The following is a 141,961-nucleotide window of genomic DNA, read 5'->3' as shown; positions in this document are numbered from 1 at the left end:
TTTTTTTTTTTTAAATAAGTAGCTTATTCTAGCCACTTATTTTACTGCAATGGTCTTTGAGATGATTCTTACACACAGAGCAATACACTTCTGAATTACAAAGACAATAAGATAAGGAACTCAAACAGAGGGGATTATTAAATGACTTAATATATCATTATTACAAAGAAAAATCCTTGAGCACATCAGAACACATTTAAATGAGTTACCAAATATTATATAATGTCTCAACTGAATTACATTACAGCAGTGTCTGAGAAACAATTTCTGAGGAAATAGCGCACAGCATACGACATAATTCAGTAAAAAAAATTTCAGGCAGTGGGTCTGACTGTGGGTTCTTACATAATTAATATGTGCATCAGAGTAACAAGGCAATATGTTGAAATAGGATAAGTTAAAAGTTGAAATAAACAGATATTAAGTCAGAATAACAACCTTTTGACACACACCTACATCACGCTTTCCAAAACAAGGGATTGTGCTCACATGTGGACACCCTTGATTTACAAAATGGGGGTTATGAGAAAAATCTCTTCTTTTGTTTCATTTGTTTATTTTAGTAATTCATTAGAAATTTTGTATTCAGATCTATTAATGTTACTGGGAAGCACATTCAGACAGGCCACATTTAAATTAAATATTAAAAATCTTTTTTTATTATCCTGACACACTACAATAACATTGTTCAGCTATCAAAAAGGAAATATTTGGCACTAACTGGTTACTATTGACAGGTCTGTCTTACATGATTTATTAGTAAAATACTTCTAATGTATTCTCAAAGTTCTCAGTTTCAGATGCAGTCCAACAATCATGACAGCAGCAGAAAGTTTTGAGAAAGATGGAGAGATCATCAGAGTGTGTTTAACATTGCTGTGCATACATTTGCTAAACATTACCACAAGGGTGACTTAAAGATTGTTTGGATCTTACATGCTATCTATTGAATGTAATTTTTACATTTTGAATTTACATAAAATACCCTGAACAAGTGTCTTACTATTGCTTCGGCAACTACAGGCAAAAGCATGCATCAAACTTTGTGCTGAGTCGTTTGTCATACCAGCCTGGTTTATTGGTTTAATGGATTATTTTCCTATAATAACAGAACTGTCCCAGCAAGGTATATCCCTTTGGTTTTTATGTTGCACATACATGTGTTACTAACATAATAACTTTATAGCATTTGGCAGACATCCTTATCTAGAGCAACTTACATTTTATCTAATTTTATACAATTGTGAAATTGAGTATTAAGGGCCTTGCTCAGGAGCCCAGCAGTTGCAGCTTGGTGGACTTGGGATTCAAACGCACAACCTTCTCTTCACACCTTAACCACTAGGCTATTACATCCCTAGTAAAACCAATTTTAAATTAAAGACCATCCACATCCATAATAAAACATTTAAATGTTACCAGAAGTTTGGTCCTCTATTATAAATATGGAATTTTAAAAAATGTAGTGTGTTAAGGCTTGGGGTTTGATTTATGGTTGTTGCTCAAATACTTTGGAAAACTCTGACTTACATAATATCCTTAGAGACGGTGGTGTAAATTATTGGTAGATTTTCAAAGACTGGTATTGGTAACCCTAAATAGCTACCTAGATGCATTGATAAACATGAGCATTCATTTGTGGAGAAAAAAAATTGTGTTAAAGTGTATCAATGAACCTGCACACACCTCCAACACATATTGTTTTGGCTCACAAATACACTCATTTAATTTAAAAAAAAAAAAAAGCTTCCAAAGCAACACGCCATTAAACTGCCTCATGCAATACCTTAAATCAGGACAATTAGCTCTTAACTGGTCTTTTTCTCAACCACTTGTCCATTATGTCTTTATATATCCAGAATCCAAATTTATTTCGAAAATGAGGTTTACAGTAATTGATCTCGTATTTTGGATAGCACTAATTACAAACCTTGTGTTACTACAGAAATAGCTGGAGATCAGTAATAATATAAACTGATTGCATTTGAGATTGGGTTTGCGTGAGCAGAAATCGTCGGCAGTTTCAGGATAAATGCAGCAGCTATATAAAGGTCTTAGCTGAGGTTTTAGTGGTGCCCATGTATTTGTCTAAGAATGTGTTGCCAGTTTTATATGGAAAGAGCATGTAGGTCACATGGCACACTTTTCTCTGAATTGACACTGAAAAAACATAAAGCACTGGAAAAGCAAATCCTGGAGACTACTCAATAGTTCTTGAGGGCTTTCATGTGGGCTCGTCATTGGCAGCCCTTATAGCACTGAAGTGAGAGAGTGATTTTGATCTTCTTGGGTTTTATTCCTTGGAGCGAATGGTGACAAGTTTGAACATGTATTGAAAGATTTCTGATATTTAGCAGATAAAATTGTCAGTTTATGTCATGATTTTAGCTTGCATTATATATTACTTTTTAAACTTACTTGCTCCTGACAAACACTGTCAAAAAATGTTTGCAACACGATGTCAAGATCAATTTTATTACGTCCCCAAAGAAATTACTTCCACTTGTGTGCTGGTACTGTTTGGCATGCTGTTTGAAGAACTGTAAATGAATAAGCCTCAAAAGAATAAACTGTTTTTATGTTTTGCTTTTGGGCTCAGTCATTTATACAAGTCCTAGTTTTTTTACTTTTAAAAGTTGACTTTATAAGATTTTCAAAGAAGCATCATTTTGTGATTAAGACCATTGTTCCTGATCAGTTTAATTAAGATTTGTTTGTATAGCACATTTAACAATAGACAGAAACGTTTGGAATTTCAGCATATACATTTTAAATGTTGCATTTTTTTTTTAATTTAGCTCTAATTAGAAAAAAAAGGACTGATGTTGTCAAGGAAAAACTCCCTGAGAGGAAACATGGAGGGAGAGAAACCAGAGCAAAAGCACAATCATCCTCATCTGGGTGACACCACAGAGTGTAATTATAAACAATTTCCCTTCTCTGACTGTGTACTATATGGACATAAAGTGCAATTATGTAACCATGAAATGTACAGTATTTTAGTTTTAACATGAAGTCTATTTTGTTGAAGTTATTAATTGTTCACTGATGGAGACTTGAGTGGAAATCTGTTCATATCAATTGAAGTCTAAAGACATCTTAATGGTTTCTAAGTGGTAACATTCACAGCAATCCCATCTATCTTTAGGTGGTCCACATGGGTCAGCCTCCTCAGCAGCATGTGGTTTCCAATTGATGAGACTCCAACCAGTTGTAGGGCATAAGGATGGATCAGAAGTCAGAATCACTGGTATATCAGGAGTAGCATGAGAGAGAGAGAGAAATTTTTGTTAATTTATTTTATTTGTTATTATTAATTAAAATGGGTCCAAGCCTTGGTGCTTCATGCTCAAACCCTGGTTTCTACAAGAGAAAAATAAAAATGAGTCTTGACTTTCACTGCAAAGAACAAATCATAGATGGAAGGAACTTACCTAATCAACAATTCATCAATCACCGCTTACTTTTGTGTGCTTATACGATACTGCTTTTAGATATTAAAGCAGTCAAAAATGACAATAAAACATTGTAGTATTTTGTCATCTTTGTCATCATTTTTCACATTTTGTCATCATTTTAGCACGTTCGCCTCACACCTCCAGGGTTGGGGGTTCGATTCCCGCCTCCGCCTTGTTTGTGTGGAGTTTGCATGTTCTCCCCGTGCCTCGGGGGTTTCCTCCGGGTACTCCGGTTTCCTCCCCCAGTCCAAAGACATGCATGGTAGGTTGATTGGCATCTCTGGAAAATTGTCCGTAGTGTGTGAATGAGAGTGTGTGTGTGTGCCCTGTGATGGGTTGGCACTCCGTCCAGGGTGTATCCTGCCCGATGACGCCTGAGATAGGCACAGGCTCCCCGTGACCCGAGGTAGTTTGGATAAGCAGTAGAAAATGAATGAATGAATGAATGAATGAATAACTTGGAGCAGATTATTCCTTGTCAGAAATTATTAATAATATCCAGTTATAACTTAAACCAAAACTTCAGCCAAAAGAAGCCTCTACACCATGCTGCCTAGAGACAGTAACTCACGTTTACTGAAACACAGCTTAGTTGAACAGTTATATAACTCAAATTAAATATAGTTCTGTTTCACCAGGACAGTGAAAATCACCTGGATATCTTCTTTGTGCATGTGTATCCTGACATAGTGAAGTACAATGCAGCATTAACAATATATATATTTTATATTTTTATTTTATTTATTTATTTATTTTTTGTTAGAAAAAAATACTACTGTGTGACCAATGTTTCATCTTAGATGTTTACAGGCAAACTATTTTTGTGAGTAGTGTTTAGTGGGCTACTAATTTCCTAAGTTTACATGAATTATCTGATGTATATACATAATATTCTACAAAAAAAATTGGCATGGAGCGAGGAATTCTATTCAGAAGCACCTATCTTTACAATCTGAGGCATGTAGGTCTGCATCCTCTTAAATTCCAGGGCCTTTGTTTTCAGAGATGAGGGAAGAAAATGAATGAGTCTTCTGTTGACTGGACATCCTTGGAAAGTCCACCCGGGGCTTCACACCTGCTGGCAATCCTGTGCGCATGGCTCCAGAGGATGCATCGTTAGGAAAGTATGCATGCTGCTGAAGACTTAAGATGCAGAATTCATAGCGGAACTGCCAAGAATGTCAAGGTGATCATCACTTCCATATCCATCTACCCAGCCAAGAATGTGACCATTGTTTGTGAAGTTGATGGCTTTAGGATTGGTATGAACATCTGTCGAGTTTAAATGATTCCACAGGTCTATTGTGTCTAGTTTTCTTTTTATAATGACAGGTACCTGCAGGTCACCAAGTGTGTGCAGTAACAATTGGGTTGTGGCTCTCAGGGTGCTGCAGTTTATATATTATTCTGTTTATATTTCAGCTTTTCACAATGATGACAGGGACACTTCAAGGGTCAGTGAGTAGAACAGGAGTTCGATAGCTACCTCGGGTTGACAGGCAGAGGACTGGAAATGTTCTTGACAGTTAGACTTCTCTGTTCATGATACTGCGCAGCGCATTTAATTGGTAAAAATAGAAGAGAATAACAAGTAAAAAAGATGTGAAAAAAACACAGCAATAATTCCAGTACCATAATCAGACACCGAGTCTGAGGTTCAAGAAAGGGATTAGACTGGGAATATTACTTAATGAAGCTGTACAGGAAAATTTTTTCATTTTTCTTTTTATCATGAATTGGTTTAAAAATCTGTATGAAAACATGCTTACTCTGTACATTCCGAAGGACTGTAGATTGAGCAGTATGTTATTTAATGTCTTTACTAATCACACCATGATAGCTCACTGCTAATCATCTTTCCAAGCTTAGGCCAGCTCTAGATGTACTCTAATCAGGTTGCCAGGTTGTTCTGCCAAATAGTTCATAAATGCTGGACAAAATCCCAGTGCTGGAAAAAGGGGGAAAACATACAGAAAAAAGTTTACAAAAGAGTTGGAAACAGATTTTGTCATTTATTTGTAATTTTTTAAATGTTTTTATATTGAATCTTAGTAACATCCTAATGGCAACACCAGACAGTTTTTAAATTTTGTTGCTTTTAGTTTGCTTTAAAGAGCTTGCCATTAATCTGTTATTAAATAGTCTGAGGAGGCTCATAAAGCTAAATCCAACAGAGTTATACAAAGTCTGCATTAACATAGTGGCCAGTTTGGGAGACCAGCCAAATAATTGGATTTTAGTCAAAGAAAGCAGTTACATCAACTGTTAAATTGTGCTTCCATGATAAAAAAGGGTTGGTTGTGCCTACATTTGATATGCCAGTTTATAAAGTGCACACATCCTTCAGGACTGACAGCTGGCCGTGGTCAATGTGCAGTTTGACACGGCTTTGTCCCCTGCAGGCAGCTCAGAGGCACACAGGAGAACGTGCTGAAAGCTTAGATGTATAATCAGGAAATTCTCAGACTTGACCTCAGCTCTTCAACAGGCATTTGATTCCTATGAGAGAGGTCGTCAAACCTTTTCTTCCCTACCACATCCCAGGGTCAATGTTGCACCCTATGGTGCTCTCAAGTCATCCTATTATCTGATTTACGAGTATGCTGCTTTGTTTGGCTTTGGGCTTACTCTTGTTTTGCTTTGTTTTTTAGAGACTATGGGTTGAGATAATGAATCAACAAGTTGAGAGGAGGGTTCACATAGCTTAGGGATCTATCTCTTGACCGGTCATTTGGTTTGACCATTTGCCTGACGCCAGGAGATCTTTGAATGTTGATCCCTGCCGAGACACTTTCTGAACTTTCTGAACATTCTGTTTCATGAACTTGGTGAAACACACTTGAAGTAGACAAATAATAAAGTTTTTTATCCAAGGTGTAATGGACTGGAAATATATAGGACAGATACACACAAAATGTTATTACGGGAGTTTTGCCAGTTTATTCTGAAGGGTTTTAATCATCTTTAATCAACACTGGGGCACTCATAACACCCCAAGAATCACAGAAGGAGCAGTGCAGCAGCTTCTCCATGCCCCATTTGTAGCACAGTTTACTTTACGCCAGCAGGTTCTGAGGAGGCCTTAAACCCACCAGGACAATGTATCATTCTGAACAAACACAACATACATGAGCATGGGACTGTTATATATTTAAAATGTCAGTTTACACACTGGATTGAATCCAGTCCATTCCCAGGAGGTTTAAAAAAAAACAAAAAAACACTATAACCATCTGCATTTTAAGAAATGAGACAGCAGTTAGAAGAGTGTGGGTGCTGATTTAATGCCTCTTCAGATGTTAGATGAGGGGGGGGATAGTGAAAGGTGATCTCAAAGGAATAAATACTGCAGGGACATAATGACCTAAAAATAGCAGGTGTCACTAGAGCAGTGCAAGGAACGTGTTTGCCGGGTCAGTGCTAACAGCCTGCCTGTATGTTTGAGATGCAACATTGGTGGGAAGCTACATGCCAACTACAGTAAGTCCTTTTTTCCACTGCAGTTCAGCATATGACAGGACTGTACTGAACTTCAAGAAAGTCATTTGTCTGACAGACCTCGGCTTTAGAGGACACTCAGTGGAGTTTGTGTGCACCTGCAATACTGTATAATGTCATATTACACAACAATGTCATAGATTGGTTGGCATGCAGGGATTAATTACTCATATTGGGCCACCTCTTAAGTAGATCTGATCAGGTTTTAATCAGAGGTGTAATTCAATGTCCTTCATACAGAAAGCGTTTTGGAAAGTTTAGGGTAGGTCTTTATATATTATCACCTTAAAAAACAGCACAAATAAAAGTTACAGCTTTTAAAACAAAACTTATGAGCAATGGGAGGCAGCAGCACTAGAGAATCATGACAGATGGTCTATCCACATCACATGAAGCATGAACGTTATCTGTCTTTGTCATGATGCAGATAGAGATAAACCCCAAGAAAAAAAGGAAGAAAAAAGCATAATTTCCATATTTTGCTATAAAAATATTAATGAATTTTAATGAGCTATTGCACAAGCAACAATTAGACAAAGATCAAACTGAACTTAAATTGGTATAGTCAGTTGTTTTTTGTATGTTTGTTTGGGTTATTTCAATTCTGTTTATTTCATTATTTAATTAATTGTTTGTGTTTCAGACCAAAGTCTGAATTCATCAAAGTGCCATCAACCCTCCTGCAAAGAATAAACCTAACAGAGATTATATAAATCTTATGAGTATGCAGCTATAGAAAAAAGTGTTTTTAGACAACAATAATCATAACACCAGAACAGGAGAACAGGGAACAGAGGTATTTTGTGTACTGACTGTCCCACTGTTTTATGTCCATTGAATTTTAGTTTCTCATGAAAAAAATTCAGAGAGCAATTTCCTTTAGCAAACATTGTACAATTTCTCTCTGCATCAATGGGTGGCAATAAAAAGAAAACAGTTCTGTGGTTCGTTGAATGTTTTGAGTTTTGATTATTTCTGCCACATTAACTGTATCATGATCATCCAGGTGGACATTTTTTGCATGTGTGGTGCTAATACTGTCTGAAGTAACTGGCGTTCCATTGGGAGTCAGATTACTGCTTTCACCGCTTTGTGATTGCTCTCCAACATACTTGCATAAGAAATGCAAGCACTAAATAGGATTTGGAGGGAAAAGAGGAATTTAGACATATCCATCTTAATCAAGGTCCATTTGCTCATCTTAGCTGCACGACCTGCCCTACAGTCTAACTTCTGTATGTGTTCGTGCATTTGATAACTTGAACTGTTCAGGTTCACTCTGTGGAATTTTGAACGTTAACATCCTTCATGATTAAAGTGGAAAACTTCCAGCGGCAAATTAAGTCTCAATAATAGGCATCACTGAGCAAAACAAAGGCACAGACATACATAAACACTTAAACACACATCCAAGCCAACAGACAGGATGCCAGAGAGAGAGAGGAAGCAGGCCAGTAGACATAGGGACAGCAGGGACCGGAGTGAGGCCCTGTCCCTGAAACCAATGTGCACTTCATTCTCGTTCTTCCTTTCTGTATGTTCCTGTTTACCACAACACTCCACTCGTTCCACTTGTTTTTCTTCCTAAAGTCAGTATCCTCCTGTGACATTTGGGGTATTTCACTGAAAGGCCCACTGGATGTGAGACCTCATGAAACATGGACTATTTGTGGAGGCTCCAACAACCTCATCCATTATATTATTGCCTCACTTCCACTTTCCACTGCCTCCAATTACAAGTCTGATTCAAGATATAAAACACAGCTATTTCCAAGGATATCCCAAGGAACTGGATAGTTCCTCTCACAACTGGCTTTGACAGAAATGTTTTTTCCCCTTTGTTTTAGTTTTTGTTAGATTTACTGTATGGATGGCTTTCGTGTCAGAATTAAAGATAACATAAATTATTTAGTTAGTATGTTGAAAAGAGGAATAAAGTTACAACAAAATGCTATTCAAGTGCAGGCAGCATTTTCTTTCTTTCTTTTTTCCTACATCCATCTGTTATGTGTGATCTTTATTCACAACATTCAGCCTGGGTACTCTTCAGTTTGCTCACATCCATCCTCCCCCCAGGATCACCTCCTGACCCTAGTGTCTGGGAGACAGCTCAGATATGCAGTGGTTTAACCCTTAACAGGGTTAAGCATCATTGGCTTCCCCATCTGAGTGTTTGATCTGAGATTTTGCACATGCCAAGGTCCTCAAAACTGTGATGTATATAATGGGAAATAGTGCTCACAAGCAAACAAAACAAAAAAAGTGTGCCTCCACTGTATGAGTGTCCTCTCCAGCTCTGACTCTCTGTTAGCTAAAGTACCTCAATTTCATGCATTTCATCCTGGCCCAAGATCAAGCAACACATGCAGCATTTACAAGCAAGGTTCATCCAAGGCAACAACCTGAATCCACTAAACAATCCTCTAAGGTCTAATCTACTGCAGTTGAAAAATCACTGTGACCAATATAACAGCTAATACACTCCATGATTTATACAAGGTGGAATAGACTTCCAAGTCATTTTCTGTAACCTGGCTGTTTTACATCACACAGTGCTTTAATATCCTGCTCAACCAACTCTGGTACTTGTTTGCAGTAGGGTCCATTCAAAGTATTTTTCTAAAAGCCTAAATTTCACTATTAGTGAATGTGTATATGGTCAGGGACACATACATAAAGGCTTGTCTCCCTTTCAGTTTTTTTGAATGTGTCACTCACTCACTTTGAGTTGTCAATGCTGGTCTGACATGAATAGACATATACAGACATGAATAGTCCACATTAGTCCATATTAACATCTTAATATACATTTAGACAAAGATATTTAACATTGCTGTCTGCCATCCAAGCTGTGTGAATGAAAATAACTTACCAAAAGAGAATGCACAAATTTCCACAGTTAGGTTCTTCAAAGAACTCTCAGCTGTTTGCCTTGGCCTTGTAAGGATAAATAAATTCTGCTAAAAGTGACATTTCATATAAGGAAAACCAGCTTAATTAGATTCTCAGAGAGGGAAAAGCAGCTTTCTCTCATTGCAGCATCCTATCACCCAAAGCTAATATCCGGACTCTCCATCTGCCCCTGTTTCTGTGCTCGCAGTTCTAGCAAAGTTCTGGATTTCATTTGCTGGCTGATATTGCTCTCTGGCAGTCAGTTTGGTCTTGGCTTATGCTGGAGAATTGGGAAGCTATTAGAAATCAGTGACTTTCATTCAAAATCTGGAGGCTTAAAATGCTGAGTCTGCTGTCAGACACTGGTGTCAAAATTCACTCGACCCATAGATATTTAATATAATATTCCCCTTTTACTGAACTAAAACTGTCCTACTGCGGAAGAGCCTCTGATTTTAATTCCCAGTTTATATGAAACACATACAGATTACTTTAAGCATATTAGAAAGATCAGAGAGTGGTATTGAAGCCAGAGCTCTTAATAATTCTCCAGTTTTATTGAATATATAACTGCACACATCTTGATTAATCTGGTTGAGTGGTGCATGGAAAGTGGGAGCTCATCTTCAGGTTGAGGTAATATAGTGTTTAGAAGAACTAGACTATAAAAGACTATCTGAAAGAAGGAGTGCTCTGTGTGTGTTTGTGTGCAAATACACAAATGTGTGTGCTTTATGACCACACACTGATTATGTAAAATTCCACCACCTTTTTGCATCTAAGCACTGCCAAGAGGGTTTACCATTGATCTCTCCTGACCCTGTCTGACCCACTTAATTCCACTATTTCTCAGGTTCTGATTATGCACCACCTCTCATCGTCCAGCTGGGCAACACCAAAATCCATTTCAAATACTGTGGCTTACACAGAGACTGGAAGTTGATGGCACCCAGATTCTGCTGAGTACCCCTCCTTATCCACGCTCCCTATTCTCCTCGTGTGGGAGAAACACTTCAAAGTCTCGCATACAGGCTGTTACACTCTCATCTCACTCCTTTAGAACTGGCTTATCTGCTATTGTGTCAGAATGCATTGGATTAATCAAAGTATTTGACCTGAGATAAGCCATGATCAGATAAAAGAGATTGTGCATGTTGTTGGATTTGTGCTATTGAGACGCTTAGTGTAGGGAGGCATGAGCATCTAAACTCCTGCCTTACACTAATCATGGAAGATCTCAGACGAGTAAATTAGTGTAACATTTAATGATAGATTACATTCTCAGATTTCAAACCTTCAGGGAAGTCTGGTTTGAGTTACACAGAAAAATTATAATAGGTTTTGGCTATGGATTTACACTGTCCTGTCTAAAACTAACCTTAAAAAAACTGGCAAATGATTTATTTAGATTAACACTACATATACTACACTACAAATATAATCAGCTAGAAATGGCTGAACAGTATAGAGCTATGGCGCGAGCCTTTGAGGCCTGCACTTCAAACTTAGAAATGACCAAATCTTTTATCTCAAACACTCAGTTAAATTGTAGAGAGAGAGGGAAACCAACCCAAGCCTGTAACACATATTAATCACTTCAAGCTGAAAGTAAATTGTTTGATTCATTAAATGCATCTGAGAGGCCCAATAATGAAAGAGAAAACATCTAATATGTGAAAACATTCACATATTGGGTGCTACATTGCAACAATGTGTGACCCAATCCACAAGACTTTCAGTCTAGTTTCCTGGAAAATGGACCAGAACAGATGCAAAGAATTGCAGTGATTATACAATCTTTGAGTCCTGGGTACCACTGATTTACAATTTCTCAAATCACATTTCTTCACCAGCAATCAACCCAACATCATCCCATCATTAACATCCTGAATTTACTGCATTTGGGCAGGACAAGAGCTGATAACCAGAGGTCTTGACCTGATAGGCTTGAATCATAATATTTGTTATAATTTAATAAAACAATGAATAGAGTTTAGTTTGAGTTTTTCTAAATGATCATATTGCTTATTCTCACTGCATGAAATCATTTAATTATTCAAACTGTTTTTGTGTAGTGTGTCTAACGAGCAACAAGTGACATTAGTCAGAAGTCCAGTGATGCACAGTGGGTGAATGAGTCATGTGATTATTTCTCAGCCATGTTGGTTTTTAGCTGTGTATACTGGGAAATGGCATTCATGGCAGAAGAGAGACATGATGTGAGGGAACTTCTCCTGAAGCACTCATCCAACGAGAATCGGTCTAACCCTGAAAGATAAATCTGAACAACTACGAAGTCAGACATGCAATTGACATGCAAACATCATGTCTTGGGCTAGAGCCCCAACTCTGTTCCTGTGGCCAATAGCCTTTCCAGTCAAAGAGATTACTACCTCATCATTGACATGAGTCCTGGATTTCCCTAAATATGTATGGTGGATGTCCATGTAAATAAGAGATGTAGATGGTTATGTAGATAACTTTTAACAGGCTTGTCTGAGGTCCCTGATGGAGAGCTACATGTCTAATTAATCAGTTACACATTTTCCCAGCTTGTTGCACAAGACATAATGTATAGGTCAATGGCACAGTAGTAGGGATGATGTGGCAGTAAACCTGAGGCCTTGATTTTGCTGAATACATAACAAAACATGTGACAAAAGGGTAACCTTTACATGACCTCATTGTGAAGTTGGAGCAAACCACAGGAGGAAATAAATACACATAATAATTAATCCAGTTACACCTAGGTGAGTGTGACAAGACACGTGACAGAAAACACACTACCGGCACGCCCCCTAATGTTCCGGCAGAGAATGTCCAAGCAAAAGTCCTGACAACATGGATGCGTTAGAGGGAAAAATATCAAGACAGTGAATCTTGGGTCCTGTCATTCATGTCAATGTTACTTACCAATGATATGTACCACCTACCTAAACATTGTTGCAGACCAAGTATTCCCCTTGATGAAAACGGAATTCAGCAGCTTAGTTCAGCACGATAATGTGGTCTGAAGATATAAATACTATAAGCTCTCGTTTATAGTACTCTAGTATTCTTTTGTATTCTGTCTGACATAAGGTACAGATTTTCAACTGCATGTTTCTATACTGCTGTCAGTTCAGTTTTTCCCTTTGAAACTCTTTGTCTCATTTTTTTGAATAGTACAGGCCAACATGTCTTTGCTATCCTAGTCTTCTATAGTATCTTAGTTTAAGTTTATAATTTATACAGTACTTTCACTCTGGACCTTGCCAGGCAGAGCAATAATATGCAGTCATAAACATGTAATTTCCTGAAATAAAGAAATCATTTCAGTGCAATGTTTTGGGGGCGAGCAGAATTTGTCCTTTGACATATCTTAGTGTGGGATCTGTGTAAGACAATCCTGTCTAGATTCAGTCTGATGTATTTATATCCAACTACTAAAAAGCGCAGAGCACAGTCAAGCTTGTGTCTTTATCACAGCGACTGCGTTTCCATAGTGTGTGTATGCGTGAGTAAGTTAACCATGATTAATTCTACTCAGCTCATTTGCACTGTGGTCAGTGAACCTTATCAGTGCTTGAGCGTCCACATTGGGCTTAGCTCCCTGGTGTCAGCCCCGGTGAAGCTAGTGGTTTTACAGGCTGTTCCACATTACCATGAAACGGTTGCCAGGACTACCACTTATTAATATCTATCATTAACTTTGAGCACTGGGCTCATTTGAGCAAATAATAAAGGCATACACTGGCTCCTGGAAAGAATATGCTGACATTTGAGCAGTAGAATATGTGCATGTGTTTTGCCTCTTTGGACTGAAGGTCATCAATGTCATATCTAGGCGTGTGTAAATACTGTATTTAACTGGTCTCCCTGAAAAGGAAATATGCAAATTCTCTATTTATACATAAATTAGTTAATATTTTGTTGTGTGGCAGAATCCAGCTATATAGTATAACATTACTGTCTATTAAAATTTATTTGGATCAATCTCTTACAGGAAACATGGTCAGTCCCATGTAGAGTTCTATAAAGCCCTCATCATGGTGTCTTCAAAAACACAGTCATTATAGATTTAACGTTGTTTTCTTCTAGCTGTAACCCTAAACTTATTCAAATAGGATAAATAGTAGTGTATTGTGAGGTTTCTGTTTTTTTCCTTACCTCAGCTTATTGTCTGCGCACTTTTTTTGCATGTTCTGGCCAAAAAACAAGCCAGTAGGTGTTAACTCTAGGTGTGAATGTGTGTGTGCATGGTGCCCTCTGAGGTGTTCCAGGGTGTGTTCCCACCTCATACGCAGTGTTCCCAAGATAGGCTTTGGATCCACATCAACCCTGAAAAGGCTAAAGAAATTTTTAAAATAGCTTATGCCTGGAGACAATTAGCACACACAGGATACAGAAAATTAATTAAACACTGGACACATACAAACACTGGTGTACAGACTCTTCTCCTTGACCAGCCATTTTTCTAAATATATAAGTTTAGCTGGAGACTTAGCAGCTACATTAAAACACAGAACAGTGAACTCTACTCCATATTGGTGTACACAGGTCTTACAGACTCAGTGAAAACATTGACAATGTCTCTCCCTGTTGTTTCCCTGTGTGTACTGCACCTTCACACATCCTCCTTGTATTGTATTAGCCCTAATTTTATCTTAAATGGATGAAATTCAGAACACTGCCCATTTGGTTATCCTTTTTATCCTTATTCCTTCACCTTTTAATGGTATCTTGCAACTTTTAAGTGTTTAAGTCTTAAGTGAATCTGTTGACAGACAAATACAGTAGAATATTTATGGTACAAGCCTGTCCCCTATTGGTGGATCAGTGACACAATTGTGATGATGGTTTAAATCAGGTCAGAAAAGGAATTGAGAATAGTTTATATTCTCGCTTAAGTTTCCTTTTGAGGATTTTAAGTAAACTGACAGATTAGTCAGAGAGAAACCAACCTCACACAGCAAAATATTAACAGAAAAACTCAGTCCTGTCAGAGGTCACATGTTGAGTCGTACAGAGATATTTCTCCAAAGGCTAAAGTACAGTCACCTAGCAAAACTTTATAGAGCAGTGAATGCAACCTTAATGCACTGTCCTTAAGTTGACTCAACAACAAGCCGCTCTTATCTGTGCTGGCACAATTCAGCACTACTCTGAGCTAGGGCTGTGGAAAACTCATACTTCTTTCTCAGCTGTTCAGAAGCTATTACAGTAATCTGCTTGTGCCACTCCAGTAATCTCTCCTGAGGCAATCATCTCTCATCAGTAATATAGAGTATAGATGTGTAGATGAAAAAAAATGTATAGCTCTGCCTTTCTTTATAACAAATTTCTATGTTCTGTGTTGTTTCCTTTAGACGATTACTGAGTGTGTTAAATAAGATTGCACCACTGTGTCTTATTTATCTAAGGCCACATCATGACACTTTCATCATGATCATTAAGATATAGCACTTGGACATTCTGCAGTGCACACAGTAAATCTAGTTTATTGCCTCTTGGGCCAAAGACAGAAGAAATATATGAGGCTAAAGTGCAAAGTCAAAAATAATTTTCCTTGTAGCATGAAAAAAGGGTCTAACTGAAATTAACAGTGTTGCATGCAGATATTTGCTACACCCTCAGGCACTGTAAAACCTGGCAGCAGAGAGAGAGAGAGAGAGAGAGAGAGAGAGAGAGAGAGAGAGAGAGAGAGAGAGAGAGAGAGACAGGGAGAACATGCTATTATTGCTGAAGTAAAGAGACAAAGTTCCACCCCCTCATCTATTACACATTATTCCTATCGAAAGACTCCTCTGAGTACAGATAATGTGTGTGGTGTCAATAGTATATAAATATATACACCCTCACACACTCACACACAGAGACACTCCTGCCCCGCTGTCACTCTGTGTGTGGATTTGCTTGGAGCAGATGGTCAAAAATGACATTCTCTGGGTGGATTCTGGCTTTATGTCTGCTGACTTTAAAAGGTAATGCAGAAAGTTTAGATGATTATAGTTTTAAAGTTTTTGGTTTATGTATGACTGTCAGAAAATAGTGATTTATGTACAATGCTTTTTATTAAGCCATCTTTTTCATATTGCAATCTGTTGTTTGTCTTTTTTTATTTATTTGAAGAAGTATATTTGCATACCATTAGCTATCATTTTGTTTGTCACTGCTTGAAGCTAAATGCTCTGCACACTGATCAATATTTATTAATAGATTCCACATATTTTCTTGTAATACAGTCCATTTTAATACTTAAGCTTCATTTGAAAATTACAAATATGTGATATGTTCGGTTTTGAGACTTTTTTCTTCCATGACATGGTTAGTTCAATGAAAAGTAGCCTGGCTTTGTCTAATGAATAACGATATAACAGTGCAGCTGTCTTTATATGTCACTGTGCTTTACTACACTGCAGGCCACTGGAGGTCTCTACTGCATCAATTTAGTTGCACACAAATCTGAGAAAAAAAAAGAAAAAATAATTGAAAGGATTTAGTTAATTTCATTGAATGTCAAGATCTTTTACATGATGTTTTTACGTAATAGAAATTGACAACCTGGTGAATGGAGCTACAGTACCATACAGTAAATATACACACATATGAGACACACAGAGACTCTCCTGCCCCATTCAAACAGAACACACAGAAATGGGGACAAAATCCTGTATAATCAGGGCAGAAACACTCTTATTAAGGACATCACATTGGCTAAAAGAAGCTATTCTAAAAACAGTTGTCAACCAATGATCCAGCATCTGAAGAACATCACAAACTTCACTAGACCTCTGTTGTACCTCAGTTTGCTTATCGAGCATTTTATTATCGAGCAATTTATATTGGGTTCAGTTTGCTTATCGAGCAAACAGGTTTTGCAGCCCGAAATAATGTTTGTGGACTTCAGCTCGGCCTTCAACACCGTCATCCCTAAACATCTTCAGACTAAACGGTACCCACCACTTTCTGTCAGTGGATCTCCAACTCCTGACAAGTAAGGTAGCAGCAACTGAGGTTTCAGGAAACTCACATCCAGGTCACTTATTGTACCAATAGCTTTGGTACTCCTCAGGGATGCGCCCTCTCTGCACTGTTCAGCCTGTACACAAGTGGCTACACTGCTAAGCACCCCTCTGCCAAGCTCCTAAAGTTTGCAGAGAACACCATAGTCATCAGTCTCATCAGCAATGAGACTGCATACATATGTGCAGGTAGAATGACTCTAAACCCCACACATCCGTTTCAACTCTTTAAATTTTTATGCTAATCATTACTTGGCAAATAAAGCTGATTCTGATTCTTATATGCTGCAGGCTACAATCTTCATACAGTACAAACCCTTTCTGAATACAGAGCTGTAATCTGTACCCCACATTTCATTCTTGGTCAGCAGTTCCTGATCACTTTTTTTTTTCTATATCAATAAATACACATTGCTCACATCTATTCAACCATTACTTGCTCCATCAGAAGGCTTTCAGCAATGATGAGTGCATTATTTCTGAAAGCCAACTGATGGATGAAGCATGAAGCATAAATGAGTTACAGGGAAAAGTGCAATGCATTTTATTATCATATTTTCATGAACAATTGAAAAAAATGAAAACTGAGTTGTGCATTAAAATTACATTTGTTTTGCATTGCTAAAAAAAAAATTAGGCTGATACAGAGTTACTGAAGTGTTCTCTGATTAGCATGTTATATTTTCTGTTACATCCTGTTGTTTTGTTTCCCGAAAAATTACAGAAAGAACTAAGATTAAATGTGTCATCACTTCTTCATCACTATTTTGGGAAGTGATGACACATTTAATCTTAGTTCTTTTTATATATATAAATATATATATATATTTTTATAAATAATATATATATATTTTTATATATAAATATATAAATATATATTTTTATATATATAAAAAGATATATAAAAAGAATATATATATAGGGGGCACGGTGGCTTAGTGGTTAGCACGTTCGCCTCACACCTCCAGGGTCAGGGTTCGATTCCCGCCTCCACCTTGTGTGTGTGGAGTTTGCATGTTCTCCCCGTGCCTCGGGGGTTTCCTCCGGGTACTCCGGTTTCCCCCCCGGTCCAAAGACATGCATGGTAGGTTGATTGGCATCTCTGGAAAATTGTCCCTAGTGTGTGATTGTGTGAGTGAATGAGAGTGTGTGTGTGTGCCCTGTGATGGGTTGGCACTCCGTCCAGGGTGTATCCTGCCTTGATGCCCGATGACGCCTGAGATAGGCACAGGCTCCCCGTGACCCGAGGTAGTTCGGATAAGCGGTAGAGAATGAATGAATGAATATATATATATATAGAGGAATTGTCCTATATAATATAAAAAAATTATATATATATATATATATATATATATATATATATATATATATATATATATATATATATATATATATATATATATAATTTTTTTATATTATATAGGACAATTCCTCTAGCATTGTCCTATATATTTAAAGGTCTGAAACAATCAGCTGGACCGAGGTGTGTGTAATATCTCAGGTTTTCGTATGTGGATGCAGCTCATCTTATTGTATATTACATTCAAAGTTATTCTGAACTGGCTCAGTATTCCAAATAGTGCATTGTAAAAAGATGTATTGGACAAGAAATGGATTAGAATATATTTTTATTATTATTTTTATTTTTAAACTTTTTTTTAGGTTCATGGTAAAAATTATGAAGTGTTTAATTAGTAAATTCAAAATTGTAATTGTTAACAAATTGCTTTATTATAAGAGGAATAAAACATAATGTTATCTAGGATATTTGTTTATTGAAAAAAACTAAAATATCTGTTGTTGGTGTGTGTCTCTCTTCATCTCATCACAGGACAAAGCCAAGCAACACAGGCAGAGGGAGGAAAAGGCAGTGAAAGGAACTGCTCCATAGTGCCTCCAGTATGTTTCTATCTCTTTCTTCTATAACATTCTATATTATTACACTGATGCATTGAAAATCAGATCAATGTGCAATTTTTAGCATCTAGCTCTAAGGATCTCGCTGCTGATTAGACAGTTTGTCAGCTGTCACTATAGTGTTTAGGGGTCTCCTACTCCGAAGCTTTATACAGTATCTTTCTTGGTGTTGTGAAGCAATTTTTAACAATACACACAAACCAAAAGATCTTTTGAGTTCCATATGTTGTTGTTCTATTCTTCAAATTTTTCGGGAACAAATTCTGAAACCTTTTCACATGTTGTAATGGCAGCCATTCCCTCTACTTCATCTAGCCTCATACTGTACATGCAACACTTTTCAGGCTACTTGCATTACAGCTTCTGAGTAAGGTCAGAGCTCCAAGAAAAACCTAAAGCTGGCATTAGTCTTATTTATTTCTTATTATCTACATGTAGTAATTTATTTACCCTTCTTTCTCATGAAACTGTGCCTTTTCATCTCATTTTGGATTCTTATAGCATGGAGCTGGCTATAAGTATTGTTATGGGGTGATTGATTAGGATTTCCTTTGTAAGTTCACTTTCATAATACAGCGTAACCAAGCATGGATGAGTGAGTTCGCCGAATAATTACCCCTGAATATCCTCAGTTTAATGTACCTAATAGTGAGACAAAAATAACCTTCCCCATTGTATAATACAGTACACTGTACTGTCAGAGATGGCTTAGCTAAAATGAATTATGTTAAGCAGAATCCACATAAAGCAAAAATGGTGACTGTGAGTAACCTGTTCCTCATCCAGTCCTGCTGAGCCATTTTTCTAGTACAGTTGGTTTTTGGCTAAGTGGGAATAGGCCATGTACCAGCATGGTAAATCTGTACTGAACGTAGCAGCTAAAGAATAATCAGTCCAGACGTTTCCTGTGCTAATCTTACAGAAGCTGAGAAACATCAAAACCTTTTTTGCAGGCATGGCAAGTCAAAGGAGTTGGGTAGCACTATTGGGTTCAGTTGCTATGCTCCATCATTATCTGGAAGCAAGCCGCATCTACAGTAGCCTTTAACCAACACTGCAAAGCCTTTAAGGAATAACAGATATCTGCCATTCAGGCATTTATGGCCAAAACGTAACAGTGTAGAGCAGTACATCAGACATGAGTTCTGATGCCACAACTCTGAGACCCCATGGGTTACACTCTTTGTGCCCTCACTGCTCTACAGTTCTCTTGGTTGCCTTTTTCACTGTCATTTTAGGTCACTGTCTTTCTACTTTTCTACTGTCTGTCTAGACAGTGCAGTGGACAGACTGGTGGATATGGTATAGAACATAAGGCATTGACAGCCATGCACACTGAAAACCTGAACAAATACAGTAGTGAATTAAAAAGACCAAGAATGTTAGAGCACCGGGGGTTGATGGATTACATGGAGTGAGGATGAAGGCACACATCCAGACTTCAGCAAAGGTGTTAAAGTTCCTCCCTCTGGAAGGGATACATTGAGCACTGATGACTGTTTAAGAGCCCACGTGAAAATATCCAAAAAAGCCGACCTTTTGACAATTTGTTGTCTCAATACATGGTAGTTGAATCTTGCTGGAATCATGGCATGGGACTGCAGCTGGGGAAAAAACAAACCAGGTACAGGAAAAGAAGAGGTCAGATATTTTTACTATTTGTAAATAACTAAGCAGTGAATGGAAGGAAATACACCACAGCACATCAAGTTTATTGACATTAGGAAGGTGTTCGACAGTATTCATTGTGAAAGCTTTTAGAAAATCTTGGTAGCATGTCCACAAACGATCATGTCCACATAAGAAGTCCACCTTGGTAGCACTTCCACCTACAGTAAGAGCATTAGACTCACGAGTGCCTTCTACAATACATTTTAGTCAAGTGTTAAACTCGACAACTCTCTCTAACCCATTTCTTGTTAGGCAGAGATGTATACAATTCTGTCCTTGGTGGTTATTAGGCTGAACAATATATCTAGCAATAACATCAATCAAAGTCAAAGTCATCTAGCAATAATTGGGTTGAGTCATGTCCTGAGGATGGAAACTGAGACTTAACATGGTGAAGAACTGTGGATAAAGTCTTAAATGGAGAGTGGCAGCCCAAGACAGAAATGGATGGCAATGTCTCACTCTCAGTAGCAATGAAGAGTAAGTAAGCATACACTGGTAAATTTATTGTCAAAGTGGCTATGTGATTTAACTCCTAATTGTGTGATTCCTAATGTCATAAGGTTAGATGTCTCCTACCTACCTGGTGATTAACTTCTTAATGTGCTACAAGGGGAAAATGTCAAACTACTGTATCTATTATGTTTAAAAAAAAAAGGTCTGAATACTCCTTTAATGTACTTATCAACTTTACCATCTCATTGGTGGCTCTCTAGATTTCTTACAGAACATTTTTGTGCTTAAAATGGATATTTCTAGCATGTTTTTAATGTCTTATATTTTTTATTTTTGCAGTACTTGCCTCCAACAGCAATTAATACAACTAGGCAGCTACATGATCTGAGAGCAGTCATGAAATTATACAACATCTCGGCCTACATTATACCTGGAACAGATGCCCACCTGGTAGACAAATTTCTCCCTTCTTCTCTCCTTTCATATATTCTCCTCTGCTTTCTCTCTATTCTTTAAAATTCCCATAATACTCTGTTTCTATTATAATCTATTGATAATCAAAAACCTGTTTGTTTTGTTTTGTTTGCTCAGAGTGAGTACATTGCCCAGCGAGATGCCAGGTTAACCTGGATGTCTGGTTTCACTGGTTCTTCGGGTAAGGCTATATTTGAAGAACCATTTATTGATGGATTGGAAGGATTATCAGTGCTGCAAGCAATAGATGTATTCAGAATTTTAAGTGTGCTTTATGACTGGTAAACTGTGTACTCCTTCGCACTCAAGGCACTGCAGTCGTGACCCAAGACAAAGCAGTGTTATGGACTGATAGTCGTTACTGGGTTCAGGCAGAGCGCCAGATGGACTGCAACTGGGAACTGGAACAAGATAGTAAGTTTGAATAAACACAAAACATAATGTATTATTCAGAGTGTTTGTATCACCAAAATGTACTATGCTATAGGGTTAATAATTATAGAGGAATTAGCTTGAGCTCAGATTAACTGTACTGGAATACAGTTTCCATTTCCAGCATCACCAAGTGGCTCATCAAAGAGCTCAGTGATGAAGATCAGGTGGGATTTGATCCATTTCTGTTCTCTGTAGGTGAGTAACAACAAAAAAACTCTTTCTTGTACATTTTATATGCATCCAAGTGCACTAGATCCTCACATATGTATAATAAAAATAACTTGCACTCAAGATTAAGTGATCCAGTAACCAAGCACAGCATGCTACAGTACTTAATTCATTATTGCATCGTTGCTCTTTGTCAACACAGACAAATTTGGTGCCTACAACAACAACCTGGCTCCAGCAAAACGGATCCTCACATCTATTCCTGATAACCTGGTGGACATAATATGGGCTACACGGCCGCCTCTTCCTCCTGATAACCTTACACGTCTGCCTGATGACTTCATTGGTGTGTGTGTGTGTGTGTGTGTGTGTGTGTGTGTGTGTGTGTGTGTGTGTGTGTGTGTGTGTGTGTGTGTGTGTGTGTGTGTTTGTGTGTATCATTTATCAGTCCACTGATAAATACCTGCAAACATAAAAGCATATGCTCATTGCAAACACAGCCATAAACCCTGCTGCACACCATTATTTAAAGTAACAATGTAATGACTTTAATGATAAGGGCTATAGTGCTTTTGTGTTGGCTCTGTCTTTAATTCTGAATAGATAGAAATGTAATAAAGTAGTTTGTAAATCAGTGTGCATGTTAAATGTGTGTTTACAGAGAGAACCTGGCAGATGAAGGTGGATCATATACGGGCTCATATGGTCAACAATCCCTACAAGCCTACAGCTGTCCTGCTCTCAGCTCTGGATGAAACAGCATGTAAGAGATATGTAGTAATAGTTAGATTTCCCTCCCATTGATATTAAATGATATGATCTGAGTGTTGCTGCTTTTTGTCTTTTCAGGGCTCTTCAACATGCGTGGCAATGACATTCCCTTCAATCCATTTTTCTACTCCTACACACTGCTGACTCTTGATAAGATATGGCAAGTTGAATGCTTTCCCACTGATATTTCTATCCAGACCTTCATATCCTATCAGTAAATTATTGTAACCATTGGCATTGCTGCTGATCTTCTTTTCAAAGGCTCTTTGTGCACACTAAAAGGCTGACAGAAGAAATTAAGGTCTACTTGAACTCATCCTGCACCCTGTCACACTGCGTACAGCTGTTTGAATACGAGACTGTCCGAGAGCACCTCAAGAAGTACCTCACGGAGCTCGATGTGAGAGTGTGGGTGGGCACTGAGTACACTAACCAGGCCTTGTATGAGCTCATCACTCCAGAGGTGAGACCTGGCTATAGATGTGTACAAGCCAATCGAAAATTTTAATTAAAGGTGCCCTGCCACACGTATTTAATTACTTTTGTGGTAATGTCTGAAGTTTACCATGGACTCTGTAACTTTTTTTGTGGAAATAATGCCTTGGTTACCTTGTTTCAAGCCATTCTAGTGTGGTATAGAAAGCCTGCAGGAAAACTCAGCTCGATTTGCGCCAGTTCTCATGAATATTCAAATGAGCTATGCTGCTGGGCTCCGATTGGCTAACCGCTAGGATATGAGCGCATGACTATTCATTCACCCGGCGCAATAAGTAGCCTAGGCTAGAGGAAATTTGTTTACAATCACCTTGAATTGCGGCAGAATGGCTTCTTCACAAGCCCGTTGACGTTCAGCCATCCTTGCTGTATAGGAAACTCACTGAGCTACACGAATTCTGGGGGCGTGGTCTCACGTGGGAGAGCTCATGAATAGTAATGAGCTCAATCACTCTGACGTCAGAGTGACCAGCTTTTCCAACTGACCTGATTTCTCCCCTTATTTCTTGTAAGTGGCTAGAGCTGACCGGGGAGGTAGCAGTTCGTTTTCAAATTCACGACACAACACAAACACATATGGACCTAACACATATCAAAAAACCCAAGTAAAAACGGTTTTGTGTGGAAGGACACCTTTAAAGCATCGTATACACAGCTGGCCATAACATAATTAAGGGAAGAAATTGTTCAAATCAGAATTTTTAAAAAGTTTGAATGTTACTGGTCAAGTATTATTTCAGTTATGAGGTTTTATTTAGTTTCAGTTAGCACACGTTTCACCTGCCACTGCTGAAATTGCAAACACAACAGCATATGGCACATATCCCTGAACCTTTGATTAGACGCACCTGCCTATATAAACAGATGCATTAATAAGGTATTTTACATCAAGCTGGTTGCAGATAGCTATTATTCTCCCTGACCAACAGAAAAGTATTAACGTGGGATACACTGATGTGGTCCAGTGAAGAGTAGAGCTTATGAGTTTTTGTCAAACTCATTATAAAATGGTTAATGACTCCTGACCAAATGACAAGGCTCAAGATCTGCAAATAAGTATGCACGCAAGATTTTTGTAGTCAGAGTGTGAGAAACCAGCAGTACAAGCTTTGTGTACTGGCTGAAACAGCATGCCGTGACAGCCACTTATTGCTATGCAATCTCACTGACCTACCACTCCACTTGGAAAAGATGCTAAAGGAGAAAGTGCACTTTTCTCAAGTTGACCTCTTCCAGGAAGGGATCAGTACTCTGAGCCCTTGCACCATTGATCATCCATTCTCAGTGACCAAGCATGTACTAAGCCTACTGCAGAGAGCCTACATGTCTCAACACACACTGTGCAATACAGCACAGGGTTCAAGAGATAGCAAAAGGGGCAATCCCTGATACTGCCACACTCACTCCCCTGTGTACCCATTAATACTGCTGTGGAGGAATACACAGAAAGAGATCTCAAAAAGAATTACATTTAAACCTCCACATCAACACCAGAAAAAGAAAGGATTCCATGCATTAACTATCAAGGACTAGATTAAATGACTCAATGAGTAAGAAAAACTTCATCCTTAGATTTCCATATAATCTGACACATTAGCATTGCCTCATGGCAGTGTACTTGATTGTGCCATATGGTCTGGTCATGCCATCTGGTTTGGAAGAAAACACCTATGTAGATTATATACTGCTGAATATGAGAAAACAAAGGCACTATCTTCAAAGGCACAGGTTTGTATACACATCAGCCAGGAAATACATGAGATATGAATGAAGGAACTAGACTAGTACTTGAGATGGTGACATCTGTGGAAAGGAGGTCTAGAATAGCTGTAATAAAGTGTTAGTATTTCTACTTTTCAACAACAGAATAGAAGTAGAAGAAGAAGAAGAAGAAAAAGGTGCTGATGATGATGATGATGATGATGATGATGATGATGTACTTTGTCAGGATTAATTATGCTGTAATGTATTTAAAATGTCATCAAGTTTTGAACAGGAAAGCTGTGCATACTCGTAGAATGTTTGTTTTCACACACTTCACCATGAGAAACACATTTCACTTGTGTTTGTCCTCAGTGAGATAAAATATACATAATATATGTGTATAACACTTAATATATTCACACAATCATTCAAACCTGGAGGCAATTTAGCTTTGCTAATCCACCAATCAGTATATTTTTGAGCCTGGATATAGGGAGAAAATGTGGAACTCTGCACAGACAGTAACTCGAGCTGAGAAAATAACTGAGGACACTGTAGCTTTGAGGTGGCAATGTTACCTGCTGTACACACCATCTGTCCACATTTATTATAGTTTGTGTGATTTTTTTTTAGCCACACTGGGAAAGGCTCTGCTTGTGTGTGTGTATGTGTGTGTGTGTGTGTGTGTGTGTGTGTGTGTGTGTGTGTGTGTGTGTGTGTGTGTGTTTATTTATTTTTTATTCCTTTTTTTTTTCTTTCTTTCTTTCTTTCTTTCTTTCTTTCTTTCTTTCTTTCTTTCTTTCGGGCAGACCCTGCCATTACAGCTGATATGCCTCAAGAGTCAGAGATTATGACTGTTATGCCACTGCATTGTTAGCATCAGCCTGGGAAGCCTTTTGGCAGCAGTGCTATACTTACAATATTTAACAGGTTACTGTCAGAGGTAGTGAAAAATAAGCATGAATTGCTAAACTTGTGGTTAATGTATCTAGATAGTGGTGTTTGTGGTTGTGATTGTGGATGAATTTAGGTCACAGTTCAGCTATCTATGCTTCAACATACATTCTCTTTAGGCTTTTAAAAAAATGAGAATAACACAATGCCGTTATGAGAGTCAGATATGTACCGGGTCTGAGCCACACTGGAATCATTAAACATTTTTTCTATTTGTGTTTCTTGCAGATTATATTGTGTCATCATAAGTGTGTGACATGTATACATGCAGATTTAAAGTACTGCTTTTGCTCATTTTAATATCAGATTGAGTTATTAACAGATTTCTTTTACATAAGGCTTTTATGCTGCTTTCCAGAGTAATTTTTTTTTTTCCAGGAGAAGCTCCTGCAAAGTGAATACTCTCCAGTGTTGACCACCAAAGCAATCAAAGACGAGACTGAGCAGAAAATCCTTCGAGCAGCTCATGTAAGAGGACACATATGCTCTTCTTAGATTTTTATATATGTAGTTTCCTCCTAACAGTACACACTCTCCTGAAGGGGTTCAGACCCATAATCGCCTTTACATCGCAGAGTAGTGTTTTATTGTGCTATAAACCACAGCCGAATAGTGCTTTCAGGCTGAACGCAGCAGAGCAGAGTCTTCTTATCAAATAACCTCTATCTTGTGTCTTATATTGCAATGTGCTGTTTTATAATCCATGTGTTTTATGAGTGTTTTATCTCATAAAGACAAAATTCCATTTGCTATTTTGAGACGAGTGGCCATCTGTACTCTATTACATTATAACTTACAATGACTGAGTGCATTCAAATGAATCCCTTCCTACTAACTGCTGTGTGGCCTCATGGTTGTACATTTCCTGGTGGAGTTAGTGGTTACTGGTATCTTTTGAGGGCAGTAGGCTGTTGAGTGCCCATTTTGTGTTTTTTGTGTGCTATGATTGTTCTCAATTTCATGCTGTGTAGGTAAGAGATGCTGTAGCAGTCATGCAGCTCCTACTTCAACTTGAGAGAACTGTCCCTGAAGGCAAGGAGACTGAGCTTACTGCAGCAGAGCTCGTCAATGTGTACCGCAGGTAGGGTTCACATCAGCAGAATATAAAAACACTGATACCTCAGTTGCACAGTTTCTTATTGTCACTTTTCACCAAAAAGTATATATTACCAAAAATTATGATGTGTATTATATTAGCATCTCTGTCTTGTATAATTTTATTCCTAATTTCTTTTTTTTATAATGAAATAAGCAAATAAATAAATGCTATTTAGCACTTTCACAGCTATACACAGTCATGTAAAAAAAAAAAATAGGACACCCCATGAAAGCTTGTATAACTAAATAAATAAAACCTTAAGGTCTTTTTTAAATTATCTGTAAAATGTAATTTTAAAAAAAAATCTAATTTATTGTGAGGAAAAATCCCCCACTGAGAAACTCATTGAGGTTCTCATTGAGGCTCTCCAGTAAAGTCAATTCCAACCTTGGTAAACCATCTCTACAAGGAGCTCACATTGCGTACAGGGGCATTGTCATGCTGGAACAGATTTGTGGCTCTTAGTTCCGGGGAAGGGACATTGTAATTTTATAGCATACAAAGACATCGACATTTGGCTAGATATGTGCACGTCAATATGAAAAGGTGCAGTAACGCATTTTATTATTTATGATGCACACATTTTCCTTTATTGTGATAGTATGCAAAAATTCAGCAAGGGGCCAAGCTTTGATACCATTTCTGCAAGTGGACCTAATGCAGCTCTTGCCCATTATAGGTACAGAATTTGCTCAAATACTTTCTTTTGCTTATTATATAGATCTGCAAATGGAATGCTGATTAAAAATCCAGTTTATATATGTTTATATTTTAGTCCATCTAATGAAACTGCAAGAAAGCTGACAACAGATGAGATGTATCTGATTGATTCAGGAGGGCAGTACCTGTGAGTAAGCCATAACATGTTGAATTCTGTGAGTTTAACAGACAAACCTGCATCATTCTATATAATATGTATTTACTGTATTATAGTGATGGTACAACTGACATTACTCGCACCGTGCACTGGGGTTCACCCACTAAATTTCAGAAGGTATTAATCTGTACCTAAACATTCTCGATACAATTTTAAAATATAAATTATATACAGATTTTTTTTCTGTTTATTCTGCTTTTAAAGGAAGCCTTCACAAGAGTGCTTATGGGAAACATTGAAATATCCAGGACCATCTTTCCAGCAGGAACTAGAGGCAAGCCTGTGGTTTTTTTTTTCTATCTAACTACTTGCTTTTCTCCCACAAGATGTCTCCATATCTCCAAATGTTCTCACTGATCTCAGGAGCAACCTCAAAAGCATGTTTTCCATCAGTGCTTTCTTTTTAAGGTGTCAACATGGAGATGCTAGGGCGCAGAGCCTTGTGGGAAGTCGGTCTGAATTATGGTCATGGTACAGGTCATGGTGTGGGAAACTACTTTGGAGTTCATGAATGTAAGACTTCAGCATATTATATTATTATTTATAATATGGGTTGTGCTACACTTAACCTATAGCTGCAAGCACATAGAAAAGATTCAAGGCTACATCTCATACCTCATAATGCACCGAGTAGCAGGTGAAAAAGCTAAAACTCTCAGCTGTGTTATTGTAATTTTAAAGCATACTGCTGTGGCTTGAGGCTTGAGTCTTCTTGCACTGGAAATGATTCTGTGCATCTCTGTCACTAATATATAAAATTTAGTTCATCAACCATAGCCAACTATATAAAATACTGTGTAAAGTATCAACTATCATTAGTTCTTTAGCTAAATATTTTATAAATCCTACATTACAAAATTGAGGATAAATCAGCTGATTACCATCCACTAGATTCCATATAATATTGCTGTGTCATTTTCTCTTTCATTTTTCTTCTCACTCTTCCCGGTAGGTCTGCCATGTTGGCTCCGTTTCAGTGCCTAAATTTGGAGTATAATGATATTTGATGTATCTGAGCAGGAGTATGGGATGTGCATACAAATTTCCCCTCAATCTGAATCTTACATCAGTGACACAATGCTGTCTGTGAAATAATAGTACACATTTTCAGATTAGGAACCTGTTTTACACAATATTTATCACCTGACTCAATAATTATATATTTTTTACAAAGAAAATTATACATACCATATGTATAAGTTTGTTTCTTTTGTTTGGTGCATTATGTTATTACAGTTCTCCAGAGATGGATTGTGAATAAGAGCTTTTCCTTGTTTCTGTCTTCATTCTTATAAGCTTTTATCGGTTTTCCTCTAGGGCCTGTTGGTTTTCAGTCCAATAATATTCCATTCCAGCAAGGCATGTTTACATCTATTGGTAAGGCATCAGATTAAACACCACAGTTCTATTAAGAATCAAAATCTTTTTATGTCAGACCCTATAAAAAATAAGCACATTTCAAAAGCACATACAACTGGATGGTGCAGTGCTTTATAAGTAGAAAGTACATCAAGACAGTTAAAATTCTCTTGAGTCTTAAGAGTCTTGTTTTACTGTCTGATGAATAGATTCAGAGAATATGTCCAGATAAAAGCTGATTATCTTTTTATCTCTTATAGAACCTGGCTATTACAAAGTGAATGAATTTGGAATAAGGATCGAGGATGTTGCTGTTACTGTTCCAGCTAAAACAATGGTACATTTCATAGTCAAAATGCTAATTAGCAAAAAGAGAGGACTTAAACCAGAATTGATGCTTCACATTTTAATGTCTTTGTTAACTTTTTTTGTCCTAATTTCCCAGTATGGCAATAATTACCTGACATTCGACACCGTGTCACTGGTCCCCTATGACAGAAAATTGATTGACACTTCGATTCTCAGCCCTGAACAGGTAACACTAATGGTTGTCAGTCAGACATTTATTCTGTTGTTGCAAATGTTGTTTGGAGTTGGCTTCCTTTGAAAGTCCCTTTCAACATCCTTCCCCAGCAAAGCACCTCAAGCATGACTGCAAAACAGTGCATCTCCTTTCACCTCACATGACACTGGTGTCAAATTTTTTAGATGAAAATGTGTTACCTAATTTAGAATCTGATGTATAACTCGTATAACATTGACAGATGGATGATAAACTTGTTTGCAAAAAATTTTCTTAATTTGCCAAGAGCTACAAATAAATACAGCATACCATGTCTTTTGTAATGTTTATTCAGTGTTTATATTATTCTATTTTTTATTCATTAATTCAAATATTCCTTTGAAGCCTACTTTTAATGTCACTCATTAAGAACCTGGCATTTAATATTAATATAGACTGCAATGTGTTCTGTATTCCTGTAGCTCCAATGGCTAGACACATACTACCTGACCATCCGAAATGCAATGGGTCCAGAGCTGATGAGGCAGGGTCTGACGGATGTCTATAATTGGATGATGCAAAATACAGAGCCATTTCTGAAGACGGAGTCTTCGGCTGCCGTCCCCTCAATCTCACTCCTGCTGCTACTTCTGTCTATAGCTTTACTGTAGAATCTCCTATAAATGTCCCACAGCTTTACTGTCGAATCTGTTAAAAACACAATCTGTCTGTTCATAACACATCTGCCACCACTCCTTTACACTCAAACTGCTGATCATGGTCACTTAAGCAATTTCTGTATGTCTCAACCCCTTTTTAATAAAGGTAAAGAATCAGCCTAATTGGAAAAAGGTACATAAAAAGGTCTTCTAAGACATAATGAAACCGAATTTTTACAGTCTTTACATGCACAGTATAAAAAGGCACAAAATTAAATTCAATTCTGAGCAGTGATAGGAGGCAAAAGCAACTGATGACTCATACCTGGAAAAAAGTCAATGCAGTATCTCCTGAGTATTTTTAGCATTTAAACTGCCGTGATAATGAACAGAAATGGCTGTGCTTGTTTCCAGTGCAGCAGAGCTGGGCTTTTATTCCTGTTGCTGTTCAAATCTCAATCTAGTTACTGTTTTGTGTATGTGTGTGATGAATTTGATTTTGAGTTTGTAATTTATATGGACAGAGGGGTACCTCTAATAATCATTGATGATTTGATAATTTATTAAAGAATAAGTGTATTTAAAATCTACAGAGTCCATGTGAAGTTTTCAAATGCACAATAAACTCAGATTTTACTCTAGACTCAAGTCATATTAGATCTTTTTTCAGTGTCTCTCTGCATATAATCCCATGACATACAGCTCCAATGTAGTATTCAACATGAAAACCTATTCAATAAGCTAAGAATCCACAAGTTTATAAAGGACCACACAAATTAACATTTTTGTATCATATAATTCATATCTGGTGTTTAGAGACGTTTAGTAAAACACACTCGTGAACGTTGTGGGATGTGTTAGATTAGGTAGAGCTGCGTATCTGCATGGGAACTGCATAATCTTGGGTTAGATATTATAATGTGTAGGATCAGCATCAGTATTAAGCCCATTATGAGTTACATCTGGTTAGTCAAGTATGTGGATCACACACTGGGACCAAAGTGGTGATAGTCACCACCATGATTGATGGAGGTTTAATGAATGGGATCAGGTGAGGTGAAGTAATACTGGAACTAAGGAGTAGGATTAGGCAACAATATGATATGCTGTCGAAATATCATCATTTGTGGCTGTGATGGAACACTTAAAATGTGCCAATTTGGATGAAGATTATTAAAGCAAAATTAAAATTCTTTAACATTAACAATTGCAATTAACCTGAGACAAAGCTACTTATGGTTATGGTGATTATATTGGTTATTATGGTGATTATATTGTTATCCAAGGTCATCACAGAGATTGATATGATCTTAATTTTTAATTTAAGAGTGCCGTGGCTCTCACTGTAGTTCTTCAGACTATTTTCTGCCTTTGCCACAAGTAAAGCACAAATACCACAGAGCTCTTGTTGCTTGGCAACATTTCTACCAAAGTTGCAAGGAGGTGTGAATGTGGTTTTGTCAACGTCTGCTCTACCCGCTTTCCTCTCTTGCTTTCTTTCTTTATCTCACTCCTTTGTGTATGCTTTGCTTAACTTTGAACAACAGGATTTGATTGAAAGTGTTATACGTCTTATATAAAGAGCGTTAAGGTCAACAGGTACAACTGCTGTGACATTGTTGTCATTGTTAGCTGTACAAAAAAAGGAACTTGTTAACTAAAAGGAGATGTTGAGATCAATGAGGTCATCCTGTTGTGGCAATAGTTGAAGTAAATGATCCACTAAGTCATTTTCTTTTTGTCCTTGTTGTTCACAGTATAAATATCTATTTTTCAGGTCTATTCTGAAGAAGATCTACAATGGTACTTCTACTCATCATGACATGCATCATAACATCATGCGGCTAGCCAACACAAAAATAACTGTAACAACTCACACACACATGTACTTCCTCTGCAGTTCACTTACACAGTTGCAAGGTTTACTATCTACCAGAAGACAATGATCACACAGAAGGCAGAGCATTCTCAATAATTCTTTTGGATTAGTTTATTCTATGTTTAATGTTAGGCTTACTTTGGCCTTAGGTTCTCTCTTCCCTTATATATTTGTGTAAAAAGTTTGGTTTGTATGTACAGTATAACATGTCAAACATTGTTCAGGTTATACTCGCACCTGTTCAGTGGTGAAACTTTTTCTCATTGTGGATGTGGAGGTCAAGTTTGCAGAGTTTTGAAAGTCACATTTCAACACTCAGAATGACTCATCTCCAAGCTTTTAGATTTCCCTATGTTTCTTATGCACAAATAAACTCAATAGCTCTCTTGTTCTGCATTTTGTTTCATGCTATAAGATCTAGTGCTTGTACAGGGACTAAAAAGCTTGTTTACAAAGGAAATTACTTGAAATGATCACTATATTTGATACCATTACCAACAGATAGATAGATAGATAACAACTAGCAAATTTTATTGTATCACCGATCAAATTCCTCCTTTGTGCTTTCCAGTGTGCTCAGGTGCTTCCAAGTGTTGCAAAGTAGATTTCTTTTAAAAACAGATACAAACAAATGGTTTAATCATGTCAGACTAGTAGAAAAAAGTAGTTCCTGCTTGGTCATGTGACTTCCTCTCATTCAGAGTTCTTCACTCAGCAGAGCAGAGAGAAAGAAGAGCTTTCTGGTTTTCTTCCTCCTCTTGGTTTTGTTAGTGTAGTGTATAGTACAGTAACAGTAGAATTAACAACAGGTTGGTATAGCTGAGAAAACCGTTTACCTCTACACCTAAAACCGTGTTGGTGAAGTAAGATCGGCCTCTCTGAGCACAATGTTACGACGGAGACCGTCAAATGCCTCAGAGAAGGAGCAAGGCCAGGTGCAGAAGAAGAAGGTGAGAATGTGCCTTTAAGTCATTTTAATTTGAGTTGTGTATTTCTTTTTGAGAGGAGGACAATAGTTAAGTAAAAATACAAGTAATCTTGGATCTTAGAGTTTTAAGTTACTTGAATTGAATGAGGAAAATACAAAAAAAGTGTTATGTAAAATACATTTTGCTTTATGGTTAAAAAAAGAATAAGTTAGAATTTCTTGAATATAAAGTGATCGATGTATGCAACATGTCCGTTAGAGCTATTACAGTTTTGTATAATCTGAATGTGCTTGAAGTGGCCTTTAAAATAATGATTCAATAGTTGAAGAGTTTGCACTGGTGGTGTATTGGGTTAAAGGACTAGAGACACTAATTCAGACTAGAGTGTTTTCTGATCACTATATTGTTGTTCAGGTTGAGTTGCTTGGCTGTGCAGCATTTCCTGTAGAGACACAGACCATGATCATACATCCTGAATTTATTCTTGTCTCATGAGCGTCAGAGTCAGTCGCTTTTAAGTTTAAGTCTACAAAGTGACATTTACACTGTGCTTAGAGCTTGCTTACTTTCATCCTTTTCATTTACAGGGAATCTTCACCTCCTACACTTAGCTCCACTAACCCTGTTTTTGACTTTACTTTTGTTCATCAACCACAAGTTTCAATCAGAAAAGGCCAACTGAAAAAAGCCCTGGAGATTTCCCTTGTCTTTAATAACAGAACTAAGTGGACTTAATGTACATACAGAAAACTGTACATACAGTAAAGTTTAAAATCTCAGAATTTCAGCATTTTATGACTATCAGAAATCTTTAACTGGATCATCAGTTTAATTAATTTAGACATTTTTTTAATATCATATATTCATTTATTAATTTATTTTAATACTATATTTTCATTTTCATAGTGTACACTAATATACACTACATAGTTTTTAGGGAATAATTGATAAATATAATATTTATATACAGTACATACATGTTAGCACATGGTCTCTTTAACAATAACAACAATTATTTTTGTTGACATTAGTTAACATTAATAATAACTAATAAGAATTTTTATATTTCAGTATATATAGACAAAATAACAGAAAGATTTTCAGATAAAGGGAATGGCAGTTGTTCTGGTTTAGTAATGTGTTGCCTGGTTGAGATATGATAGTCTTTATTTTCTTGGTACTATGGTGACTTTTGTTTCATATCTCCACCCATCGTTAATGCCACAGTACAGGAAGTGAGTTTACGTCACTGCTTTTGCAAAACGTTTGCAAACCGATCCTAGAAACACATTGCCCTGTCTTTAGAGAAGGCTATGTACTTACTTATTAAATTAAGTACTTTCTTACTTCTTTGCTTGTTTATCTATACACACTATACAGTACTGTAAGTGGTTGCAAATTATGCTGTGTACATAAAATGGCCATAGTTATGTGTATGATCAAAGGTTATTTAAGCTTACTTATCATCAATCTTAGCATTACACCTCACAAACCTCACATTGTTAAGCCTAATGCTATGAAAATTGGACTGAACATTGTCATCATTAAAGATATAGCCTGTGAGGGGGAAATTGGATAGACCTTCTGTGGCAAGGAACAGAGGTATGAATATTACTGTCACACTTTTCTGAGTAAATTTTGTGTGTGTCAACAGTTGACACTGCAGAGGTCCAGCAGCTTTAAAGACTTCATGAAGCCCAAGCCATCTTCACCTGTGGTAAATCCTGAGCTGACCCTGGGAGAGTCGGTAAGAGTCGGTAAATGCTAGCCTGTGTTTCTGCACACAAAAGTGAACTTACAGAAAACTCACATACACATTTCCTCACATGTGTGATCTATGTGATCGTATATGATTATGTGAGTGATATGTAATCGCATGTGAAAAGTGTGAAAGTGTTATTATGTTAACAATTTTAATTTCTTTACAAATTAAAAAGAATTATTTTGTGATCTTATTGTGACATATTGACTTATTGAACACTGACCTTTTGATCAACAACCCAGAGCCTAAATCGCTTGCTTTAGTTACAGTAAACTAAAAGCAAAACTAAAACCAAAACTGTTTTTAAAATGTCTTTAGCTTTTTAGCCCTGGTTTAATCTGTGACTGTATATACAGACATCACAGACTCACTGCCTTTTGCTATACATATGAAAATAAATACAATACATAAAAAAATGAATTAAAATTCATTTATTGTCATTATCCAAGGAGAAGATGACTCGGTGAGCTTGCAGCAATTGAAAACACAGATCAGTTGCACTTGCAGTAAAAACATGCAGTAGACTTTGCAGTAGACATAGTAGTTCCTATGTTGGGTTCGAGGTGAAATTGAACAGTAACCAATAAACCACGATGACTCTATTTAAGAGTACTTAGAAAGGATGTAATTCGCATTTGAGCCAGCCAAGCACAGAGCCTGGGCATGCTTCTGAGAAAATCATGCAAATCTAACACTGAACTGTGAATGCTAACACGATTCATTCTCAGTCACAAAGTCGCTTAGACTGGGCAGGAACAGTTTTCGGTAACATCAGTAACACCAGTGGCTACTCCTCATCTTTAAACTTGCTGTGTGTGCATACTGTAGCTCACAACAGCAGGTGATATGCTGCATGTCTGTCATTGTGGTAATGACTAACTGGAAAGATGACTCAGTGCAGCGCTGAGCCGCTCATCAATAGTGTGTATTTCTCATTGCTTATGAAAGATTTAAGGAAGTATAGCAAAAAAACATGTGTTTGAGTCAGTCTGTTGTTTAGTTTTAGGTTTAAGTTGATACATTTATTAAACACCTATTACAATTCACATCTTCATACATTAACATGATGGCAAATAAAAGACAAAAAAGAATAAAATCACGATGCTGTGGACATATTTGAGAAAGAAAGGTACGAGTGTCCAGCAAGCTAACACTACAGAGCATGTGACCACACTGGCATGCTGTAATACTGTGTAGTGAAATACAAAGTCTTTGGCTTACCACTTGGTAACAAAATGGACTACAATTTTTAATTAATTTCTATACTCATGTAAAACTGACCTAGATAGATAGATAGATAGATAGATAGATAGATAGATAGATAGATAGATAGTAAGTAGCGGGTAAGGTGTTGGGCTACCAATCGGAAGGTTGTGAGTTCGATCCCAAGTCCACCAAGCTGCCACTGTTCGGCCCATGGGCCCTGAGCAAGGCTCAATTGCTCAACCCTCAAATGTTCAGTTGTATAAAAAAAATGAGATAATGTAAGTCGCTCTGGATAAGGGCATCTGTCAAATGCTGGAAATGAACATTTAGATAGATAGATGCTATTACTACCATGTTACATCCATGTAAGTGTGAAAGCCATGCTGAGAATAAAATATCACTCAAATATGATCTGCTCAGACATGGTCCTGGAGTCCCACCAGCTCTCTGTATATGTTCTTCTGAATTTTAAGAGAACCACTTTAAATATGTGCACGAAATTTCCCTTAGCTGCCAGAGGGTGAAGTTCATGAGAACTCTGAAAAACAAAGTGGAAAGCTGGGGAAGAAATGGAGGAACGCCATCACTCGCACCATGACCCGGAAGACATCCAAGATGGTACAGAAAGTTCTTGCAGAGGAAGGGGTGAGTAAAAATACATAAAGTTTTTAACATAACGTAACAAGAGGAAACTCATATTAGTCGCTAATGTACAATCATAAAGAGAACACAGCTTGCAAAAAGATTGATTATGTCTCCCCCTTCTGGATGATCTTGGAAGGTCTGAAACAATCTTTATTAAATGTAACGTGTCCGATGTGGTAATAACAAACTTTCAAATAATTTTTGTATTTTACAATGTATTTGGTAATCTTTCATTAAAAAAGACTGGTGATCTTTCTGCAGATTGAGAGTTCAGAGGACAGCTCAGCTTCTCCTATATCTCCTAATGACTGGACTCCAGACCTGATTGCTGGGAACCGGATATCTGTGTGTTCCAACAGTTCAGAAGACACCATACATTCTCCTCTGTGTCGTCAATTCTCAGGATGTAGGCTGAATGTTTATGTAAACATTTTACTCCAAAATGTTAATGCTCTTCTTAATTCAGTGCTTCAAGTGCTCGCAGACGCTGCTTCTACTTTCAGCTTTTCCAATTAGGGGTCGCCACAGCGAATCATCTGTTTCCAACTAACTCTACTCATCCTCTACTCTAACACCAGTTACCTTCGTGTTCTCTTTTAACACAACTATATATCTCCTCTTTGGCCTTCCTCTTGACCTCTTACCTGGCAGCTCCATCTCCTACATCATTCTACTAATATAACCATCTCCCTCCTCTGTACATGTCCAAACGTTCTCAACCTATCCTCTCTGACCTTGTCCCCAAAACAGCCAACCTGAGCTGTCCCACTGATGTGCTTGTTCCTAATCCTGTCCATCCTCGTCACTCCTAAAGAGAACCTCAACATCCTCATCTCTGCTACCTCCATCTCTGCCTCATGTCTTTTCCTCACTGCTACAGTCTCTAACCCATACAGCATAGCTGGTCTCACTACTGTCTTGTACACCTTTCCTTTGATTCATGCAGGCACTAATTAGCATTATGTTAATGAGAATATTCAAGGTGGAGCCTTGTTTTTGGCTGGAGTGATTCTTTCAGTATTTAAGGACAGGATTGCCTACTGTTGTTTGTATACAGGTGGGGACAGGCAAAGTCTGGACAGTGGCTTCAGTCAGAGAGACAATATGGACAGCAATTATAATGGCCCGTTTTGTGGCAGGGCCCGTGTGCACACAGACTTCACCCCCAGTCCTTACGACATAGACTCCCTCAAACTACAGGTTTGTTTTCTCTCCAATGTGTAAAAAAAATAACAAAACACTCTCTAAGTTGAAAATTTTAAATATGAGGAGTGTCTTGGATGAAACTATACATTGTTAGCAACTGAATGTATATTATATATTCTCAGAACAGAGTTCAACACATCTAGCTTTTCTAAAGTGCACTATGAAACATTTTGTTCTAAACGTGTTTAATTTTTTTATATATATTTTTTAATTAATTTGTTTAATTTTAATGATTAATTGTCTAATTGTTTTAATCATTGCAGAAAGGCGATATCATACAGATAATTGAGAAGCCACCAGCAGGCACCTGGACTGGAAAGCTCAACAATAAAGTGGGCTCCTTCAAGTTCATATACGTCACCATGCTCCCAGAAGAGAACACACCACCGAGGAGGAAGCGATGCCATAGTCATGGACGGTGCAATAAACCCAAACCAAAAACGCTGGAAGAGGTTTTGGAAAGGATTGGACTAAAAGTAAGCTTCAACTGCATGTACCCTTGCTCAAGATGATACAGGATTTATTAACACAGTGGCAAGATACCATCCATATACAATGTACATATAATGTATCAGATAGTTTGTATCATATTTGCTATTTGCTCAAACGTTTCTGTACATACAAACTATATATCTAATTATCTATCAATGTATCTATTCAATTCGGAAGAAAAAAGAAAGAAACTCATTTTGAAGTTATTAATTATCCATATTGTTGCAAACTTCTTACTAGTTATTTTGATCCTTTTTTCTGTTTAGGACCTTGAATCTCTCCTCTCCATGCATGGTTTTCAAAGTTTGGAGGACTTTAGCGGACTGAAGGAATCCCACCTGAATGAGCTGAACATCACAGATCCTGAGCAGCGCACCAAGATACTGACAGCAGCTGAACTGCTTCACGATTGTACGTAATTTCTGTTTCTTACTGTCTGTTAGGTTTATTACAGTCTGTAGGTGTCTTGTAGTTTGTACTTAGCTATTAAACCTTAGCAAATTAACTGTTAAACCCTGGCAATATTTCTAAAGATTTAAGATGACCGTTAAAGCTAAAAGATCACATTCTCATGTGTTAAAGAGCATAGAGCTGTTGAATTTTGTGGCACTTCACAGACACTTCCATAAAGATCTGCTTTAGTCACATATATTTCGTCCTTCTATTCAAGCAGATAATTAGTTCTAATTTAAATATCCATGCTTTCTGCTCTTATTAAGCACACATTTGGCCTGAAGCCCAGTGGTCATGTACATCTTAGCACATTGCTAACTGCACGAACAGTGCCGTTGATAATGTCCCAATTAATCAAGGATGTACAGATGTTTAGCAATCTGTAAATGTTTTTGTGTGAATGTTTCAGCAATAATCTGGGTAAATCTGAAACCAGATAATAAAATGCTTCTTCCTGGTTTTGCTACAGCTGAGGGAGAGTCTGATGATGAAGAGAAGGACCGACCTGAGGAGAAGGTTGATATGCCAAGGGACTCAGGTTGCTACGAGAGCACAGAAAACCTGGCAAATGGCCGCGAGGAGACTGAAACAGAGCCTAAAACGAAACCTGCCGTAGATAAAGATGTAGAAACAGACACACAGCTTGAAGCAGTTCAGGAGAAACTGCAAGACCTTACTGTGGAGGAGGAGGAGTCCTGAGAGCATTGCATCAACACTGGAAAAACTCTACTGCTGTGCTTCAGAGACATCACTTCCTTCATGGGTGGATCAAAAATGTTTGTAGCAGCCTGACTCGCGCAACAAACCTACTTCAAATGTAATGTCAGGAATTCTCAATTACAAATTGAATCAGATTTCTATTGGAAGTAGGAGCGAGGTTTTATAATGACATCACACTGAATGGCCAGTGGCTATTTCACATGAATTATACTGTAAACAGAATAAAAAGGAACACTGATACGTTGTCCTTTGTTTGCAGTCATAAATGATGCTATATAGTAAAATTGGATTACTATATTGTACTATATAATAATTTGCTTTAGTTAGTTACAGTATAATCCAATTCTATGTGAAATATTGCATAAAATAAAATATGAGAAATATTTCATCTTTATAACTAATTGATGAAATATTTTAAAAAGTACTTTCATTATGAATGTACTATGCAGTATATCCAATATATTATTATATTTGGAATATTTAGTTTTTTACTTATATACAAGACAACTTGTAACATATTGTGACTGAATGTGTGCTTGCTGTAGTTATGCTTTGTCTTTCACCTATACATGTTCAAGTACTGTCATGCATTGATGTAAGTACTTCTTTCATAGTTTTGTCATTTTTACTGAAGATGCTATGTTTCTGTCATATATGTGTTGTTATTTTTGTTTTTATTTTTAAACATTAGTAAAGAGTTTAACCAAATCAGATTTGTTTGGTATCGTTCAAAACTTTGGACCTACCTCTGTGTTTCTATTATATATATATTTTTTTTTTGTTGGGATGGATTTCATTTCCATAACAAATATTATGGATATTAATTTTAATTATGGAATATTAAAATTATAAAGTACATTTTCTTAACTGCATGAAAAGCATCAAAGCTATCATGAGAATCTAAAATCATTCATTTGAATTTGCATGTTCATCACTTAGTGTACAGTATATGGTGAATATTCAGTGTACTATTGAATTGAATTGAATTGAATTGAATTGAATTGAACTATACATACAGGGGTTGGACAATGAAACTGAATCACCTGCTTTTAGACTACACTAATTTATTACAAGAAGTAGTACTCCTTTTTTAAGCAGCACTGTGAAATTCTTTCTTTGCATATCCCAGCTTTAGAGGTTGAGGTCAGAGCATAGGGTCAGCCAGGATACAGTGCTCCTGGAGCAGAGAGGATTAAGGCCTAGCTCATGGGCCCAACAATGGCAGCTTGGTAGTGCTGGGGTTTGAACCCTGGTCTTCAACCCAGAGACTTAACCACTTGAGCTACCACTGCTTTAGCACAGTGTGAGGGATCCTTATGCGGGATGACAGATACAAGTCCTGCACAGTGGCCAGGGGGATATTAAGACATTCCTCTTGCAGAACTGTGGCCATTTTACTATGTGATGCTTTTGAAGGAAAACATTTTCTGACTTGCTTCTCCAAAACACCCAAAAGTAGCTCACTTTCAGTCTGGTGACTGTGCTGACCAAGTAGACAATATTGACCCTGTGGAACTCCCAATTAACAGTTTTGATGGAAACAGAAGAGTCGAAGTGCGAATTGTATTCCACAGAGAGATGCTGTAGTTTTTTTGGATACAAACAAAGAGTTATTACCTGAGCATCATTTACTCCTGGTGGATGTGGTTCTTCCTTTGTAGTAGTATTTTGTAGTATAGTAGTAGTTCAACAGTTTTATTGTCTCACACACACATACACATACACACACACACACGTGCCCATAAATATTTTGATAGTAGTTTTTTTTGTGCTGTTTCCCACTGCAGGAGGGAAACTTCAGGTTGAATTATAATAATTCATATTTGGTCTGCATAAATGAGAATGAAACATCATGTCTTTTTACAATGATGGATCAGGTAAATGGGGATAAGAAACACTGTGTACTACAAAGCACATCTGTATTGTTGGGTTATAAATGTACAAGCTATGTGTACCTAGCTGAGCGTATTTATTAATACCCAGGAGTTATGATACATGGACAAGTATAATATATTAAGATATAGTATAATTTAATGACCATACATACACACACCAATCCAGCATGTAAAAAGAAAAGTATGAGATAATCACAGTGTTTATACAAAAAGAAATGAACAGAAACATAATTATCTTGCAATACATTATAGTGTATAGACTATACACTGTAAACATATATATCGAGCAAACCTTAATTGTTGCTAATATTCAATACACATTAACTTCTACAATGACTTGGCATTAGGACTGATTGTAGATTAAGATATCTCACATGATCAATCACTTCAGCTGTACCTCAAAATCAGCACAGTGGGCCTGATCATTAAACAAGCAGACCTTCCACAGACAGCAGTGCAGTGCAATCATCTATCAAATTAACCCTTCATACAACAACAACATACTCACCAGAACATGCTGATTTGGTAAGAAGAAACTGATCTTTTTACTCTGTACAGCAAATCAATAAGAAGTGAACTAGATCATCTTAAAGCCCAATCTGAACATGGTGCACTTGCCTCTATTAGCACAGAGTTTGCTAACAGAGATATTACACATTTAAGTAGGTGCAGCATTGTTATTAAGAGTCAAAGGCCTCCACTAATGTATAACTAAATCCCCTTGCATCTGTTGCTAATTGAAACTTCAAAGTACAAGGTTCTACACAATGTTTTCATAAAAAAAAAATAATAATAATTAAGTTATATGAAACGTAGTGTTCTTGAAACCAGGCATTAACATTCAAATGGCTGCTTTAATTTTGAAAGAAAAAAAGGCTTTTCCATGATTGACTTGACATCTCTAAAAAGAGCTCATGCTTTAGTCATCCATTTATAGTTTAACTCCAAGCCCTACCACAGGAAACAGAAATACTGCACGCTCCCTTCTTCGCATTCATTCATTCAACACAAAGTTGTCTTGTTATAGTGGTCAGCAAAATTTCAAGTGTAATTATACATTAACCCTCCCACCTCCCCTCCCAAACCCACAAACGACAAAGAAAATGCTCTAACTAGCAAAACATATTGCACACAGTTGAAGATACTGTGAATGTAGTAAATGGTACTTGTACTCATTCAACATTCTTCCACTAGACATTAGCTGAAGCATACACAATGGTGTCTATTCTACCCTACATACAAATAAAACGTGTCAAAAGGAAAGACACTTGCACAGATCACAGAATAGCATGATTTAAATATGTTGACCGGCAAAATAATCTTGCATATTATATCCATTTATTTCACTTCCCTTTGTCTGCCATTGTAAACACTTCCTCTTCTTTTTCTTCTTCTAAGCCTCGTTGATCTATACTGTTTCTCAGTGTGAACCTAACAGATGCTGGAAATAGATTGTGAGAAATAAATTCAATTTACTTTGAGTTGAATATCCTGCTCAACCCAAAAAAAGGTTGCCAACTCATGGCTGCAAGTGAAGGAAGAGAAGAGGAGGATGGTGATGGTGGTGATGACGAAGGCGGCGACGACCAGGGAGGAAGGTCTGGCCCGGGGTCACTCGTCTCCCTTGTTGTCATAAGTGGGAGGACAATCACCATAATGTGCATTCATGGACATTCTTTCCCTTCTTAAATCCACAAACTCTTAATATTTTTAAACATTGTACATTTACATCATGGCTTGATTTGTTGATATTTTTCATATTTTTGCAGGTCAACTTTTCATTAGTGTTCTATTTTAAAAGAGATCACTTTAATACTCGTTGTATGCTGTTTGGGTTGTATATTGAAATGGAATTTGAAGGATCCTCTGCAAATGGCCTCATGTTGTCTGAGATAGTGCAGCTTTCAGATAAGGCACTGTTATGAGCGTCTGTCAACAACAGGCCGACATGTATGTGCTGAAATTTATACACACCTCACATACAGAAAGTGTCTAACGGTGTCCTTCATCGCAGACTGAGCTGCAACGTTTTTGTACACTGTTCGTGTCGACAAGAGTTCTCTTTCTGAGCGCCACACTTTGGTGAATAATATTTAATAAGAAATCAAAAGACAGTTTGTGTCACTGACATAGATAGAATAATGTAAATGAACATCATGGGTATTTGAAAATGGTGTCCAGTTGATCCCACTTTACTGTTGGACATAAATTCACCTGTTTGAATGTTTAGTTGTGGCTGGTCTCTCTTTTTTTTTAAAAAAATCCTCTGTATGTTTTTGTTGCATAGGACCTGTTTCACTAACCACTGCACAAAGATCTACAGGTGTTATGCATCAGATCATATGGAAGGTTAATTAATGACGAACAGCCATCAAGAAATGCTCCTGGAAGAAAAGCTTTGCAAGTAGACGATGTTTTGATATTTTGTCTTTTTGTGTGTTTTTGCCATGCAGCGTTTCACAGACAGAGTGAGAGTGTTACCACCAGATGCCTTCATGAGTAAGGCAGCCAAGCTTGATATGACCTTCACCTGAACATGGACAGTGAGGAATAGATGCTGCTCTGATGATCAGAGTCTTTCTCAGAGCGAGTGGCCCTTTGGATTGTTCAAATATGCATCTTCCTTAATGAAACGCCATTCACAGAGTTGTAGCAGAGATCTAGTGGGCTGACTCTTTCACAACAATGGGGGCAGGGATTTTAGGGGACAAGTCTCTTGGGCTGGATGGTTTCTCCTCTTTTGGGTTGCTGGCGGTGGTTTTTTGGGCAGTGGCGATGCTGGGCTTGGCATCATCAGGAGTGTGTTCATTGGGAATCAGAGGAGCTGTGGTTTTCTACCAAGGAAGAAATAGTACAGTTAGTGCTGAAAGAATTTGTATCAGTAATTTGTCTCATAATCATTATATTTGCATGAGCATGCCTATGCAGAGCATTAAGCATTAATGCTAGGTCACTTCACTGGTCCACTGAGTCGAATTCAAAACTATTCCCTGACATTCTAGGCAGCAAATAATTTTGCACCACATTATCTATGAACCTCTACAGCAACACCTGTATGTCAGTATGTCAGCTTCTTGAGGTCTGGTGTGTCCTTCCAATTTCTGTTATACAACACCTCGCTACACTTCAGTGTCCTGATTCCTCAGAAGTGTAATGAGGAATCATTCCTGTGTCTCTATTCTTTCCCCAAGGTCTAAAGGCACATTAAGGACAGGACTAGTATTTCACATTGCGTCGACTGTCTTTTGTAATTCTTAATTACATCTATTACATTCTGTTGTGAAGTCTCTAGTCTCTAGTTTTATCCCTGCAGATGCCCCAGGTGCTTTGCCTTTCTGCACTTATACTCAGACAAATGACAGAATGCATTAGAAATCAACACCACATTAAGCTAGTCTAATCCAACCTGAATGTAAGCTGAGAGAGAAAGCACTAATGCTTTTCATTTCTTAAGTTCAGCTGTGTGCACTGTGCCAAAAATAAATGGCAGGGTTTGGTTTGAGCTAAAAGGATACTGTAAACTGTAAAAGGTCACTGGAATACATTTTCTGCCTCCCTGAGCACCAAAACCCCCAAAACAATGAATCCCAGTATGCAGAGAAAAAAAAAAACACCCACACACCATTTAGATCTCAACAATCTTCAGAAATTTCCGGTGTAGGTTTTACACAAAGCAATGCAAATACATGAAATTCAGCAGAGTTATTTATGCTCTGAACACACACACCCACTCTCTACCACACACACTTACTGAGTTGGGTGGAACAGTAGTGTTTGTGTTGGCAGTAGCATCAGAAGCACCAGAAGGAGTGGAGACCGAAGGTTCTTCAAGCATCACCCCTCTTCTGTCCAGAACACTGAAAAGACAGTGTGAGAGAGTGTGTGCATACCAGGACGCAAGTTAAATAATTCAAACACACTCATAGACTCCAAACATATTTAAACTTTTTCTACATTACTATAAACCTAGTCAGTAAAGTTCATACCTTGGGTAAGCGGGACCACAGAGCACCTCACAGCAGTTCTTGATGATGTTCTTGTGACTGTATGGATTCTGGATACGGTTTTTCCCTGACCATGAACCTTTTATCTGCACCACACAGAAACAAACCCTTTACTTTCAGAAATGCCGGTTAAAAAACAAAACAAAAAAACAAGCCATCTCCAATCCAACCCCATCCCCAACTATAACTACTTACACAAGCTCAGAACCTACTGTCAAATCTACTGAACTATACAGGAGTGGGAACATTTTGCATCTTATTCAAAAATGGATCTTGGCATTCATTTCAACATAACTATCTACTACATCTGCAGCATACTGATGTGTATCATAATAATTCTGATGTTTCTCTGTACTAGAAATAGAGTCAAGAAATTTGAAATAGGCACAAGCTTATATTTGTCATAAGCTTACGTTTTCTTTATTTGTTCTCTTGAGGGCTGAGAACAAATTAAAAGATGACAACGCTCTAAAAGAAAACATTAGAAAGGTATCATGGACCTAATCTACATAATCTAATATAAGGCATTTGTGCAAGATGTTGTGAAACAAGATGTTATGGCAATAGAAATGTAAATATGATATTTAGGAACATCTTGTAAATTGCAAAATGCAACATTTTTATACACTCTCTGTGTGTGTGTGTGTGTGTGTGTGTGTGTGTGTGTGTGTGTGTGTGTGTGTGTGTGAGGAAAATGGAGGTGGAAGCTGTAACGGGTGACAGCTGTTAATGTGCCTGGCAGAATGGGGTACCGGCTGTCATGCTGTCTGGATGTTCTGGGTGTAATATTTCAGTACCATTAAGCAGACAGTGTGAACAGTGTGTAGGCAGAATATGGGAGAAATCCCTGATGAAACACGTCATTCTTCTGTATTGAAATGATTGTATCTCACCTTATGAGTATAACTGTGAACTCACCTTATGTGTAATTCCAAATTTAAAAACATGCATCTGTGGAATTTATTACCTGCCACTGAGCTTTCATTCTAAATGAGTTGATGGGGCTTTCCATTCTTTTTTTAAGTAAGGGGGGAAATAGGCTTGTGAGATATAATTGTAAATCAGATAATAGATTACAGAATAATAGATAATTTAGTTAATTTTATATTAACATGATATCATCGGAAGTAAATTATTAAACATATTAAATAATTTGATGCATCTAGAAGCATTGCCTCTTCTTCTTCCCCTCTCTCTCTCTCTCTCCCAAAGTCCACAATCTAACTGAATTTTTGTAGTTGCCACTGCCAACAAGCAGCACCGACTGGACAGCTGATAATATTACTGTATTCCACTGAATTTACTTGCTATACAGGGGAAGTGTTTGTTTTATTTTAGGCTCTGCATGATTGGTTCCGATGAATGCCCTTTCCAGTTCATTTGTTTAGCATGATTTTGTGATAAGGTGGTAATCATTTGCAGGGAAAATCAATATAGCACAAGGATAAGGATTTAAATCAGTCAAATTACTCTGTGGTAATCAAATATTCCCCACATACATGGTCGATGTAATTAAGAATTGAACAAATGTACAATCTCAAGGGCTGACAGAAGCTGCTTTCAGAAGCAAACGAGTGTGCTTTTTCTTTGGATAGAAATTATGAATGAAGCCAAAGGTTTGCTAACAGGATGGAACTTTGACTTCTATTTTCTGTAAAGTGTTGGTTAAATTAGGAACAGGAATCAAAAAGGCTAAAAACTCCAATTGCCTGTCACTGATGAGGAGTAACAGGAATAGGAGTTGGCCTGTGAGATTTATGCTCAGGCTCAGGTTTGAAGGTGCCCTCTGCTTCCAATGTGCTTGTTGCTTGTGCTTGTGAGTCATCTGCTCCATGGCCAGTCTGTATTGATGTGCCTATTATTAGCAAGATCAAATCGACGTAAATAAAAGCGCGACTTGAGCCAATGCATCAGGCACAAATGGCCCCTACTGACAAGGATTTTGTCTCTTTCTATCTCTTGCTTTCTTTTACACATCTCCCTCCATGTCTTATTCAGAACAATTACAAAAGCTGAAAAAAAAAACATTACGTTATCAAAAGATTGTAGCAAAGCATAAACACTACATTGATCCTTTGCTAAAGGCGTGAGCACATAAGGAAAGTGCATTCCTCACTGTGTCAGGTGAAGATGAGAGCTTCAAAACCTCAAAGTCTGCCACAAATCAACACACCACTGTATCTTTCCAGTCACATGACAGGAAGCAGGAAGTCACACACAAAAAAAAAAAAGTTCATGCACTTTCAATAGTTGCCACTCACATCTTCATTGGTTGTCTGGTTGAGCGAGATCAGGTATGTATGGAAGCCCGTCAGTCCTACAACAGACCACAGTGTGAAGAAGCACACCAGCACCTCCACCACAGTAGACAAGTCGGTTAAGGAAATGAGACACAGGAAGACCAAAATAAATTACTTCCTAGGCTGCTGTGCATGGGCTAATTTGTCTGCTTATGACTCATACACACTGTATCATATGCTGTTTACCGGTTACTCTGCAGGTCACTCTTATCACTGCACGGCAAACAGCTAGAAATAAATACCTTATCTGGAAATTTTCCATTTTTACTCTCTGGACAGAAAAATCCCCACTGAACTCTGAACACGATTAGGCTTAATATCTGAGACACATGCTAGATGTGTAAAAGCTTTTATGGAGCTCCAAAAGTGCTGACGCTCAGGTATAAATATGTGCACCACATAGTAATAAATCTGCTGATGATCAAAGAGAAGAAAATTATTCAAGATGGTGTGAACCTTAAATAAGCGTGTCCTTTAGTTTATTGTTGCAATGTTTCATAATATTTATAGCAGTACTGAGAGTTTAAGTAAGAGTTTTTTTAATGCACATGAAGGTGGTGAAAGGATATGTGCCAGGGGTTTCCTTAAGAGTGTTCACAAATCCCGAGTCCACTGATCCTGTGGAAAACATGAACATAAATACATATTATTTATTAGTAAACTGTGACATCTCGATTTTTGCTGCCTGATTATGTGTATCCTTTCTAGATTTCTAAATTCGTTCTTTAAAATTAGGCTTGATGTCACGCTGCGTTCTGTCCATAAAATGTAATTGCAAGCTTTGGGCCAATTAGCTGACTAAAGCACACTGTGGAAATCTCTTACTGCTTCTTGGCCCTGAACTGAGCTCTCTTTCCTCACTTCTTCCATCCCTCCCTCCCTCCCTCCCAACCTCATCCTGTCTGCACGCGCCTGTCTTTCAGTGGAGGTAATCTGATGGAAAGGAAGATGAAAGGCAGGTCATGTCAGCCAGCCATTAACTGTAGCTCACTGCAGCATAGCCTTAAAAAAGATTCTCCTTCTTTCATATGTAAACAAATCAACAGCCTGAAGCTTTCAAACGGAAGCATCACCAGTGCATTTCTCTCCTTTTCTATTCAACACAGACTTTTCTTTCTGACGTATTAACTTTCTGAGGTAACGTGAGGATCCCCTTGGATTTTGACACTCACGTAGTACGACATGAACAATGTCGAAAGCGAAGATGTAGATGGTAAGGAGGGAGAGAGAGAGTGTAAACAGGTAGAAGTAGCGGTAATTCCTCTTCCCCACACAGTTTCCAACCCATGGGCAGTGATGATCAAAGCGATCTGGAAGACAAACAGAGAGAGATAATTCAGTCTTGGATACAAATAACAATCATTTTATCAAATAGTACTATTACAACAACAACAGAAATGCGTTTTTTGACACTCTTACAAGTGAACTGTAATGTATTGCCTTGAGAGTATTTCTGAAAAAATAAAACTTCATGACTCAGTCTGACGATATTTGTGTGTCATCTTAAATCATGTTCACATTGATTTGAGCATTAATTTATTCTGGTAAGGAAATTTGGTGAAGAGATTCAGAAAGGCTGTGTGAGTAAATCAGGAGGTAGATAAATATTCAGGGAATACAATAGGAAAATGAACAGATTGTAAAAATAATAATGTGATGCCGTCTTTGAATCACTGTTGCGTCAGTGGACTTCATCAGCAATTATTTGAGACTTCAGCAGGAAGGAATAAGTGTTGGATCTGTGGTCAACTCGGAAATGAAGCTGAGCCATTAGTTCCTCAGGAGCTCTTGGTTGCTTAATTCCACTCAACTATAAGTTGCTGTAGAAAGGACAATATTTACATTGACATCATCTACTGTACATTATCACCCAAACGAAGATGGGTTCCCTTTTGAGTCTGATTCCTCTCAAGGTTTCCTCTCAAGGGATAGATGTTAGAGATATATAGTAACCTAATTATAAACTTGTTATTCTGTTTACGTATGTAAAGCTGCTTTGAGACAATGTAAATTGTTAAAAGCGCTATACAGATAAACTGAATAAAATTGAATTAAATTAAATAATAAACATATATAAACAGTAGTCCAAGAGTATTTTTGCTTACTCAGGTTTTGTATTCTTTTCATTTTTTTTTTTTTTTCATGATTGAAAATTTTCATTCCAAAGTCATTAGCTGAAACAGAATAAAGACAATCCAGGCATCTTCACCGTCACAGCAATACGTTCTAAAAAAAACTTCATATGAAGTGGAAAAGTCAGTATGGTATACTGTATATCAGGTATCCGCCTATACTCCAAACTCATACTACATCAGTATTAAATCACAGATAGTAAAAAGGGATCAGTGCATCTTCAGTTTTACTGGAAGCAAACGGTTTCTCTGGAGACAATTAAAGCTCACTTTCTTTGTGGAGACACAATCCTGCTAATGTTAAATAGAAGCACAGCTTGAAAAGTTTACAGAAGCAAACAATCTGTTTTACAAGATCATCCATGCAGGAAGCACTTACTGTAACCTGAAAAAATGTTTTGAAAAAAAAATTCCCTAAAGTCCTGAAAAAGAAATAAAGCACTTCAGATAAATAGCTTTGGACATTTCTGATCTACATTCTCATCATCAAAGCTTGCCTCTGGGCACCATCGAGAGAAGATGGCTGTGTGTGTGTGTGTGTGTGTGTGTGTGTCAGTCAGACAGTACTGCAGGTGCATGTAGCCCAGACAGATGGCCCTGTGTTCACAATGACTGTGCAAAGGGGAAAAAAGCCTTCATGTATTTCTCCTGGTATGTATACAGTACTTGTATGTATATAACACTCGAGTCCATTAGAAGTGGCACCATGTTAAACATTCCAGACATCAAACACTCTAGACTCTTGACTGTAGACCAACAGACTGACAAAACGAATATATCTTAAGAACAAACAAATATGACACATCCATAACGACACATATATATGACACATGCTACTTCATGCTATAACTTTTGTCACGAAAGCCCTGCATGCTACTGAGTCATCTCTGTCTGCCACATCAACTACATTTACAATAACAGATGCTCAAGCAGATTCATAGCATCAGTCTTATGCACTGCAGTTTCTTCCTGTTTACTCTGCTGTCGTCTTGTAGGAGGTAACGGACTACTCAGTCACGCTCAACCAGACTGAGGGACAGCTTCTACCCCATCGCTTTCAAGCTGCTGGTTTACACACACACACACACACATGCGCACACACACACACACACACACACACACACACACACAAGGCTGTAATAATAGAATATTAAAACCCACTCAATCAAGATTGTGCAATATGTTATTAAACAATCAGGACAGGAGTGTGTCAATATATGCCTGTCTATACTGTAACACATACACTATATGGCCAAAAGTATGTACACCTGATCAGCACCCCATGTGCTGATTTCATTAACACTGATTTAGTCTCCTTTGCTGTTAAAATGAAGGCTACTTACAAGCTTTCTACTAGATTTTGCAGTGTAGCTTTGAGGATTTTACCTGTTCAGCCACAAGAGCATTAGTGAGGTCAGGCAGACAGTCAGCACTCCAATTCATCACAAAGGTGTTGTGTAGGGATGAGATCAGGGCAAATGGACTCCACTTAGTGTACAAGGGCACTGTCTTGATGAGACAGGTGTTGAACTTTTCTAATCAGTGTAGGGAAATCATAACACTACAGCATACAAATACATCAAGAGTTTGAGAGAAGAGAAGAATTGATTTTTTCACCTATACATTACAAAACAGTGAAATTCTTTTCTTCACATATCCCAACTTTGGATGTTGGGGTCAGGGCACATGGTGAGCCATGATATAGCCCCTGGGGAGGGTTAAGGGCCTTGCTCAAAGCCCAACAGTTGCAGCTTGGCAGTGCTGGGGCTTGAACCCTGATCCTCCAAGCAACAACTCAGAGCCTTAACCACTTGAACCTCCACTGCCTACTGTGATGATCAAGTGTCCATTTACTTTTAGGTATTTATTGTTGTTAAAATAATTTTAAAGCTGTTCTAGTTTTTGTATACTGCCGTATTGCCTTGACCTTGAACTACCTGCAGTGTTGCATCTACACTGTTCTGTTTTTTTTTTTCTGGAGAGAAGAGTGAAAAAAGCTTTTTTTTTTTTCTTGCTGAAATATATGAGAAAGTTTTTTCCAATCAAACTCACTGCTATACAACTACAGATATACTGCTGTCATGTCACTCTGAATATGCTTTTAAACAACATTTATATTGTATAGAGATTTCTGTGACAGCAAGAGATTTTACACTTCATTTTACACCTGCAAGTGAAGATATGAGATGTGTTTAAAGCTGAACTGAACTGCTTGAGCGTCTGCTGTGTGTCAACTGACTTTACAAAAAAAACCTACCAAGAAAGTACAAACATTTAATAACTTTGTTTTATTTCCTTTATACTGCCTTCAGACACACACACTAATCACAGATGTAGTAAAAACAGAACTACACAACAAATCAGCCATATTAAGCTTCTCTTGAGTCTTTTATTAGTCAACCTCTAATTAAATCCAAATCCAAACTGAATTTCATTTACATATCTTGCATCTAAGCAAAGTTCTTTGCAGAAATGACACGGTACCAAGAAAACAAATCCAGTGTGCTAGAAATTTTTGATGAACTGAAAACAAACAGGGGGGGCACGGTGGCTTAGTGATTAGCACGTTCGCCTCACACCTCCAGGGTTTGGGGTTCGATTCCCGCCTCCACCTTGTGTGTGTGGAGTTTGCATGTTCTCCCCGTGCCTTGGGGGTTTCCTCCGGGTAAAATTGTCCGTAGTGTGTGATTGCGTGAGAGAATGAGAGTGTGTGTGTGTGCCCTGCGATGGGTTGGCACTCCGTCCAGGGTGTATCCTGCATTGAAGCCCGATGACGCCTGAGATAGGCACAGGCTCCCTGTGACCCGAGTTAGTTCGGATAAGCGGTAGAAAATGAGTGAGAGAGTGAGAGTGAAGACGTTTTATATTCTAGTAAAATGGTCAAATTTTTCACTTGTCATTCAGCAGGACTTCTTGAGTGCTAAAAAGTTTAAATGGTTGCACATCATAGGCAGATGCCTGAAACTGGCCCAAGGGAGGGTCAGTATATCAAGCACACACACACACACACACACACACACACACAAAGAACGTGCACACATGTACGCACGCACACACACACACACACACACACACACACACACACACAAAACTCACCCACACAGTTGTCACAGATGCTACAGTGGGAAGCACGTGGAGGACGGAAGATCTTGCAGGTGTAGCAGTATTTCAGCTTGACAATCTGGTTGTTGATCTGCACGTTCCTGATGCGAGGAGGAGGGCGCTGTCCAGCCGGGACGCTTCCATTGGCTGCCTCTGTAAAACAAGAAGAAATTTAAATGTGGCATCAGTTCCATTTACAAGCAGGAATGATGTGCTGCCCTGATACAGAATAAGAAACAACTACACAGACATTTAAAGTTAATAATTTACACACAAATCATAGAGTTTTTTCTCTTTTTTTTTTGCTAAAGAGTATGAGTAGAGTAAAAACAACACTTTGTGCTTGAGAATAAAATGCATTATTCAGAGACCGCAAATTTTACAAAAGCAATTAATAGTGCAATAAATCACTGGTTATTTCGTTACACACATAAACATTATTTGGTGCCTTCACAGTACTGTAGATTCGGCAGAGTCATTTGTGTAAAAGGGACAGAACTATTTTGATTACTGGTTTTCTGTCATTGCAGGAAACCTAAGAACATGTTGAAGGGAGAAAACAATATAGCTGTCTTTAGATCAACATGCCTATAGCCCAGAAAATCTACAGCACATCAGTTTTTAAAGGTTTTCAATTTCACTAGGGTTACACAGTAAGTTGTAACCTCGATAATACGGATTTTTAAAAAAGTCAGATTAACACGTTGAGTTTTAAAGCAGCAATCAACTTCCAAAGTCCCAAGTCATTAAATCCTTTCAGGGGTTATGGCCAATTTAATGACTGTTTTAGTCTCAATCACAAAATCCTTCCAGCACACTGAAACGTTTGCTACCTAAAAAATCCCACAATGCACCACAAAAACCAGGGAGCATCAATGCACACTATGTTCCCTTACTGGAAATGACTTACTGGAAAAGTCAGACGAACGCTTGACGTTCTAGAAATGGTTTATTTGAGTTTCAAGCATTAGCTAGTATACTATCCTGCTTCAAGCTCCATGAAAGAAGCACATGTGATTTAGCTAAAAGTTTTATAGGACATATTTTATACGTTTGGGGTTTTTACAGCGACTGATGAGGAAATTATAATGTCTGCAAAATTTGTGTCATTGTGTCCCTGTGTGTACTGAACCGGTTTCCTTAACTCGTGTACACAGTATTCTGATTCACAATATCGGGAGCCAGAGAGCTGATTGAGACAGCTATCGTTAATCATTTGAGTGCACAGACTTGTACCAGTGTAAAATGTGATATTGCTTCATTCTTAACAGGGAGAACAAAACCTCATTGGAAGCATGTATATAATATAATAAACCATAATAAATTAAAAATCTATCAGGTTCTAGAAAATTATAGAAAACTGTTATGTACAGTAATAAATAAGAAACTGTGCCTGTGAACTTTTCCACCTTTTAGAACATAACTAAACCAAACAAGTGACATCTTTTCCATCCCAGTGCCTGGTGGCTACCATAATACTCATTATACACACGCAAACCTCTCTGAGGGCACAATGATGATAAAATGATTTATTAATAAATAGCCACCCCTATTTATTTTGTTCGCTTGGGTTACTAAGTTGAGGACAAAGCGTAATTATCTCATTCTCCAAGTCATGACCATGCTTTAGTATCCTGTTCTCATGTGTCAGAAGACGTCATGCAGTATTTTTTTTATATCAGGATGTCAAAACACAAAAAAACCCTTGGTTTTCAAATTTTTGGATGTCACTAACTACAGCACAACAACTGAAGTCCAGTTTATTTTAAATGGAGTAACCAGGCATTTATATCTGAGTAGCAATATATCTGTAATGTTTGTGCAAACAGACACAAAACAGTACACCTAGAAATAGCATATTAATGGGTATAGAATTAATAGTAATAAATTCCTGTGCTACTTCCCAGCAGCACTCTAAAATCTGGCTACTTATGCCATCAACACATAAATACGCAAGAGAAAAGTACAGGAAACAACAACAAGACCAGAACCTACAAGGAACTATATAATATACAACAGCTCCCTAAAAGTCCAGGTTTAGTGCAGATAGTTCACTACAATAGTAATAGCACCAGCTCCTAAATATAGGTGAACATTAGCAGGAGAACTCATTTATCAGCTCTGTCATGTGAAGTGCTTCTGCCTTGTCACACCCACTCTGCCTCATGGTGCTGAGAGGCGAGAGGATGAGAGGACGGAGGAGAGACGAAGAGAGAGCCGTGCTTGTGCATCTTCAGCAGTCAGAGCCTCTGTGCCTATGAGGAAATGGCAGGGTGGGGGAGGGGAGGACGGAGGATGGAGAAGATTCGACGGCAGAAAGCCGTAGTGGAGAAGGGCGAGGTACAGTATAGCAGTGCATGTGGATCATCAGCTCTAATCACAAGGTCACAAATGTATGCAATGTGCACCAAGTCCTCACTAATAAACCACTTATAGGTATATAAAATTACATCAGGATTAAAAATGTGTGCAGAAACCGTTGCTTAGCAGCTTGTCACTAAGCAAAAGAGGCAATTAGCCATAGTTACTTTGCTAATTCCTGCCAGCATTTTTACAGACCACACTGGAGAACACATTTAGTGATATAGCGTACATAAAACCAGACTGGATGCTGAATACAACATCATTCGACATCAGATGACGTTAAAAATAATAAATCAGACAATATCAACAACAACCCAAATACTAAACTTTAAAGTGTGTGATTTTTTTTATAAATGAAACAGTATAACAATCTATCTATCTAGGATGAAATACACAACCAACATCACTTGCACAAAACTGTTAAGGTTGGTCTTATGACCTACTCTATGTTGCTACAGGGTATGTTGTATGTTGTGTGAATATTCATTCACTTTTCCAACCCTCCAGGATTGCAATCGCAGAAATTAACACATGCATCATATATGAGTTCAGCTCTCATGGAATGCAGTTTGTCTTCACTGGAAGGAGTGTAAAATAAGGATTCTCTGCTTGTAGTTTGTCAAGTTAACTAGTTCTCTACAAAAGAAATACTCAAGTTGCATCGCAAATTTCGAAAAATGTCACTGCAAAATCAAGTATTTTTAAACCGCAACTATCACACACAAAAAACCTTCCCCAAATCCTACAGGGACTGAGATACTGATATCTGTTTAATACCAATTCAAGGACAATATACATATGAGAAAGAGAATCTAGCCACAGGGGTTGCAAGCCAGTGACTTCTGTGCCGGTCCGGAAGAATAGAGCGGGTTGCATTAGGAAGGGCATCTGCCGTAAAACGTGGCAAATTTAAACATGCAAGTCGTCCTGCGAGAGTCGAGGATGCCGAGGATAGCGTTAGGTGGAAACTGATGATTCGCTGTGGCAACCCCTAACAGGAAAAGCCATGAATGGAAGATGAAGATACATATGAGAAAAATAATTCAAAATTTAAAGAGGAAAAAAGCTTGTAAATGCATATATAAATTCAACCAAGAAGGCCTCCTTAAAGTGTCTGGCTACAGTAATACTGTGGTGTTGGGAGCAGACTGTCCTACCCATCCTGTCCAGCCCTCTCTAAAGCTGTCTAAAAGCTGGTTTGGAATAAAGCATCACAAACAAAAATTGCAACTAACATCGTAACTATGCTCACAAAACAGCTAGAATCTTCTACTATTTGAGCATAAATTTTATTTTCTGTTTTTAAAATTAAACATGTAAAATCTGGCAGACTGCAAACTCAGAATAATGATGACAGTATTAAATGCAACATGATTGACTAAATCTGGCTGATGACTAAATCCTAACCGTCCTGCTTATGCCCCGAGGCTTGTAGACATGCTACTGTTGACCTCATCATCCTCCCCTATGCCATATGATAATTGTGAAATCCTGAAAAGACACTCACCAATCTCCATCTCAATGAAGTTGGCTTCCTCGGGCAGGGCGCGGGGCAGCACGCCTGGGTCGCTGAAGCTCGTCCTCAGCAGCATAGCCATGACAAAAAGGAAGAGAACCACGCCGAAGACCGGGATAGCCACAGAAAGGTGGACAGCCAGGTACGGGCACCTGCACATTTCAAAACACAAACACTGTTCTCATATCTTTCACCCACGTGATTCCAGTTAATATGTTTTGTACACAGATTTGATGTTGAAACATGCTGGAGAATCAAGAGATAACCTCAGATATGCTGAATACACAACAGGATGCCTTCAAGGCTCAACAATTCCACAAACGTAAACAGAGGAAATGTATGCTGTATTTCTCATGAGATAGAAAGTAAAATTGCACAAACTGCATGGATTTTCTCTACCACATAAAACTATTTGCTAGAAAATAAACAGAATGCTACCAGCATTCCCAAAGCAGTTTGCAGTAAACCTGACAACACAGATTCAGATGCAGCTCCAGGTAAAACATATTCACACCTTGTATCCAAAATGCTTTGTGAAAGCCTTATTTAAACTCATGGCTATTTTAATATACAATCCAAAGCTCCTTAGAATATTATCAATGGGCTATACAAATATATCTTACACATTTAAAATTACACATGAACAGTAATGTACTGAACCAGTTAATTCGATTGTTCTGTTGCTCCGTCTACAACGTTAAGGCCAAGGCTTTTTGTTCACTACAAAAAACAGCAAAACAAAACCTTCAATTAGTCTTCAATACCAATACCAGGGCCTGAATATATAGAGATACATTATATAATTTTGATCATAAGAAATCTAAAGGCCTAAGTGAACTCTGGGTGATTGTAAATACAGCATGCATTTAAATTCATGGCTGGTCTAGTGTTTGACTCAGTGGAGAAATTAAAGACATGGACTTTGTATGTCTGTTGTGTAGTTTACCGAGTGTTTGTTGAAATGCAACTTCTACAAATTTTTCCAGGTGTCACCCCCTCGCTATAATACGCACTTCCAGACTTCCCTAAAAGCGGAGCAGGGTTTCACACAGTGTAAGGTAATATACAGTGCTAACCCTGCTTCTAAATTACAAGTGTGACACGCTCCTCTACCCAGGTTAACAGTAGTGATTAAAACTAGAATAACCCAGGGATATGCTCAGGGTATAAACTTTATGCTCAGTGTGAAAAGCCTAAATTTTAAGATTTTTAGAAAATCCAGAAATTCACCCCTACACTTAAACCAAAGAATACGAGCAAAGTACAAAATTCTTAATAGTACAGTACAAAGTAATGAGTATCCAGGAGTACTTTAGGGGTGCATCAAACTGTTAAGAGGAGTGAAAGTGGCCTGAACTGACAAATTATGCATACACAATCTTCTGCTTGCATAAATATATAGACCGGATCAATCACACGGTTTTCCTTTCAAATTCAATGTAAACAATACCCTGGATGCAGTGTGGATGTATAGCAGCTTGTAATGCATGGAAATAAACTTACATTTCAGTTCCTATCTAGAACACCTGCATTTACTCAGATGAGAACAACATATCATATGAGCCTTAGCTCTTTCAGGAGTGCTGAATTTTATTTAATCCACTTTGATAGGTTTTCATACAGTCTACAGATATTTGTGAAAATAACAGTTTGTGGTATTTTGTAAGCAAATACAGTACCATCTTTCCACATAAGTTTGCAGGCACCTTACATTACATAGCTATTTCACACTACACATGTTTTCATATTCCACAAGACAGGATAATTGAATTTATACAAGTAACGCAATTTTAGCGTTGACATATGCTTGATTCTTAATAATAATGTTTTGTGATGAGCCAGATGTTTTGACATGAGCAGTTAAACCGCCGCTGTTTTTCTGAAAATCTTCCAGGTTCGGCACATTTTATGCTCTAGCATCTTCTGTAAAACCGAGGCCTTTCCAACAATGACTATATGATATTGAGATCCATCTTTTCATAATGAGGGTAACTGAGGGACTCACACACAACAATTCAATTCAATTTTTTTGTATAGCGCTTTTACAACTGACAGGAAAGCAGCTTTACAAAGAATAGAAACAAAATAAAAACTAATAGGTCAGGGTAATGTCGGAGTTCATTACAGACTTAACACTAATTCCTTCCTGCCAAAGTCTTCAAATATTTGCTGATGCTCAAGAAGGCAACATGATTCATTAGCAGGAAGAATAGTCTGTCTGTCCGTCCATGCATCTATCCATCCATCTTCCTTCCTTCCACCAGCATTTCACCAAGAACCTGCTCATGTTACAGTGGAGGGATTTATATTTTATATATTGTCGCTGTCGGGGGGAAAACTTGTATGTCCAAATTTTGTCAATTTCATATTTTTTCACATATCGATGCTATTGGTCAGTCCCCACATGGGTCTGTTATTTTTACAAGTTATTAACCAATCTAAAGTCTTGAAAATAGCTTGAGCGCAAATCTCTTAACTCGATTGGACACGGTCACTGTTGGACACGATTGGATTCAACTGTCTGAGAAATCTCGTAACTCCACCTCTTCTTCACTCTGCGGGAGAGCTTCGCGGCATATTTTTCCTCAAGATTAAGAGTCACAACGAATCAACACGTCTTCTGAGGTAAATGTCTTCAAAACACTGGTTATTCATGATTCAGTTATATGAATTATACAATAACAGTTTATATATTATATATATGACAGTTTTATCTCGAAGTAATAGAAGGCTCAACGTGACCGCAGACTTTATTGAACACTGCTGGCAGCAGCGACGTCTGTGTCCGTACCATTCTGATCAATGACAGCATAATCTCGTATCTCCCTGCTCCCAAGTCATAAAGCTTGTATCTCCGATAAAACATGACTTTGGGGAAATGTGTTAATGTTGGTACACAACAGTATGATAGCAATATAAGGTATAATAACAACTTTAACGATACAATGTTTAATAACTCAAAAAAATACAACGTTTTTTTAATTTCCTGAAAAATAATGGTTTTGGAGATACAAGGATTCCGCCCGACAGCGACGATATACATACATACAAATAAACAGGCCACTTTGCATAACCTCGAGCTTAAAACCTTGAATCTTCAAAGTCTTCAAAGTCAACAGACAAAATCAACGGAAAAAACCGAAACATTCATTCAGGTCATTTAAATAGACAACTGAAAGTATCTAAAATTAGAGAATTGAACTTTTCCTACCTGGTATCATTGAAAATGTAAGGAACTGTTAATACGTCATGCAACTACAAATCCAAATGTCAAACCAGTTCAGATTTCAAGCAGCTCGATGTGGTATTACACTTATACATTAGGGAAGATGGTGTCATCTTTTAACAGCTGAGAGTGAGTCGGAGTGTAGGATAGTATATGGTAGGATAGTAGGATAGTAAAGGCTAGGTCTTAGACAAAAGTATCTGGGCAGATCCCATTATTTTTGTGGGCAACCTGAGTGCACTGAAACTACTTCCTCATGCACACTACAGACTATCCACTGCATTGAGCTATTAATAGTGGAAGCTTGAATCTCCTCCCACTCAGCTGCATGTGGAGCTCTCTTGCACTACTAATGCATGGGTTGTATATCACTGTGGTTGTCCTTGCACTCTTTCAGATACTGTGATAAATACATTGGCTTCAAATGCAGAGGGAGTGGCCATCAAACTGCTAAGATTTAATATAGATCCACACGGTCGGAGCTGCACAAATAATGTGAAAGCTGACCACTTCGAGTCACGCTACACCATAAACCTTTGCAGCACTTTTCATCAATCCAGTCATAGCACTGGCAGCTACTTCTTCGCTGTAACGTTATGTTGCTGGGCAGGTTGCTTTTATCAGGCTGCTCTCTGATATAGTGCCAGGTCCAGTAGATCAATTCTGCTGGGTTTCAGCACAGCAACAGGGCAAGAGAGGGAGAACAGCAATCTCATTGCCATCATTTCCACACAGACAAGTTGAAAAGAGTTTTACAATACGTTGCCGTGAAAGTGGATAGACAAGTGTGGTGTATGAGCAGAAACGATCTACAGCACTCAACCAGTGGGACAGGTATGGTCTGTTTGACTGGTGTTGATTGTATCACCAGGAATGAATTTGGAAGGCAGAAAAAAATCCAGTCAACAAAACATTCCACTTTCTTAAGCCAGCATGCAAAGAAATGGATGATGGTGGGGTGAGCTCAGGGTGTGCATGTGCGTGTGTGAGGCTTTCTGCCATATCATCATCCTCCTGATGACTACTATGCATCTCAGACCAGCTTCATCATTACTTCCCATCACAGATCTAAGCTTCCTGCATCATCACACTGCAGTGTATATGATCTCTGCTCCAGAATCAATAAAAAACTATTGACAATTTGATTAGAATTTTGTTCTTCTACTCAAATATCAAATGCATCAGGGTCTTTCGCTGCTTATACATACACAAGACATTACTAGGAGCTCAATCAAAATATGATTATTATTATTATTATTATTATTATTATTATTACTAAAAATAAATTAAGGTTCCTTGTTTCCCTGCGTTCCTTTCATAATCTTAGTGCATAAACAAACAAATGTCTTTATACACATGTGGTGTGATGGTGCACACACACAAACACAGAGAGAGAGAGAGAGAGAGAGAGAGAGAGAGAGAGAGAGAGAGAGAGAGAGAGAGAGAGAGAGAGAGAGAGTGGGAGAGAGAGAGAGAGGGGAAAGGAAGGAAATCAATACTACTGCATTATCAGGCTAGTCTCTGGGTGGTTCAGTGGGGTGGGGGTACTTAGCCTTCATTACTAATAGTCTTCTAGTGAAGCATCCGCTGTTGCACTAGGGAGCAGAGGAAGGGTGGGCAGGGAAGTGGCTGTTTGACGCACAAAGAGTGAGTAAGATTCTTATGCATAGGGCACATATATGGGGTAAGTAAAGAGACAGGTGACAGCTACTACTAATAAGAAAAACATTGCTAAAATGGCAAAGCAAACATTTTGGTTATACACAGATTCAAAAACACAAAAGAAATATATAGATCCCAGTCATAATCACGTCAACTGGAAATCCAAGTAGCAGATGTTTACTAAAGTGGAGCATTTTGTATATATATATATTATGGATAACTCTTTATCAGATGTGGTTGAGGTCACCCCACCACTCCCAAACACACACACACACACTGTAGTGGAATGAGATGGGTAGCTTTTGGAGTCAATTGGAGTCAATTGGTAAATGTGCAATATGTGCAGCTATCTACATGATTTACAGCACATATTGCACATTTACCAATTGACTCCAATTGACTCCAAAAGCTACCCAACCAAATAATGAGCAGTTTAGACAAAAAGTAAGCTCTGAATCAGTTTTCAAGCTTCTTTCTTTCGCCTCTGTTTACTCCCAGACCTTTTCCTGATGCCCTCTTTTCAGCTCAACTTATTGGAAATTCTGGTCATTTTCCAGGCCACTGCATCCAAAACATACATCAACAACTTGAAATCCATGCTGTTCTCTTACAACACCATGCTAGCACTTCACCTCCTGTTCATATCTAACATAATTCCAGTCCACAGACATAGCAATGTCACAGTCTGACTTCTCAATCAGAGTGAAATGTTTTTCACAGTGTCATTAATTTAGTGAGAGCAACTGACCAAAATGTTTGCAGCTTTACTAAAATTTGTTCAGTACACTCAGTAGCTAACATGACAAGCTTGATATGATTATATTAATACACAATTTCTGCAGGAGTTCCTCACAATACAATAACACACGAGTCCTTGTATTGTATTTAACAAAATATATTCACATTAAAGTCTGTCTGTGATCCAGACTCCTATAAAAAGGGATTTTACAGGAGTTAATGTTAATGTTAATGTTAATGCTTAATGCTCAATATACACTTTAGCTCTTCAGGAATTAAATCATTTACAGAGTAATATATTTTTATCCTTTACAAGAGTCGAAGTCTAACCAGGGAAAAATTCATCGTAATTATGTGAAAAAAAAAAAATCAAACATTTTGCAGATGAGTAAACAAAGAAGGTGTTTGGTATGTGCTAGCCACAGTCAAGCTTACATTGCTTTACATAACAAGTCAAATCCAGCATGAAAGTGCAAAAAGTGCACACGCTTCTCACAAGAGGCCTCTTATAGCACAATTGGAGTAATGAATGTACAATGCAGTACAAACATGTCAATCATATACACTTGCCTTTGTGCAAATATACGGTGCATGTGGTGTACAGTGTGTTAGTACAAATCTGTTCTGTCACCCAGTAAAGATTTCAAACACATTCTATAATTAATTCTTTTTCTATAAAAAAAAAGTGCATATATTTCATGTGTGTATATATATATATTTAAGTGTATATATTTCATGTGTATATTTAAAACTACTGCAATTATAGCCTTTGGGGGCAAAGAGCAAACACACATTTAGCATTTAGTGTTACGTGACCAACAGAACCAGCAAAGCGGTGAAACTGATATGATCATCTGATAAACTGGAGAAACTAATGTCCAAATTCCACCCGGAAATATATAAAAACTGTGTATGTGGTTTGTGAAAGTAAGAAACACAGCTTTGTTCTATTATATCACACTTTTATTATATTCTAATTCTCTTGTTGATCAGTGGAATCCATTGAAAAAATAATAACCTAAATATTAATATTCAGGGAGAGAAAGATCATTAAAAAATCTGCCTTTTGTAAAAATCAATGTATATTACTAGGCCAGAAGAGTCTTACTGATGGGTGGAAAAGGAAGTATTTATCCTAAATGTCTCTGGCAACAAATGAAACAAATGCACTGCTATGAAGAGATAATAACCTCTGAAGGCCTAGAATGATTTCACACAGGCATACTCTATTCACTGCAAAACACAACACTGCACCAAATAACTAAATTAAATAACAGAAGATAGAAGGAAAAAACAGCCAGAGAGAAAAGGCAGCATGTCTGAGAAATGCTCTGTGACTGGCCACAGAAATGCCCTGCAGAATATACAAGTGCACATATTTTTGACTATGTTTTCTGTCTGAGAGGAACAGCAGAGACAGAGAGAATAACTGGTGCTTTGCTTTACAATCTGTCCCACTGGAGTATGTGCCTGGAGTATCCCAGGCACATAACCCAGTCTGATGGGAAATGGCCAAGCCGGGATTAGACATAGACAAAATTCACACTGGGACACTTAGCTTTAAATTCTTAGCTTGGACATTTTTCGTGTATTAAAGATTCTATTGCATTAAGATCAAATAATTTAAGCAGTTGGTAAAATTTTGTTGAAATATCTTCCTGGCTTAGGCTACTGTCAGTGTTTCTGAGCAATGTTGATTGGTATTGGTATCCACCAAGCACTTCTTGGACCTTCTCCAACCCACCAACTCTCAGTTCTCAAGTCTCCCTCTCTGTTAACTGGAAGACCAATACTACATAATCCAATCTGTAGAAATAAAAATAGTGGTAAACTCAAATTAGACCGCTTGCTAATCTTTTGGGCTGAATAAACTCCTGCAAGTCCAAAATCATAAATATTGATTTCACAAAAATAAAGGTTTCAATTCATTTAAGTGCTTGGACTTTTTCATAGATTCCAAAAGCTGACTTTTTTTTTCTATTTATATTTTCTTTCCTTCTGGACATTACTAATAGTCCACCACTCAAATAGCTGAATAATCGAGGGTGACAAGTTATATTTAATTTCTAAATTATCTCTCCCCATGAAGCATAGTTAACAGCAACTCCAGTGTGAACACTGTGTAAAGTAAAACACTGTGTACAAGAAAACATCATTGCCAGTGCATCTGTGGTCTCAAGAGCAACCTGATTTCTACTAATACAATGCAATTAATACAACCTTTTATGTCGGCTACAGGAGTAGAAAAACACAAATAATGAAGCTAATGAATTCACACACAATCATACATATCTATCTGGGCCAGAAAAAATAATAGATGCCTCACAATACACCAGACGCAATACACCGGCCATCAGTAAACCCAAACTAAAGCATGGCTGAAATTCGGTTTGATATTTGATATTGATTTGATACAATATCAAAAATCAATATAAATGGTTTGATATTCCCATTTTATCATTCTTTTAGCTTGTCATGAAAACATACAGATTAATTTGAGCTTAGCAAGATTCTTTTCTTAAACATGCCTCGAATTGTGTCTCTCTAGAGGAAGATGGATTGAACTGTCTTGAGAATCAAAACAACATCATGAAAGTCCTTGGCTATATCATTTAATATGCCAAAGTGTTGAATTTTATCAATCCGATAAAACCTGAGTATTGTACAGGAACAATAGTAAGAGTGATGATGCTAGAAGGGGAAGCCATTATTAGGACTCAACATACTTCCAGGTCATCTGGAGGCCAAACATTGCACCTAACATTGCACAAAGTATATAAGCATTGTGGAAAATTTTACAAACCATAAACACCGACTCATTTATTCCATGAAATTGTGTTCCGTTGACTGACACCGGCCTTGCACATAAACACAGGAGGCAACTTGTATTAAATCACCCCACCATCATGCATCTAAGGTTTCACATAACTTGATACCAGAAGCTTGTGTGGAATTTTTAGGAGAAGAGTATCAGATCAGAGTTCTAATATCAGTATAGTACCGTAGGTGGAAAAAGGCATTATCGATACATTTGTGGTCTCAAGAGCAACTTGATGTCTACTAATATATTGCAACCCTTTATGTCTGATACAGGAGTAGAGATGCACAAATGATAAAGCTAATGAATGCTGCATACATTCATACACACATACAAAACATTCCTATCTGGGTGGGAAAAACGTATAGATGCTACACAATACACCAGATTTCTAAGAAGGCTTTAGGTTGGTAATGAACTTGTTTCCTCTGTTGTAGGAAGCACAAAGGAAGCAACATTCCAGGCCTTTGATGTTGATCTTACTGGAAAGCATATGCAGTAATTTGACTCAGATTAGGCCACAACATGGTTACCCTCCAACAGGCAGTAAAAAAAAATAAACAAATAATCAAATAATGTCTTACTCAAATGCGAAGAATAGAGAGCAGGTCCCGATGATGAGGAAGAGTGTGAGGTAAAACACTCCCTTCTGTCTTGCCATCATCACTCGGCCATCGCAGCAGAAAGTGTTCTTTCCTGGCAGCTTTTCCCATTTACGGGTCACCTTTTTCGGGATCATTACCGCCGACATTCTGCTACTTTTTTTTTTATTTATTTCAGAGCTGATTTTTTTTTAAGATCCCTTGTGTTTCTCACTAATCACTGCGTACTGAACAGGACTAAATCACTGTAAAGAAAACAAAGCCGAGCTACAACAACGCAGACAGATTAGAGACTTTCAGTAACAAGGCTTTTCGGACAAATCCAAAATGTTCGTGGATTCACATGTTCAGGAGGCTTGTGGACATCCGAACAGATGCTTGTTAGGGTTGTAAGACATGAGTCGGTGTAAAGCTAGGAATCCTTACTGGATAGTGCTATGATTTCGTGGAATTCTAATACAGTCCTTTTCCAGAGACGCAGATTTTCCATACCAGTTGTCCAAAGCGCAAAACCTTACAGGAGTCAAAGCTTTAAAATCATATAATCATACAAAAAAAGAAGAATCTCGTTGAGAATGGGTTCAGGTAAAAAAAAAAAAAAAAAAAAAGCTGTGCTAATAAAAACGGACCCTGTAGCCACAGCTGGAGACTGGACCTTGACCGACTGACATTCATGTCATGTCATTAGGTAGCGCAGTAAACAGGCGTGATCCAAAATCCACACACATTCATACGCGGAGCACAAAGCTTGTTCTGTGGTTCTTGGGGCGTGGATCACTCTCCTAAAAAACGATCAAAGAACATCTGAGTTTTCGCAAAAATAGTACTAAAAAGATCATAAATCGCAGATTGATCTGTACTCGCGGAATTTTCTGCGCCAGACGGAAAGCTGGATTGTGAATGGGAGCAAGAAACACGCCTAGATTAAAGCGACTCATCTTAAAGGGCCAGCGCTTTACCCTGAGACAAAGGAACATGTATTTCATGTATTTCATTTCCAACCTGTCAGAAAGCCGTATTCAAACAGCAACAGCCTTTTTGTCTATTAGATACTGGCATCTCCACTGTTGTAGTCGAGGTTTTTATTTTTTGTTGTGTTGTTTTCACGCAATGCATATCAACTAATATTTCACTATATAATGTATTAGGCTTATGCCTGAGAAATTGTGCTCTGCTATAGTCTGCTATAGAAATTCTGCTCTGTTATACAATAGAATATGTTGGTTCATTTTCAGGTATATGTTAATAAGCCTGGGTGGCTTTAGTGGTTGCATATTTGCCTCATAGCTCCAGATCTGGGTGTTTGATTCTTGCCTCCGCCCTGTGTGCATGGAGTTTGCATGTACTTCAGGGGTTTCCTCTGGGTAATAAGGTTGCCTCAACCAGTCCAAAGACATATGCCAGGCTGACTGGAATATCTAAATTGTCTGTAGCATGTGATCGTGACTTGCCAGGATTTGTCGTCCAGTCCAGGGTGTCCCAGGAATAGACTCCAGTTTCCGCATGACCCTGTGTAGGATAAAGAAAATGGAGAGATGGATAATGCTGCCGTTCTAATACAAAACAGATTCCCAACTCTTGTTCCTGTACATTTTATGTAATGTACTCCCTTCTGTGCTATAGACACTTCAAATCAAGAAGGTGAGCAGTTGAATCGGGTGTGATGGGAGCAGGGTTAATACCAAAATGTGAGTACAGTGGGTTCTCCAAAACTAGGAATTGGAACTTGGGTAATTGGGTTATTATTGGTATAATTTTTATAGTTTGTCTAGTAAACATTTACGGCAGACATGCCATACAATCTAAGGCTAATAACAAATAGTAATTCGTAATTTTCCAAGCCTTTTTTTGCCATTTACATTTACATTTACATTTATGCAGACACCCTTATCCAGAGTGACGTACAAAACTGCTTTGAACACTCTATCAATGAATACATCGACTCTGGTGTGCTAGGTCACACAGTTATTATACCATCAGCCTAAAAACTCTTCTGGGAGGAATTCTAGTATTTTTATTTTTCGACTATAAAACAAACATTGGATATAAGAGATAGTTTTAGTATCTGAGGTCATTTGAAGTTGGCCAGTGACTCTTTCAAGATGGAGCATAGTGAAAGGGATTGGATACAGTGGGCAGGTGGTAGGATTGCAAGACTGGATGACTTGTAGAATCAGTTTGAGAGATGTGACAATGAAGAAGTAGAATCCTGACTATGTAATGTAGTCAGGGCAGAAGTAAAGGTTTGACAGACCTGGGGGGTTGAGTAGTGAAAAGATGTTGTAAAGCTTATTAGGGTCTTGTGCAGAAGCCGCAAGCTTTTTCTTGTAGATGGCTTGACAGAAGTCACATCCGAAGAGTTCCATGGCAGAGGAGCTTTCTAATTTCTCTATAACAAGCTTCTATTAACTTTAAACAATGTCCATTGTTAAGAGCGCTATACAAATAAATTTGAATTGAATTGAATTAAATTGAATTGAACTTGTGAGAAAAAGAGAACCTGCTGTTCTCTGGCTCACATCTGTTATTAGTTGCAATGAAGTAAGCGTTAACAGGAAATAACTTACATTGCAGATATTCCACATTTTAAATATTATTACAAATTGTTTAAAAAAATATGGCATGTTCATTAATGAATTCCGACTTGCTGTGCTATAATAGTAATAAAACACATTGGGACGTGATATTATTAGCTTATTAAGATATTATTAGAATAATCAACCATCTCCTCATTATTTTTTTTATAGCTGCACATCCTGTTATCTTTAATTCCTTGCTTCTATATTAATCAGGCTTGAGCACCCATCATGCCAGTGGTTTTTATACACACATATGGAGATGCAAAATTATTCATGCATAAAGCACAATAGCATGTTCATTAGATAATTGCTAATAAAGCCAAACGAAAATTACTCATATTATTGTGGCTTAGGCAAATGTAGAGTAAGTTTAATTTGTGTAGCACCATTACATTGTGATTTTATCAACTGCTGCTCATTTTTTGTTGTATTTTTTTATGTTATTTGCTTACCTTTAACATCATTACCTAGCATAATTTTCATTTACCTTTAAGGCTTAAATTTATTTATTTATTTCTGCCTGAAAAATGGCCGACATGGTATTATTTTAAAACTTTAATACATAACAAAAACAGTAATTTATTATTTATTATTTTTTAAAAATGTAAATAATTGTGAATTTGTTAGCATTTATAAAACACAGTTACTGTATATACAGTACAGTACAATACATATAGTATAATCTATACATCATGTATTGGATCAAAGAAAGTGGATCATCAGGGTCTTCATTCCTGTATTCTACTGTGTTCATCTACATGTTCTGTTACTAGGCTGTTACTTAGATGACTAGTACAAAGAGAAAGAGCATGGTGTCTTCCAACAGTGTGTGTTGTCCACAGATTTGTAATGCACTGAAACATTTTACAAGATTTAACTTTAAATCTTTTTAATTTTTTACATAAATTTTGTATATATTTATAGCATTAAATGATAGATAAATTATATATTTTATCCATTTATGACTTACTAAGTCAAAAAGAAAAAAAAGGGAAAAAAAGAAATATTTTTCTTTTTCTTTAATCATTGATGGGAAAACCAGTAAATAATAATAATAATAAATATATAATAAATAAAAATAAATATTAATAAAAATAAAAATAAATAATAAATAATCAAACATGTGAATGTTAAAAATGTGGAGGGTGAACTGTGGTTTGTTTAAATTTTGTGAAATAGAAGAACCAATTCATATTTTTGGTCAGAAATATCATGGCCAAATACAAAAAATGTCAACTCCCATAAATAAAATGCCCCTAATATTCAGACTATTAAATGGCAAGATCATATATTTTTAGCTGCATCCATTCTGCTTGAAATGAGTACACTGTTCTATTAGAATTAACATATGTAAAAACCGTTCAATTGATTTCCCCCTCATAGAATTAAATCTTTTGTCTATAAATTGTTTTATATATATATATATATATATATATATATATATATATATATATATATATATATATATATATATATATATATATATAAACAAATAAATAAATTAATTAAATAAATTAAATAAATTATCAGGGCACATGAAAGGGTAATTAGTGAAAACATGGAATAATGATGATTTTTCCATGAAAATTTGCTATAAGTTCTTTTGGACAAAATCATATAGGTCTATTTACAAATCTGGGCCAGTTATACTGTAGTGATTTTGATTATTATTAATAATAAAAGAGGATTGGAGGCATAAAGATGGCCTGATGACCGACTGGTAACTTATGTCCAAATCAGTTAAAAAAGAATTCTTTAAATTCTCAAATTTGTATTAATATTTAGGAATATTAGAGCCATCATAATGTTTAATATTAATACTTGTTGGACAACCTGACCATGTATTCTGCTTTGTTATATTCACATAAAACTCACTCGACAGTATAACTGGCCCAGATTTGTAAATAGACCTATATGATTTTGTGCAGAAGAACTTATAACAAATTTTCATGGAAAAATCATCATTTTTCCATTTTTTCACAAAGTACCCTTTCATGCGCCCTGATTATTTATTTTTATTTAAAAAATAATATATATATATATATATATATATATATATATATATATATATATATATATATATATATATATATATATATATATATATATGTAAGTGAGAATATAAACTTATTTATAAGCGATATCATGTCATACCAGTAGATGGCAGCATCACTGAACGTTTACTGTTCGACTTCCGTTTGGTAGGAAATTTTAGATTGTTTTCTTCTTTCTTTCTTTTTAATATCTAGGAACACATTGAACATCACAATACCGATTATTCATTGCTGTCCTGTTTGTTCGATTAACTCGGCTTTCGTGTTTTTCGGCTTTTGCACTACAGATCCCAGGACGATGGCTGGTGACGTCATCGCCAGTGATCCGTCACCTCTTCCCCCACATCCGGCTGCACTGGAACACGGAACTAGAAGTTGTTGTTAGCGACAAGAAGTAAATAAGCCGTTTCAGACAGGTTTGGGTTCAGATGTACGAGTAGCTTTTTAATTACCTGGTCAGCAACTTCAACAAGGAAAGGTAATTTGTTTAAAATTCTTGTTGTTGTTTGTTTTGTGGATGATTAAAGGACTGTGTTTCTGAGCTGCCACTGTAACTCAGTCAGCTTAGTTTGATAGCAAAATAAATAAACAAAATAAATAAATAATATTCCAAAATTTGTAGCTAGATTGTGGTGTTGTTAAGATTCCATGTTTGTATGAGATGTTATAGATGTGAGCTCCAACACAGAAGGTGCTCAGGACATGAAGGATTTCCTTCTACATTTCTGGAAATGTTGTTGGATTTACACTTTGTTTGTATCACGTTTTGAAACGGTCTGTGATGCTCTGTGCTCTTTTGCACTAACACTTCTTGTCTTCTGTGTCTTCAGTATCATCCTGCAAAATGATGTCTGAAGGCAGTTCGTTTTTCAAAGGCTTGGTCCTCGGAGGAGTCTTCTGTCTGGTTTTGTCACTTTTGGGAACCTTTACGCCGACGATACCCCTACACGGAGAAGAACACCATGACCATCATCACCATCTCAAACCCCTCAGCAAAGAGGAGATGCAGATGTTAAGCGAGACCGAGAAGTCTGAGCTCACACAGCAGGTGCGGGTGTATTGTGTCATTATGGTGACGCCTAAGAACCTGGTGCACTGGGCGGCTGTAAATGACACTTGGAGCAAACACTGCGATAAGGCTGTTTACTACACCTCTGAATCAGCCAAAGTAATGGATGCTATTGATCTGCAGGAAAAGGATGAGTGGATTAGGCTGCGTAAAGCAATCATACATGCGTATGAGCACGCAGATGGACTCCGCTGGTTCTTTATTGCTCGGCCTACGACCTTCAGCATCATTGAGAACCTTAAGTATCTAGTTCTGGTTAAAGATCCCAGTCAACCCTTTTACATTGGACATGTACAAAAGTCTGGTGAGCTGGAGTATGTAGAGTACGACAGTGGCATTGTGCTTAGCTATGAGGCTGTGAAAAGACTCACTGAAGTTTTTAAAGACGAGGAAAAATGCCCTGAGCAAGGCTATAGCTTGTGGAAGATGAGTGAAGAGAAACAGCTTGCTACGTGCCTGAAGTTTAGCGGTGTGTTTGCTGAAAATGGAGAAGATGCTCATGGCAAGGGGCTGTTCAACAAGAAGAGTGTGTACACGCTTATTTCTGACAGCATGAGCCAGAACCCTGCCGACGTGGTGGAGGCGTGTTGCTCTGACATGTCCATCACATACGGGGACATGTCACCCAGCCAGATGAAGTTAATGATGTATGGAGTTTACAGGCTGAGGGCATATGGACACAACTTTCATGACTCCTTAATGTTTTTACCTCCAAAGAATTCAGACAATGATTAATCTACCAGACTCACACTACTGTTGCACCAAAAAAAGGTTGTATAATAGACAGTACTAAAGTTCACAGTGCCAGAGAATATTAATGCACCACTTTAAACTGTTAGTTAAAAGAAATGTAAGAAAAGGAATTTTTGTTAAATAAAGGTTAATAATGTTCCTAGTTAAAATTATTACAATCAGGATACACTCTGGATACACTGAAGCCCTGACAAGGATAAAGCGGTTACTGGTTATATGATTGAATTTTTTTATATATATATTTCAAAATGAAACTGTCCACAAGATCAGCAACCTAAAGACATGTTAAGAGCATAAGAGCATATCATGGGCTACACTTGAAAAGCCAGAAATAATCTTTTTGTGTTGCATCTAAAGTTACGTTACTATTTTACAGTAAATAATTGTGAGTGAATGAATGGATATTAATGAAAGAATTCTCTTAATGAAATACGATATACAGCAGTGATTAACTTGGCTTTATTGTTTCTTGCACTTCTTTATATTAGTAGGTGAATCAGAAAGAGAAATTTTGTTTTAGATGATAAAATGCTGTTTTAGCACTGTTGAACCAGGGTTCTAATGAAGGGTAATGGCTTTCTTTTTGTGTTTAAAACTGTTTTTGTTTATGTGATTATAGTTTGGTAAAGGTTTATTCTATATGTAGGTAAAAAGAGCTGTGAATTCATAAGGCATTCATTTCTTTTCATTCAATTCATCTGGATTCACTTGATCAGTTAAGTTGAGTTGTGGTGGTGATGAATAGAGTTATAGAGATGTGTTGATTTTGTTGTTACAAATAAAAGTTGTATTCTTATTTTTCAAGAATTCTAAATATTTTTTGTGGCGTTGAAAAGAAGTCATTTTTTCACTTATATATACAGGTGCATAATTACTGTTTATGAAGTGTACAGGACAACCACTAGGGCTGACCAGATGTTATTATGGCAATGTTTTTATTTTTAACACACCACTGATGATGACTTAGTAGTGGTATGGGTACAAGTGTGCTCTATATGACCAAAAGTTTATGGACACCTGACTGTCACACGTTTGACACGCGGTTGGAAGACACAATTATCAGTATTATAACTAAAAGGCCTAAACATGTTCCAGCATAACAATGCCCCTGTGCACAAAGCAAGCTCTATGAATATACGGTTTGCCAAATTTGGAGTAAAAAACATCCAAAGTGTTCAGCACAGAGCGCTGACCTCAACCACACTCACCACCTTTGGATGAATTGGAACCCTGACTGCACCCCAGACCTGACTGACTGACTGGTTTTGATTTTCACCTTCAGCCTGTGTGCAGGTTCAGGGGTTTCCTCTTCAGGGGTTTCCTCTGGGATCGCCGGTTTCCTCCCCCGGTCCAAACATGTAGGCTTACTGGCATTTCTATATTCCCTGTGGTGTGTGCGCGCAATTGTGCCCAGTGATTTTATGTCCTCTATGGTGAAATCTTGGATGTTCACTGCCTTCTACCCTGAGATAAGCAGTACAGAAAATGGAAGGATGGATAGACAAAGTCTATTGAGGAATTTCACAAAGAGCAACGTCCCACAAAAACCTAGCGTATTGGGCTACATGTTTGTTCTTGGAATTAAGGCAATCACAGGTGATTCACAAAGCTCTTTTCACCTTAGACCACTGGTGTTCAGTTGATCTCTAGAGTAGATCGGCTGGCTGTACAAAAGACGACTCTGATCTATAAAAACACCCGTTAAGATCGGCTTGAATGCAGGCTTTATTAGTGCATTGGGTTCAGGATCTTCAGCGTGGTTTGCCATTGATGTACAGCAGACAGTCAGAGAGTGTTGTCTGGCAGTTCAGAGACTTGAATTACATACAGATGTTTTACAGCGTTATTACTTATACGTCTTCATGTGCCACAGTCCGTCATTGAGATAATGAACGTTCTCGACCCCAATCCCCTTGTTGACCTTCTCTCTGTTTTTAAACATCATAATGATTATGGTTATTCAGGCAGAATACAACACAACACACAATCCAAATTAACATCATTTTGCTTGTAGTTTCCGACATGAGTTTCATGTGGATATTTAGAAAGAAAAAAATAACCAAGACCACTTACATGTTGTCTGTAGACATCTTCATCACCCCCACAGAGAGAGCATGCTGCTTGCCTTCGGCCATTATCGCCTGACACCATGACTCAAGGACAAAAAACAACCCATTTTGTATTCTTTAACACACTTTAACCTTTATTTCTACTGAAATATTCTATGCTGAGTCTCAGAGGATACGACTACTGTGTCCACATCAGCAGGGTAGAGTTTAGCTCCTGGAGACGTCAGCCCTGGGCACATGATGTTCGCTCCGCTGAGAACAAACTTGATCGCTCCTTTATCTACTTGCTGGTGTGGAAGAATGAAAGGATCTGTAAAACAGCACAGCAAAAAAAAGAGCAGCACAAATGATCAAATACTGAATCCTGGCAATTTTACCAAAAAAAAAAAAAAAAAACCTTAAGCAATTTGCCACTTTTTTCAATAACAACACATAAATGGCATCTTAGTTCTTTTCACTGTTATATCTCATTAGAAAACAGATAAGGAAGAGGGGCAGAGCTACCAGGCACTGATGCTTGGATGAGAAAAATATCAAGATAAGGAATCACAAGAGTACACAGTGTACAGTGTGTCATTTTCGACATAGATTAAATGTATTTCAGGAAACTTCAGCACAATAGCTATGTTTCTATTAATGAAATCATCTTATGCTATTAGGTAACAGACGTTATATATTTGTTATATAGTTGAATATGACAGGACAAGAAAACAATCAAGGGCAGGGTCATGTGATGTGGCCTTATTATTTATCTTATGAGAGCATGTTCTGAATGATTTGCAAATGTTAATACATTTTTAGTAATTGTTAATAAAGAATGCCATGCACTTTTCATCACTTTCAAATGACATTTAATAACGTGGAAAATCTGCCAACAAATGGCATCCTGTTATCAGTTACGTTAGAGCAGCTATAAAAAGCAGTCCCTCATCAGCACCTCTTTTTTCTCTGCCAATTTTGCCAAGAAACCAGAAAAATAAAAAGGTGCAGCCAGTGGAGACTGATTTCAAAAAATAATACATAAACCTCAACTTTACCATATCATCTATATCACCGATTAAACTTTTCCTACTGACCAATCAGAACTAAGAGTAAACTAAGTATAAATAATAAATGGATATTGCTGAGGCAAGTTCGGAACTTAGGGTGTTTGATGGTTTCCAAGATTTACATTTGTGGAGGAGTCGCAGGGTTGGATAGAAAGGTCCTTCTCTCTGCCTGAAGAAGAGCAGCTCACCATTTACTGTCAGAATTTCAATGTGTTCATGACTGCAATAATAAACAAACAAGAATCAATAAGAACTAAGAGACTTGTGAATTCACAAAATTAAGAAAATCTGATTTACAAGCATAATGTGTTTCATACCATCTGACAATTTTGACTGGATCCTTTTTGGGCATGATCTGATTGAGCCATGGGTCAATGTCAGGGAACTGCTCAACAAGCTGATTCTTAATGCCTTTGATTACAGAAGTCTTTAGCTGAATACAGTTCGAGACATTTTCCTTTTCATCAAATCTGGATGAGGAAACAAGAGGAACAGGAACAACTGGATTAGTAAATGAAAAAATGAGCATGATGGAATGAATGGATGTTCAGATAAAGATGATTAGACCCTATTACTAGTCCTTTCCTAAGTCCTCATTTAGTTTCAACTGTTAGATGTTGTTATGGATGAATGTTAGAAAGTTGGTATGAGATTGAGCTACTGTTTATCTCTAATGAGTGTCTGGAGCAGAGCAAATTGTTAGTTTGCCTATTTGAGTTTTTTTTTGTCTGAAGCAAATTGAAAAATGCGGCAGTTTTATCACATCTGCCTCCACACATTTTTAGAGCACAGTGAAATTCTCTCTTCGCTTATCCCTTAGCTTGGAAGATGGGGTTAGAGCATGGTAAGCATAGGTCAGCCATGATGCAGCAGCCCTAGAGAGGGTTTAAGGACCTTGCTCAAGAACCCAAAAGAGGCATTTAGCAGTGCTGTGGCTTGAAACCCTATCTTTTGATAAACAACCGGGAGCCTGAATAATGTTGTGATGAAGGGGTATACTTGGTCTTCATCAGTGTGTTGGTAGGTACTAACCACTACATACCAGGTACACTCTACAAGGCCTGCTGTTTTGGAGATACTTTACATTTTTTCTTTACAGAAGAATTTGGTAAGAATCACAGATTCTTACACTTGCCTGTTTTTCTTGCTTCCAACATATATACCTGAATAGAAGTGAGCATGCTAGTGGTTTTAAGGTTTTAAAACAGATCAGTGTATAGTGTCCATTACTACTCACAGCAAATATCTATTATATGTGCATTTACATTTCCAGCATTTGGCAGACGCCCTTATATCCAGAGAGACTTACATTATCTCTTTTATACAGCTGAGCAATTGAGGATTAAGGGCCTTGCTCAGGGGCCCAGCACTGGCAGTTTGGTGAACCTGGGATCAAACTCAACCTTCCGATTGCTAGCCCGATACCTTAACCACTAGGCTACCACATGTCGTTATATTATATTAAGACGTTGTAATTTTTAAGCACAAGATATAACCACCGCACCTGAGACTAACTCCTTGCATACATTGGTGCACATGTTCCCAACCCTGGTCCTCCTGTCCTTTACATTCTAGTGTTGTCCTTGCTCTAAGACACCAATTCAATTCAGGATTAACTGTTGATCTGATTGGTTAAAGTGGTGCACTAAAGGAGTGAAAACACTTAAATGTGTGGGACTGAAGAGACCATGTACAGGGTTGGGAACCCAGTGCACTTGGTTAATAAAGCACAATCCACATGATTCACAGGACTCTTTGATGGAAACCTGGTGGATGTGTAGAGAAAGATTAAAGCTCAAGACTGCTACTCATTCACACTTACTTTAGTTTACATCTCTGACAGACACTAACTTCTTCTAAGTAATGTCTCTTAGTAATGTCACTACATCACTGTCACACACGAGGAAAGACAAATACCAGGCTATGAGTGGAACTCAGGTAAACTAATTAATGTAACACAGCAGTGAACTTCCTGGCTAGCTTTAGCATGTAGCCTGGCTTAATAAACAGAGAGCATAATAGTAAGCTGCCAGCGTGAGTACTCAGTGAAATACATGGTTTTCACATTGTTTTCGTAAGTAGGGTCGATTTCTTCATCTGTACACAAATGAAAACAAACATAATTCACTCTCCAATGTTGAAAAGCTAACTGCTAATCATGCTAATCAGTGTATTAAAAAGTCACAGCCAGTTCTTACTTCTTAAACATCTTGCTGGTCGTGTCTCAATACTCTTTCCTGTGTGTCCCTTGGTTTAAAATAAAAATAATAATAAAAAAAGGTTAACAATACGTAAAAATCATTTAACAAGATGTTCAATGAAATAAACGATTCATTCACGTCGTGCAGCAAGCAACACAGCCTAGTGGACTCTACCGTACGCGACGTCTTTTTGCGACAGTTTTCAACTCTTTACGGCAAGTCAGATTGTCAGCAGCAAGGCTTGGTTTAATGATGAATACTGTTACTGAGAGATGAGAGCAAAGAGACCACTGTTTAACTAATACGAAACTCTTCATTATTACAATTACAGTAACTCGATATTTAAATGTGTAGAATGATATTCTGCTTATTTATTACACCCATAATGGAGCTTTGTACTCTCGCTGCGGCTTGAATGGAAATAAAGCCATTCAATCAAATGGCCAAACATGACGTGTGTGTGTGTGTGTGTGTGTGTGTGTGTGTGTATATATATATATATATATATATATATATATATATATATATATATATATATATATATATACATATATATATATGTGTGTGTGTGTGTGTGTGTGTGTGTGTGTAAAATGTGTGTGTAGCTCATTGGCTACAAATACAAAAAACTGAGCTTTCACCTGAGTACAGTTAGTAAATATATTTCCATAGAACCCATACCAAAGACTATACCCTGGATTTTAAAGACCAACTTTTTTAGCTTTTATAAAACTGACTTTTAAAATAAAAATCCTCCTTGTAAAATAAAAATCCTCCGAAAACTTTAATGATTTAATTTTTCAAAAAGCAGCAGAATAGAAAAGGACATGATAATGGAAACAGCCGTTTAATCTGAAGCAATAAAAACAAGCAGATGTATTCAGACAAGAGATACTTGTCCAATTCTGATTTATCGAAACAATATAATCATACAACTCTATCCGTCCAGTGATGCCTTACAGGAGCTTCTCAGTGTAATATGCCAAAGGAATACAAACATGGAGATACTAGGATAAGGTAATTATGACACTGCTGTGCTTTTATACTGTTCAGTTTCTGAAAAAAAATTGTTCATTTGCATTAACTTAATTCCCAGTAAACTTTAAAAGACAGAGTTGTCCCTCCAACTGCAACAAAACAAGAATCTTTATTAGAAAACCATCCTTAACATTCCTGCGATTTTGTCCAAAGCTTGACTAAAACTGTGGTAATAAATCCATGCCAAGATGGGTTGCAGGGTGGGTGTGGGCATGACATATTTAAACACAAATCAAAACAAAACAAAACCTCTTGGTAGAAACGAGTAGATGTATTGACAAGTTTAGCAGCATGATTTAGTCCTATAACATAATGAGTGCTTGGTTGTATCTAGTTTGGCACAGTTTAAGTACTTCCAATTTGGCTTGCCTCGTGCCTTCTGACCATTTTCAATTAACCTGTGACCCATCAGTCTCCAGTAGTGAAGCTTTGTTTCTGTCTGTACAGGTTTCCCATTAGAAATGTGAAACCTTGTTTTTAATGTTATATACTCGTGTTGCTACAGCACTAAACAAATGTCTCATTTTATTAGTAATATCTTTTTTCCATTTTTCCTCCACACGCAATAACATTTTGCACAGGATACACAGTGAAATAAAAGGAAATGTGACTTAAAAATAAACAGAAAAGGACATCCTGAACATAATGGACTTGGAACCAATTCTGAAAAATAAATACACTTTTCCTTTAAGCAAATTAAAAAAAAAGTAAGGGTGGAAATCATGTATCTGGGATTGTCCAATTCAAAAAGAGGAGCTCTGACACTGAAGAATACATTTCTTTAATGGGCATGCAATCCAGACGAAAACATACCCCAGAGAACAATTTCCATTCAGTTGTCGGTCACTGGATTAAAGAGGGTTAAGATAGCTGAAGGCTTCTATTTCACATGTTTACTGAGAACAGCCTCCTCTTTCTTGTTATTCTCCACTCTTCCTTTCCTTTTCTCTCTCTCTTTCTAAGCCACATAATTGTACTGATTAGAATTCTCCTTGTCTCTTTCCATGTAGTCTCTATCGATGAGCGACTCTATCCTCTTCTTTAAATCAGCAGGCTGTAATGCAGAGACAAACACATGACATAAACTTAAATTTCTATGTATGAAATATTGGGTTTCTTTGTATATTATAATTATTACTACAGATCACCATAGACGCGTCTCAGTCAGCTCCCTAGCTTGTGAATCAGTACATCATGTAGAGTTTGGACACTGGTTCACTGATGACTCAACTTCCAGTGACATAACTACAAACCCACACTGTACAACTAAACCACTGTCTTGTTTTCTTTGTGTTGTTTTTAAATAAATTATGGAAAATACTTTGTCATTAAACACTTAGAGTTAAAAATGGCTAATGTAAGTAATCATTTGAGTGGTGCTACAACAATAACAAGTTACTTAATGTTGGCTGAGAGTTCGTCTACCATTTTTTTTCGACCTCAAAAGCTTTGGAAAATATGACATGATTTGCAGTAACGAAACACACAGAGTATTGATGCTCCCTGATTTTTGCAAGGCATTGTGGGATTTGTCATGAAGTGAATGTTCCGGTGCACTGGAAGGATATGGTGATTTAGAAAGCCCATAAAATGGTTGACTCCCTAATCAGTGCCCTGCCTAATGAACTAGGGATCTGGTTGAGATGCACCTCTTATATTTGCATTTGCATTTACTATTATTACATATATTACAAAACATTACACAAGATTAAAGGTAAACATTTGATGTCACCTTCACAGGGAACTTGAGTTGGTTGTAAACCTCAGACACAAGGAGGTTATGACTCAAAGTCTTCCTCATCTTCATAATGCGGACGATGGCAGCATCAATCTGGTATTGCCGGTCCTGGAAAACTCGCTCTGTAGTGCTTGCCTGCTCCTCCACCTGTCATGCATCAAATAAAAGGTTCAGTTACCTGTAAGACCAGAGTTTATTTATTTGATTATGAATCACAATCGGGTGTGTACCGTTTCTTTCATCTGGATCTGGTTGATCTTAATCCTGAAGAGCTTGTGCTTGAAATCATCATTGCAGGAAAACTTGTCTCCATCTTCCACGTCTTTACTTTTGGGGGTTTTGGTGAGAACTCTCGCCTTGCCACAAGCCAGGGACTGGAGGGTACGCCTCAGCTCTCCGTCCTCTGTAAGTATTGGTATGAACCTTATTTTCACTATTATATTTGGTTAAATATTTTGCTTAACTTTTTCTAATGAGAAAAAAAATATATAAATAATAATTAGAAACACAGGGCTGTATTTTGTTCATGTGTACAATAAATTTTGCATACTTTTGAAAACTGCAGTTTTCACTTTTGCTTTTATCTCAATCTTATTCACACCATTTTAAAATCTGTTTTTTTCCCATAAGTGAAAAGAAACAAAATTGTATTTAAGGCTTTCATTCTGACTGAAGCATGACAACTGGAACTGAACTAAATATTCTTATATCTATATTGCTATTTTCCTTCGTTGTAGTCGAGTGTGACTGACATCTGTTCTAAAATGCATACACGGTTTGTATTAAACTCTCACCACATCATTGAGTGACAGATTTCAATGAAAGGCATCAGGAATGCAAATACACGGGCACGAGCAATTCCATTTAAATTTTGGCAGCCTGCATACACAGTGCAGAGGAAGTAAAACAGCAAAAGCTATTTAGATATTAGAGGGTTTTATAAGACATAGGAAATGTAACTGCAATAGACTTTTGGTTTTGTGTAAACCAAATATGCATTTTCATTTGGTCGCAATTTATGATTATTTTATTATTATTATTTTATTAAAAATTAAAAAAATGCAAATACAATTAGATTTGAAAATAGTCCAGAATGTCCATATGTAAGTATCCAAAACCTTCAAACTGTGACATTCATGGTGTAATCCCACTAGACGTCTTTAACAAACACTGGGGTAAAACACGATGTGGCTCCTTAGCCATTGTGATTCTGGAGGGCAGATACCCTAAGTCACGCTGTTTTACTAAAATGTTTACTTAAAGTCCAGTGCTCACGGTAAAGTAACTGCAGAAATTTGTGAAGTTTCATCATTTTTGTCCGGAACTAAACGACTGTGGCATTTTTGTATGTTTCTTTAAGCTCAAAATAATACTATGCTTCATCCTCGCAAGTCAGAAAACATACCCAGTGATTTTCAACTGAGTATAAAAAACAAAAACAACCTAGATTTACACATACCTATTCCTGTGGCCAGTTTGATCTCTTCCAAGGAAAATTCTTCTCCCTCATTAAACATGAGCAGAACTAATGTCTGAAACAGTGACACCTGCAGCTCTTTCTTCCCCTTTACAAAGACAGAGATAAGGTGAAATTGTCTCAGGGCTTATTTTGGTTCACAGCATGCATAATGAGAAATGTCATTCTACAAGCTGATGGCTTGGTGTTATTTACTGTTCATGTACGCATGACTTTTCTATGAATATGCATTTAAAAATTTTCATACCTCCTTAAATTCAGCTTTTAATACACAATGTCCTAATGTCGACTGCCACTGTAGTTTTCTTCCACTGTGCTTCCCAAGATAAAAGGTCTTAAAGATTTCTTGTAGTCTTACCATCTTAGAGGATAAAAACATGAGCACTGATTCACTGTAATTATGAGTTCAGAAAACTTATAAAGCCTTGTTTATTTATTTATTTTTTAATTTACCAAACAAACCTCAGCAGGCAGATGAACTTCCATGGGGACGTATGTTGGCCAGTAACCCATAGTGAGAATGTTCACGGTCAGCTCAATGTTTCCTGGGATATTCTGGCATTGCATGTACTGAGATGAGACATCAGAAAGATAAAGATGTTAAGAGGCCATGTGAGCACTCAGTCAAAGGGACTCCAATTAAAAAACAATTACCTGTTTGAATTGCACCATAATATCTTTTGAGAGCTCCATGTCCTTGAACATTCCTTCCAATTTACTGGTAAAAGCTGCTCCACATTCTAAATCAATGACAAAAAGGCAATCAGTATTGGCTCAGCATTGGCTCACACTGTTCAGATGGTTATTGGTGAAATAGTGACACAATAAACAATCTGATTCAATGAATCACAGCCATACAGCAATATAAGGACGTGCAGCAATTACCATGTTTCAGTTTTGAGAGCATCGACTTCTCAGCATCGACGGAGGCACTTTTTCCGACCAGCAACCTCTTTGCCAGGTCTTTTTTGTAGAAGGCCTCAAACACATCTTTGCCTATTAAACAAAAGAAAGCTCAGTTGTAATAACAAAATATGTAAAATATTGTGTTTTACAAACAGATTTTACGAGCTGGAAAGTTGTAATTACGACGTTAGTTATGTCCCAGTCACTGTGTTTGGAGCAAGATTGAGGTCTCTTAACATAAAAAAAAAAAAATACAGCCCGAAAAAAACTTTTTTTTTTACTCAAAAATGAAAAATAAAGAATGCACATCATATACATGTGTATGTTTTAAAACATTTATGAAGAAACTGTAAAGAACATTACATATTATATTGTGATTTCACCATACTATCATTCTTGAAATGCAATGCTTAAATCCTAAACTCTTGCTGAATAAAACTAACAACCGGAATCAGATTCTGAGACGTGTAAACATCCAATTTCAACAAATTTACCATCAGCTACAAATGCCGTGTCTATTGATTCCACAGACTTACGACTTTGTGGTGTGTGTCGTTTGTGTGCGTCCAACTCATAAATACAATCTTTCCAGCATGACCATATACACTGATATTGCCTGTTGGTTTTGGTGGTGAATACAAAAAGATCTCACCATAAATAAACCTGAATATGATCATAATCTTGTCTAGCATCTTCTCGAGTTCTTCATCTGTGGCTTCCTTATTTCCTGCCCGCAGTTTTGAATCCACATATTTTGCTAAAAGAAAATGATGATAATATTTACACAGGAATGTGGCTTTAAACCTCCAGGACTGTAAATTCTTAAGAGTTTAAATCTTGCAATAAACAGTAAGGACTCAAGAGATTTCGAGGCTCCTCACCTATGAGCTCTGCAGGTTTGTTCGGCCGTTTGTTGATGAAGGTCTCAAAAGCTTCCTTCATGGCATTTACAAATTTTTCATTCTTCATGAAGCATATATCAATGATGGAGTCCACTTTATCTTTGAAGTCCAGCAGTTCCTGCACCATTGTCTTGTCTTTCTCAGGATTGATTACTATTGTGCTACCGAAGGCCTGTAGCAATAAAAAAAAAGGTCATATCAGTGCAAGCAGGAACTTTTTTTAATTGAAGCTTAATTAAGATTAACAGATCTGGATTTTACCTTGATGTACTCAATCCAGTGCTGCAGAAGGACCTGCACTCCCCCCCGAACTCGACTAAACAGCTGATACAGCAAAGACAAGTCCTGGATACGATTCTCATCCAGCAGATGATTCAACCCTAACACAACATGACGAACATTTGGCAAAATGATGTAACATAAGCTTTATTTTCGGGAAAACCATGTTGCTTCCCTGATATGTAATTACACACTTTGATTCAAAAAAACTTTTAAGCTAAGGCAGAAATGTAGTTAAGCCTGCTTTAGAATTAACATCAAAATAGCAGGGCGTGTTGGATTTACACATCATTAACACATCACTATATATTACTATTTCTGCGTCATACTTTTTTATTTCCCTTCATTTGTCTTTAAAAGAGCCTGAGATTTTTCCCTCGCACCAAACAACACGACAACGAGTGTCACCAAAAAACACGTGCAAATAAATGTGTGTAGACGTTATTGTTCTTTTGTACAAATTTATTCGGCATTTCAGAATAGTGGATGGTTTTAAAATAAGCATAAACGCCATTTTAAATAAAACCGTCCGTTCCACAAACATGGGTTTGTGACAAGCAAAGCACTTTATACAGCAAAAAACAAGCAAAGCACTTTATACAGCACTCTAAATTACGCTTTTTCTGAAAGGTGAAGAAAAAAAATCTTTCTTTCATGAGTTACCTTTCTGAAGTGTTGCTGTTAGATGTTCACCAAGTAACTGCTTCTCCACAGTGGCAATGAGAGGTTTTCTACAACATATCACACAGGAAGTTATTCATATTTCCAAAAACCATTAAAAATGTAGTTTTCTAAGGGCAGATTATGAGTTTAATCATTACTGTGTGCTCTGGTCCAAGTATGTGATGACTCTGTCTGCTTCCTCCTCCAAGCGTTTGTTTACATGATGGAGATACTCAGGCACCTTCAGAAAAAAACATTTACTTTAAAAATCTTTTTTTTTTTAAATGGAAATCACCATTTGCCTGAACAAGGACCTCATGTATCAAGCTAGATTCAGTAAGTCAATGTTAAGAGTGTTTGCACAAGATCTTTACTGTGGATTAGAGCAGTTTTATATACGGAATTTACTGTTAAGTTTTAATTGGTTGTTTTTATTACATTTACAGCATGCAGAAGACACACTGAAGTCACTTGGACAAAGATTAACAATATCCTAGAACATTTTGTAAAAACAAGTCCTTTGATCATATTGGCATTTATCAACGTAACCAATAAATTAAGACAAATAAAATTTATTTAATTCTGGCAAAAGAAATGCCGCCAAATAAAATGGTGGATGGACAATGCTGTTTGTTCTCTATTAATATTAACATTAATAAAGATTTTCACTGGCGTACAATTGAGTCAAAATCACTGCCACTTGTCTTTCAACCTTCACTGTCAACCTTCATTTCAGGCTCTCAGCTGCCAGCTCTTGAACTTGTATGGAGTTTTGTGAGTGTCATTTGATTTACAGGTGATCAGCATGATCTGAGTATAAAGAAAATTCAGCTTCTCCATACTGGACAAAACTTTTTTAATTATTAAATGTGGCCCAGTGGATTACCACATAGCTTTAGCTTGTACATACTGAGCTTTTTGAGCTGCAGAACACAGACCAGAATAATATTTGTGCCAGTATAGGGAATAAGAAGAGGCCAGTCTAAAAGCAGACACTAAACAAATACATCACCTCTCTTTCCTGCATCAGCCTCTGACCTTCTGCAGCATACAGCCGATTTGTCTCCTCCAGAAAGCGTTGCTCAAATGAATCTTGATAAATCTGTATGAAAAAAGTATGAGACATTTAAAAATAAATAAATAAATAAATAAATAAAATCCAGAACAGCAGCCACAAATGACAGGAATCATGGAATAAGAATCTAGAAAAAGATTTTTAAAGATTTTTCTTTTTAAATCTATTAATCAACTTAAGCATTTTGTGCTCTCTAATGATTATTCCCTGTTACAATAACAACCAATATAAGTTATGAATATAACATTTGTTAGGTTCGCAAGAAACACAAGAAGACATGTGTGGCTTTAAATACATCTATCGCTCTACCTATTTATGTAAACTGTACTAAAGCACACTGATGTAAATTGTGTTGCTTCCTTGTTATTAAAGCAAGCAGTTTGTAGGAAAAAGTCCTGTCTGTAGTTCTGCTGCTGCTGCCCCTAGTGGCTTCCCCATGCTATTCCACCCAGGAATAGAGGTTGCAGTTACAAAAAAAAAAGACAACTAGAAAAATATAAAAATCAGCGCTGTTGATATTTCCCGATTAACATTATCTACTTCAGAGTAAGCTTAAAAAGCTTAAAAATATTTCCCAAAAACTGAGTTTAATCATGTCCTTTACTTTACAAAGTTTCAACAGCACTAAAAGTGAGTTTTAGTAAATGGTTAGTTTGTGTATTGGTCCTGAACAAGTCCATAATGCAGCAGCCAGGACCAACAAAAGTAAAAATAAGCTTGTCATAGCACTGATAATTCTCAGTTTATCTGGTAAGACGCTGTTCATTTATTTTCCATCAGCAGGTCACTGACAACAACAGAGCATGCAAGACAAATGAAAAGTTTAACATAAAGCGTTTGTTCTATTGAATTTGTGATTTCCATAGAAATCCTTACACAGAAGCTTGCTGTATATGGCAGATGTACAACATAATCTCATGTGAGGACAGATTGACTTTTTTTTCCGGAGGAGTTTCCATTGTCAGTAGATTGTACCAGTTAAATGTAAAGCTAGATTCTCTGACATTGGAAAGCTTTTATGAGCGAGAGCTCTGCAGTTCCTCACTGCATCAGTAAGAGAGGCTGATTCTAGGTCAGTGATGACCTAACCTAACCTGATCCTTGTACATTCCACAACAATTAAAGTAACATTCAATGTATGAAATTTCATTTTATAATGTATTATAAAATCTAGGCACACAAAAATATTGCAAAAGTAGTAGTAGTGGTGGAATAAAGCACTACAGGACATATAGGAAATAATAAATTCTGCTTCACATTGTCCTGGAATTGATTGTTTTCCCAGAACAGTACACGCTGTAGTGTTTTGTTCCTTATCCAACACATACGGAGTGATTTAGGAGTACCTGGAGGTCAGACAGCATGCTCAGCAGACTTCTCAAGAGAGAGCGGTCTATGGCCTCCCCGTTGCGTTCTCTCTCTATGAGGAGTAGGATCCCATCAATCGTCTTGCTCTGTACTTTCCAATCACTGATAATGTAGGAACGAAACAACTCCAGTCCCATGTCCCTAAAGATAATATGAAAAAATATGGACTTATTAGTCTATACTAGTCTCCAACAAAACAAACAAAAAAAAGAATATATCTGTCGTGTTTTTTTTACACTTACAGCAAATTGATACATACCAGATTGATGGCAGCATTGAATTTTGTAAAACATATGTGCGATCCAAAAACAAAAATATACTCCTAATCATGATCTGAAGAAAAACCAAAGCCAAGAAGAGAAAGAGTTCATTAGTTTAAATGTTAAACTGTAATAGAAAGCATGTAAGAAACATATGCAAGAGCAAGTTTCTAAGAAGTACACACAAAAAAAAAAACTGGAACTAAATATAATAAAATATTCTAAATACAAATGCTAAAGAGAAATATTGAATTTAATGTTACTATAATTAAAACAGCACATCAACACATGCTAATATCATGCAATAAAATAGAGCTAGAGTGAAACCCCAGGAGAAAACCACTGCACATCATTTCACATCAATACTATACATTTCCCCTAATAAGCTTTCCAAGTTGCATTATTACCGAAACCCAAACAGTGCCTTCACATCAAACACCACTCTCATATGATGGACAACAGAAGAATTAAACTAAAGGGGTTAGTTTAAATGTAGTTCTTTTACCATCTGTCTGCAGTGATCTTGCCAACACTTGTCTATTTTCTTCAAGAATAGCACACTGTCCAGAGAGTCCGTGACATCAGGGTTAAGAAAAAAAGACTTCATCATCATAATCATCATCATCATCATGTCAGTTCAGTCACAATTTAACTCTGGTTTCATCACTGCTTGTGTGTCATAGACTTCACATTGATTTGCAAAAATGAGGCTTTTAACACAGCAAACTCTGCAAAATCAACATGCTGAAAAGGATATTCTCGAAACTCATCGATTTGTGCCTTAATGTGGTCTTCGCAAACCAATCTCAGCTGCTTATACAGCTTGGCAGATATCTTATGGGAGCACAAATTCTCAACAGCCTGAAAGAATCAAAAAATATATATAGATTTAGAGGCAACGTGTGTACATGGAAAAACATACAGCAAGGTGGGTAGCAATACTTCTGCAATAAACACGGACAAACGTTTGTCACAGAAAGAAATCGAGGAGCCAGGCTGAACGAGGACATCACTATTTGTTGTAACAGTGACTCAGCAGGTGTAATGGTAGTAATATCTGAGCACTTATTTTCCCACCTGATAAAGTTCCTCCAGATTGTACTTTATTGACGTGCTATTCTGAATGGCTTCCACTGCATCCTTCAGCTTCTGCCATGTCTCACGTGTGTAGTTTTCAGGCAATTTTGGCTTTTCTGTCAAAAATATAAAATATAGTATAGAATAGTGTGTGTGTGTGTATGATGACAGACACATGGAATTAAAATATTGCTAAATAATAATAATAATAATTATTATTATTATTATTATTATTATTATAAGCAGCTTTGCTATAGTTCTTCAGTTTCGTAAACTTTTAAGGATTATGAGAAACTGAACCTGTTACAGCACCTAGTATGCAGTATATTTAATATTGTGTACAACAGTAATACAAGAAATCCAGTCCTGGATAATGAAGTGTGTATATATGTGTGTATATTTTATATATTTATACATACATATATATATATATATATATATATATATATGTATATATATATATATATATATATATATATATATATATATGTGTGTGTGTGTGTGTGTGTGTGTGTGTGTATATATATACACATATACACACACATAAAATTTAGTTGCAATGTGGATTTCTAATAACAAGCTAGTGGTTCAGGTTTAGTGGTTCATCTTGGAGGCTTTTCATATTATCAGTGCAGAATATTTGGCACTTCCAGGCCCTAATACTGATAACTGATGCACCAGTAACAACTTATCCGACACACAAGTACTTGTATTATTATTATTATGGAGCTCGAGCCCCAGTGCTCACGGTTTAAAACATAAACAGGGTGATTTTCCTAAGAGACAACAAACCGTACACACACTTGACACCTGCGTGCAAACGTCCGTCTGAACGTGAACGTAAATAAATGTCGATTTTCGAAGCGTGAAAGGGAACAAACAGAAATGGGGCTTTAGAGGCCAGTGGTTTCGGCTGTTTTTACCCTTAAAGTTTTTGATCACAAGTTTCTTAGCAGCTCCGGGTTTGCTATTGGTGGTGAATGTCGCGGATCCGGCGGATTTGGTGAGTCCGTTTGCGTGACCGGAGAAAAAAGCGCTTTTCGCCTTGGAGCACGACGCGGTCGGAGATTCTTCTGCCATCTTTACATCCAGCCCAGTGCACTCCGAGCGCCCCTCGAACCGCAACTTCTTCTGGATGTGCTGCGAGGAGGAGGAGGAGGAGGAGGAGGAAGAGCAGGACGCAGAGGAATTGCACGCTGCTTTAGGGGATCTCGGAGACGCAGAGACGGAATCAGTGTCCTCTCTGTCGGAGCAGAGAATCTTCCTCTTCCTGCAAGGCGTCAGGCTGCTGTCGCTGCTCACATCCGAAGCTGCCGCTCTGGCCTCTTGGCTTGGCGCTGGGGGATTAGGGGAAGGTAAACCTGTTGGAAACATGAAAAAAAAGAAAGGAAAAAAAAATCAAGTCGGTGATCTGAGAAATGCTGCGCTGCTGCTCGACGTGCCGGTGGAAGTCGTTTCTATAATCCTTTAGCCCTTAGTGTGGGTCAAAAAAAATCCCCAAAGCTGACGTCCGGTCTGTGTTTAGTGTTAAACAGACAATAAATTGAAAAGTGTAGCCCTAGTTAGAGCCCCTGTTTTCTTGTTATTGCTGGCAGAGAGGAAAGATGGTTGATTATTGCTTCCTCTTGGACACAAGCTTGTGAGATTCTTCAAATTGATATTCAAATTCATTTCGGTCACAAAACACTACAGCTGTATGTTATAACGGTTGTATTAGCATTCATATTAAGTTTCATAACCGTATTAGTGTAGAGTTTGTTATGTAATTCCACTGATAAATAGTTATGATCAACTTTACAAGTCGAAACGTTGACCTACCGGAAGTACTTCCTATACTGTTGTGGTTAGCCTGTTAGCTCCGTGTGTTAGCTCAGCAGCTGCGCTGTGCGCGTGGGTTGACCTGACGTGGGCCTACCACCAGGGGCACCCCAGACCTGTTTCAGCTGCACGACGTGTACGATAACAAGATTTCAGTGTCAAAGTATGAAATGAAATAAAGTACAAGTAACTATAGTAACAGGTGTTCTGTCTGTTTCCTCACACCACATGTTATGATCACGTGTTTTTTTACTAGTCTATGTTGTGTCAAAATGCTATCTTGCACAGAAGATACTTATTGACCAAATAGACTACAACACACACACACACACACACACACACTTTTGAAAGACAAATGCAAAGGAGGGAGAACATCCCACTGACCTCAGTGCTAAATCTCACAGGGACATCATTCAACATTAAAGCGGTTTACAACAATTTTTGTTGTGACCTTAAAAAATATGAAAAAACAACTGCATTTATTAATGATTAATTTTAACCTTTCTCTTACATAACATAAGGATTATCTACTAAAATATACCAGCATACTATTTTACATTCTATAGACTGATATCATTGATTGTTTTCGTTGCTTTGGGGTAACCAGTGTGGAATTATACTGATAAACCCATATGTAACATCAACTAATTGAATAGACCTGTAAAATTGAGTAAAATACATGCAGATGCAGTACGAAAGCCCGGACTATAATCACGGGCTCCCAAAAACACTTGTGTAAAGCATAAGTGCAGTTCAGGGACAGCCTCTTTCCCCAGACACTAATGATAAAAGCAGGTATTATCTGACACCAATTTTCCATATCATACTACAATAAACTTCTCGGTGTATCTGCAAACTTCATTCTTGTGATTATATCTTGCATCTTCTTATATATTACTGTTCAAAACAGCCATCTTTTTTCTGAGTTTTCTGTTAATTCTGTTATGTACACATTCATCCTTGTACCTTTTATCACTTACCTGCACTAAAAATTAACAAAATATCATACTGGATCATTTTGTATTGCTCATATAATATGCAACCTCACACCTGTGCAATATCTTTCAGCCAAATTGTGTCCTGTTGTTGTCTTGTATGTTGCATACATGAAATCATGTGCACTTTATGTTAGCTGTAGCATATCTGTCTTGTTTTAGTCTCTATCCTTGAAACAAATCCCAGCAAAGTTGACTTGAGTCAGAGACAGTCTCATCTCCTCTTATATTTATTTACGTAAAGAAAAAAAAGAAAGAAGTAAGAAAGAAAAACTTGACACATTGGCTTAGAAAATCCCCGTTTATGGAGGAGTTTTTAAAGCATGGCAACACAGCGGTGCATATCGCCTGTCATGTGACTTCCTATCAGCTGGGCTGATTGTCAGCCTTTTATACCCCCCAGCTTCAGCTGCTCTCTCAGGTTCAACTCTTTTTGTTTCATATACATTGGAGTCTCGGTTTTTTTGGGAGCTGTGTGGGGAAGTAACCGTGGACATGTTTCGCTGTCTTTGCCTTTTTATTTTGCTTCCTTTGTGTGGTAAGTAAATCTACCTTTTCATTTGAGTGCACCAAAAATCTAGCAACTTTTTTTTTATAAGGCAAAATTTGAGGCCCGGATGCTAACGCTGGCTAGCAGAACAGCTTCCCGGTCCTGGTAAAACAGGTAACTCACAGTTCGTTGTTTTTGTGTTTTGTTTTTTTTTTTTGTCGTGGTTTTTTTAATCACTTATCTCTGTGTGGGGTTTAAACAACGTTTTCGGCGCTTACGCTAAGTTGTTTACGACCGGAGAGCCGTTATGTTTGCTAGCTGAAGTCTGACGCATTTTGACGGCTCGCTAGTTAAGTAACGGTTTTCTCTCGCTAGCTCTCTGTAGTCTAAAGAGTTCAACTGACTTTTTTTCTGCTATACGGACTGTGAATTCCCTGTTTTAGAAGTATGACGTTTTAGTGTTTGCTCACAGTAACGAGTCAATGACTTTAGAGTTCGGTGGAATGACCTAAATTGTGGTGATTGAAGTTGACTGGCACCTCGTTAAGGTGTTTTCTTGTACATGTGACTGCACCTTTTCACTGCTTCAGTCTTTCTTCATCATCATGTGACCTGCAGCGCTTGTCATACGAGATACCACTGTAAAATTCCCCAAGCTAATCATTATACGGCGAACGGTGGGTTTTAGTGTCAGTGTGAACTCCAGTCACCTGTACGTGACTTCTTCGTGGTGTAAAATGCACTGCAGTTTGCAGGCCCAGGTCATTTAAACATCCATTTTTAAATGGCTTTTTTGGGGGGGTTTTTTGACGATGGTGATGAAACACAAAGGCCAGGGGCAGAAGCATAGTCTTTAGGTGTAAATGCTTGCTTGTAGTTTTGTGCCATTTAACAATTGTTGGAACGTGGCCTACTCTGAAATATCACACCTGTGTATGCCTGCAGACAAAGCAACAGGAATGGAAAATTACTTATTATATACTGAAGCAACAAGACAGCAGGAAGTTGTCTTGTGGGCCAGAAGTTCTAATGAGGCTCCTCAGATTAACAAATCTGAGGAATCTCTTAATGAGCTATGTTGGTGTTAGAGAAGGTATGGGTTTCTGAGATGGCCCTGGTTGTAGAATCTGATTCTAGATCTGATCCAGCTCATGTTCTAAACCTGAACCCAATTACCTAACCCTAATCCAAGTCACACTGAGCCATATGAAACACAATAACCATCCTTTCCAAGCTAAAATGTGCTCCAACAGGGCTGCCAAAGTAGGAGCTGCAGGTTTAGGTCTGACTCCACCCCATGGACTATTTGTTTTCTATTTCTTCATGTTCATGACCTAGTTTAGAGGACCTAAATCATGAGATCATTATTGCCAATTATGGTTTGGTTCTTGTCTTAATCTAAAGCACCTGATTCTACTAATCAAGGTCTTTAAGGTTGTCTGAATATCAGTGCCAGGTAGGTTGTTTTTGAAATCAATGGCCCTTATTCACAAGCTGGTTTTAATAGTAATTGAGCTTCTACCCATGTTTGGGTGAGTTGGATAGAAATGGTTCCTTCCCTCTATAGAAATGGTTCCTTAACGAGTGAATAGTGTATAAGCATGCCACAGCTAACTATTTAAATTTTGGCAGTGTGTGACTGAAATGTGACGAATACCTAAATTTCTCTGCTTTTTTGTAGTTCTTGGGCAGGCTGATGTGCTTCTGTCAACACCTTCCAAGAGCTTCATGTTTCCCACCGATCAGCCAATTTGGGAAGAGACCCCTCCACCTACAATCCCATCTTCAACAAAAGGTTCTGCCAATGCTGTAACAAGGATTGCAACCACCTTTGAGCCATATTTTCCCAATGATACAACTTCCCAGCCTGCTCTAGACATAAGTGATGCTACAACTGTTGAACTCACCACTCCACCTACCCTGCAGTCCACCAGTTCTACCATGGCTCCTCCATCCCCTGAGCCCACCAATGCAACAACGCTGCCCCCCACCCCTGAGCCCACCAATGCAACAACGCTGCCCCCCACCCCTGCGCCCACCAATGCAACAACGCTGCCCCCCACCCCTGAGCCCACCAATGCAACAACGCTGCCCCCCACCCCTGAGCCCACCAATGCAACAACGCTGCCCCCCACCCCTGAGCCCACCAATGCAACAACGCCTCTCCCCACCCCTGAGCCCACCAATGCTACAACGCCTCTCCCCACCCCTGAGCCCACCAATGCTACAACGCCTCTCCCCACCCCTGAACCCACAACCCTGCCAGTGCCTGAGGTCGGAGATTATGTTGTCCGGGCTGAGCAGAACTCCTCTGCATGTCTGATTGCAAGGATGGGTTTGCAGTTTAGCTTTAGAATGGTATGTGCAATTAGGGCACTGTCATGAGTATTTTATGAACGTTCATTTATTAATTTTTAAATGTCACCATGTCTGTCCATTCAGGGAGATGGCTTTCAGACAATAAATCTTGATCCTAATGTGACTAAGCCCAGTGGAACTTGTGGGAACGATGGCAGTGACTCTGCACTTATGCTGATATCAGATAAAATTATTGTCCAGTTTGTCTTCACCAATGTAAGTATGATCTTTATACACTGATCTGGTTCAGTTTACATTTGCTGATTTTGAATTTGTAGACATTAACTATTGTCCCAGAGTACATGTTCACATTACATGTTACTATCCATTTGAGCTTTTCCTGACACTTTGTAATGGTGTCCCATTGAGCCATCCAAATCTTACTGAATTTTATGACCTCTTGTAGCAAACAAGCAAATTCTTCTTGAGTGGTTTGAACTTGACTGTGGTCCCTGGAAGTGGTAAGTAAATTTCACTGTGTTGATTGTTGAATGTTCAAGTGGCTCTTTGTCTGCACTGACTTTCTTGCAAATCTGATTGGTCACAGGCCCTAACTTCAATGCTGTTGGTACTAACTTATCTCTGTGGGAGGCTTCATTGGGGAGCTCATACATGTGCAAAAAGGAGCAGAGTTTCAACATCTCGGGCATTCTTATTTTGAATACGTTTGAGCTCCAAGTTCAACCATTTGGAGTCATGAATGACCAGTTCAGCACAGGTAAGATTTGCCTACTTATAAAACAGCTTCAAATCAAACAGTCCTAATTGTGTGACTGTGCATAGACATCCTATTCTAATCAAGTTTTCTGTGCTTGCTTGATTTTTTTTTTTTTTTTTTTTTTAAATGTTCAGTTCCTATGAAATTGCAGCCTTATTGTGTTCATCTTCTCTCTGCCTGCAGCCCATGAATGCTCAGTGGATGATGCCAGCCTCTTAATCCCAATCATTGTTGGCGCAGCTCTGGCTGTCTTGATTCTCGTTGTAGTGATTGCATACGTGATTGGTCGACGAAAGACCTATGTTGGATATCAGACCCTGTAATGACCTCACTAAATCTCAAATTATACTTCATTAAATCAGGTTCTCTAACATGATCCTGGGCCACTTCAACTGTTAAACCTTCAATTGGCTAGTGCCTCACTTTCAGTTTATTGTTTAAGGTAATGACTAATTTGGCAGCTCCTTGGATTCTGTGCACTAAAACCTGAAGTGTGATCTCTGTACCTGATTCAAAATCATGGGCCCTGGTGATTGTGTGCACTTGTTATTCCCCTGTTTTCTTCTCCCCATCTTCCCCTTAGTACTGGAAGCAAGTGAAATATTTATCTAACTCTTTCCACTTTCTGCAACTGGAGTGCTCATGTCCTATGACAATTGACACTTTGCCCTATGATTTTAGGGAGATTGGTCAATGATGGGGAAATTCTGTTCTTCCATAGCTTTATAGTAGACCTTGCACTTGCTTCTGCTGCACTAACTAAATTTAATTATACTCTGCTTGTTATGACGTACCACAAACATTTAAGGAGGTTAATTTAAAGTTTGTGGTTTGATCGTTGCAGTGGGTTATTAAATTCCCAAGTTCAATTTCAGTCATTACCTTTTCACAGAAATTACTCAGTTGTAGAATAAGGGTTTTAAAAAGGGATGACATTGTTCAGAAACAAGTTTGTCACTTGCTGTCTGTACATGAAGGAACCAAACTAAATGGTGAGGAATACAAGTGGCCTGTTGCACACCTGGATTGGCTTTGCCTCAGGATCAATTCTTAATGTGTTGCTTGACTATTTTTCCTAACCTAAAGCTCTGTAGTAGTGCTACTAGTTGACTAAATGCTAAAGTTTAAACTTGAACTGCACTCTTCTTCCATTGGACTTACTGAACGAAAATTAACTAATTGCATGCACTCCATTGACTGGCTGTCTACACATGATTTTTAATGGCACCAGAGAGCTTTCAATAAAGAAGATTCAGTTATTTTCTGAAGTATGGGAAGAACTACCAAAAAGATGTGCATGTGATCCAGTATCTCTAGGTTTTTTTTTGTTTGTTGTTTCTCTATAGAAGTGGTTTTTATTTGGGTCCTAAACTTTAGTCACTTTACATTCAACTAGATCTTTGGGTTGGAACATTGTAAAGCATCACTTTGGGGGGAAAAACTGCATGCTATGGCACTGTCATACATGACGGTATAAGCAAAGGTGAAGGGTGTCTTTTGAATGCTTGTATGTTCATGTCTTGTCTATCCAATGTAGCATAGCATTTTAAATCTTGATTACCTTCATGTTTATCATTCCATCTGTTTTGGTCTGCATTAGATTGTGTTGCTGAGAATCCTTTTGTATCTGTAAATTCTTTCCTGCACCTCTGATCTGTAAAATGCTGTTTATGCTAAACTAATTCACTTGTTGCTGTCTGATCAGTTTGGATTTGTTTGTTCAGATTCATGCCTTGCTTATTGAAGGTGGCGTTGATCAATAAAGATGGATAGACATGTCAAATTTTCAGCTTTTTTTTTTTTATTTTTTTTTTTTTGGCAGTGTAACTTGATAAAGGGAACTCTGACTCATGGCGTAAAATATTTAATAAATTCTGGCACTCTGTTGAAATGGCTGGTCTTTTCATTTTTTTTAATTTATTATTTTTTTTTTTAAATATAAAATGTGTTGCAGTCTGTTTTAATGTTTGAGTAGAATAATCCCATCTTACGTGGTCTTCCTCATTCATCACTCTTCACACATGCATGCTCTCTTCCTCAGCTGAGGAATGCAAGGCTGATGATTCAGGGAATTTCATCGTGCCTCTTGCAGTCGGCATCGCCCTCATTGTTCTTGTCCTCCTTGTCCTGGTGGCCTATTTTATTGGACGGCAGAGAAGCAGAACCAGGAGCTATGAACAGTTCAGCTAACTTGTTCTGTCTTGGTTTAACTGCTATCAGTACACTACAGTCTGAAGCCTGTTTAAAAAGAAAGTGATTTGTGAACCTCATTCTAATATGGTGTGTGATGCATACAGAAAGCTAATTTTCCCTCCCTAAACCAGCCTTTTTTTTTTAAAAAAAACATTTAAAAAAAAAAAAACATTTTCTTTTCTTTCTTCCCTCCTCAGTAATACACTTAACTTTCTCTCTTCTTTCCTCGGCAGTGGAGGAGTGCTTTCTGGATACTGATTTAAGCTTTGTTGTGCCAATTGCTGTCGGCGTGGCTCTTGGCTTCCTAATCATCCTTGTGCTCATCTCTTACCTGGTTGGTCAGCGGAAGAGCCACACTGGCTACCAGTCTGTATAACTTCGCTCCCAAACCCTTGATATTCAACGCTTGCTTATAACCTTCAGCTTGCCTCATGCTCTGCTCTGTTCTTTCTCCACTCTGTCTTGTATCCAATTTCAATCTTTTTACTTCTTGATCCTACTCAAGCACTTACTGCTTCTGTGAAGTCCTCACTTGTTTGTTTGCTGCCTGTGTTAAATCACTTATGTTTTGCTGACGTTTCTTCCCATTCAGAAGAGGCAGTGTGCCAAGCTGCTACACCATTGCTGAGTTGAATACTGTACAATTAATTCCCGGCATTATACTGAATGTTTGAAATGCATGGGGAAAAAAATGGCACCTTTTTAAAAGGTTATCTATTTTTAATTTCTCACATCAAATATATAAATGATTGTTCTGTGCTGTTTCTACATGCTGTTTTGCTCATCCATTTTCATGTAAATGGGCATATTACTTTGTACAACCTGGACATGGAACACTTGGATGTTAAATGTAAATTAAATAAAAAAAAATCTTGCACTTTGCACATTGTGTGGAACAGGGGACATAAATATTTGGAGCGAGTATTTGTAACTTAATTCTTAACCAACTGGTTTCCCTTCTTTATGGTTGGAATCGTCCAGTATAGGTCTAAATACTCACTCGATCTGGCTGTGGACTTTTTTGTGTGCGTGCGCAAAACTGTCAAATTTGTCATTTTGTGAATTCTAACACTAAGAACACTAGAGTGCAGTCACCTCTTAAGTATTGTGTGCCTTTTTCACTTTATGGTTCCTTACCTTCACTGAAAGATGTTTCAATAAAATGCCTGATTTTGATATCTTGGTCTGTGCTGTTGAATCAATCATAAGTACCATTTTTCCCCACTTATATTAATATTGAGAAATTTCTAAAGCTTATGTAGCCAATCGTTTGCTGCCATATTGTATTTTTTTTCCCTGATGTATCAAATAAACACACATTTCATTTGGTTAAATCTGGTCCATCTTTATTTTTTATGTCTAGAACATTAGGAGTGCTTTTTAAAGACATGAGGTGGAAACACTCGTGTGCTGTTTTTCACTGCGCTCAAAGAACCACCACCAAAGAATTTACACTTTTTCCATCTAGCCATCACAGTTAATAACTAATTGTACCATGTCAATTAAAGACAATTAATAAATAATACTGTTGATATCCTTCTCACAGAGAACCAAACAAGTATAGGATTTTTCATCTTTAAATGAGTTTGCAGAGTGTGTGTGTGTGTGTGTGTGAGAGAGAGAGAGAGAGAGAGAGAGAGTGTGTGTGTGTGTGTGTGTGTGTGTGTGTGTGTGTGATTCTGGATATGGAATCATGTAAAAAGCTGAAAAAGGGTTTCATTAGGTTTCAGTGTGAATCCAACAAGAAAATAATTTGTATAATCTTAGATCAACTTCATTCCACATTTTAGGAAAATACATATTTACTAATACACAAAATCTGTTTAGTTCATGATGTGTAAAGAAGTCTGTTAAAATATAATGATTTAATGGCATTCTTTTTTCTTTTTTTTTCCCCCAAATTGAAGCCATTCATGATTGAATAATTGTTTAACACACAACTGAAGAGAGAAAAATCATCTTGAATATACTGCATAATCAAACTAGATACAAGAAGTCTTTTGCACTTAAGATGGATTCAAACTGGCTGCCAATTGTATAAATAACATTTTCAATACTTGTGTCTGTTCTTTCTTGTACTATAAAGTGGATATTTGTTCCATTAGAATAACTAGCTATATTGGAATTTTGGTATATTAAACCACCAGTTTTGTTTTTTGCTTCTTCTTTTATTCATTCATTCGTTCATTCGTTCATTCATTCATTCATATCTTCATAAAAGTGGTGGTTAAACAATTAATCATTTGTATGGCTTAAGAGCTAAACATCTCTTGATTTGTACAAAAAGAAAGCAAACACACGATGGACTTTAGATAAAGATATTTTAGTAAACTCACCAAAAACCCAATACTGACCCTCTTTACTGTACAGTGTATATCTACATTTGAACAAGTTTGGCTCAAATACCTTAATTTGTGATTTTTTTCCCCCACTTAAAGTAGCAAATATTAATGTTTGATAAAAAATAAACAAAAAACCTAAGTTCCTATAGTATTCTAAATATTATATACTGCTCTTCTTAGTAGTCTACTGGGGCATTTTGTTTGTAAGCAAGTATGTACTAAACACATGTGTAAGGCAGGAACATGTGTAAAGGGTAAATGGGTAATGGGTAAAGACGGTATGTTTGACTATTTTAACCATCATGTGCACTGAGAAGTTGGTTCTGCATTTCTACTTCCACACTACGCACCAACTTGTAGATTAAAAGACACACTACCGAGGAAGCGGTCGGTCGGTGAATCATTGATTATCCCCTTGCCGTTTAGCTTACATTGCACATGTAGAAGAGCGTCCAGCTGGAGATTGGGAAAACGAACAGCCACCAGAGGAGAAGTGTAGTTTACCTGTACACAGCAAGAATTTAAAAACTCATTTGATTCAAAATCATGAACATTCTGATTAAGTGTGAATTAAACTTATTTGTTAAAATGCTACAAAAAATATTTAGGTTAAGAATGTGTACTTACATGCCTGAGCTTTCCATAATAAGGATAGTACATCAAGTCAAAAATATTTTTGGGGTAGAATTCTACTTCTCCCAGCTCCTCCGGTGTCCCTTTCTAGACAGACAGTAGGACATAACCTGAGACTCTTCAGATGTAAAGGTTGCGAAGCCACACCCACAAATCAGTGCCCGTTCTCCACGCATAATGACAAGAGCTACGATGCACAAATTCACACCAAAAATGCAGCTCGTTGTCATCTTAGTAATATGTTACTTACTTTAACAGCACATGTCACATTGACTGGAGTACCATGACCAGGTAGATAGCCGAGAATCTATAAGATTGTAGCCGTAATTAAAAAAAGAAACATTTTAAATAAAGGTCAATCATCCAATAATCACAATGCAAACAAGCCACTGAAAAAAGTATGACTCATTTAGTAGTTAGTAGTTCGTTTTAAGAACAAGATGTGGCTTTAAGTACAAAAATGATTCTAATGAGTCGTTATTTCATATGTGTACTTCCTTTCAATTCCTTTATTTCATGTTTCTTGGTTTTTTGATTGTTCGTTCACTCACTCGGTTCATTTTGAGGAGGATGCAGGGCTTTCCATTAGCATAGCCAAAGTCTTTTTGCTCCATGCCTGAGCATGGCCCCAGTGAGGACCTCTTAAACTGGCATGCTTTTCTCTCAGCACTCTCCTCCAGGTTGTCCTGCATGAAGTATGTGCCCTGTTTGCATTCAATGTTACGCCTTTTCTGAACTGTGTCATCATAGGCTGGAGAGATGCAGTGCAGGAAGTAAAGGGGTGTATGAGAGAGAGAGTGAGAGAGAGAGAGAGAGAGAGAGAGAGAGAGAGAGAGAGGCATTAAATAAAGCACACAATGACTAAACACCCTCTCAGGCCCCTCAGTCAAAAGGATCAGCACAAAAGTGGGGCCGAAGTAGCACAGTGTGACTGTGCTTAGCGTTCAAAAGGGATTCCCCTTCCACTGTTTCTCTAAAGCTGAGCAAAGTTGCCACAATAATAAATTTGCATATAGGCAGGAAGATATATACATACATACTTTAAAGAAAACAAGACAAATTGCTTGACTCCATCAAAAGCACCTTTTAGACAAAACTCACTTTTAAGTTGAGCCTCCAGTGCTTTTGCATATTTCTTCCACGAGCTGCGATCCGAAGCATTGAAATGGATTTCAAATCCATGGACAACATCTACATGTGGTGACATCGTCAAACCTGTTGATTTCAACAGCAAAAAAATTTTTTTTAATAAAATTAAATTAATTTAAGAAATATTAAATACTTAAGTAGCTGATAAAATTTTCTTTTCCTGCGTTATTATCATTAAGTATATTGATAAATATTTTAATGCATCTTATTAAATCTTTAAATAGTTCAATATCTACGATTTAACACAGAGATTAGGATTGGAAAGAAATTTTCAGTAATAATAAACTGACCTAAAAAAAGCCATATAATTATACATAGTTGCCTAAGGTACTTGGATTATGTTAATAAAATAATTATTAAATATAATTTTCTGATTTTTTTTTTTTTTTTGTGAAATGTTTTCCATTCATTTATTTCTTACATTAATCTGAGTTATTCATACTTGAATTCATATGGAGGTGGTTTTCAAGAATTTTGATTTATACCTGGAGGCATCACCCGGTCATTGTAGGTCGGGGCATAAGGACTGATGGACCACATGAGACAGCACATACAGCCAGCAAACATGGCTGCCAGGAAAATGTATAACGCAGAGTAGAAAAAAAGAATGAGGCCTAAAATGAAACAAAAGAAGAAGAGAAAATACATGTTGTCAATAAGATGTGTTGTCAATTTTTACACATATCTCATTTAAATTAGTTGAATTTTAATGTGTTTTATTTTTGTGTATGTAATCACGTGAATCAGGTAAATACACAGAATTAACCAAATTAGCCATCTTCCTTGCTCTACACTATTTTCATTCATGCTGCTTGCATGTCTGAATCTTGGCTGTACTTGCACACTGAGCAAACATGTGTGAATGGAACCAGACTGCAGCTATTGTGTTCAATTTTAATTTCCAATTAAGGGTCTGAACAGGATCAAACAAAGACTAAATGAAATGGCTTTTGCTGCACAGGCATTTTTGCAGAGCCTAGCTGCAGCCAGCCTTGTGTCCCTCAGTCACAATGGCCTTTCTGTTCAAGCTCAGTGAGAATTCTCCCAGCTGTCCTTTTACTCAGGAACACAGTGAACCTCCGGTTGCCATCAGAGTGACGCTCTTTAGCCACCGTCCAGAGCCACCAGTGGCTCCAAGGAGCTCGATCACCCCACTCTGGCATTGTGAGGCCTCTACACACTCTTCTACACTCTCCTTTCACAAGATTCACATTATAGACTGAGGAGGCCCCTCCTCTGCTCACGCAGCTTGCCAGACCAGTCCATTTTATCTGCTCCTGAAACGCTCTTATAATGGAAGCCTATTTCAATCAAGTCAGTATGATTTAAAAGATTGTAGACTATATGACATTGGCACTAGACAGGCTTGCTCCTGTGATTATTTATTTTAGCTATGAGAATATCGTTTCAGTTCGACTGCCAATCCAACAGGGATTCAGTGTGCTGTGAGTCTACATCACTGTCTCGGCAAAACTCCACAGGAAGTGATACTTGCCAAAAAAGTCTGCTTTAAGCTTTTTCATAGGCATGGTAGAGATCCTGGGAGACAAGCACAATGCAAAGCTATAGCACACTTGGGACGTGAGAGTGTGTTCTTTTCTAGCTAGGGACATGAGAGTGTATTCTTTTTTTGATGGGTTTTTGAGTATAGGAATGTGATTCCTGGCCAGCGAATGGACTGTGACAGTTGCTCTCCCGTGGTGAACCATTCCCCAGGCAGTCTGTTTTTGTACAGATTTCTCCCAGCTATCTTTGCACCTATGTAAACACTTAGTTCAGACCCACACAGTGACACATGCACACACATATGCACTTGCTTTCCCAGCAGAGTGTGCAGTGGCATGGATGAGAGAGGCATAGTTCAAAGCCCCCTCTTGTCTCATTCTGACCTAAAAGCTAACGCAAAAATAAGGAGCAAAAATAATAAGCTGTGCACTCACTTGCCTTTGGTTGTTAGACATAGACAGAACATTGCTAATTAAAGCCTTTTGTTTCCAAACCATGCTTAATCTGAAGGTGAACCCCAAACACACTTACTTGGGTCATTAAACAGATTCACACACTCATTCATGCACTTCTACTTTCTACTCACTCCAGCTCTTTCCTGATCGCCCCATAAACTCCTTGGTTTCAGGGTTCCACAGGTATGTTTTCAGGTCATCTATTTTTTCATGCAGTGTCCTCTTGGGCTTTGGCTTGGGCTTCCATCTCTCAAAGTTAAGATCATCCTGCTCCAGAGGCTGGTGCTCCACCAGCCCTTCTTGCTCAACTTCCAAGGATTCAGCCAGCCCATGGCAGTGTTTGTGCATTGACCCAGCACGCTAATGCGAGAATAAGTACAAAGTAAAGTGCACTTTTTTCTTTTTTTTTAACAAATTAACCAGCTCAGTTACATTTGGCAGAATTGTTTTCTTAAGCACAAGGATTAAACCCCCTATAAATCTATAGTATGCAATATTACACTCTACATCGGGTTGGTACAGGCACCTGCACCAAAGTAAATCAATACAAAATACTGGGGAAGGATTGAATAAGGCAGTTAAGTAATAAACCAAAGTGAGTAGACACATTCTTTTCAAGGTGTAAAATTTTCATTCACAATCTCAGCAAAGCGTTCTTGTGAATGCAACTGAAAGTAGAAAAGAGAAGCACTGCTGACCCCAAAGACCCTCATTGGGGGGTGGAGGATGGGGAGTTAATGTCCCCCCAGCTGCAAAGGAGAGCAGGGTCATTCTCTGTCCAGATGTTCTCAGCACTTTCGTTCTCAGAACAGAGTCACAGCACACACTGAGACCTCCATCTGACCACTGCTCAGGAGCCTCAAACCCCCATGGAGCAACTTGATTCTTTGGCTATCTTTTTCTTTCTTGCCTTATAAATCAAGCACAACCTATAATAGCTAGGTTAGAGTACTTATAACTGATGAATGTGAATCTGGATCTATAAACTATCCTTATCAATTTGATTAAAAGATTAAAGATGACAATAACAATAGATGATTCAATAGATGAATCATTTATAGATGACAATAAAAGTAATTCTACAAAGCATTTGACTGCTTGTATGTTACAGAAAGAGAAAATTTGGCTCATCGCTGATGGAAAAATAAAGGATAAACGTTTCCCATCACTGTTCATTACCCAAAATGGCAAAGATGCAGATGTTGATGGACTGATGTTTGCTTACCGCTTTTGGTCCTGAGGGTTCGAGCTGCAGCTCCTCAGGTCCGCCCGCGGTGTTCTCAGCTTCCATGCTTCCTTCGCTGGAGAACAAAGGCACTTGTTAAACCAATCACATACACGAGCGGCCCAAAGCCACTAACGCGATGTTCAAACCCGCCGAAATAAAGTTTGGCCAAGCCAAAGAGGTGAAGTGGGAAAAAAAAGCAAAAAGCTTACAGTGAGCACGACTTAAAGTCTTCAAAGATATTAAAATCCACCAAAATAAAGTCTGAGCCAAGTTCAAAAAAAAAAGATAATGTTTTTTTTTTTTTTTACAAAGAAAAAAGATTAAATTTTACTATTAATCTTCACGGTACCCAAAAGTAGTTCTTGTGCGCTGGAAACCGAAACGTCGCATTGACACTGAACGCAGGGATAAATATCGGTCAAATTAAGCGTTAAAGGTTTGCTTTGATTTCATTGAGTTTTTCTGTCCTCTCTGGGTGACACGCTCACTGCTACAGGGCCAGCATCCTAGTGAAGGAGGTCCGAAACTGCACAGAAAGTGGGGGTGGGATAGAAGATGGAGGAGGGTTTTTTAATCCCAGAAGAGCCTTTTGGCTGGAAGTAAGGGCCACTCTGTTTAATATGGTATTCTGCACACGCACAGTGCGCTCTCAGTCTGAAATGAGACACAGTGTGCGTTAATACGTGATTCTGTCCCCATATTAACTCCTGTAGCTGTTCTTAAAGTTGCTTTAGACAGGAAAATTATCGAACAGTAAATGATTTTTGTCTCCTTTTCCCAGCAATTCATTGACAAATCCGGTACACACAGTACATACAGTACACACTTCAGCACCTTCCCATTGGAGACTGGGAAAAGTTGTGGCCCCTGTTGATGATAATAAATCGCGCTACTTGTCTAGGGGTTAAATATTTGTATCCCAGTCACGTTGTACTCTGCTTGCTTGTGTGAACCCGCTGTTGTTGTTTTTTTTTGTTTGTTTTGTTTGTTTTTTACATGAATGGAAATGTCGTCATGGAAAATTCGTCGTTTTTTTTCTCCTCCTGCGTTTTTATGAAAAGCACGTAGGACCTTGCACACACAGTGAAATGAGGAATGGATATATATATATATATATATATATATATATATATATATATATATATATATATATATATATATATATATTAGACCATTAGAGAAGTCTATAGAGCATGCATGGACTTAATGCAACAGACTGCAACAGACTGGTAGTCTGATTAGCCTTTTTATAGCATATAGATAGATATCATTAAATGTTTATCTAATTGCAAATATCAATGCACTGATTTTAGACTATAGAACAGGAAAGTTCTGTTTATTACAACATAGAACAGTAAGAGTAGCGTTTAATCCCTACTGACACACTGTGTTTTGAAAAGCTGCAACACTCTAAGTGGCCACTGTGTGGCGCTCCTGAATAATATGTACAGTATAAATCGACCCTGCGCTAAATAGCTGCAGAACTTGTCACGAAATGAAATGAGAAAAAACGTAATGTCTGCTAACAAAACAAGGCGCAATTTCATCTGTCCATTTACATTCTCCTTGCAAGAACCAAGTTTGTCTAAACCGAGCTGTTAAACTAACCATGTAACCATTAATTTGTCAATGTCTAACTTTTATGGTAATTGTTGTTAACAACCCCAATAATAACTATAACATGGGTGGGAAATGAAACAATCAAGCTGAAGAGACTGTGAATAGGTTTCCCAAGAAAATGCATTTTTACTCGTTTATCCCTTTACATTTGCAATCAAGTATTGGTATCTTGGTAAACTTAATGACCAATCTCTACTATATATATATATATATATATATATATATATATATATATATATATATATATATACACACACACACAATGTTAAACAATGTGCCAACCCCATCCTTGACAATTTAATATTTTTTTTATTTTATTAAGAGAATCACTCGACGATTTAAACGCAAGCTCCTGTTAGAGTTCACATTCTTAACAGACAGCTATTGTGTGTGAAAATAAGTCCTTATGCTAAATGCATTGGTGATGATATTCCTCGTGTCGCGCGTGTGGAGGGAGCACAGAGCGCATGCGCAAAGGCTGCGTTTTTTGGACCAAAACACGAGGACGGCAGTGAGTTAGGACGGTTGAGCTAAACGCTCTAATATGACAGCTAAGGCGAGCGGAAAAATACGTCTCGTCTCGTTAAGGGGTTTCATTTTTAGTCTTAACACATAACTGCAATTCATGCTAGAGATCCTCCAATAATGCCAGCCGGAGTGAACGCGCAAGCTGCTGGGATCCCCATGTCCGATGCTATGGGTACGTGCAAGGTCAATGCCGTTCAGCTCTACGGATTGGCTTTTGTGCGGATATAACATTATTTTCGATTAGTCTAGATTTAGACGTGTTTCTGCACCGTGTATGAATGAATATTAACGTTGCCGCTTATTTAACGTCGCTTCTTCATTGCGCATTGTTTGATTGATGCTACAAGAATAACATTGTCCCATTCAAGCTGAACGGTTTACCTTCCAGTCCTAAAAGTCATGATATACAGTACAGGACAAATCTACTGTATTGGTTTTTACTATTGTTCGTTATGATTTGATGCGATGATGTAGGGTACAATTTAACCCTGTAGGTGTGGCGGTGGATGTTAATGGTCGCTAATTTGCTGACCAATGAAATCCTACTTGCACTCTGGGTTTTAACTCTACACTTTACATGTAGAGCAACTTGATCTGCTATAAAAACCAGAAAGAGTCGAGGTGTTTTCAGATTCACTGAACTCTAGACTCACAAGCCTGAGGTCAGTAACCTGAAGACCAACCACCTTTATTGCTCTGGATGCTTTGTTTACAGTTTTTTTAATATTGTAAACAATAAAATAAAAAGTAATCATTCATGATGTCATTTATAATTGATAGCCATGCAAACAAAATGGCTTCCATGATCAATATGGCTTTTAGTTATCAGCATGGCTGATGACAATAGTGGTGTTTGAGACAATGAAACCGCACTAAAGTGTTTCACAGATGTGTATAAATGATTGTATTGAGTTTGGATGTAGGCTCTTTGAAAAAAAAAATCTGATGTAATCTGATAAAGCTTAACTGGCATATGCCCTCAGAGATGCTTACATATTTTCATTGCATTGACCTACTTATTGTCTTTTTACAGGGTCTTTCAAAAGGAGGAAGAGAAAGTCCATTACTGTGACTGCATTGTTATTTGTAGTGTCTATACTTATACTAATCTTTGGCTTGGCTGCCACCACAAGGACAAAGAACATTACAGTTGGAGGCTACTATCCTGGAGTCATTGTATGTATTCATGCGAAAATGTATTTAAAAAATCATTTTACACACCAGAGAACTAAAAATAAATGTGAATAATTATCATTTATTGTTGATGTCTTAGAAAGATTAGTTCCTAGTGTTCTATTGTGCATAGAAATAAAAGTCTGTGTACATAAACTGTCCATAGCGCATTCAATAAGGCAAAGAATCTTCATAATCTTTTAAGATTAGATTATGTAATGAGCTAATTAAGAAGTTGATAGTTATAACTGGAATGTAACGGCACTTGAATTATCAACTTAAAAACCTCCAACAGACATCAAATGCTGAAAATGCAAATTGATACTGTGTGAAATATGAATGAGTGAGATTATATAAAAATGATACATCTCTGTCTGTGATAAACCAGTAATAACATCTATCCTGTTATTTTTAGCTTGGTTTTGGCTCCTTTCTCGGAATCATTGGGGCTCATTTAATTGAGAATAAGAGGCAGATGGTAAGTGGTTTTCTATTTCCTTCTTTCTGTTTGTTGTTGTTTTTTTCTTTGGGCTCTGCATCATACAAATTACACTGCATCATGACAGGGACACAGCATTGCTTCTTCATGAGAAAATTGACAGTTCTTTCATTTGGAGACACACGTTTTCAAATGTATTTATGATTTGTCTTGTGCCGTTATAACATGGGGATAGGTCCGTTCAACAGTTTAAACATTAGAATATGTTCCAGGGACTTTGGTGAGATACACCCAGAAATAGCACTGTGTAAGAGGAGCAGGATGGGAGTCCAGACAGGAAGGTATTGGGGGGAAAATGGCAAAACAGAAGATCTAGGAAATCTTAGACGTTGTGGACTGCCAGGAGCAAGTGTTAAATGGGCACAATTCAGTGCTTACATAGTGGCTTAAATTGGATTGTTTGTGAGAACTTAGAGCTGCTAAAAGGATAAGCAGACTGCTAAAATGCCATTTACATTTTTGAAAATTAGCTGTCCTGCAGTGCCTTTCAATGCAAGGTTTGCACCTAGTACAACTGTCAGTTGTAGAATGTGGTACATCACTGGGTGTGTTCAGCTCCCTCTCTCCACCAGAGCTGTGTTGATTGCAGGAAGAATGGGATGATGTGCAATTAAATCCTCCCTGTTTGAGTGTGATAAAGGAGAGGAGAGCTCATTCAAGGGGAGCTAGGCATAGAGCCAGATAGGGGCACCAGAGAAGGGAATGAATTTGCTCTCATCATATCCTCTGCTAAGGGCTTCACACTTAATGACCCATGACTACAGTGTGTAGAAGATACACAAACTAATGGCACCACACTCTTTATTAGTTATACTGAAATACCTGATGTAGCCAGAATCGGCCTCTGTTCAAAGAGAATGTTGAATTACATCATGATGCTGCAGTGTACCAACACTGAAATGCAACAAAGGTGGATGTAACAGGAGAATTTGGGCAGAGTGATTATAAAAATGAATAAATTACAAGAGTGGATTGTGAGGCTGTGTACTGTGTAGATCCTGCATTTCACAGTAAGTTCTTGTCTCTGTTGCAGCTGGTAGCTTCCATCGTCTTTATCAGCTTTGGTGTGGTGGCTTCATTATGTTGTGCGATAGTGGATGGCGTTTTTGCTGCAAGACACATCGTGAGATTTTCTATTTCTGATATTTCAAAAAGAAACAGTTAGTTTGTGTACACTATTTTCCCATTATGTGCTTATTTCAGTTGTACTGTCATCCCACAGGACCTCCGACCTGTTTATGCTGGTCGATGTGAATACTACTCCAGTGTAACAGCCTTTGATGTGGATGTGAGTTCATTCTTCACGTTATAACCTCACACATTTTATATATCCTAATAGGCTAAGTAATTGCATATGAGAGTAGTTACTGCTTGCTTTTAGATAGAAATGGAGCATTCACATACTCAGATTTCCTCTTCTGTTATTAGGTTCACTGCCAGACAGCGTCGCGTGTATCATGTAACCTGCGTGTGAAGAGTAAGACATGCTACTGCTGTGACCTCTACAACTGTGGGAAGTATGTACGAGACCTTTGCCCTCTCAGCCTGTTTCCTGTTTCTAAGCAGCTCTTAAGTTAAATAGCGCTATCTTTACTTTATCTTGCTTATGTTACAGTTTCTATTTGCTTTCACAAAGCGTGATTTCTTTTGCCTCAAGCTCTGTTGGAAAAGACCGCCTGTGTTTACTTATGTTTCAGAGAACATCCTCTTTTGGGACTTCAGAGTAAAGATGTTTTGAAAAAAATTAGGAAAACGTCCATGATTTGGAAGTAGGTTGTTTTTATTTTTAGCTCCTTCGACAACATTGACACGCCATAATTTGTTGTGGTTGAAGTACTCAGTGTGGCTGTGTAAAGGTTGCACCATTGGAAACATGGTATTTTTGAAATGTGAAAAGTTTTTTCCTGGTGAATCTTCCTGAAGTGAAAACCAGACCTTATTTTGGAATGCCACAAGCAGTTCCATAGTATCCTAATGGAAAGTAACTCATTTGTGGTCTTAATAAAACCTTAAAAACCTTGTAGGGTAAATTTAAGGATTGGATATTTCATTTATGTTATGCTTTTCTTAAGAGTGATGTGCACTGACAGACCCTGGCACTTTCATTGTTCTTGCACGAAAGTCTTTTTTTTCTTGTTGCTTTATTTTTTGTGACTTGTTGATACAAATTCATTTTAAGTAGCTTTTGTTTAAATGCTTTTTTATGCCCCTTTGGACAGCCATGTTGACCCCAGAGGAGGCTACCATGAGTACACAGATGTGCACAGTTGCCAAGATGTTGTGTACCTTTACCACCTGTTGTGGTCTGCCACCATTCTCAACATCATTGCCTTCTTCCTGGGTATCATCACAGCAGCAGTGCTCGGAACCTTCAAGGACATGGTAGAATTTAAATATTGAATTGGTTTGAATTTGTAACCTTGTGAATTGGACCAAGCATACTACACTACCAGGGAATAATGAATTCACACATTCATTTCTCTTCATTAACTGCTGTACAGTAGATCCTAGATAGAACAACAGTCCACTGTTTTTTATTCCATCCTAAAAATCCAGATATCTATTTTAACTGGTATTTTAACTGGTTTGTCTTAAAGCTATAATTTAAAATGGGATTTTTCAAATTTTTTAAAAATTCTAACTAAAATCTAATTAAACTACGTGTAATATGGTTCAACAATTCACAATTCATGTTAGTCCAAATACCAGGCCATAAAATCCAAGAAAATCTCTGTAGACATTTGCTGTCAAATGTGTCGATACATAGATAAAAGGATAAGGTATGAAACCATTTCTAAAGCTTTGAATGTTCTAAAGTACAGTGGGCTCTGTAATTGTGAAATAGAAAAAAGCATGGATTCACAATCTAGGATTCTTCCTAGAGTTGGGCATCTGGCCAAACCCAGTAATTACTAGAGGAATACCAGCTACGGTTCAAAGGGCCTTGGTGAGGGAGGTGACCAAGAACCAAATAATCACTCAGAACTTCAGAAGTCCTCTGCAGAGATCTGAGAACCTGCTAGAAGAACAACCATCTTTAAAAATAATCCATTAACCAGGCCTTTATGTTAGAGTGCCTTCATGGAAAAAGCACTGAGTAAAAGGCATATGGCAGGTACTTAAAGGAGGTGATATATTTTTAGTGTATTATCTGTATCCATCTGCCTGACCTTATAGTCAACTTCCCAAACTCGCTATGTGACCTCAAAGTACCATTTTTAGGTAATTTAGAGCATGATATAAATAATAAACGATCTTACAAATGATATAGTTCACAAAGGGTGAATGACATGAAAGAGGTGCCCTGGTCTGTCAGGTTTTCTTTAGTTATTTTGACATGCGAGATAGCTCAAAATATTGCCTCCACAACAATGCATGTTGAAATGTTTCAAAGAGCCACTGCTTCTGGGTATTGCATTGCATAGTCCAGAAAAACTAGCAGAAACCAATGGCCTTGTCCAGTCAGTTTTAATGGCTGAGAGAGGTCCATGCCTGTTCTTTCAAAGGGAACCTCAATTAGTGGAAGAAAAACCATGTAAAACCATGTGTGTGTGAAGTTGGCTTGACTTGACTTGGGAGGATATAAGAGATGGCCAACTCTTGACAGAGCTTCAGGCTCACTTTATTTTTCTTACACTGTTAAAATATTTAGGTTAGGTTCATTAACACTTTCCATGCTCATGCCCCAGCATGTGGGATTGTGTGTTAGGTGTGACTTTTGTCAGGACTGTCCCTCTCTCTTTGCATAATGGTGCTCCTCTTTCTTCTGAAAGAACAAATGAAACACACATAAGTAAACTCATCGTGATCACAAAGTGACAGTCATATTACCTGGCGATTCAACCCACCTCTTGTCCATCCCCTCCTCTCACTAAAGCCCCCTTGTATATAATGCATTACGGTTCTGTGTAGAAGTTTAAATTTAGTTTTAGTATAAATTTTGTTCTAGAAGTTTATTTTAATATCTGCATTATTGAGTCAATACCAAAACATTTTATATTTTCAAACATTAATTAAAAAAAAAAATTCAATATTCTAGAAAATTGCTTCTAAATTAAGACAAAGCAAGTATTCAATATTCAGATTATTCAAGATTCTGAGTGAAATCTTTCTACTACAGGGTATAAAACTGAACAAATTTTGCCTAATGTATATGTGTGTGTGTTTGTCCTTTTTTTTTTTGGACTATTGTTTATTATATCTGTTTTTAAGATGCCATCTACAGCCCCTGACACATGTGAACCAGATTCTCTGGCTACCCCAGCAGCCCCTGAGGCTCATGCCCCAACCACCCCCAACTCCTTCTACAACACTGCCCCCTGCCTGCCACCTTATACTGCCTACGACCTCCAGGTAATCAGCATTACCTTTGTGCCATCTGATATCTGTTGAGCAGGTTTTCTTAGAAAAAGTGCATACAGCAGATGTTGCTCATTTTGATGTTTAAGCTAGCTCATTGTTACTAGAGCTTTCACCAGAATTATTACTAGAAACGTGTAGAAGTGATGAACCAAAGCAGCTAATATTAGTCATATTTGATGGTGATCCATACTCAGAATTCGTTCTCTGCATTTAACCCATCCAAAGTGCACACAGCAGTGAACACACATTGCCACACACACACCGTGAACAAAGTGCCATCTCTCTAAGTGCCAACCAATCTCTAAGGCCACGACTGCCCCAGGTTTTCGAATATCCCAGGCTATTATGGGATCAGAGCGCAGGGTCAGCCATCGTGCGGTGCCCCTGGAGCAGGAGAGGTTAAGGCCTTGCTCAAGGACCCAATGTAGATGTCTCAGCAGCTTGTGGGCTTGAACCCCGACCTTCTGATTAGGAACCCAGCACCTTGACCGCTGGACCATCACGTCCTCGCATAACAATTTCATAACAATTAAGCGAGTAGCTTGGTAAGTTTACCAGTCATTGCTTTTTAAATGAACTTAACTGACAGAACAAGATTCTATTCAGAGAGTTGTTGACTTTGGTTCACCAGGATATTTTCAGTTGGTACATTGCATTAAAAGTTTTGGTACAGCTACCTATTCTTTGATTAATATATCAGCTAGATGGCTAGCAAATGTTACTAAGTCAGCCATAACTCAAAGCTCAGGACAACTAATATTAATATACCATGTTTTCCAAAATCATTGAAGTGGTAAGGTTTTTTTCTATACATTAAAGACATTTGGGTTTGAGATCAAAAGACGAATATATGGCAATAGATCATAATTTCAGCTTCAACTGACATGAAATAGATTGACAGTTTAAAAAATTAAAACTCAGAAAGTCTAGTCTTGGCTTGAGCCATGGTTTCAAATGTGAATTTGTTGACGAAAATGATACACCTATATGAAGTCCAGAGAGCTGTCTGTGAAAACTCAGCGGTAAGAATCTGAAGGACAAATGGGAATTTTGCAAAGAAGTACAGAGATGAGCAACAACATTTCTGGAACAAAGATTTACCTCTACCAAAGTGGAATTTCTGCATTTATACAGTATAACCACAGTTCTTCATTTATGTACACTGCCAGATGTCTGTTCTACACATACTGGCATAGGTGATTGTTTCCTACTTTCCTATATTAGTTACACTGTGACGGCACTTATAACTTATTGTTGCTGGTTGTCAGAATGGAAACTGCAACTGCTAATAGAGGTCCAAAGGGCAGCATTTTTCTATCCCCATGCTCACTCTATGGACATTTTTACTTGAGAAGAAGGAACCGATAGGACAGTTCTGAGTGAAATTTTACAGTTACAGGGGTGGCAAGTTGCCTTTTAATAAATGTTTGCAAAAGCCAAACCAACTACCTTTAACCAAAGTATTCAGTTGTATAAAGTACTAGAAAGCAATACTTGAGCAAAAGTACAAGTATCGTACTTTTACAAAGAAAAAGACTTTGGTAGAAGTGAAAGTTACCTTTTAGTATATTACTCAAGTTAAAGTCTTAAAGTATCTGATATATACTGTACTTAAGTATCAAAAGTAATTTTCTGATATTTAATGTACTTAACTATTTGAAGTAAAAGTAAAAAAGTAAAATTTCAGTGATTTTCGGTAGGCATAAGAGGCACTTCATCCGGTAGGACGAATCTTTCATTCCAACGTACAGAAACATTTCTTGCAAAAGGGGTGGCCAGGGGGTGGCCAAGGCAACTTTAGGGGGTCCATAGACTATGACACACATTAAGATAACGAGCATGGATGAATTCCATAATTGCTCATTAGAGGTAGTATATATCTCTCATAATCTATTTTATAATTTATAATATATTGTGTTAGAATTTTATCTTGTGTATGTCACACATAAATCAACACTTAATTACATTTTTATGTAAAGCCTAAACTGATGAAACCATCTATAACAAGCTAAACTTAAATTCTGAATTGGACATGTGACTGACTAACTGACTGACTGCCTGGTGGGTTCTCAAACCTGTTGGTGGTTCTTGTGAAGTCTGACTACTAGCATCAGGCAGGAAGCTGCTCTGGGGTACTGTGGTGATGCAGGGGCTGGAGGCTGGGCTGGGGTCTGTTTGCACCTGATCTCTATGTGTTTGCTTCTTTAAAAAGAAGTGTGATAACTCTGCCTTTCTTTTAATTTTTTTTATTGACCCTATGTAAAAATATGACACATGAATATAATACATTTAAGCATCAAATACAGATTTTTTTTCATTAAAACTCAACTTTAACTACAAATCCCACTATAATAATTGCACTTTAAAATCAACTGTCAGCATAAATGACTACTTTAATCACCTTTATGATAGCTAACAGGCTGTCTGCAATTGCAGTAATCTTTTGAGTAACATTACCAGATACATAGTTTAATAACAACATTAAACACTGACAGCTGTAAAACTAGTTACCTCATATTAGCTAAACAGTTAAAGACTTACACACAGACACTGCACTGTATACGTGTATAACTAGCACAAATGTCAACGTAATGTATATTATGGCTAAACTGGTGAACAAACCGATCTCTCTTGTCTAATTAATCTGTTAATAGCGTCTAACGTCAATTTATATAGCAATGTAATTTTCGAAATATTTTTCTGGAAAACTAAATCCTGATGATTAATCTCAAAACTTACCGAAATTTGATGTTTTAGTGTTAGACTGTTACAGTATTCTTCTCTACCACTCAACTCTTTCTTGTCATTGATTGGTGGATTTGAAATGTTGAGCGGTGCCGCAACCAAACAAAGTCTTCTTTTGATAAGTGAAATGAGATGTCAATCATCACCAAACTTCCAATGCTATCAAATAAAAATTCAGGGTGGTAATTCAGATGTCAGGGATGTTCAGTGCCACCCTGGACACCCCTCTGGCTCCGCCACTGCTCCTTCGGCAACATTACGCTGAAATAGAGCGTGCAGAGCGTAATGCAATCTAGGAGCGTAATGCAATCCTCCCTTATTGCAGTCGCACACATTTCTTCTGATTTTATTTTGTAGTAACGAGTAACGAAGATGCTTAGTGGAAATATATCAGAGTAAAAGTATACATTTTATCTAGGAAATGTAGTGGAGTAAAAGTGAAAGTTGACATAAGTAGAAACTTCGCTATTTAAATTTAAGTACAGTAACAAAGTATTTGTACTCCGTTACATTACAACACTGGAAACACTGATTTCATTCATACTTTTGTCTGTATACTGTATTTATAAATGCCAATCACCCATAACTTACTAGGCTTGTCCACCGCACAGCTGATTTGCTTTAGTGATGACCACAAATCTTTCTAAAACACTCATACAGCTAAAAGAAGTGAAAGTTATTTTACTTTATTACTCAGTTCTTATTGTAATGTTTTGAAACAGGAAATTTGCTAAAACTTGACAGCCTTGATTTTTACATCTGACTGAGAAGGTACATGTAAAACCAACCATTCAAAATAAGCTGCAATACTATAGTATATACAGTATTGGACTTGTATTTGTTCATATTAGGTCATTATTAATATCAGTGTCCCACCTAAATCTATGGTCATGAGCCACTTTGATAGTTCATATGATTAAGCATAAGAGAACAAAAGGTAAAAGAGCCCCAAAACATCAATGGTTTACCACCATATTTTACACTGGGCATGGAGGCTCTGTGTATGTGACTGTAACAGGTGAAGGGGTGCTGTAGTTTGGGTCTGCAATGGGAGAGAGTGGTGTTTGCAGACAAGCTAGGCATGCTGACTAATGCAGCACACTAGAGCCCTGTTAAATCCCATGAATCTATGCAATGTCTCATATGAGTACGTACAGTGGTGTGAAAGTGTTTGCCCCTTCCTGATTTTTGCATGTTTGTCACACTTTAATGTTTCAGATCATCAAACAAATTTAAATATTAGTCAAAGATAACACAGGTAAACAACATGCAGTTTGTAAATGAAGGTTTTTATTATTAAGGGAAAACAAAATCCAAACCTACATGGCTGTGTGAAAAAGTGCTTGCCCCCTAAACCTAATAACCTTAGAAGCAAGAACTGCAATCAAGCCTTTGCGATAACTTGCAATGAGTCCACTCGTCGTTGCAGAATTGTTGTAATTCAGCCACATTGGAGGGTTTTCAAGCATGAACCGCCTTTTTAAGGTCATGCCACAGCATCTCAATAGGATTCAGGTCAGGACTTTGACTAGGCCACTCCAAAGTCTTCATTTTGTTTTTCTTCAGCCATTCATTCAGAGGTGGACTTGCTGGTTTGTTTTGGAGGTTTGAGGTCACGAACCTGCTGATGCATTGTCATTCAGGATTTTTTGGTAGACAGCAGAATTCATGGTTCCATTTATCACAGCAAGTCTTCCAGCTCCTGGAGCAGCAAAACAGCCCCAGACCATCACACTACCACCACCATATTTTACTGTTGGTATGATGAAATGCAGTGTTACCTTTACGCCTGATGTAATGGGGGACACACCTTCCAAAAAGCTCAACTTTTGTCTCGTCAGTCCACAGAGTATTTTCCCAAAAGTCTTGGGGATCATCAAGATGTTTTCTGGCAAATCTGAGACGAGCCTTTGTTCTTTTTGCTCAGCAGCAGTTTTCGTCTTAGAAACTGGGCAAAAATGGCCTGCGTGGCAGAGTTCCGTCTTATGGTAGAGTCATGAACGCTGACCTTAAATGTTGTTGTGGGGTCTTTTGTGACATCTTGGATGAGTCGTCACTGCGCTCTTGGGGTAATTTTGGTCCTGGGAAGGTTCACCACTGTTCCATGTTTTTGCTATTTATGGATAATGGCTCTCATTGTAGTTTGCTGGAGTCTAAAGCTTTAAAAATAGCTTTATAACCTTTTCCAGACTGATAAATCTCAATTACGTCATTTCTCATTTGTTCCTGAATTTCTTTGGATCTCGGCATGGTGTGTAGCTTTTGAGGATCTTTTGGTCTACTTCACTTTGTCAGTCAGGTCTTATTTAAGTGATTTCTTGATTGTGAACAGGTGTGGCAGTAATCAGGCCTGGGTGTGGCAAACCACGGTTATGTTTTAACAGGGGGGTAAACACTTTTTCACACAGGGCCATGTGGGTTTGGATTTTGTTTTCCCTTAATAATAAAAGCCTTCATTTAGAAACTGCATGTTGTGTTTACTTATCATCTTTGACTAATTTTTACATTTGTTTGATCTGAAATTAAAGATCTTTGATCTGACATTAAAGTAATAATAATAATAATAATAATAATCAGGAAGGTGACCAATACTTTCACACCACTGTATTTTATGTGTGTATCTTATGTAAGCAGTGATTTGAGTATGTGTGTAGATACAGTCACCATTATTGGCACCCCTTCATGTTTTGCATAACTGAGTGAATGTCTTCAGAAATAAATGGAAATGTACCAAATTTATATCAGCAGGATCTTTTAATTGGAGGTCGAAAGTAATTTAACAAAGACAATTGTTATTTCAACATAGATATTGTAATTCCAAAGGAAAAAACAGAAAACCAGCATGTGCACTAATATTGGCACCCCTTCTTAATAGTTGGTTGCACTCCCTTTGGCAGCGATGACAGCCTCCAAATGTTTATATCCATCTATAAGCTTCTTGCACTTCTCTGGTGGTATTTTCTCCCACACTTCCTTTGCAATATGCTCAAGCTCTTGAACATTTGCAGGGTTCCTTTCTCCAATGGATTTCAGCTCCCCCCAAATATTTTCAATTGGATTGAGATCAGGACTCATTGCTGGCCATTTTAAAACAGTCCATTTTTTCCCTTTCAACCATTCCTGCATGCTTTTGGAGGTGTGCTTTGGGTCTTTATCTTGCTGGAGGACCCATGATCCTCACCTCAAACCAAGTTTCCTTACACTGGGCAAGACATTTCGCTCTAGAATTGCTTGATAATCTTCTTGATAATAATCATGATGCCTGTGATACGGTCAAGGCCTCCAGTACGAGATGCAGCAAAGCAACCCCACAGCATTATGGATCCTCCACCATGCTTGACTGTTGGTATGGTGTTCTTTTCCTTAAAGGCTTCTTTGTGCCATCTGTAAACATACTGTTTGGGTGCATTACCAAAAAGCTCCACTTTTGTTTCATCTGTCCATAAAACATTGTCCCAGAAGGCTTGAGATTTGTCCAGGTTCTCTTTCGCGAAGATCAATCGTTCCTTTTTATGACTTTTCTTCAGCAATGGGGTCTTCCTTGGCCTCCGCCCATAAAGCCCATTTGTTTAGTGTGTGGCGTGTGGTACTTGTTGAAACAATCACGCCAGACTGCTCCAGGTTGGTCTTCAGGTCTTTAGATGTTTGACGTGGTGTTTTTTCCACCATTCGCCCCAACCTTCCAAGACTTCTGTCATCAATTTTTCTCTTCCCCCCATGTACAGGGAGGTTCTTGACAGTTGCCTGGAAAACTTCTTAATAACATTACACACCGTTGAAACGGGGATACCAAGGTCTTTGGATATGGCCTTATACCCTTTGTAGGTCTTGTGCTTGCTCCCTTGTCTTTACTATTGTCACACATGAAGAGGGAAAAACAGGTGGCTTTTTAAAACACCAAAATGGTCATTCATTGGCTAATTCATGTCACATGGGTGGCGGCAATTCATCACAGGTGATCCTCATTTGTGATTTGCAACAGGTGAGCCAAATTGTGTTTCCATACTGATTTGCAGCAAAGGGTGCCAATACAATTGACACGGCAAGCATTATATTTTGTTTTCCTCATAATGTTTATAATATTAAATGTTCATCATTTGCTGTTTTGTATCAAACACAAGCTATCTGTAGTAATATGTTGTTTCACTTGATAAATTTCCTTCAGTAGATATTCCACAATATGTACATAAAGTTCATGGGTGGCAATAATGGTGAGCAGGACTGTATGTGTGTAGCCATGAGTAAAGCAAAGCAGAATAAGAAAAGCAAGTTGTACAGCTATTTTATTACATTTTTTATGGGAAAAATGTTTATTACTAACTCAGACTACCAAGTCCTAATTAAAATCTGATGTGTGCTCTTACCCTGCATCTGCTGTCATTGTTACAGCAGTGCACATTTTGTTCCCACCATTTTGATGGTGTACACAGCCAAAAAGTTAGATTTTTTTTTTTTTTTTTTTTTTTGACCAAACCAACTAGTCTTGGATCAGTCACAAAATGCATTTTTAGTATGTGCTCTTAGAGTTTTAAGAGCCATTTCATCATTGTTATGGTGGTAGGATCTTAAGCATCAGACTCATCTCTGTTCATTTTAGTTTTGCACTGATAGCTAGTGATGTGAGAATGAATGTCTGATTGTTGTACCGCAGTCCAGCTAAGATGGGTATGTCTAGTCTTGTTTTAGTGAGACCATTGTAAATAATACTTAAGGTCAATTTTTTTGTCCTTTCATCTGTATGCAACTAAAATTTTCTGAATGTTAAGCCATTGTGGATGTTCTGTAGACTCATACAATTCAGAGTGCTTCCAACATCATTGCCATTAAATCATTTTGTTTCCTCTGAGTCCATCATTAAGAAATAACTAAGTGTTACTCATTTCACATCAACTGTTATTTAATGTCCTTCAAAGCTAATGCACTGTATACCACCAAATATAATAATCACACTAATAATCATTGTCATTGCAGGTTTCCAACATGTTTCCTGACTCTTCTGGCCTATCTGATGACTCACAGTCTGGAGCCAGTCACATGTGGCCCACTATGATTCCTCCACGCTATTCTCCTCCTTATTATCCACCCGATGATAAACCTCCACCGTACAGTCCTTAAAGGACACCAAAAAGAGTCATGGTATTACTGGCAATAGGCCCTAAGGATTGAGGCGTGAATGGGCATACATACCTTAAAAACAGATCCTGCTGCTGTGGAGGGTCACTGCACAGGCAATCCTGCTGATGTGATGTCTGTTGAACGGAAGCAGATCGTAGCAGAAGCTGAATGTTCATCTCTACAAAGCAGATCTACACAGTTGTCCTGTTTAGGTACACTAGGCAGCCTCATGACTCCACGCTAAAACTAACATCAAGACTGTTCACAAATATGCCTTAAAAGTGTCATTATGCTCCTGTCATGAGTCTTGTCTGTGAGCTGTTTGGACACAGTGACTCTGCCACCATGCATCTCCCTTGCCATATTAAGTGACTGTTTCCAAAGTGGCACAGTGTGTGCTGTTTGTTTTTGGCTCACCTCAGCCAAAGAGAAATAAGAAGACTTGTATGTATGTCTGTCTGTATGTAATGTCTTGTTTATTTGCACTTTACTGTACATGAATATAACTGTAAAACATCAAGCTACATAATCCTTCCTTGTCAGTTCGGGCAGCTAGAAATAAGCATATGGAGCCCACAGCATACTTCTACTATTGTCAAAGCAGGATAAAAGATGGTCATTTTATTTAATACCTCACCCAGGTACAAATAATATGAATTGTGCAATCATATGTTCAATCACCTGCAGTGTAAATATCCTTTTAATGATTTTTAAATAATCCTATTACAATGACAGATTTCAAAATGAAAGATTTGTAAATAGAACATGCAGATAGATCCTTAGATCACCTCTGAGAGTTATCTCAGGTTTGTAAATATAGACTCGCAACTTATTAAAAAGTGGCAACACATGAAATATTTCAGAACATTACACGAGATGCAGATTTAATAGGTTAAAACATTGTTACTGCAGTGACAAAGTAAATTCCACATAACATGTACACTTAAGCTGTCCATGTATGACCTAGTGTTACATGTTTAATGTACCGGAACAGTTCATACTGCCTTCTTAATGTACATTTAAATCATATCTTAAAAGGTGTCTGTTCACTGTGATTAGTCTATAGATTTAGATGTATTTGATGTTTTTTTTTACTTATTTATTTTAAATGTACAGATCTGTTAGCAAAATCTGTAGATGGCAGAAACACAAAAATTAACAGGAATCACATACGATCCTTTCTGTGTCTGTTTAAAATACATTTTGTGTGTATTAATATTACCTTTGTACTGCAGAGCTGGATCTGGTGGTTCCAAACAAAAACAGACAACAGTGTAGACCAGCACCTTCTGTATACTTCAGATTGCTAGATTATTAGACTTAGTAGTCGGAAATTCATAGCTAGACACAACCATGAAGAATGAACGCTGGAGAAAAAATTTTCACGTAGTTGACAGCGATGAGAAATAAGTACTCTAAAGGTTTATTTCACATTGTACAGCACTAAGACCTAATAAATACTGAACAAAATAGAAACAATTAAAACGGTCTTTAGTAGTACAAATATTTGTTAATATGTAAGATTAACAAATGTTAGAGCACTCACTTTCTGACTGTGGCAATATTGAGTCACATGATCATCCTACTGTCCAAACCATTACCCACTAACTAGAATATAATGGAATACATATATGTATATGTAAAAAGGAAATATAGAAAAGCACATGTGGAAAAAAAATTGCTATCATTTACTCCTCAACTTACAGTTAGATAATGGTCTGCTGAGTAAAGGCTCACCCATTTACTTCATTAATTCACAATAATTCATACACTCTTGGTGGAAACACAGCCTTATATGGACAGAATATAAATAAAAATGTACAATATTACAAGTGCAATCTGCTAAATAATGGACATATTACTAACATTCACAAATGTCTGCCATCCACCTCTGCACTCAAATCATAAATACAAATATTTATGTTTGACAAGAAAATCGAGAGAATAATGTAAAATGAATGGTCTCTGTAATGAAAGGAGTGTATTATTATTGTAGAACCTATTGAGACAATCATTATGAAAGATCCAAAACGCTATAAAAAAAGAAAAACAAAAGTCCGCAGAATGTTTAAAATATATCCAGTACTGAATTTTAAGTTAATCTTCTGCACGTTCGCCCACTTTTGTGTGTGCTGGAATGATACAAGGGATTTTGTACACTTTGTATAAATGGTTTGCACTCTGACTCATCATGAAGTTCCTCCACACTAACAATACCACAGAAATGTTGAACATGTAAAACACGTAAAATGAAACTCACAATGCTTAACTATGCCATAATTCAAACAGAATTAAGTGAACATGTATTTACCCCACAAACTCATACAATTTCTCCATTGATACCATTCATCATTTTTTCCCACAGCAATTCAATGTTTGTCACAGATTAAAGGAATAATATGAAGTGCTTTGATTGTTTCCTTGACTTTTCCTTTCATTCTGGCATACTGCAACATGAATTCACATGGTTTCTAATTAAGTAATATCCACAGTCTGATTAGTGTAGGAAACTATTGGGGTTTTTTTGTGGGTTTTCATCATGTCCACATTGTACCTTTATATTAAAAGTTAAAAGAAATCCGTTGTATGAGAAGTACTGCCAAGTTTCAAAGCATTATTATTTAAAGACAAATGCAATTAAGAGCTACAGAACAATTTACAGATATAAACTGTTCTGTAAAGTCAAATTTGACATATGATTCTGACAAAACCCCAGAAACCCATCTTGAATAACAAGCATATTCTGTCTGTTTAATTAACTTACTAACTTTTCCAGTTGATGCATTTCTTTGAAACCTGCAACATTAAAAGGCACCATAGTAATCAGATATGTGAACATGCCAGCTCAGTATGTTTCTGGTATGACAAATTCAAACTCTGTTGTGTTGTCTACATTTATTTGGTTTGCGGGTCGAGGAGGGGGTCCGGGTCGTGCATGAGCCCCTGGCCGAGTGTGTGCATCGGGTTCGACAAAGATATCATCCCAGTTCAACATTTTGCTCTGACTTGAATGGAGTTCCTGGTTTGTGAAATGTGGCCTGGCAGGGTTAACGTGCTGCACAATCCCATTTTCATTAATGATTGGAATCCCTCCGGTCTCGCCAGAGACAAAAGAGTACGGCTTAAACTGCAGTGTTTTACATGGAAGTAAGCGGTACAAGTTATTGTCTGTGTCGTCCTTCTCCTTCCTGCCTGAGGGGTCTTGATTGTGCATTTGTTTGCAATGCGATGACAACAACTGGTAGTTTAGAAACATTTCATTACACAGTAAACATTGATATCGTCTTTCACCTGTGTGAGTTATCTCATGTTTGGTTCTGTATTCAGCCAGAGCAAATACTTTGTCACAGTAACGACACGGGTACTTTCTCTCCCATGAGTGCGTGTTAAAATGCCGCCGAAGGCTTGTCAGGCACACGTAGGGACGCTTGCACACAACGCACACGTAAAAAGTCTTTCCATCCATAATAAGTTCATAATGGTCTTCTTGTTCTGCTTTACCTTTTTTCTTTCCTCGAGGTGACCCAGGGGACAGATTGCTTGTGCCCTGCACTGAGGTCTGTGATTTTCGGCCAGCAGCTGGTCGAGCTTCTCCCTCACCCGAGCATTCTTTCACAGGAACAATGTCATACGTGTTCTCCCCTATGTTGGCATAAACCTTGCATCCTGATGACAGCGAATCAATTTCTGAGGCTTTGTCTAATGTAATTGTCTTCTTGGTCAGAGCAGCATCTAGCCCAGCTCCATTATTAGGGCTGAAGGTTGGCCTCACATCTGACAGTCTGATTTTGCTTGGCCGATCTGGCGACTGCTCCAATAAAACCTTCTTCTTCTGAACTCCAAGGACTTCACTGGATTCCACAGGCATGGTAGAAGTGGTATTTAGAGAGTCAGGGGTAAGCCTGTTCACATTATCTGGGGTAGAGGGTGCACTCTGTGTGGACAATCTTGTATCACATGCCATAACATCACTACTGGTGTTTGGAGACATAGTGACAGCTGTAGGGATTGCCTGGGGCTCTGGGGCTTCTTGGAATTTTTTTGGCACTTCACCTTCTGAAGGGAGCTTGCTTTCCTCATGTTGGGCATTTCCTTTTTCAGGGTTCCGTTCTTCTTCGTTTGAGCCTTTTTTTCTTTTAGGCTCTGGTCCTTGATCCCTATCCAAATCTATAACCTGAGATTTCTTTGTTTTCTGAGCTTTCGGTGCTTCCACCTCTGAGACAAACAGGACATCACCATTGTCTGGATCTTCTTTGTCAACACTGCCACTTACCATTTTAAATTCTTCAGCAGATAAAGTGAATGATTCTGTGATGACTGGCATATTCTCCACTCCAGTTTCATTTTTCTCATTTGTATTTAAATTGCCATTGTCCCCTTCTTTTGACAAGCCAGGTAGTCCCTTTACTTGTGAAAGTGGGGCCGCAAGATTAGCAATAAACTTGACTCCCAAGATCTGGCCTGCACTGATAAGATCTTCAATCTTGTCAGACCGAATTCGGTGGATTTTTGCGGTGTAGATGTAATTCAGGACTTCTTCAAATATGTCTGCCTTGACAAAATTTAGCTCAATCACTTGCCCTGCAACTGAAAACAGCTGACGGAAGTAAGTGCTAGAGGCTGATAGCATTGTCTTGTGTGCCCTGAACTTACGCTCCTGTACAATTATGGTCACATCACAAAATAATCCGTTGTTTCTCTGCTCACTGATGGCCTCCAGCAATGACACAGGATACTGTGTGTCAGTTACAGATATTAGCTTTAGTTTCGACATCCCTGTGAAGAGAGTGGTAGAAGCTTGGTGAGCACAGTAAAGTCAATCTTCCCTAAACAAATCATTCATTCATATATATATATATATATATATATATATATATATATATATATATATATATATATAAACAAACAAATAAACATAACTATTTTAGAATGTAAATATTAAATAAAAACTCTCACACAGGAAGTAAAAAAACCTGTCGCTGGTCATCTGTATATAACAGGTCGCCAGAATAAGCAATGTTTTTAATTCAATTTTATTTCTTTATTTTATTTGGACTATTAAACATGTTTAAAAATGTATTGGGTGTTAAAGTACATGCTAATGTGAACACCTTTATTATTCTACTCTTATTAACTCACTGTTGATGTAAACCTTATAGCTAACAAGCTAAAGTAATGATAAAGCAACAAAAAGAGACACAAGTATTCAATTCTGAGCAATGTAAGTTTCTAGTCCAGTCGCAAGGCATGCAGTAAGTATGGCATTAATAAGCAGATATTTAGATATATAAGATTGTTGCGAACACAAAAGCTAAATTATATAATCACCAGATAATGCTGCAAGGAGTATAAACAAAAAATTAACTGGCTAGCAAGCTGCTGAATGCTCAGTTTTTCTCTCCTGGTAGGGCGCCAGGATGCGGCCTACGATGATAGCATAGCGTAGCATAGCATGCTAGCGTAGCATAGCTAACCTAGCTAGCAGGGTGTGAAATGCTATGCTAGGTTGACTTAACTGTCACATTTATTACTGAAAGAAAACGTCACATGTCTATAAAATATTTATATTTAGTGATGATTAATTGTATACCTGCAGTGCGTGGCGTTTGTATCGAGGCTTCTGCTTTTGAAGTACTAAAAAACACAATGCCGGTTTGTGGCAGCAGACAACAAAAAGTCTGTTGTTGGAGCTGAAGGAAGGCTGCGACTCTCTGTATAACCAACAGGAGTCGCACAACAGCAGGCGCAGAATAACATCTGCCTACTAAATCAGCCTGATGGGATGAATAATAATGATCAGACAGATGAACTCTTCTATCTTGTGTTTGTTATTAAAGTTATTAAACACTTTCAGTAACTGCGTTTAGGTAAGTTACTTTTCCTGTATTTTATTTAACTGCATTTGATTTTTACACCCCTAACTAGTCAGATTAAATGTTTATATATGTACATTGTAAACTATTACAAAAGTAATAATGACCTTAAATGGACCTCAATGTAAAACTGTTTCTACCTCATGGCAGGTTATGACGCAACCACCCCGCGTGCTTTTGTTTTCAATCAGGGTTGCCAGGTCTTCGCGTAAAAGGCAACCCAAAGCAACCCAATACAGTCGAACGGGAGAAGATTGAAACACTGCGGATTTGTATTGAAGAATAAAAAAAACGACCAAATCAAAATGTGCGAAGCTCATAGCGTGAATAATTTTTAGTTAACTACATATATTAATTAATTTTAATGTATAGAATGTATTAAAATAACCATCCACGTGTGATCTTTGCATGTACTGTGGAGGACTAACTACCAAAACAACCTAAAGCCACTTCAAATTCAGACCAGACAACAATGTCCTGACATTGACTAAATAATAAAGTCTATTATGAGCAGAAACCGAGTTTTATTGCTAAGTATAATTATTTATTATTAGGAATTAGTTTTAGTGTAAAACTGTTTCAGTTTACAAAACTGAAACATTGAAAAAATATTTATACGAAATTTATAAAAATATACGAACTTATACAAAGGCATTTTCTTTCACAGATATTACTGAAGCTGTTTCATTATGTATATTGTTGCAAATACATAATTGCTAAAAAAAAATAATCATAATAATAAACAGGAAGTGAAGTATGACGTCTTTCCGCCGGAAATCCAGCTTTAGGGGGCGGCGTTACAAACTCACCTCGACCCACGACATGGCGACGTAAATAATAGTTACACCAGATATTATTTCACCGAAATGCGTTTATTTTAGAATCACTGATACGTGTTCTTGTTTTACAGAGTGTTACTTGACGGTCATTGGGCGGTTTTGTGGATTTTACAGTAACACTGAGGTGTTGACAGTTTCAGCGCGCGCAGTAATTAAAAACAGGAAGACGCTAAACGATGCACGAGCTCAGTGCTAAATACACGGAGGCTGACAGCCCGAGAAAGCGCCACCGGAGCCGCTCGAGCAGCGGAAGTGCGCGAAGTCGCTCACGGGAGCGTGTCACGAGCCCTGCGACCGATCAACACCGACACAACGGGACAGAAGAGCGGAAGTCAAAATGGTTCGAGAGCAAAGAGAGGAGTCGGAGCCGCTTCTGGTTCGGCAGCTCGCGCAGTCGGTCCAGGTCGAGAGAACGTGAGAAGTCGGCGTGGGCTGATGAAAGGGACCGGGGATCACGATCTGATTACTACGACAAGAGAGACGACATCCAAAGGCAGAGACAAGAAGCTTTCATCGCTAGGTAACATCTCACATTGGTTTATAATCTCGCTTATAGTCAGACTCACACTGTTAATGAAACTGTTACTGATGACTTTAAGGTTGGGAGAAGTCATGTTTAACATGTGATTCATTTTCCTTTTCTTTATTCAGACGCTTGCAAGAGCGTGAAAGAATCGGCGAGCTGGGATGCCCAGAGGTCTGGGGCTATTCACCAAGAGTCCGAGACCCAGAGTAAGTATGAGTGAAAGTTTGGATGCAGAAATATGCCATCTGCTTTCTAATAGCAGACTGTGTGTGAGATCTTTTTGTCTTGTCCTGCACTGTTTGTACCAGGTTTCACAGATGCACTTTATGTGGCTAGGACGACTTACTATGTATCATGAAACCGCTGTGTGCTCAAGTCACTGTTGTTTTCCTTCCCCCAGCTCAGATGAACACACCCCAGTTGAAGATGATGTGAAGCACAACAGCTCAGAGACAAGTTCAGAAGGTGATTTAGTGACTTACATTTATGCCACGTTGGATCCCCAGTGAAGTAAATTGATTTAAAGTGTACTGTTGTTGACTCCTCAATTTCTTATTTACAGAGGAGAAGAAAAAAAAGAAAAAGAAACGGAAATCAAAAAAAAAGAAAGCGCACAAGCACTCAGAGGACAGTGGATCAGAAAGTGACTCAGAAGGTTGGTCCATTTTATTCTTTTCAACGGTTCATTTGAACTGCTTTCCTCCTCCCGGTATGTTGTATTGTAATGCTATATGTATTCAGTGTGGCTAATGGTTACACAATCATACATAGATAATTGGAAGGTCTCTCAACTCTATTCCTGCAAGAGTTTCCACCACAGCATGCCATTACCAACTCATGTGGGGTAATTGTTATTAATCAGGTGGTGATGTTGATGGCACTGAGGAGTTGAGTGACCCTGCTGTAGTGTATTCCTTGTTAAACTAGGAGTTATTTTTGACTGAGCCTCTGTTTTACTCAGACTAATCATATATATATAAATATGTTTGTTGTTTACAGAAGAGGTCAAGAAGAAGAAAAAGAAGAAGAAAAACAAAAAGTCAGTAAGAATTTTTTTAACGTATGAATATTATAATGTATGTATTATATAATTTCCTTCTTCTAAGATATCAAATTCAACTTATATTGATTAATAATTGGTTACATTTTTTTATGATTTGATAAATAAGATTGATCAGGTGTGTGGAAGAAAATGCTACACCATGCAGAGCTGTGGCTTTTTGAACAAGAAAGTAATAGCATCAACAATAAGTAATAACATTTGCTGACATATTTATTACCACAGGAAGAAGAAGAAGAAGAAGGCTAAAAAGAGCCGCAAAGAGTCCAGCAGTTCCAGCAGCGATCAGTCTGAAGAGGAAGATGATGAGCTCCAAGAACTGTGGGTGGAGAAAACTCGACTTGATGATCATGTGGTTGGACCTGAAGCTCCTCTAACTCACATGGCTCAGGATGATAAACCATTGGAGTGCGTATCTACATTTGTATTTTCTTACTCATTAAGTTATTGTTGCACAGTACAAGTTGAATATAAAAACTGTATGGAGTTAAACTGTTTTTCCTTCCTCTCCTTGATTTTATAGTTTTGGACATGCTCTGTTACCGGGTGAAGGTGCCGCCATGGCAGAGTATGTCAAAGCAGGCAAGCGAATACCTAGGAGAGGTGAAATTGGCCTTACCAGTGACGAGATTGCAGACTTTGAAAAATCAGGCTACGTGATGAGCGGAAGCAGGTATGTTTGTTTTTTGTTTTGTTGTTGTTTTTTTAAAGACTTACAATACACATTGGTTAATAGACTTTGGCTTCATTCACACAACAAGTAAAAGTGGCCCAAATCTGCTTGTTGTGGAAGTTTTTGAGAAAATAATGTATCACATTGGTAGACCCGGGCAAGAGTAAAGAGGTTTCACAATTCATGAGGCAGGGCCCAGCTCATTGAGTACATCAGGATTTTACAGGCATGATTAAAAAAAAACATCATCAATCATTGGCTTAGATGCATAACACCTGCTCACCTCCTGATCAGGCTAATCTTATCCTTACCAAAGTCTGCTAGAAGCTGTTTATGAGCCTACGTCTCACCAACTCATCTTCAGTTCCCCTTGTCCTTGTCATATTCTACAAAAACACTCACTGGTAATAACAATTTCTAGTCACAAACAACTACCAGTCACGAGCATAGAAGGTCAGAGCCTTACAAACAACTCCTCAGTAAAAATTTCCACCACAGGCTGTCGACAATTTTTCAGTGTGTGCTGTAGCGGTCAATAGTCTGAACACACAGCACTCCTAAACTTACTGATAGGCTCCAAAGAACAATTTTGAGCCTGCAAAATTGCAAGCTTGCTGTAAAAAGGGCACCTTAATTGAGGTTAATACCACTTTTTTGTTTCATGTCCTTTGGTTTTTTTAAATTCTGATTTTAAACGTTTTACTTTGCTTTGTTGCTGCTTCAAACACAGAGGTCGCAATATGTACCTTCCAATTTTGCTTTACAGCATCACCATAAATCAGCTGTGTCCAATCTTATCCACAAAGGGCTGGTGTGGCTTATGCTTGATTGGAATGAAAACCTGCACCCGCACCGGCCCTTTCCAGGTTGGGCACCACTGCCATAAATGTTGATGAGCTCTGTTACCTCACCATCCAAGGACTTAAAATCCTCCTTCACTGTCATCATCCCTATTTCCTGTCAATGCAAAATTATGACACAGCTTGATTTGAATTAACTTAACAGAAGCTGTATTGCGATGTATCAGATACACAGTAGATTTCATAACCACGTATGAAAGTGTCCCAAATCGGAACTGCCTGCATGTTAGTTTTATTTCCGGCATTAATGTGCATAATTAAGGTGCACTGTTCATGGTGTGTTTTGTCTAATGACTCTTTATGCTTGATAATCCCACAGACATCGGCGTATGGAGGCGGTCAGATTAAGAAAGGAAAATCAAATTTATAGTGCGGATGAGAAGAGAGCCCTCGCCTCCTTCAACCAAGAGGAAAGAAGGAAGAGGGAGAGCAAAATCCTTTCCAGCTTTAAAGAAATGGTCTACCGCAAAACAAAAGGCAAAGAAGAAAAATAAAATTTTAAAAACTGCTGAAATTGTTCCATTTTGCACCCAAATAAATATACATTTAAAGACCTTTTATATCCACTTATTTATTAAACAGCAGTTGAGGGTTAAGGGCCTTGCTAAAGGGCCCAGTGTTGGCAGCTTGGCTGTGGTGGAACACATGACCTTTCGATCCATAGTCCAACATCCTAATCACTGAGCTACTGCTCACCTCAATGAATGTGCTGTGGTGGATTTTGACAGCGATGTTAACCTTTCACTTTTCTCCAGTCAAACCAGACAGACAGGCATAACAGTCAGATCTGTTGTATAGGTCTTTTAAAGCCAGGACCCTCTTTAACCTTAATATTTTCCCTGGGTCTTTTTGACCCGGCTGAAAAATTTTAATGTGTCATAACTTGGGTTTTCTTCCACATATTTGCCTGAAATTTACCAGAATTGTTCCAAATTATGAACTTTGCAAGCAAAATTAATTTTGTCTATTTTCTTTGAACTATGTGTTCAGAACAATATATACTTTGCATTTTGGAACAGCTTGGGTCATTTTGACGTGGCCACATTTAGTAGGGCAATAGGTCACACCTTTGCCCTTTTCAGCGCAATGAACATACATACAGACACAAAAATGCACACATAAAATGTCCACTAACACACGCACCCAAAACACACACTCACACCCCACACACACATGCACACACACAAACACACACAAATTGTGCATTGCATTTCATTAGGCCTCCAGAAAAAAAAAAAAGTCAACCATTTGTAAATATTTCATACTTTTGATATGCCTTCGCCTAGCAGAGGGCAAAATATGATCTACCGAAATGATGCTACACATACACGCACGCACGCACACACACACACAAGCATTGGGCATTGCAATTCATTAGGCCTCCAGAAAAAACAAAAGCTTCTCATTTGTAAATATTTCACACTTGTCAGATGCCAAGTCCAGCTGGGGGCAAAATCTGATCTACCAAGAAGCTTCACACACACAAACACTGTTCAAAGCATTAGACATTGCACTTCAGTTGGCCTCTAGACAAAACAAAGGCTACATATTTTTAAACATTTCACACTCACACACACACACACGCATTCATATTTCTATAAAGAAGTTCAAAAATAAAATACATGTGTTTTGTAAATCATATTTGTTTCCTCTCTCTTATTTATACATTTAGTTGCATCAGTCAGCTTTGGCCTAATAATTTCTGCTTATTTTACTCAAAACATGGCAAAATTTTATAAGGTTTATCATCCATAAATTAAGTATAATAAAAAAACATAAGGAGTGTAAAAGAAGTTTTATTCACATGAAATTATGCCATGTTTTTGAGTGGGTGTGTGTGTGTGTAGACTGTTGTTGGTTGATCAGATGACATCAGGTGGGCAAAATAGATATTACAAGTGTAAAATAGATATTACACACAGAATGGTGATAATTGTATAATTTTTGATTTATAAAAACCAATTTGGCCTGGAAAAAAACAGGTTTTATTATTTGCTGACATTAAAAATGGTCAAAATGGTTTCAAAACAATCTCCTGCCTTTGAAATACACCAGCCTGTAATTGTGCATCAACTTTTGTGCCTCTATAGTGAAAATAATTCAAAATTTCTGTTTTTCTTTTTACTAGAAAATGAGGCATTTTTGCATATTAATGAGGTTTATTATACCAAAGATTACAAAAATTTTTGCAAAATATATGATAATATGGGGGGCACGGTGGCTTAGTGGTTAGCACGTTCGCCTCACACCTCCAGGGTTGGGGGTTCGATTCCCGCCTCCGCCTTGTGTGTGGAGTTTGCATGTTCTCCCCGTGCCTCGGGGGTTTCCTCCGGGTACTCCGGTTTCCTCCCCCGGTCCAAAGACCTGCATGGTAGGTTGATTGGCATCTCTGGAAAAATTTAAATTACAAACAAGATGATCTGAAAGGAGACTCTTGAGAGGAGATGAGTCTCCTCGTGAGATAAGAGACTGCATCATCTCTTGTTCATCTGCATTTAAGTCTGTTCAACTTGTTGCCGCATTGCTGCAGTAATTCAGGCAAAAGGAGCCCCAACTAAGTATTGAGTGCTGTACATGCTCATACTTTTCAGGGTGCCCAGATTTCTAAAAATTGTTTCTTTGTATTGGTCTTAAGTGATATTCTAATTTTCTGAGATACTGAATTTGGGATTTTCCTTAATTGTCAGTTATAATCATCAAAATTAAAAGAAATAAACATTTGAAATAGATCAGTCTGTGTGTAATGAATGAATATAATATACAAGTTTCACGTTTTCAATGGAATTAGTGAAATAAATCAACTTTTTGATAATATTCTAATTATATGACCAGCACCTGTATAAGGCCAAAGCTTTGTGGACACGCATATGTGCTTTTTGAAATCCCCATTCCTGATTTTAATACTCCTCTTCTGTTCCACTGCTGTCTGATTTTAGAGCTCTGATTTTTAGTGACTATGGAAATTTGCTCAATCTGTTACAGGAGCATTAAGTCAGGCACTGATGTTGGTTGAGGAGGCCTTTGGTGCAGTCAAATGTTACAATTGAGGTTGAGGTCAAGGCTCAGTGCAGGACACTTGTTCTTTCACGCTACCCTTGGCAATCCTTGTCTTCATAGAGCTATAGATACTTTGTGCACAGGGGCACTGTCATGCTTTAACTGTTTTGGGCTTAACTCCTTAAATGAAGGGGAAATTTAACACTACAGCACTCAAAGATGTTCTAGACAATTGTGCGACAAACATTGTGGCTTGGAGAGGTTTAAAGAATACACACGTATGATATTTATGTGTCCACACCACACATGCTTGGCTGTATGGTATAGCTCAGTAAATGGCACCAGAGTTTACTTTTCCATCACTGACTGGTAGTATAAATTCGTTGTCTATGAATATGTCTTTGTTGTGTTTGATTATGTGATGTATATCCACTGCTGATAGATAAATCACGTGTATTTTCTCATAAAATATAAGTCCATGGACACAAAACAGATATCATATATACATTATTTTAATAGATGGCTGGTCAAAATGCACGCTGCTAAACCTTTGGACAGGGAAAGGGGTTTGGTATGATCTTCATTTAATGTTTTCAAGTCCCTGTGAAAACAAAAAAACATTTCAGAAATCGCTTTAACAAGAAAAAAAAAGTTGCACACTAATATAAAAACAAAAATGACAACAACAAAATAAACAATAAAATGAATTAATTTAATAATATAAATTGACCTTTGACTGGTAATACAGTCCAGTCCCTGACACCCTCTTGTCTCTTTCCATCAGGTACCACTGGTAAGGAACTCTTGCGATTCTTTTCTCCTAAATACAAAATTAGGTTAAGTATTAAAGAATGGCAAGAATATAGCATTTTTTAACCTTGTAATACAGATAATCTTGTAAGACCAGCAAAACCTTTCTGAAAAACTTAGCTAATTGTACTAATCAAAATATACTAATTTTTAAGACAGAAATTAATTTCTATTTGCCAATCTTTATGCTTAAAGGCATAAACATAACTTCATATCTGAATGGCTCAGTGAGGTTTCTGGGTTCACATATTAATCAATAGAGAGACTGAGGAAAACATGTAAAAACCTTAATTATCTATCCATAATGATATGTTAGATTTATGTTGAAAAATATCTTTGTTTAATTTATATACGACCCTGTACATGGTATATGCAGTACTTATAAACAGAAAGAATTCTTGTTTTTGAATTTGAACAAGCTTTCATATGAATGTGCAAACGAGGTAACAAGTTGAACAGACTTAAATGCAGATGAACAAGAGATGATGCAGTCTCTTATCTCACGAGAGGAGACTCATCTCCTCTCAAGAGTCTCCTTTCAGATCATCTTGTTTGTAATTTCAAGTGAGGAGCACAAAGAAAAGGCATCACCATTCAGCACACGATAGTACAATTATATATACACTATATAGCACATAAAATTAGCTGGATTTACTATTTACCATGTAAAATAAAAGTCTGTCATGGCGCTAAGATTTCCTCCAATGAAACTAACACGTTATTTATCTATTGCTTAATCACACAAAAAGGCTGCACTGTGATGTTGAATATACTTATTAACGTATACATACATTTTCATGCCAAATTTGACAAAAACAAACAAACACATATTAAGGGCAGCAGTGGCTGGGGTTTATGGTCTAAACTAGATCAGAACACTGAGTTAAAATCCCAGAACTTAAGTCACTTACGGCAATTTAGATGTAAACAAAACTCACTCTAGTCAGCTTTAAGCACTCACCTTTCTACCGTTAGTAAATTTCTGTATTTGAGAAGTTGCCACTCCAGGAACGATCAAACAAACCGTCATTATAGCAAATCCAGGCAATATTTCATACCACATGATGAAGGTAAAGTGTGTCTGAGATGCAGTTTAATAGGGATTTTGTCTTACTGCACTAATAAAGAAATAAATTCTCTTTGTTCTAATTTTGTTCTTGTTCTCTAAATTCTATTTGACCAAAATGGCTGCTGCGTTGACGGTCACGCACCGACTTCCGCTAGATAGTCCACTACTTCCGGTTTGCATAATTTTTTTAGCCTCTCTTGTGCTGAGTTTATGATATCTACATATCACATATTATACATTTAAAAACGCAAGTAAATAATGACATTAAACCAGGATAAATTTTAAAATAGTATTTGTAAAATAATTGCTGTGTAATACCAGTCGAACAGAAGCACCACTTTGCATTGTATACTTCCGTTAGGTACAATGCTAAAAAACAACAACAACAACAAAACGAAAAAAGAAACAGAAGACAGTTCACACCAGTGTGAATTTCATACAGCTGCTATAGGGGTCTTGTAGGGTGAATTTTGCTGCTCTAAGCTGTTTTTATCAACAGGAAAGCGTGCTGCGGCTTGTCTAATTAGCTAGTTGTTTTTTCCTGTACTATCCTGAACTACATCGACAATCCCTAATATCCCTGGGTCAGAGACCAGGCAGCCAATCAGAAGCGTTTGTCTGTGTGTCGTGAAACTGCTACAGAAAGTTGAGCGAAGTAAAAGCTTCAACTAAACACCTCTTCACAGCTTTCTTAGTACATCCTATTGCTCGATTCTGGAACATGAAAGAAGACAAAGAAAATACGCGACCCAAAGAGAGGAAAGTGGAGATCAAATGTGAAGAAAATGAAAGAACGGAGAGGCCAAATAAAGAGAAGAAGGAGGCCATGACAAAGGTAGCTAGTTTGTTTGTTGTTAAGCAGTTAGCTTCTTAGCTTCATCCATAATATAAATCTGTACAACAAAATAGTTACACCGTTCTGAGCACTATCGCAATTTTCTTTACTTCATTGGCTGGTTAAAGAAAAGGCAGATAATGTTGTGAGTTTGGTGTTAGTCGCTGCTGAGGGCAGCATTTGTAGTGTTTTCGGCTGTCGCTAATCTGGAGGGACGGTTAGCATAAAACTATTTAACGTTAAGATCTACGACCTTAAGGATGTGTGGCGGAATGAAAGATTTACAACTTTTCGTTCCACAAAGATCATCTGCAAACAAATAAATTAACAAACTCGTTGCTTTTCCTCAGATTTAAAAAATATTAATAATAAAACAACCAGCTAACTTTGTTTTGGTGGCAGCATGTTAATAACGCGGAAGATTTGGAGCTCCTGTTTGTCATGAACGCGTTGTTGGATGATGATGATGATGATGATGATGATTTGATTTCTGTTCGAATCAGATTGTGATCCGCCGCCTCCCTCCAAGTCTAACTAAAGAAGAGCTGGAGGAGCAGCTACAGCCTCTGCCCGAGGTGGATTATCTCGAGTTCTTCTCCAGTGACACCAGGTCTGTAGCTGAACTTTGTCATTGCATAGTACAGATACACAGCAACAAAATGCAGTTTGGCATCTACCAGAAGTGCAAAGAGTAGCAAATGTGCAAATAGACAAGTGCAGATAAATATGTAGTATATGTACAGCATGTAATATATAGATATATATGTAAACATGTGTAGAGTATGTAATATATAGATATATATGTAAACGTGTAGAGTATGTAATATATTTTGATATATATTTAAACATGTACAGTATGTAATATATATAGGTAGATATGTAAATATGTACAGTAAATAAATATAAAAGCTATAACAGTGCAGAGATGTGTGGACATTGTTGAAAAGAAACAAGAAGTAGAACCTTCTTCCAGTAGAAGGTTATGGCATTTAAAAAAAAACTGCAAGCTGAGTAAACAAGTCCACAAAATATACTTATATATATATATATATATATATATATATATATATATATATATATATATATATATATATATATATGAATGTGAAATATTATGTAAGGTATGTACAGTAAGGTGTATATAGATACACATAAATAAAATAGTACAGATGTATGTAAGGCACAATGTGTGTAGAGAATGAGGAGTATAAACAATACAGGATGTAATATGTTCATTGTATGTATAATTGTACAGAAGTTATATACAGTATTTTTACAGCGTTCAGTAGTGTGATGGTGGATGGAAAAAAGCTACTAAAATAAAAATCAAACGCTGTTTTTGTTTATACAGTCTCTACCCTCATCTCTTTGCAAGAGCATATCTAAATTTCAAGAACCAGGAGGACATTGTACTTTTCAGAGACCGTTTTGATGGTTATGTGTTCATTGATAATCGAGGTTTGTAAATAAGTTTCTTATAATATTTGTCATTGGTAGCTTTTACCTCCCTCTTTTTTAATCCTATGCTGTTTTATGTGCCATTCTATGCTTTCTATGCCTTCTTTGCCTTCTCTGATATAATATATAATAATCATAATGTGTCTTTGATGTAAAGGACAAGAATATCCTGCAATTGTTGAATTTGCACCATTCCAGAAGATTGCTAAAAAGAGGAATAAGAAAAGAGATTCCAAAAGTGGAACAATTGAAGAAGGTAAGAAATCAGACCAGAGAAACAAAAGTCGCAGATTTCTGTTACTGATCATGTGCTTATATGAATGGACTTTTTATAGATACTGATTATAAGAGGTTTTTGGAGATCTACAATGGTGATGAGGAGAAGTTTACGTCAACAACTGAGACATTATTAGAAGAAATAGAGGCTAAGACGAAGGAGCTAGTTGGTAAGTTACTTATTGAACTCTACAACAAAAGCTACCTGAAGAATCGTTGTTATTATTTTAATTGTCTTTTCTTTACTTAGCCAAGAAAACAACTCCTCTCTTGGACTTCCTTAAGAATAAGCAGGTAAACATTGTCTATATTTTTGTTTCTTTCATTTGTCTGAATGTAAAAGGGCAAAAACTCTTTGACTGTTTAAAAACTGTTGGGTATATATTGATATAGATGATCTGTGTTGGAAAAACTTCAGCCTGCATGCTCAATAGAAACCAGGGCCTAATGTCTTCACAACAAATCACAACACATGTAATTTAGAGAAGGAATCTTTGCTGCCACATTTGCTTGCATGGTTTTGGACAGCATTGTATTGTTCATGATTAGAAATACTAATTCACACTTTACAGAGATTAAGAGAGGAAAAAAAAGAGGAGAGGAGGAGGAGGGAGCTGGAGCGCAAACGCGTGCGGGATGAAGAGCGGCGGAAGTGGAGAGAAGAGGACAGAAGGAAGCGCAAAGAAGCTGAGAAATTAAAGAAAGCAGAAAAGGCACCTGAAAAGGACAAGGACCAAGCTAAGGAGGAGCAGCCAAAAATCAAGGTACATCTACTAACCAAGAAACTGTGTATAATTTACTAATACAAATAACTAAAAAAGAAACTTGTTGCCCAGAATGTCTGTTTGCCATCGAGACAAATTTGTTTTTCTTTCATACTACTTTTGCTTATTTTATCCATAAATTATTTACATTAAGACATTTATGGGGATCAGAATACTGTAATCTAATGCAGCAGTTTGAACCAATTAACTCGTAAGTAATTGTACATTTTTGTTGACCCCAAAAACATTCAAAAAACAAGTGGAGCAAAATGAATTTGGCTTGGAGCTAGAGCTTGGAGTCCACAAGAGTATTATTGACCATGTTTTTTGTGATTTTAGCCGAGTGTGTTACATGTAGAGATGTTGGCACAGTTGCAGTGTTTGCTTGTCAGCGCTCAGTATGTAAATTAAATAAATAAATATTCCAAATGCTCTGTTAGACAGGGTTTGTACAAGGTGCCTAAAGTGCTTGAATTTAGCATTTAGAAATTTACGGTCTAGAATATTGGCTTGTTTTGTTTAAAAAAAGAATTACAAGGAGTATTTGTAAGCAGTTTTCACTCCGGAAAAATAAAATTGTTTTGTGATTATTTAATGATAATTATGACATTCCCACACAAACCGCCATAATTCCGAAGTGGCTGTTTGACTGATATAAAAAGTGTCACCTCACAGTCACCTCGATTCACAATGACCTCACAGTCAGGTCTTGATGCACAGGTCCTATCTTTTGACCATATCTGTATTTTTTTTTTTTTTTTTGGCCTGTCTGTTTACATTTACTTTTAGATGCTACATTAGATGTTTACATTAATAACAGTTTAAAATGATTGACACTGAACACTTTATTATGTACATGGCAGACCCTCTGGTTTTGCATAAATGTGCTATTATTTTATCATGAAAAAAGTAGCATGAGATTACATTTATGACTGAATTTGAATATGTTTAATAGAGAGAGTGCAAGCAAAGGTCACATTTTTGGTTTAAGCTGCAAAGGAAGAAAAAGGTTATTGCCTGATGGAAATATTATGAAGCTTTCAGTATGGAATTATTTTTTTTTTTTTTATAAATTAAATAAAATAAAATTAACCGGGTAGAGATTGAAAATCTGTGTTTTTCATATATATGAAAAGATATCTAGAATTTTATTGTAGCAACAAATGAAGTCTCGTACATGTTTGCATTTTAAACCTGAGTATATTATTCAAAAAGAACATTTAGGGCAGTTTGTTTTATTATATTACTTTGTTTTTTATTTCTATTAGTTGATGGTATTTATGGCATGTTTTCATGGATTGTTGAGACATTTCAGGTGTTCAATATGTTGCCTGTTGGGCTTGAAAATAAAAAATAGGTGCTGGAAAAAGTGCTTAAAAGTCCTTGATTTTCATGATGTGGTGCCTGTAAAGATTTTTCTATTCTGTTAACATTTGTTTTTGCTTCAGCTCCTGAAGAAACTAGAGAAGCAAGAGAATACTGACAACGAAAAGCCCAAAGAGAAACCCAAGAAGCCGGAGCGGGAGAAAGTGAAGGATGACCGAGCTCCAGGAGGAGCAAATGAAAAGAAACGTCAAAATGGCGAACACAGAGAGGACAAGCCAAGAAAGTTTGTATTCAGAGCATTTTTGCCATTTTGTTGTTGAGTTCAGAAAAAAGCCAGCTGTTTTCTGCCAAACATTTCACTGTGTCTGATTTGTTCTAGTTTGAAATTTAGTTCAGATTCATATCAAAATAGTAACTGGATTAGTGCTTTATCTGAACTCACTGCAGATATGAGGAAGATGGACGCAGGGAGCATCGGGATCGTGAAGTCGACAGAGAAAGAGATCGGGATCGAGAGCGACGGCAGAAAGAGAGAGAGAGAATCAAGAGGCAGGACGAGGAACGGCGGAAGAGGAGGGAGCATCACGATGGAGAAAACGTCTACAGAAAGAGAGACAGAGAGGACGAGAACAAAAAGGAAAAGGAGTATGTATGGGAAAAGAGAAAGAACGAGAATACGGGCGAATCCACTCCATCTGACAAATCTTCTAAAGATGCTAAAAAGGAAGAAAATCTGAAAAAGGATCGTTTAAGGAACAAGGTAAATTGTCTTTTGCAGTATATATTGCATGCATGTCTACAGATACATGAAACAGTACATACGAGAATGTTAAATGACTAATTTGTCACTGGTTTGTTGCAAAAATAATACATGTAAATAAATAAATATGTATTTATTTTAAAATGCTCACTTGAAAGCACCTTATAACAGCTACCTTGTCTCTTTTTAGTCTCAAGAACACGCCAAATATTTCTCTCATGTGGTAATTATTTCATGGTTAAATATTACAGCATTTTGTGAAGGGAATGTTTTTCTTTTAGTCAAAACCTTCTGATTCAATATCAGTTATTAAAAACTTCAGAGAAACCAAAGCAAAACACAACAGATCTACGAACATAGAGATGATGGACATGCTTGTGAGTGGACGTTTATTGAAGCGCCGATTAAACACCTTCCTCTCCAACATCATGGTTACAGTGAGACAACTTGCTTGATAAATGTGCAGTCTTTCTTCATAATGAGTCCTTTTAACTTTGCCCTAGGATCGCCCTGCCATCCAGCTGTACCAGCCAGGAGCAAGGAGCCGCCACAGAGGATCAGAGGCTGGCGAGAAGAAGGCTGATAGGGATGCCAAAAATATACACGAGAAAGGGGAAGAGTGAAGAAAGACCATCACATGATGATGATAAGAGAATTCTGGCCAAATCAAGGCAATTTAGCAGTGCTGCTAAAGCAAGAGGTTCCTGTCCCTCACAAGCTCTCTGTCAGAGACACAGAAGTAGATGTTGCCACCATAGAGTGCCTGAATAAGCCCCCTTTACTTTCTGTTTGCTTTGAGCTGAGCAGTGGGGCAGAGTAAAAGAAGCCAAAGTTTATGGGCCATGCGAACTCCAAGTGACCTTACTCTTGGTAACCAATCCAACATATTGTACTTCACTGATTTTCTGGTATTAAAGTTTACCAATTCAATCTGTTTCCTGTTCCAGCTTTCACAATAATTTCTTTTATTTCATCAAAATGTTTTCATTTTAAAGCAGTTATTTTTGTGTCACTAGACGCTCTGCACGTTATACCACATATGCAGACTTTTTATTTGAAGAATGTTTTTGGAAATGTGAGATGCACAGAGGCTGGGGTTTTGTTATAACAGACTTTTGTCACTAGCAATGTTTTTAATTTAGAAACTTTTGACTACATGTCTTGTTGAATTCGCTTGAGTGGCCTTCCTTAATTTTGAAATAAAGCTTTACCCTGATGAAGAATTAAAAATGCAGCAAATATTATTCCTCGTCTTCTTACTGATATGTTAATCTTTTTTTTTGAAAAGCTAATCTTTTTTTTTATTT

General features: G+C 37.5%; 13 protein-coding genes across 17 annotated transcripts; 7 read left to right on the top strand and 6 right to left on the bottom strand.

The window, feature by feature from the left end:
• The first annotated feature begins 15,613 nt into the window (after positions 1 to 15,613).
• xpnpep2 (X-prolyl aminopeptidase (aminopeptidase P) 2, membrane-bound) lies at positions 15,614 to 31,034 on the top strand. The gene is made up of 21 exons (XM_060885495.1): positions 15,614 to 15,811; positions 18,684 to 18,751; positions 21,236 to 21,346; positions 21,488 to 21,551; positions 21,680 to 21,784; positions 21,914 to 22,000; positions 22,176 to 22,319; positions 22,635 to 22,736; positions 22,823 to 22,904; positions 23,006 to 23,207; positions 26,276 to 26,365; positions 26,869 to 26,978; positions 27,598 to 27,675; positions 27,772 to 27,843; positions 27,930 to 27,990; positions 28,078 to 28,147; positions 28,282 to 28,386; positions 29,191 to 29,250; positions 29,493 to 29,569; positions 29,678 to 29,767; positions 30,217 to 31,034. Exons 1-21 carry the CDS (start codon positions 15,763 to 15,765, stop codon positions 30,403 to 30,405), a joined length of 2,016 nt encoding a protein of 671 aa, XP_060741478.1. The 5' UTR covers positions 15,614 to 15,762; the 3' UTR covers positions 30,406 to 31,034.
• A 1,934-nt stretch (positions 31,035 to 32,968) lies between these two features.
• sash3 (SAM and SH3 domain containing 3) lies at positions 32,969 to 40,393 on the top strand. The gene is made up of 8 exons (XM_060885539.1): positions 32,969 to 33,222; positions 34,856 to 34,948; positions 36,680 to 36,814; positions 37,076 to 37,220; positions 37,872 to 38,014; positions 38,284 to 38,496; positions 38,779 to 38,923; positions 39,435 to 40,393. Exons 1-8 carry the CDS (start codon positions 33,160 to 33,162, stop codon positions 39,662 to 39,664), a joined length of 1,167 nt encoding a protein of 388 aa, XP_060741522.1. The 5' UTR covers positions 32,969 to 33,159; the 3' UTR covers positions 39,665 to 40,393.
• Positions 40,394 to 41,694: 1,301 nt separating this feature from the next.
• zdhhc9 (zinc finger DHHC-type palmitoyltransferase 9) lies at positions 41,695 to 66,955 on the bottom strand. Its single transcript, XM_060886022.1, has 9 exons — positions 66,027 to 66,955; positions 56,990 to 57,150; positions 53,113 to 53,271; positions 49,057 to 49,194; positions 48,456 to 48,502; positions 47,846 to 47,950; positions 45,567 to 45,670; positions 45,332 to 45,437; positions 41,695 to 44,414 (listed from the first exon to the last, which is right to left on the bottom strand). Exons 1-9 carry the CDS (start codon positions 66,191 to 66,193, stop codon positions 44,241 to 44,243), a joined length of 1,161 nt encoding a protein of 386 aa, XP_060742005.1. The 5' UTR covers positions 66,194 to 66,955; the 3' UTR covers positions 41,695 to 44,240.
• Positions 66,956 to 70,997: 4,042 nt separating this feature from the next.
• c1galt1c1 (C1GALT1-specific chaperone 1) lies at positions 70,998 to 73,253 on the top strand. The gene is made up of 2 exons (XM_060886024.1): positions 70,998 to 71,155; positions 71,508 to 73,253. Exon 2 carries the CDS (start codon positions 71,522 to 71,524, stop codon positions 72,479 to 72,481), a length of 960 nt encoding a protein of 319 aa, XP_060742007.1. The 5' UTR covers positions 70,998 to 71,155; positions 71,508 to 71,521; the 3' UTR covers positions 72,482 to 73,253.
• A 953-nt stretch (positions 73,254 to 74,206) lies between these two features.
• On the bottom strand, positions 74,207 to 78,010 carry mcts1 (MCTS1 re-initiation and release factor). 2 transcript variants are annotated; one of them, XM_060886026.1, is made up of 7 exons: positions 77,957 to 78,010; positions 77,816 to 77,864; positions 75,935 to 76,087; positions 75,740 to 75,837; positions 74,745 to 74,878; positions 74,573 to 74,640; positions 74,207 to 74,427 (listed from the first exon to the last, which is right to left on the bottom strand). In XM_060886026.1, exons 2-7 carry the CDS (start codon positions 77,824 to 77,826, stop codon positions 74,346 to 74,348), a joined length of 546 nt encoding a protein of 181 aa, XP_060742009.1. In that variant the 5' UTR covers positions 77,827 to 77,864; positions 77,957 to 78,010; the 3' UTR covers positions 74,207 to 74,345. The 2 variants fall into 2 exon arrangements, with proteins under 2 accessions (XP_060742009.1, XP_060742008.1); XM_060886025.1 differs by having other exon boundaries at positions 77,816 to 77,998.
• Positions 78,011 to 78,649: 639 nt separating this feature from the next.
• Positions 78,650 to 90,409, bottom strand: cul4b (cullin 4B). Its single transcript, XM_060884856.1, has 20 exons — positions 89,525 to 90,409; positions 88,602 to 88,717; positions 88,282 to 88,385; positions 88,030 to 88,099; positions 87,524 to 87,597; positions 87,243 to 87,405; positions 85,834 to 85,923; positions 84,980 to 85,062; positions 84,822 to 84,889; positions 84,141 to 84,259; positions 83,859 to 84,051; positions 83,630 to 83,734; positions 82,957 to 83,067; positions 82,726 to 82,811; positions 82,534 to 82,641; positions 82,319 to 82,432; positions 82,054 to 82,159; positions 80,825 to 80,997; positions 80,589 to 80,741; positions 78,650 to 79,910 (listed from the first exon to the last, which is right to left on the bottom strand). The coding sequence occupies exons 1-20, from the start codon at positions 89,973 to 89,975 to the stop codon at positions 79,815 to 79,817; spliced, it is 2,583 nt and encodes an 860-aa protein (XP_060740839.1). The 5' UTR covers positions 89,976 to 90,409; the 3' UTR covers positions 78,650 to 79,814.
• A 1,385-nt stretch (positions 90,410 to 91,794) lies between these two features.
• On the top strand, positions 91,795 to 98,507 carry lamp2 (lysosomal-associated membrane protein 2). 2 transcript variants are annotated; one of them, XM_060884762.1, is made up of 6 exons: positions 91,795 to 91,952; positions 93,586 to 94,262; positions 94,347 to 94,478; positions 94,669 to 94,723; positions 94,810 to 94,980; positions 97,022 to 98,507. In XM_060884762.1, the coding sequence occupies exons 1-6, from the start codon at positions 91,910 to 91,912 to the stop codon at positions 97,168 to 97,170; spliced, it is 1,227 nt and encodes a 408-aa protein (XP_060740745.1). In that variant the 5' UTR covers positions 91,795 to 91,909; the 3' UTR covers positions 97,171 to 98,507. The 2 variants fall into 2 exon arrangements, with proteins under 2 accessions (XP_060740745.1, XP_060740746.1); XM_060884763.1 differs by lacking the exon at positions 97,022 to 98,507 and adding an exon at positions 95,164 to 96,763.
• Positions 98,508 to 99,074: 567 nt separating this feature from the next.
• atp1b4 (ATPase Na+/K+ transporting subunit beta 4) lies at positions 99,075 to 104,988 on the bottom strand. 2 transcript variants are annotated; one of them, XM_060884760.1, is made up of 9 exons: positions 104,836 to 104,988; positions 104,484 to 104,559; positions 103,390 to 103,618; positions 101,783 to 101,911; positions 101,250 to 101,363; positions 100,700 to 100,899; positions 100,399 to 100,455; positions 100,143 to 100,235; positions 99,075 to 100,019 (listed from the first exon to the last, which is right to left on the bottom strand). In XM_060884760.1, exons 1-9 carry the CDS (start codon positions 104,874 to 104,876, stop codon positions 99,858 to 99,860), a joined length of 1,101 nt encoding a protein of 366 aa, XP_060740743.1. In that variant the 5' UTR covers positions 104,877 to 104,988; the 3' UTR covers positions 99,075 to 99,857. The 2 variants fall into 2 exon arrangements, with proteins under 2 accessions (XP_060740743.1, XP_060740744.1); XM_060884761.1 differs by having other exon boundaries at positions 104,696 to 104,974.
• Positions 104,989 to 106,548: 1,560 nt separating this feature from the next.
• On the top strand, positions 106,549 to 121,811 carry tmem255a (transmembrane protein 255A). Its single transcript, XM_060885964.1, has 10 exons — positions 106,549 to 106,806; positions 107,668 to 107,810; positions 108,223 to 108,285; positions 109,340 to 109,429; positions 109,529 to 109,594; positions 109,735 to 109,823; positions 110,004 to 110,075; positions 110,526 to 110,688; positions 112,519 to 112,659; positions 120,385 to 121,811. The coding sequence occupies exons 1-10, from the start codon at positions 106,752 to 106,754 to the stop codon at positions 120,526 to 120,528; spliced, it is 1,026 nt and encodes a 341-aa protein (XP_060741947.1). The 5' UTR covers positions 106,549 to 106,751; the 3' UTR covers positions 120,529 to 121,811.
• Positions 121,812 to 121,928: 117 nt separating this feature from the next.
• zbtb33 (zinc finger and BTB domain containing 33) lies at positions 121,929 to 126,272 on the bottom strand. Its single transcript, XM_060885961.1, has 2 exons — positions 126,119 to 126,272; positions 121,929 to 125,304 (listed from the first exon to the last, which is right to left on the bottom strand). Exon 2 carries the CDS (start codon positions 125,300 to 125,302, stop codon positions 123,374 to 123,376), a length of 1,929 nt encoding a protein of 642 aa, XP_060741944.1. The 5' UTR covers positions 125,303 to 125,304; positions 126,119 to 126,272; the 3' UTR covers positions 121,929 to 123,373.
• An 881-nt stretch (positions 126,273 to 127,153) lies between these two features.
• On the top strand, positions 127,154 to 130,913 carry nkap (NFKB activating protein). 2 transcript variants are annotated; one of them, XM_060885963.1, is made up of 9 exons: positions 127,154 to 127,231; positions 127,312 to 127,760; positions 127,892 to 127,972; positions 128,167 to 128,231; positions 128,329 to 128,421; positions 128,766 to 128,805; positions 129,052 to 129,234; positions 129,350 to 129,499; positions 130,679 to 130,913. In XM_060885963.1, the coding sequence occupies exons 2-9, from the start codon at positions 127,417 to 127,419 to the stop codon at positions 130,851 to 130,853; spliced, it is 1,131 nt and encodes a 376-aa protein (XP_060741946.1). In that variant the 5' UTR covers positions 127,154 to 127,231; positions 127,312 to 127,416; the 3' UTR covers positions 130,854 to 130,913. The 2 variants fall into 2 exon arrangements, with proteins under 2 accessions (XP_060741946.1, XP_060741945.1); XM_060885962.1 differs by having other exon boundaries at positions 127,174 to 127,760.
• A 2,937-nt stretch (positions 130,914 to 133,850) lies between these two features.
• ndufa1 (NADH:ubiquinone oxidoreductase subunit A1) lies at positions 133,851 to 135,385 on the bottom strand. Its single transcript, XM_060885965.1, has 3 exons — positions 135,128 to 135,385; positions 134,087 to 134,176; positions 133,851 to 133,957 (listed from the first exon to the last, which is right to left on the bottom strand). The coding sequence occupies exons 1-3, from the start codon at positions 135,227 to 135,229 to the stop codon at positions 133,937 to 133,939; spliced, it is 213 nt and encodes a 70-aa protein (XP_060741948.1). The 5' UTR covers positions 135,230 to 135,385; the 3' UTR covers positions 133,851 to 133,936.
• A 453-nt stretch (positions 135,386 to 135,838) lies between these two features.
• On the top strand, positions 135,839 to 141,884 carry upf3b (UPF3B regulator of nonsense mediated mRNA decay). The gene is made up of 10 exons (XM_060885496.1): positions 135,839 to 136,070; positions 136,574 to 136,680; positions 137,422 to 137,528; positions 137,686 to 137,784; positions 137,864 to 137,974; positions 138,055 to 138,098; positions 138,377 to 138,568; positions 140,017 to 140,177; positions 140,342 to 140,654; positions 141,158 to 141,884. The coding sequence occupies exons 1-10, from the start codon at positions 135,957 to 135,959 to the stop codon at positions 141,275 to 141,277; spliced, it is 1,368 nt and encodes a 455-aa protein (XP_060741479.1). The 5' UTR covers positions 135,839 to 135,956; the 3' UTR covers positions 141,278 to 141,884.
• The last annotated feature ends 77 nt before the right edge of the window (positions 141,885 to 141,961 follow it).

The sequence above is a fragment of the Tachysurus vachellii genome, chromosome 13, assembly GCF_030014155.1.
Source record: "Tachysurus vachellii isolate PV-2020 chromosome 13, HZAU_Pvac_v1, whole genome shotgun sequence".
NCBI classification, from domain to species: domain Eukaryota; kingdom Metazoa; phylum Chordata; class Actinopteri; order Siluriformes; family Bagridae; genus Tachysurus; species Tachysurus vachellii.
This window is presented reverse-complemented; position numbering and strand designations above follow the sequence as displayed.

Coding starts and splice junctions, on each gene's coding strand:
- xpnpep2 (XM_060885495.1), top strand. CDS start 15,763: ATGACATTCTCTGGGTGGATTCTGGCTTTATGTCTGCTGACTTTAAAA. Junction 21,785..21,913: donor CTGGGAACTGGAACAAGATA/GTAAGTTTGAAT, acceptor ACTGGAATACAG/TTTCCATTTCCAGCATCACC. Junction 27,991..28,077: donor CACCCACTAAATTTCAGAAG/GTATTAATCTGT, acceptor CTGCTTTTAAAG/GAAGCCTTCACAAGAGTGCT.
- sash3 (XM_060885539.1), top strand. CDS start 33,160: ATGTTACGACGGAGACCGTCAAATGCCTCAGAGAAGGAGCAAGGCCAG. Junction 33,223..34,855: donor GCCAGGTGCAGAAGAAGAAG/GTGAGAATGTGC, acceptor GTGTGTCAACAG/TTGACACTGCAGAGGTCCAG. Junction 38,015..38,283: donor TAGACTCCCTCAAACTACAG/GTTTGTTTTCTC, acceptor TAATCATTGCAG/AAAGGCGATATCATACAGAT.
- zdhhc9 (XM_060886022.1), bottom strand. CDS start 66,193: ATGTCGGCGGTAATGATCCCGAAAAAGGTGACCCGTAAATGGGAAAAG. Junction 45,671..47,845: donor ACCAGACAACCAATGAAGAT/GTGAGTGGCAAC, acceptor TGTGTGGTGCAG/ATAAAAGGTTCATGGTCAGG. Junction 44,415..45,331: donor CTACTGTTCCACCCAACTCA/GTAAGTGTGTGT, acceptor CTTCCTTGGTAG/AAAACCACAGCTCCTCTGAT.
- c1galt1c1 (XM_060886024.1), top strand. CDS start 71,522: ATGATGTCTGAAGGCAGTTCGTTTTTCAAAGGCTTGGTCCTCGGAGGA.
- mcts1 (XM_060886026.1), bottom strand. Junction 74,879..75,739: donor CCTGCGACTCCTCCACAAAT/GTAAATCTTGGA, acceptor GCTGTTTTACAG/ATCCTTTCATTCTTCCACAC. Junction 74,428..74,572: donor AAGATGTCTACAGACAACAT/GTAAGTGGTCTT, acceptor GTTTAAAAACAG/AGAGAAGGTCAACAAGGGGA.
- cul4b (XM_060884856.1), bottom strand. CDS start 89,975: ATGTTTCCAACAGGTTTACCTTCCCCTAATCCCCCAGCGCCAAGCCAA. Junction 85,063..85,833: donor GGCTGATGCAGGAAAGAGAG/GTGATGTATTTG, acceptor TTTTTTCTGAAG/GTGCCTGAGTATCTCCATCA. Junction 82,160..82,318: donor TAAAAGCTGAATTTAAGGAG/GTATGAAAATTT, acceptor GTCTTTGTAAAG/GGGAAGAAAGAGCTGCAGGT.
- lamp2 (XM_060884762.1), top strand. CDS start 91,910: ATGTTTCGCTGTCTTTGCCTTTTTATTTTGCTTCCTTTGTGTG. Junction 91,953..93,585: donor TATTTTGCTTCCTTTGTGTG/GTAAGTAAATCT, acceptor GCTTTTTTGTAG/TTCTTGGGCAGGCTGATGTG. Junction 94,479..94,668: donor TCCAGTTTGTCTTCACCAAT/GTAAGTATGATC, acceptor GACCTCTTGTAG/CAAACAAGCAAATTCTTCTT.
- atp1b4 (XM_060884760.1), bottom strand. CDS start 104,876: ATGCGACGTTTCGGTTTCCAGCGCACAAGAACTACTTTTGG. Junction 104,560..104,835: donor CGCACAAGAACTACTTTTGG/GTACCGTGAAGA, acceptor TTTGTTCTCCAG/CGAAGGAAGCATGGAAGCTG. Junction 101,364..101,782: donor TGACCGGGTGATGCCTCCAG/GTATAAATCAAA, acceptor TGAAATCAACAG/GTTTGACGATGTCACCACAT.
- tmem255a (XM_060885964.1), top strand. CDS start 106,752: ATGCCAGCCGGAGTGAACGCGCAAGCTGCTGGGATCCCCATGTCCGAT. Junction 106,807..107,667: donor CCCCATGTCCGATGCTATGG/GTACGTGCAAGG, acceptor GTCTTTTTACAG/GGTCTTTCAAAAGGAGGAAG. Junction 110,689..112,518: donor TCGGAACCTTCAAGGACATG/GTAGAATTTAAA, acceptor TCTGTTTTTAAG/ATGCCATCTACAGCCCCTGA.
- zbtb33 (XM_060885961.1), bottom strand. CDS start 125,302: ATGTCGAAACTAAAGCTAATATCTGTAACTGACACACAGTATCCTGTG.
- nkap (XM_060885963.1), top strand. CDS start 127,417: ATGCACGAGCTCAGTGCTAAATACACGGAGGCTGACAGCCCGAGAAAG. Junction 128,232..128,328: donor CTCAGAGACAAGTTCAGAAG/GTGATTTAGTGA, acceptor TCTTATTTACAG/AGGAGAAGAAAAAAAAGAAA. Junction 129,235..129,349: donor CAGGATGATAAACCATTGGA/GTGCGTATCTAC, acceptor TTGATTTTATAG/TTTTGGACATGCTCTGTTAC.
- ndufa1 (XM_060885965.1), bottom strand. CDS start 135,229: ATGTGGTATGAAATATTGCCTGGATTTGCTATAATGACGGTTTGTTTG. Junction 134,177..135,127: donor AATTTACTAACGGTAGAAAG/GTGAGTGCTTAA, acceptor TTTTGTATTTAG/GAGAAAAGAATCGCAAGAGT. Junction 133,958..134,086: donor GACTGTATTACCAGTCAAAG/GTCAATTTATAT, acceptor TTGTTTTCACAG/GGACTTGAAAACATTAAATG.
- upf3b (XM_060885496.1), top strand. CDS start 135,957: ATGAAAGAAGACAAAGAAAATACGCGACCCAAAGAGAGGAAAGTGGAG. Junction 136,681..137,421: donor TTCTTCTCCAGTGACACCAG/GTCTGTAGCTGA, acceptor TTGTTTATACAG/TCTCTACCCTCATCTCTTTG. Junction 140,655..141,157: donor AGGATCGTTTAAGGAACAAG/GTAAATTGTCTT, acceptor ACTTTGCCCTAG/GATCGCCCTGCCATCCAGCT.